The sequence below is a fragment of the Coloeus monedula genome, assembly GCF_965178545.1.
Source record: "Coloeus monedula genome assembly, chromosome: 14".
Lineage (NCBI taxonomy): Eukaryota > Metazoa > Chordata > Aves > Passeriformes > Corvidae > Coloeus > Coloeus monedula.
Genome location: NC_138794.1, coordinates 4857986 through 5002164, shown reverse-complemented (window position 1 = coordinate 5002164; position 144179 = coordinate 4857986). Strand labels below are relative to the sequence as shown.

The 144179-nt window shown below is 41.7% G+C and overlaps 1 protein-coding gene across 1 annotated transcript; it reads left to right on the top strand.

Annotated features, from left to right (window-relative positions):
• Positions 1-39015: 39015 nt before the first annotated feature.
• ARNT2 (aryl hydrocarbon receptor nuclear translocator 2) lies at positions 39016-133408 on the top strand. Its single transcript, XM_082290472.1, has 19 exons — positions 39016-39076; positions 63745-63856; positions 69523-69570; positions 75239-75452; positions 77352-77565; positions 94794-94896; positions 96907-96972; positions 97375-97460; positions 105043-105119; positions 107081-107215; positions 107997-108071; positions 112037-112188; positions 117951-118023; positions 118181-118304; positions 122370-122469; positions 125052-125190; positions 128023-128188; positions 130736-130872; positions 133275-133408. Exons 1-19 carry the CDS (start codon positions 39046-39048, stop codon positions 133371-133373), a joined length of 2151 nt encoding a protein of 716 aa, XP_082146598.1. The 5' UTR covers positions 39016-39045; the 3' UTR covers positions 133374-133408.
• The last annotated feature ends 10771 nt before the right edge of the window (positions 133409-144179 follow it).

The window sequence follows — 144179 nt, the reverse complement described above, 5'->3', positions numbered from 1 at the left end:
CCAGCTTTTTTTTTTTTTTGAGGGGGGATGGGTGGGTGGGGTGTGATTTTTAAGAGAAAATCTTCTTTTTAAGGGCTTGACTCCAGATACCTAAAGTGATTCTCCACTCTGTCTGAAAATGTTCACTCAGAAACTTTAAACTACAAACTGTAATATTCGGTTGTTAAGGCAGCAAATTATGTGAGCAGGGTGTTGTACTGCTGTGATTTGAACACCTTGGAAATGCTGAGGCATATTAAAATATTTTGAAGGCATTTAATGAATAATAAATGTATTTGTTATTGCTATGCCACTCAAGCAGAGAAAACAACTTCAGCTTGCATGAAAATACATCGACAACTGCTCTGCAGCAAACAGAACTTGATTATATACAAATCTTTCCTGTGGCTGGGGTAGAAGTATTTTCTTGAATGCCTTTACTCATCATCCCTTCCTTTTTGCAAAGGAGAACTGTGGTTTTCCCTCTTTGCATGCTTTGCACTTCCTCGCCTTTTTTAGTTCCAGCAACTGGAAACTATTTCTTCCCTCTCCTTCTTTGTAACCTGGTGAAAAAGTGCTTTTATTCCTTCACAAATTCCTTTTCTAAACAGCAGCCAGCAAGGACTTTACGGGGCAGTGATTTTCACAGCACCCTTTCAGTGTCCCCAGGGTTTTTCTGCTGTACAAGCAAATGCAGCGTATTTTTGAGAAGGACTGAAAGTAAATTACTCCAGATTTTCTGCTCTGTAGTCCCACCAGTGTTTTAAGCACAGCTTCTCAGAAAGTTACCGAGATCTAAAAATAGATATGAAAGAAAGAGGAATATAGAATCACCTTTGCTATTTTGATGTGGTTATTACTCATTCAAACACATTCTCGCCCGCTAAATGTATTTTTACAAGACCTTTAGTAGTTATTCAACACCCTGCATGTCAATTTGCTTATGGGTCCAATGAGCAACATGTTAATGCCAGTTCATATTAGCAAGAACTGTGCAGGAAAAGAAAGTGCTAATACAATGAAAAGAAACTATAAGAACAGAAATCAGAAAAATTTGCTGAGCAAATCTGTTTAGAAATAGAATTCATGCTTTGTATTCCGTTCTTCAAATAAAGGGGGAGGAAACTCCTTAAGATAACCTTACAAAGAGGTCAAGTCAGGGAAAAAAGCACAGTAGTTAGCCCATGTTATGTGATAAAAGTCAAAAAATTGTAGAAACTTGATTGTTCCTCTCCTTTTTACTCTGACATAAATTGCAGTTAGAGCACGTACTGATTTTTCTTTCATGGTAACACAAATACAGGAAAGAACATAGTAAATACTGGACCAGATCCCACTTTCCTCATCTCTCCATGCTTAGTGTTCTAATTTCATTCCTTATTTTAAAATTCTCTTTGATTTGGCTTTCAAGGTGAGGAATATTATTGACAGCGGCAGTGACATGGCACAGCAGAAGGACTGGCACAGCCATCTGAAGCTTTTTTGGAGCTGCTCCTGCTTTCTCTTCTCTCTTACAGTAGCATTTTGCAAAAATCCATTCTTTTAGAGAGTGATGTTCTAATAATGGAGGAAAAACAGAAGTTTAGATTAGATTGTTGTTTGCTGCTATGAAGTAAGGTGGATGATTAAATAATAGATCATGTACAGAAAAGGTTGGAAATCAGGCTAATCGCTCAAAAATTCTGAAGGAACAGCTCTTCTTATTTTCCCCTGCTGGTTACTACTCTGTTTTATGGTTTAAACTGCTTTAAAAAAATGCTGACTTTCTCTACGCCATTGAACTTCCAAATATTTCAGAGAAGTGCTATTGGGCACGCTGTGTAATAAAATTACTGTCTGCTTGCAATCATATATTCTGCTGCTGACCAAAGATCATCTTCTCTCAGGTCACCCACAGAATTTAATAGAGCTGGGGGAGAAATTTTTCTTTTCCTGATCAAACTTATCACATTTTCCAGTCAATGGGTGAGACACTGTTGGATCGTGTGAGGAAGAGGGGGAAAAGCAAGGAAAATGTCCTAGCTAGGGAGCTGGGGTTCTAGTTGGAGGATTTAGAATTATTCCTTCCCCAAGCCCCTTCCTCCCTGAAGAACAGAGCACCTTGGTGGTATGGCTCTAGCTCCAAGGGAGGCAATCCTGGTTTTCTTGCAGCAAGCAGGTTTGAAGTCCAGTATCAGCTGTGTTGGTTACAGACCACGATCTTTTCTCAGAGAAACAGTGATGGCAATGTTCTCTGAGAGGTTCCCTGACCTCTTCTGCCTCTTCTCCACTTCTAACAAGGGGTGGCCTGGAATTACCTGCTGTGTGATTTTGGAGTTAGGCTTTTATAACACCACACACCTTGCACTTGGAGAAGATGCTTTCAGCCAATGCTGAGCCATTTTGAGGAGCTCTATGTGCCCCCAGACAAGGTCACTTGGGCCATCTCAAATCTTGCTGCTTCACTCCCCTGGGCGTGCTCAGACTCTCACTGTCCTCCAGACATGCAGTTCCCATGCTTGCCACTGATTGATATCCATTTATTATCTCCCTAGAACAGACCTAACCATGGTACAAACTATTTTGTACATCATGAACTTTGTGTGAGCAGATGTAACTTGCAAACGGAGGAAGAAAGATGTTGCAGGACACATTTTTTTTTTATTATTTTAAAAAAGGAATAAATAGGTGAGGCAGCACAGATTCCTGTTGTTCACTCTTTTTCTCTCTTTGTGGGGTGACTTATTCCATTGCCTCCTGTTATGTTTACTAATGTGTAGCTTAAATTGTCAGTTAAGCTACCTCTCAATTTAGCCTAAGGTTTTAATGTAGGAACATAAGGAGATTACAGGAACAAATTGTCAGGAGAAAAGAAAGCTAAAGACAACGATTCTGATCCCTATACAAATAAGGAAACAAGACTTTCTTGACACAGAGTATCCCGTTCTTACCAAATCCAACAGATAAAATTCTGCTAGCTTGCCAGTGTTATTTCCTTCTCTGCTATTAATTTTAAAAATTCTGCAGGCATGAATGTTTTGCAGATACTTGCTTTAAGATACAAATAATTGTCCAAATGCAAATAGGAAAATACAATATTTTTTTTTCCTGGAAGATGGAAAATCACTTGGAAAATTCTTCTGCACTGTGTCCAAAATATCAGCAAAGCATTTGTGCACTTCAGTGTCCCAAGGCAATGTTCTGAGAATGATGCCAACCATCATTGATTTCCATTTCGGAATGATTCCTTTACAAAAGTGTTTCGGTTTGAACAACCAAAAGCAGCCATAAATTATTTCCTTTCTCAACATTCCCATGCTCATTCTCTGACAACTATTCACATAAAAGCTTTGTCCTTGGTGGGTGGGTAGTAGGGAATGCAGAAAATCACAGGTTAGTACAAAAAGGGTGGGGTGTTTATTTGGCATGTGTGTTTTCTGACAGTCCCTAACACTCCCCTTCCCACCCAGGCTGTCACTTCAGCATCACTTCAGCCCTCCACCTGAGAAGGGTGGGCTTCAAGACCACGACAAGTTCATCTGGCTCAGACTTAGACCTGGGATTACCCCTTTGTGACATTAAAATGTCAATAATGTATGCACCAACCTTGCCAAATCTCTCTCTGTCCTCTGCTTGGAAAGCGTTGACTCCACAAAACCTCCTTTTAGATGCCAAATTCATTTCTTTCAATTCCTGTGCTGGAGTCAGCTTCCAAGCAGACTCCACAGCAGTTTGCTACAGCTCCTGCTTCCAGCTGGCCAAGCTTCGAAGTGCACTAGAAAGGCTCATATGTTCCTGGAGATGAAAAGTTTCTCTTTACTTCATTCACCTGAAAAAATGGCTTTCAAAGCTGTGCTAGAGCTATTTCCAGCAAAGTTCATGTCGATGTGTTTCAGTTATTACTGTGGCATAGCACATAACGTGGCCATAACTGCAGATGGGGTAGGGAACTTTGATAAAAAGTATTACTTCCAGTGTGCTAGGGTTATTACTATGTTTCCAAGACAGCAAGAAACCAAGGTCATGTATCTTTAGAAGTTACCTCTTGTCAGCCAAAACAGAGTAATAGACTGCCTATGAGCTCTAGACCATCTCAGGAAACCAAAGAAGTTTAAATCATGAAATCAGAGTTCATAAAAAAACCTCCACCTGGGTTGGTTGCTCCTGTGGTTCCCTTACACAGCCAGTCTGTCCCTTTCAGTGTTAAACTATAACTCCTGTGAATTTTAACTCAGAGTTCATTGTGGTCCTCTGCTGCCAAACTGCCCAGTGAAGTCACTGGAGCGCACAGAAATGGTTTTGAGGGCAGCAGGTTTACATCCACTCTTTAATTTCAAATATATGGGGCCAAGTTGCTCTGACAGCAATGGTAACTGCAGTGCAGATAAAGGGTGAGACTGATCCTTTGTATTTGCAACGTGCAGGCTGATAAGTTTCACCTACCACACATGCAGCACGTCCAGGCATTTGAAACCCAGGCAGGTATCACAGAAGAGTTTGTTCCATGCTCATTACAGGCATACTTCAGTGTTAAACAGAACAAAAAGAAAAGCAGTCAGATGAGGTGTTTTCTTATGGATGGCAACTGATTAAATATCACGTGAAAATATAACATTGCTTTTAAAGCAGGATCCCAGGGGTGGAGGAAGCAGAAGGCTCTTCTGTGGAGTCAGACAGCACGTTTAGCTCGATCTCTGCTGTGTTTAATCCGTGCCTCCCTCGCCCATGGGCCGGGCTAAGGAGCAGTACTCATAAGGTCCTATTCCTTCAGGTCTACAGGCTCAAGGAAGGAAACAAGGAGTGTTTAAAAAAAAGAGGAATAGGAGAGCTCTGAGCTTCCTTTGTTCATGAGAAACTCAATATATTGTCTTCATAACGTAGACAAATGCTACAAAAATTTTGTGGTGTTTGTGGACTCCAGTGGCTCTCAAGTCCTTCTTAGCAGCCCTTTTTAGTGGGCAGCTGGTGGATACCCCAAAGATGAACCCCGAGGTTTGCATCTGTGTGTATGTACTCGTACACAATTATAAATTAAATGCCCTCTCTGTATTTTACCACTATTCAGCCTCTTGCTTTCATGGACAGTGATGTTTCCTGCACAGATTGTGCTTCCTAACAGCTAGACAGTGTCCTTTTAAGTCAATCACAGTGTCACGGGGTAGTTTTGGAGACAAGTACTGATGTCAGCCATTCCCTGACAGGTTGCTGTACAAGTCTGTCCAGTGAGCTTGGAATGAAGCAGCACATGAACATACTCCTTCCTTGGCTGCTTGCTGAAACGTTCAGCTGCTTTGTCAAGACAGACAGGTGTATCCAGCTGGGACCCACTGCTTTTGCTCTTAGATTAGAGACAGAAAATGCCTCAGCACTAAATATTGCTTCAGGAAACTTACTGTGGAATATATGCTGCTTGCATTTTCTTGCCAGATCTTGGTTTGATGGGGTTTTTGGGGTTTTGCTTCTTTCAGAGAATCTACTTCGTTTGTATGCACTTATTATTTCTCACCAAAATCTCGGTTTTACAAGGATTATATGAAGGAAATGCTTTAAATCTATATAAAAAAGAGTCTGTTGCTGGTTTTCTCTACATTTTGAGATCTAAGGATGTCCAAAAGGCTTTTTAAATAAAATCCCAAGCTATGAAGTATTATACAAAACACCCTCCCTAGGTGCAGTATTTCTGCATAAGAAAAGTTACTCCGTCTACTTTAATTCTATCTGTAACCAAATTTTATTTGTGCCTGTATTATGCTTTCATTCCTCTCCTAAAATATTATTTCCTTTGTTCCACACATAATTTAAATCAAGACAATATTAGAAAACAAGAGGATGGCACAAAACTTAATTGTCTATAACAGTCCAGCTATGAATGTTTAATGTGTGTGGGACTTAGGCAAATAAAGGCCCTGATGGGAGCTGGGTGTTTGCCCAGGAGGGGCTGTTCACCATGGCCAGGGTTTGCAAGGTCACAATCTCCTGCACTTCTTTTTTTCTGCATCATAAACATCACCAAAAATGCTCCCAATATACCTTCCACAGAAGTCTCTTGGGCTCTGATGCAAAGTCAGTGGGAGTCTCCTCACTGCCTTCCATGGATATGGGATGAAGACCCAAAGCAGAAGGCAGCTGGGGAAAAACTCCTTCACAGATGCAATTCTGAGTTTGTTCTGGTTTTTTGTTTGTTTTTTGCTTGCTATTAGCAACCTGTTCCCATTCTCCAGGCAATTCTTAAAAGAGCTCATTACTAAGATGTGGCAGAAGGAAAATGATATGAAGTGAAAGCAGGTGTTTCCAAACAGGAGAATCTGCTTCTTTCCAGAAAATACCCATAGTGAACATGGAGATGAGAACTGTCAATGCTGTAATGGTGTGACAGAGCCTGAATGGGGCAGGATATAATGCGAGTCATCTTCAGTGTGCTGACCAAATATAGCACATGAAAAGAGTAAGGAGAGAGATTTCTGAATACTTCTGCAGCTGAGCAAGAATTGGATCAGCTTTACTTGGGTATTTCCTTTCTGGCTGCCTTTTGCTTGAGACTTGCAAAACTGCAGTGATGATACAGTGAACTCACAGGCAGAATATAATCCAGAAAACACCATTTTCTGGTGGTTTGCTGATGCAGATGGCAGAAAATCTCTCAGTTTTTCTTCCTGGGAAACTTTTCTGCTGGCTGTAAGACACAAAGATGGTCATGTAAGGTTGTAAAAAAAAACCAAACCAAAAGCAAGCAATGTTTTGTAAAATTGTGATTCTAAATATAGGGATTATCTAAATTTTAACCTTGTGTGATTTTCATATGTGGTGATGCTTTTGAAGCTCTGCTAAGGTTACTGTGCAAGGATATAAAATACTTTATTCAAAAATGCTCTCATGTGCTTGAAGATGAAAGCTTTGAAGCACAAATCCTAAAGAGTATTTCAAAATGGAAGACAAGATGAATGCAATGTTTATTTTTTCAGAGTTCAGTAATTTTGGTTTGGCTACTTTGAGTTTCTTGACTTTGAGTAATTATGACTTATCATTATTTGGACTTTTAATAATGGGAGACACCTTCCTGACAAGATCTTACTGACAAAAACTGGCTCCCTCTGTGTTGAAAGCTGAGGTTTCCTCTTGTTTTCATTCCCACTATTTTTCATAGTCCCTGATGTGGCTCATGGGTCTCACCAGGCTTTTTAAAAATCACTTCTCTGGGAGTGTTCTAGGAGAGGCTGGATGGAGCTCTGAGCATCCTGGCTTAGTGAAGGTTCCTTGCCCATGGCAGGGAGTTGGAATGAGATGAGCTTTAGGGCCCCTTCCAACCAAATCCATTCTGTGATTCTATAATTGATCTCCTCCCAGCTGAATTATGCTCAGACTGAGGGCTGAATTCTAAACTAAACTGATGAAAATCCAAAACAATTCTGCAGCATATGGTGTGATGTGGTTATTTGGTAAGAAGGCATAGATACATTGGTGATGCTGACAGAGGGAGTGGGAGCTTGAATTTGAATATGGAGACAAAATTTGATGGGTGACATTGGCTGCCTTGGACTGGTTTATAAGACAAACTAAATGTGTGAAGCAGCAAATTCTCCAGTAATCATGAAATCAATCAGATGGGGCAGGGAGAAAAATGGAAGGCTTTTCCACCAGGTAGTTTAGATTTGCTTGGGCATGTGATACTTCACAGCCATCAGTGCTGATTGAAAGTCTAAAGCAAAGCCTTGAAGGAAAACCTGTGATTTATGATAAAAAGAAATAAATCATTCCCTGTTTCTAGCAGAAGAAATGTGAGCATCTGTGTTTTCAGCAACCTTCTGTCTCATTTCCTCATCTTCCCCTCTGAACAAAGTCCTGGCTGACACTGGGGGATACAATGTTCTTCCTTCTAGGAATCCCTCTGGCTGACTACTATGAATTCTGAGTACCCATGGATAGGATCCCCAGAGGCTTAATCTCCCCAGGGCTGGATGAAATAGATTTGAAACTCAAATGCTAAAGCAATGCTGAGAAGAGGTGTGTGTCTCTGCAGCCATTGTGCAAGAAAACCCTTGTTTAGTTCCCGTATTTCCTTTCTATTTGTGTCCAAAAGGAATGAAAAGATCATTAAAGGTTCGACGAACTCATGAAGATTCAGAGCTGAGAACACAGCATTTGGAGTTTCTTTCAGATGTTTCACTGAAAATCAGATACTGCTTTGCAGTTTGTTGCTCTTGACTATGTGTTACAATACATACTTCCACAGCCTTCGTTTAAAGCTCAATGTCTTGAATCATCCTCCAAAAAGCCAGATGCCAGAATTCTTGCCTAAAGCTTTAAGGAATGGATGCAGAAGGTGATGGGATCCTGGACCAGCTCTTCTGCACCTTCTGAAGGTCGACCTGCCTCAGCAGGTGCACTTTGAAGATACTTTGCCAAACACAGTGTGTGATCTTTCTACTTCTTTGTGGGTTTTGTGTGCATATCTACACCTTTTCAATAACACTTGGGAAAGGCAGGCACATCATTTTTGCTCCTGTTTTAAATGACAGCTCAGGCAGCAGGCTTTAGGAAATACTCAGTCTTAGTCCTTTAATCCTCCTTGAATGCTACTGCACTGCTGCTTTACTCACAGTAAGTTCTGGGGTTTGTGTGGGTGCAGAAAGTGAGGAGAGTCACTGTGGCAAATGAAGTATCCTGAATTGCAGCTATTACACAGTATTAAGTAATTGCCCTTGGTAAGAAGTGATAGTAGAAAATAATAGCATATTCATTTTGTTGTTGAAAATGGACTGTCTAAGCATATATCTGAAAATCCCAATTAAATTCAATCGATGCTCACAACAGATAAGTACAATGAAGATTCTATGAGATTTTCTTTCATACCTACGAATAAAATAATTACTATGCAGCATATCTAAGTAGTTGATGCCATCAGAAAGTCTACCCTTGAAAAACAAGAAAGGAAGAAAATGTCCTTTCTTTTGTAGTCAGAAAGAAAGTATTGACTATGCATGTGGCACATTTTGGATGTCACTAGCTGTAAGATCTATTTCTCTATAAACATGACAGTTCTACTAAGCATGGTACAAAAATTCCCTGCTCTTGTAGGAACACAGCTAAGCTTATCTCTTTGAGAACGTGCTGAATGTTGTGTCTTTTAATGTGACATCATCTGCGCCATTGGTTCCTGGTGCAACTACGACACACACTTTCACTGGGCTTTGAAATTATGCAGCGTGTTTATCCACCCACTGTATATTCTTTTATACAGTTTTGGACTGGAAGTTTTGTCTCTGGTACTTGAATGACAGTCGTATTTCTTACTGGCAGGGAACACGGTCCGTGCTTTTACACATCAAAAGCTGGTGGAAATACAGTGATGCAAATTAAAGTAGTTCAGGTGACTACAGATGTTGAGCAGCTACTCTTCGTTAATTAAATTGACTTGCAGCTCATTACTGGCAATGTAGGACAAAATTAGTAAACTTCCCTTTGCGTGTTTCTCTCTCAGGTTGCAATGCAATAAAGTGAACTTGACTTCTGAGGCAAGGCTCCTGCCAGGGTTACTTACAGACAAGATGAAGTGAAAATGTTTCTTTACTAATATGCTTATTCTAGACTGAGAAATTAGATTTTATACCTAATGTTCTCCATTTTACCTTTGACATGAACAATAATACTTGGCAAATAATTCTGAGGTTCCAGTTCAGGAAACACATTTTGATTAGAGACTCAGAATTGCATGAAAGCATAGCACCAGACATAATCTTTCTTTTTGTCTTGTGATTCTCATTATGAATCCAGTGACTTTCCAACATCTAAACCTTTATTTGCATTTCTTTCCCTCCCCCATTTTGTTCCTCAGAGAAAATAATTTGAAAAGAGCAGCTTGTTAAATTACCAGAGTTAGTTTACCTGAAAATATCTGATGATAATGTCATCAAAACTGTGCGTTGTGAGCACCTTCTAGTTACAGCTAAAACGCCTGCTCTCTTGGCTTTATAATGCTCAGTCAGAGATATATCTTATAATAAATCCTCATATGTTCCAAGTTTGCTACTGGCTTTGCTGGAAATCTAGATGGAGAAAACAGGGAGAGATGAGACACACACGGATTGTGAGCCTGTGACTGGAAAAATTGCACTGATCTTAGGTTCAGGTCCTTAAATGAGAGCAACTGTAGCACCTATCAAGTGCTCATAAACAGAAGGGGAGAAGTTGGGATTGGAGAGAAAGGGACGGGGGGAGCAGATCAGATTCAGATGTGATCCACCCTCATTGTAGATTTGTCCATCTTCAAAATTGTACGGCTAATGAAGAATAATTATCACTTATTAATGTTGCATTATCTTGGAAATTGCAGCTCAATAGCACCATATGTCACAAGGCTTCTCTTAGATGAAAAAGAGAAAATCCTCTTGACTGCAGTGTAAGAGGAAACAGCTCTTTTCAGCATCTGAGCATTAATCTCAAGGAGAAAACTCTCCAAGACACGCATGTTGCACAGGAATTAAAAGGTGCCATAACTTCTATGGTATTTCTTCATGTTATCAGCTGTGCCTGGGACTAAACATTACACAGATCTTCAGCAGCATCTCTGCAAAAACTCTTTCAGAAAAAACTGAACTTAATTTGTCTAATTTTTGAGAATTATCCCTTCAAATATAGTGACGGCTACAAATTTTGCTCAAACCTAAAACGACAGATAAAGCAGAGGAATTTTTCTTTCTTCAGTATGTGAAGACTTCCAATATGTTTCCCAGTATTTTACAATAACTAAATAAAACCCCCAACTTTTAAACAAAAATTGAGTGGGAGAACCAAGGAATTCTTTCATTAGTGCTCCTTTACAAGAGACCAATGGCTATTTATTATTGACATTTGACTGAGCAGCAAAAACAGAATCCCTAACTTTCGGCAGTCGCATGTACTGCTCTCTTTAAAAAAATCACCATACATTGCCTTAAAGAGTAAAACATGCCTGAAGCCCAAAATGGCAGTGCCAGAGCCTAAAGCTGGAGCTCGTAAGTCACTGAGGAAGCTGTACCAAAAAACCAGAGGAATGAAGCTTGGTAGTAGTTCATAAGTAAGAGAACAAAATTTTGCTTTAAATGCTGCACAGATCTTTCCAAAGGCCTGCAATTACTGCCCAAATGCTAATTTTGCAAACACTTTCAAACTATGTAAAAATCCCTCTTCATACAAAGCAAACTTTAACTCATGCTTTCCCTCTCCTACTCAGTACAAACAGAAAGCTGCTACTGCAGAGTACAGAAACAGAACATCTGAATCTGAAGAAAGCCACAGCTATCCTATGATAAAGTGCTGCTTACAAACATTTATCTACCAAAAAAGCATCTGCAATTTCAGACCACGGTGAAGAATTTACCACAAACTAGAAATCAGCCATATCAGCTGAAGTGAAATAAAAGTATTACCCACCATCAGGGCACTCATTCACATAGTTTCCATCTACAATTCATCATTACCCAAAGGCACAGCCCCTGTAAAGCCAGCATCAGAGTACCTAGTACTAGTACAGAAAATAGTTTGCACCCAGGCACAGGAAACATGCTGCATGATTAAGGAGAACACAAATGCCCGCTGACATTAAGTTATTAAGCCCCATCTCTGTTCAAACACTGTCAAACATGACTACAGAAACCCCCCCCAAAGCGAGCAGTCCTAGTTCAGCACAGGACACACAGCAAGCACTCCCCTGCAACACCCACACAGCCACACAAAGCAAACCACACAGTCCCTGGCACTGCAAATCCACTCCATCCCCTCACTTCGTTTAGAAAGAGCAACAAAAATCATGCAGCCCTGACGCTGCTCCCGGACTGGAGGTTGTGTCTCTCCCAGCAGAAGCGGCAAAAGGCTTCAGCTCCTGATTAGCCCGGGGAAGCGGTGCCTGCTGCAATATCCCAGCACTTACTGCATTGCTTTTCAGCGGAGCGAAAGGGGCTGCTCCTCCCGGGCACACATGGCTCGCTCAGCCGGAGGGTTCTCTATTCAGCACAATTCAGCTCCAAAGTCTCTGCATGTGGAGGGGAATTGCCTGTGCTCGGTACTGGGGGTTTCTGGCTGCAGTGGCTGCTCACCCTACCCATTGCCTCTGGTGTATGCTAAGTAAGCAATCCCCTGGGTCTTCATAAGGAAAGGATGAAGAGTCACAGCTTTCGAGAGCCGATAAGGTGTTCTGCCGAGAGCCTCTGTGCTTCCATGGCATTTTAAAGGCAAAGGGGCTGGGGATGCTTCATCTTGCTTCACAGTTCTGTGTCGTGCAAGTTGTTGTATTCTGCAAATTACAGTGGAATTCTCAGCCAAAGGCTAATTTATACGTTTCAGAGAGACCTCAAGTTAAGAATACAAATTCAAGCCAATGCATTTTGAAATGTTGAGGAACGCACTCTGGCAATTGAACTAAATTTTCTGGTTTCCAGAAGTACAAGTGAATGGGAGGGGTTTCCTAGCTCTGAAACGTACTGTACCAGCCCTGCTGGATACAGTCAAAAAGTAGTAGCCTAAAACTTCATGGATTAACATCTCACATTTAACAGGCACCAAGCACTGCTCTAGTCTTGAAGGAGGGACTGTCACCCTTGTCCTTTGTCTGCAGTGTCTGTCATTTACGGGGGCTCCTGCAGCAGATGGGGCAGAATTGATGAGCAGTAATAATGAAAAGGCAGAATGACCAAGAGCCACAGTGCCACTCAGTTCCTGTTAGGGGCCCTAATTTTTTCACTGTACTGAGATGTTTGACTCTGTGCCTTTGGGAAGCTGTGGGGAATTGCCATAACCAGCTGGGGTATGGGAGGGTGGATTTGTGAAGCCGAACCACCGCCCTCCCCAACCCTGACCTTCAAAGGGACTCTCAGGAGAAAAGCCCCATTCTGGGGCTGTGCTTACCTGTTACTTGTTACCTCCTGCAATTGCTAATTGTGCCTAACCATGTGTGGCAAATCCGTGAAAACAAATACATTGCAGTGCTGTGGGCAAAAATGGGGATATTTTTTCCACATAGGCACCCCCAGTAGATAACACAGGCATTATTAATAAACATTTCTTAAGACCAGGTACTGTGTAAAGTGTTGATTCACTCATCCCCCAGGGCTCTTGGGCAGGGGAGATTTTGTCTGCCACTGATGGGGGCATTAAGATATCATGAGAAGAGCAGCAGCTTTTGGTTGGTGAGGGAAGGTTTTGACCCCCTTAGCAAAGGTTTTGAGCATCCCCGGGGGCTGATTATCCTTTCAGATAGCACAGGGAAATCCCAGCCACCAAAACAGTGTGGCTAATAAATTTTTCAGGATTATTAATTAGATTCTTTAGAAAAAGGGCAGTCAAGGACAGGCATCTAGAAAGAGCCCATTTCCTCTTTGAAATGTGTTTTATTAGCTGGACTTCAGTTTCTTCTGGAATTTCTATATAAACGCAGCTTTCTGTGATACCTGTCAGCATCATTGGTCCTGTACCTATTGTTTTCTGTGCTATAATTTCTGCCTGTGAAAATGCCAAAAATACTCCATCTTCCTGGCTGACAGATGTTGCTGGAAAGGTGCTGCTTTGCACTTTCACAAAAATAACACCTCGGAGGAGATGGGAAACCAGCACATATCAGTGTCAGCACCAGTGGGTTCCTATGAAATGAGAAGACATTTCTACAGTAGCAAAACTGACCTTTTTTTCTCACTCGTGCTCACAACTGTGTTTAGCACCTCAAGGTAACAAATTTGTTGAGTCATAGAAAGCAAAAACCAACAAAGCTGCCTTGAATTTTAAGTTTGTTTTGTATAGTAATTATGCGTTATGCGTGCGTCTTTACTTTTAAAATGCAGACAAGGCACAGTCCCTGTCCCAGGGAGCATCCAGTCAGGCCAGACAAAATGATGCAGACTTGTAACAACCAGGATTGCCAGGTGACAGCCTTGTTGCAAGCAAAGCAGGAAATCCTGGATGGGTCTGGGAGCTGCAGTATTGGTAGCAGAAACAATGAACTCACCCTGAAGGTTCTCAGCTTTTACAGGACCCTGCAGAAAGGCACTCCAATTTTCCTCTTTGTGCCTCACCCTTTTGGAGTGTATTGATCCTTTGAGTAAGTCCATTTACTTTCCTTGGTTGGAGATAAGATATAATGGATTTATTTAAAGTATGAGTTGGACAAAAATAATCAAGTCAGGACCGAAATTAGGTATGGACCTTTTCAACATTCCAGGAAACAGCAGCCCTGGCCACGGGCAGATAAGTAATTATTCTAACAAGCATAATAATCTCATGCTCTGGAGCTGTGGTTAGGGAAGGATTATAGATTTCAGTGGAACATTTTCCTTTGGTTTTCTGGGCTCCTTGCCTCAGTTCAATAACACAGGAACTCTGCTATGCTAACACATCACTTCACTTTCTGCTGGTAACAGTATTTTAAACCCTGAAAACAAAGAACCAGGCGACTGATTTACTGGGGAGAGGCACAAAGGATGACAGCATGGACTCAAAGCCTCTAGGAGACATGGAAAGCCTAAAAGCACAGTTGTGCCTTAACCAAAAACCCCACAAAACAAAAAGAAACCCAAAACTGTCTTTGCAGTTACTTCAATAAAAAACCAAATATGTTGTAAAATAACTCTCCCACTTGAGGACAGACCAATAAATAGCCTGGAAGTGTGGGGCTGTCAGGTTGTTGTTGTGTAGGGAGGTACCAGTGACTAAGAAGCAGCTTTGCACAAGATGATTTAACTGAGGAGATTTTCCACGCCAGCTGGAGAGTGTATTGTATTTGCAAACTGCAATAAAGGAGAATTGAATTTTAACCTTCCTGCTAGAGAAATATAAAGGGCTTATAATTGACCCTGGATGTGTACTATTGAAGAGAGCCATATAGTGCAGAGTGCTTCTCTGTGAGAAAAGTAAACCAGTTCAGGTACGAATTTACACTTGTTGTAAATTTATTTATTTATTTGTCCTAAATATATAAATATTTATATAGTAACAGCATAGCTGTGTCAACAACAGGCTCCAACGCTTAAAAAAATTTGGGAGCAGCCTGAATTAGTGTTACAGGTTAATTGTGGCTGCATTCAGTAGCCCATGGAACATCCTGGCATAACTTGTGGTAGTTACTGTGCAGCAGGGTGAAGAGCTTGGCCTGCACAGTGGGAAGCTGAGCTGCAGGCCAATGTCTGCAGGAAGAGCACCTTGTCACTCCTCTTTCAGCTGGGCAAGACAAAAATGGGGAGAAAGACACTGAGCAAAGGCTGCTCAAGTCACTTGAGGCTTCAGAGGACTCAGAGAGCACAGCTTCAGGTTACAAAAAGCCAAGGGTGTTCTGTGCCTCCTTCCAAAGTTAGGCAAAAGATCATCCTTTTTCCTTAGATATTTAAATAAACGGTGTCATTCAAATTTGAATTATTCTGTTGCTTCGTCGTCTTTCAGCTGGCTCCGTGATCAGCTGCTCACTGCAACCTATAGAAATCAAGGACTGGGAAAAGGACTTCCTTACTACACATCATCTCATGATGGTAATTAGAGGAAAATCTGCCTGATATTGTGTCCTAGAAGAAAAGTAGTTATAAAAAATAGACATTTGCACATTAGGAGTTAGGACAATCTTAGTCTCTTTTATGTGTAAGATCAGATGTGCATCCACACTGAATTAAGTTGTCACAGTTAAATTGTGTTTAATGTGTGAGAGGGACACTGTTCCCTACCTTTAGTGCTGATGATCTGTATGTTGTTATTCCAGAATAATTTAACCTAAGATGAATGACAAACACCCTAATTTTCAACATAAGCATTTAGCTACAAATTAATCATTTAGGAATCTACTTATTTCAGATGAATTTTCCTGAATATGTCTACATAGTCAGACCCTGTAAAAGTGGATGCATGGGAATTATGTTTGTCTTCTCTAGCAGGACATTCCCAAATCTTTCTTAAACTGATTTCCTTGTATTCCTTTTGAGATATTACAGTTCTTGAAGATGAGGAGAAAAAGGAACTGGTATTTAGCCAGCAAAGCATCTCATTTGAATTAGAGACGTGCTTTCTAATTTAATGGGACACTTAACTGTGGGGATCAATATCTTAATTAGCTTATATTTTTCTCTTAAATTAACAGATTCCACACTCTTCTATAATCTGTTTCAGCTTTTCTTCTTTAGCTTCTCTGGATGCTCTTACTCCTACTGTACAAATAAAATGCATTATTTAATTAACAACTTTTCATCCATAATGTTTTCCAGATAAACCCATGAGTTCAACTTTCCTTTCCCTTTCTACACAGTTGTTCTCTCTCAGGTCAAGAATGAGGAGAAATTCTCCTGTCACATGGGAAAATCCAGTCCTCAGTAAAACTGAAAGTGGGATCATGGAATTTGAACTTCATCTAATAGAATATTTAAGATCAATTTACATAAATTGTAGTCTCTGTGCCCAACAATGCATTAGAACCTTCACAGTTGATGGGAAGCCCAGCCCTAAAAAGTCCTTCAGTTTGGTGAAGGTATGTGCTCTGAGAGGATGTGCTCTGGAGCCGTGGGAAGCTGTGGTTTTGAATTTCAGGATGAGAGGAAAAAGAGCAGAATATTACCAAGGAAAGCAGATGATGTGAACAGAGAGGTATGCAGAGAGCCCTGACTGTCCATGAGATCAGAGAGTGTCTTTTCTCCAAACACATTTTGCACTTGGATCTTGCCAGTGGAATTTTTGGGGAACTGACCCTTGAAGTCTCATGTGTTCATTTTGGAGGTGGTTTCGACTTGAAATGAGACAGTCACAGGCTGAAGAGTAGGTTACGTGGTGCAGGTTTGATTTTGCCAGCTTGGGGAGGAGAACTTGAGGTGGTTGTGACAAGAGACTGGAGCTACTGAGAGCCCTGAACTGCAGCTGAGGAGAGGGCTGGGGATGTGGGAGAGAGTGGCTTAGCCGCCCCTTCAATATGCTGAAATAAAAAAGAAAGCGAGACCTGGAGCCTGTGAACAAACCCCAGCTATCCCAGACTGTGCCAGGACAGAGGCTGGGAATTCACAGCCCTGATACAGGCCATGGGATGAGGCTGGGACAGGCCACTGGTCTCTTACTGTTCTTCTGTGATAGTTATTCATTGCACAGCAGTGAGAGAAAATGAAGTTCCTTTCCCATTTGAACAATATTAATTCCACCTATCAAACTTCCTTTGGTATTGAAAATTCAGAGGAATAAAACAAATTATTTTATGTATCCAGTTCCCAAAAGCCTCCAAGAGAATGAAAATTGAATGGGATCTTCTGAGAAATATTTTTTTCTCTTTCTCCTGTGCCTTTGGGGAACTGTATGATCTGATGACCTCCTTATCTGTGCATCTTTATTCTTATTCTCCTCAGAGATGAAGTCAAACACTCAAAAGGCTGGGTCAAAAGAATTGCAGTAGCAGAGAAAGCAATCTGGCTGAAAATGAAAGCATTAGCAAAATGGGTCTTTTATGCAGCCATCTTCTGCAAAGAGAAAGGAAAGTGCAGTGCCTGTGCTGTCCCGTTAATGTTCTTCTGACTTAGTTTAGTCAGGAGCTGGGATGAGAGAGGAGTTTGGGTCTGAGGGTCCATGATGCTCTCTGAAGCTGTCTGACATGGCTGATGGTGGTCTCGTGCCAGTAATGCTTTGAAGAATCTACTAAGAAATATTTAGAAGCAACACCTGTGAGTTACATTCACAGCCCAGTGCTGATCCAGGGCAGAACAGGACTGCTCCTGTCTTTGCAGTCTGTGTGTGGTGGGGCTGTGAGCGCTGAGCAGAGAGTTAATGAGCCCTCATGAAAGCTGAGAGCTCCTGCTGCTTTGCAGAACCTGTGCTCAGTCTCTCAGTGGAGCAGTCAAAACGAGTGTGGGTCCTACTCTGGGAGGTTGGTGACCTGGGACTTGATGTTACAGTGATGGGAAGGACTCATCCGTCATCTCAGATGGTGTCTGTGGGCAGACACTGACTACTAGAATTTGTTTCAACACATGAATTTTAGCTTATTAGCTAATGTCTGAATACATCAAGCACTTAATAGTTGGGTGTGAATCTGTTTTTAATGCTTTGTATTAAGCAACAACTTAAAACTTGTGAATTAAGATGTCAAGGGAACAAAACTAAATCAAAATATAATTACAGCAAGTTAGACCTTCTTAAGAGATGGGAAGAATCTCAAACCAAAAATGGGTTATTAAAGGATGGATCATAAGAATGTGGGTAATAGGGTCATACATTATGCCAGGCTCCCTTCAAGTGTTTGCCATTGTCCATGGCATGTATTCCTTGGAACAGCATGCAGGTAAAAAATGAATCATATCTGGAATGTGTAAGTCATAGATGAGGAATAACAGCTACGAATGATCTCATTCAGCTGGGCATAATTTTCAGATTATGTTGTTGTTACTCAGCATCACAAGACGTTTATGACCAGGAGAACCAAAATGAAAATACTGACTTGGAACACAAAACGGTTCATCATGCCAAATGAAAGTTGTTTGGTTTTTGATTTTTTTTCTTGAGAGCAAGTCATGCATTCCTGCCATGGATGCTTTGGGGTTTCTGTGCAGGAAGCAGGCATCTTGATACAGGTCAGAGAACTGCAGGGAAAATATCTTCAAACAGAAACCTTCCAGTATGCCCTATTGCCAAAGGGAATATGTAAAAACCTAGGATCTGAATGGAGAAAACCCCAAACTGACTGGTTGTTTTGGAATGCCCTTCAGTGGAGCTGATGTTCCTCTGGAAGTGGAATGAAGCCAGGAACTGGCCTTGAGTTAGTGAGCTGAGAGGTGATGGGCTTTGGGTGGGACATGTCTGTGTTTTGCTGTCATGGTCCTGTTTCTTCTGCAGAGCATTTTTTGGTTCTATAAAAGGCATCACTTAATGCTCCCAGCTTTGTTGATTAGACAAAATAATTTTCCAGGCTCATCCTCTGTGATTTCCAAGGGGTGCAGTAAAACAGTATGCCAAGCCCAATTTAGATAAGAACTATTATCTCTGAGGTTTTCCTGCTGATGTGCTTGGTAAGATACTTAAATTGCACCTGTGGGCTTATTATCCAGCCACACCACAAACCTCACTGTGGGCCTGAGACGAAGCTGCAGGAATAGGATTTTCATTTCACTCTTGTACCCATTATGCATTAGTCTGTTCCATAAGTCAGTGCTCGACTTGGCACAAATGATCAGCTCTGATTAGAGCTGCAGATGTAGAAGGAAGAGCAAAGTTACCTCTGCATCTTGATTTACCTACTACCTGTGTCTCCTTATAAAACAGGACAGCCTTAAAAATGGCCAGGCAGTGTAGGGAAAAGCTGCATCAAGACAATGAGGAGTTTTCTGAGAAATGCAGCTCATTCATTAGGACTTCATTCATTGCACTGTCACAGCAAAAGATGCACAGAAAACTTTCAGTTACTAGTTCAAATAAAATCAGCTCAGCTTGGGGACAAAATAAATCAACCTCAGGCCTCAGGCATATGACGAACAACAATTCCAGTTGAGACCTCCATTTCTTTCTGATCAGACTGTCAAACATTATTAAAAAATCATGAACACAATTTTTTTTCTGTAAACAAAGAACTCTTCATTATAATATCTGCCAGCTGATCTTCTATGCCAGCATATATCAGCCATGAAAATTAAATGCCTTTCCTTGAAAAATAAAACAGAAAATAAAATTAACTGAATGTAGGGGGTTTTTCATACTTAGAAGGTCCTGGTTATATTGCCTGTATATTTATTCTGCTGCAACCATCTTTTTTAATCAAAATAAATCTCTATCTCTCAGCTGTTTTAGAAAAAAGCTCTACTCCAGTAAAACTGAGCTCAATTATAACAGTTCATTACAGCAAACAAAAAACTCAGTTCCCCAGAGAAAAATAACATTAAGAATGACGAGTTGTTTGCTGTTTTATGACCAAGTGTCTGTGAATGGCTCAGTACTGAACAAATTTCTTTTAATTTTTGCTCATATTGGAATTATCTGTCCTTTACTAAAACAGCTTTTAGATCTCTGCCAAAAGACCTCAGCCTTGTTATTGTAATACAATGTCTTTTAGGCTTTTGAACTTTTAGTTTTTTTAGTGACCTGCAATCTTTTTGAAAATATAAGTGATGTTTGTTATTTATTTAGTGCTGCTAAATATTTCAGTATAGTGAAAATACAGAGTCCAGAAAATCTGAGTCCTTTCTCAGTTGAGTTTGCACCAGAGTAGCCATCCTAGTGTGACTGATGGAAATATTAATGGGAATCCCTTCACAGACTTTCTCATTCACTATTCAGTTAAAAAGGGAATCAGAGCTTGTTCTGACCTTTCCTGAGGAGCCTTTCCCATTGATAATAACAACTTTTCTTTTCTTTCTGCTACTCATCCCATACTGATGGATTTTTTTCGTCACCTGCCAGGGAAAAGAGAATGAATTCTTCTCAATGAGTCCCTTTGTCTAGGATAATCTGGAGACATAGGATAGACTTAAGGGCATTCCAAAATCTGTTTCCACATCCTATCCCAAACGTTTCTCAAATGAAAGCCTTCTAAGGCTGGAAGAGGACTTTCCCCTGCCATAGCATCAGTGCACAGAAATGGTCCTGATGGTTCTCATCCATCTCTTTTGTATCAAGATAGAACAGTTCATCAAATGCCTGAGGCTTCCAACTGTACCAATGCCAGGGGTTCAGCTGCAGGACCTCATGGGGGCTAGGGGATGAGCAAGCCCTGGCAGCTGGCTGTGTGAAGAGCTACATTTCACTCCTTCTCCAACAGGAGAGTCAGGCTTCATCCCTCCGAATGCCACTGTGCTCCCATGTTCCCACCGTGTCTCACACTCACCCACTCCCTCCTCAGTGGATTAACACTGACATTCCTCTTGGAAACAATGCATTCTCCAGAAGCTCATGACTGTGATGTGTGGCTGTTTACAAATACCAGCATGCTGAATGCTTTTCCTGCATTGCAAAGGAACATTTCCTAATTCTGCAATGGGATACTACATTTTATCTAGCAGTTGGATGTTTTGTCTGGGTGGATTTTGCAGTGGCTCCAAAAGTTTCTCACAGAGTACCACAAAACTCCTGCTGTTGCAATTCCAGCTCAGTGCTAAAATTGGAGAAAAGTGTTACCCTTGCCCCAAGTATGAAGAGAGCCCCAGGCATTAGTAGAAGTTGACTGCAGATGGATCCAGGCTACTTAAGGAAGACTTTCTCTCAGTGCCACCCTGTTAGCAGAGACTGGGGACACAGGCATATTCAAGGTTTCAAAAGACACAGGAGATTTTAATACTGTGTGGCCTGGACCTGGACAGGATGGAATCAATGACATTTGGTGCAGCTCTATCTCCTCTTTCATTCCCATTGCAGCTTTCTGTGGCATCATGTCAGAGGTGTTCACCATATGAGCTGGCTCTGGGTACATGACAGCTGATAAATATGACACACACACTGGTTGAAGCTAAATCTTTCCAGAAAACTGGAAGTACATTTGAAAGTTATTTTTCTTCTTCCAGGCATTGATGCTCATTTCCTGAGGTTTTAAGTGCATGCCATCTTAATTGTAACTAGCAGAAGTGGGGAATTAGGCAAACAAGTAGGATGCAGTGTTTTCTGTTTTCAGTGCATCGCTCTACCCACAAACAGTATATTTTAGGAAGCCTAGAAAAATATTTTCTGTTTTCTCCTAGGAGTTCCCACCACTTTTTAAAAGGAATACAAACAAATTAAGAAACCTCAGGCTATATTGCAAAAACATTCTTCGTATAAAATGGTTTATAAAAAGAAGGGGTATGAAAATATGAGTTGGAGGGGAGGAGAAAAGAAAGGTAAGGAAACAGAAGTTTTGGAAAACTAGAAAATATTAAAGAAAGGAACAATTTTAGCAAGTGAATGTACGAAGCATGACAGATCTGGTTGCTAGGAATTTTTTGGAAGGAAGATACTTGCTCATAAAATACCTCAGGTAGCAACTCACCAACCCCCTCACCTCCCTATTCATGTGAATAGCTGAGAAAAGCTACAAAGGAAAGCAAATTCAGGACTTGGAGACTGCAGCACAGGAGCCTTTTCCACTGCTGACCTAAGCTATAAATCTGGGAATTGTTAGTATAACGTTCTAGATAGCTAATCCTAACTCCTATGGTTTGGAGAACCAGGGGAATTAAGTGTACTGCTTTCATGAAGAGTTTATGTGCTTCAGCCTGTGCATTTGAAGATTATTTATAGAGTTAAGTCCAAGAAAGCTGTTTAGTCTGGGAGAAGATGGAAACCAACAAAGAAGTGATCGAGACATGATACCTGGGATAAACAACTTCAAGGGAGTTAAAACAGCAATAATTCAATAATCAGTTGGGAAAATGCTGTTTTCCAGGCCCCAGGCAGTTACACAGCTGGCTTGCCAAGTCTGAGAGCCTGGAGATCAAAAAGAAAATGAATCTTAAAAGGACTGTGTTGGAACAAGAAAGGGAGGAGTGAGCTGTGAGCAGCTGCCTGGGCATGAGAGGAAGGGTCTGAAAAAGGAAGGGAATGCAGCTGAGCCCAAAGATGGAAGTAACTGAACAGACTGGGCAAATGTGGGCTGAAACCTCACTCCTGTAGAGAACTTATCTCAGCAGCAGGTGGAAGTAAGTCCTAGTGCACCTGGGCACACAGTAACCAGAAACACCTGATTACCACAGGAACTTGCACTGATAACCAGGGGTTTGGTGGAGTTTGGTTTTCAGTGGAGGAAGGCAAACTAAAACTGGACTTTGGAGCTGGAATTCCCTTGTAGTTTGGAATTCACCCTTCTTGCGCTAATATTTCTCTGAATTAGCAAGACTGTTCTTTCTACACAGTAGAGAAACTTCTTGTCAGCTCTACTGAAAAGGATCTGTAGAGTGTTAATATCTTTGTTCATCAAGTAATGCTCATCAACCACCACGTGTTGGCTGAGCTGGTGTTTCTATCCATTATTGGAAAAAAAAAAAGTCTTCAAGAGATGCTTAAATTAAGTAAGTAAAATAATGTATTTCGTTGAAACTGTCTAGGAAGTGAGTGCCTTTAAGTTGAACATCTCTGGATAACACATTTTGTTTGCCCATGATTGTGACATACTTTGTTTTCCCCTCCCTTTCTCCTCTTTCTCCTTCTTTCCTTCCTCTAACACTGCTCCTATGCCACAGGACAGCCACACTCAGCCCTTTGGTAACTTGTGATCATCCACATGCAGCACTTCCCTGCAGTCAATGCCACGTCTCCAAATTCATCTCCTGGCAGTTATATTCAGAAACAGTAAGGTTTTCTACTGAAAACAAAACCTTGCTGAGACAATAGCGTGTAAGTGCAAGCACTGTCTGTGTGGGATGAGAGTTTATGTTTGGAATGACTCTTTTATCTTTGAAGCCTTGAAAACCTTAATAAATATTTTGGAAGCTGTTTCCCCGACTGGGGTTTGTTTGGGAATTTTTCTGAAATCTCGTCGTGCCTGCCTCCCACCCCATCCCATCCCACAGATTTGTGTTGTCTGTCTGCTATAGCTTGCCAGCCAAGCTTCAGGCTCCATGGATTGTCATTATCTTCATGTTTCAATGAGCTGGCCACTACATGCTACAAAGATATTTGCTATAAAATAGTAATAACAGCTCATCCAAGTGGTATTCACTTAAGTATTGAGTTATTGCTTTTGAATTTGGCATTTCTTATTCAGATCTTCAGGAAAATATTACGTTTTCTGAGAGGAAATTCCTCTGCAGTAAACATCCATAGCCCACAGCAGAACGGGACTACTAGATAGTGACTTCCACGTTGTGCTGTTGGAAAATAAAACTGTAAATATACTCCTAAACTCTGTCAAATGATCAGCATTTTATATTGAATATTTGCTGACCATTGGAATAAATAGTGGTTTTTTATGGGTGCTTAAGGTTCTGCTAGTGGACCTTACCAATAACCCAGTTTGCTGTGCAGTTGCTTACAGGCCCTTATGGTGTAGCTGAGTCCATTCCCTCTCTCCTCAGGGAAATGGATGTTGTGTCAGAGCCAAACAGTTTGTGCCAGTGTGGTCTCCATGTCCAGGTCCACCCAGGGATTAATGTTAGCATGGAATACTGAGCAGTGCAGGGGCTTGGGTTTTTCCACCTCTGTAAAGAAGTAGCCTAAAGCTTCCACTGATGATAAAACCACGCAGCTCATGCAGCAGGGGATTATAAAGTCTATCAGAAATCGTGTGCCACTGAGTTTTCTGAGCGATGCATTATCCTTGCTCATCTGCCTCCCCAAAATTAACATCCACCTGAGCAACTCTCTGCATCTTGGCTAAGGGCCAAGCATGTTCTCAACCCAAGGCAGGGATAAGGAAGGCTCAGACTGCTCCCAAGAAACTGCCATCACAGTGGAGGTATTGACAGCCTCCTGAAACCCAGGGGAAGGCCAGGTCTTAAATCATCACAGACTTACAGCTTTGATTTGTTACTCCACAGGATCCTCACTGGAAGAAACATGGGCTAGGAAAAAGTGAGCCTTGAAGTGTGACTGAAAGAAAGAGATGGTTGTGGCTCTGCAGAGTACCCAGAGAGAGCCTTCTCTGGCACCTGCCCAGGGCATCCAGTGAGGGGGGTAGGGCTGGGGAGTCACCTGTGACTTTGGTACCTCAATACTCAAATGCCCTGAAGCAGCTGTGAGGCTCAGGCACCTTTGCCCACGAAGACAGACATTTGTGCAGGGGCTGCAAACATGGGAATCTCCTCTGCAGCACCAGTGGATGTCAGTTCAGGGGTGTGGGAACTGGGAGCAGCACATCTGGTTTCAGGGCAGCTCGTTGTGGTCTCTCAACAGTGATTTTCAGGATTTCTGCTGCAATTTTGTTTTGGCTCCAGCTCTTGACCCTTTCCCATGAATTCTCTTGGTTTTTTTCTACTCTTCTTCTGCATAACAGGAATTGTGTTTTGTTTTAAAATGTAATTAATTGTTCAAACTCACCACTTTCTTCCTTGGGGAAAAAAGGGATTACAAATAAATAATGAAACACTCTTAATCATCAAAAATGCTCAGCATCTCTCACTGATGTCACTTGGAGTCTTCCCATTGACACTGGTGTCATTTATAGCTGGACAATGGACAGGAAGTTATGCACAGTGGTTAAATATACATTTTTTTAAAATCTGTGCCTTGTTGAGAAGTGCCATAGAACATGGGAGGCAGAGATAAAGGTTAGATAATTATCTGAATAGATAAAATAATGGTAATATGCTTAAATAGGTAAGAGGAGTTATCAGGAACTTCAAAACAGCTTGCTGAAGATATTTAAGACTAACAACCCACTCAAAAATTTAATTTCAGATTTTGACAGGAGTAACAATATACTGTCCAGGAGACAGCACATGATCAGGAGGGTCTACTTTTATGTTCCTTTACCTCACTAAACACAGCACCTTAATATGTATGGAACAAAAATTTCTTCATTTTGATCTCTGCTTTTACTGCAGGACAGAAGGAAGGCTGTCCTATGGAAAGCTGCTCCAATGAAATTCTAAAATATCTTTTCACACCGTTATCTAATACTACTCACACTCACTGAATATCAAGGTAAAATTGTATTTGTTCTGTCTCCTGACAGTCATTCTCAAAGAAGGTACTCACAGAAAGCAACTGCTTTCATCCACTTACCCTATTTTGACAATCTGGCTCCCTGTTTTATCCCCAGATTGTTCTAACATGATCCACAGGATAGAAACATGGTGTCTCTGTATCTGTCCTTGCCTTTTCTTCTCCCAGCACATATTTCAGTAATCTTGTGTGATAAGTAAATAAATCCAACAACACATATTATTAGTTCTTGCTGTTCTGGGTCTGCTATCCAACATTACTTCATAACCCACTGAGCTTATTAGGGGATTTTTAGAAGGCATTTCTGGAAATGCTGGTCAGATGTAATTCCACCGGACTGTAAAAAATGTTTTTTGACTTTGTGCAGTTCTGTGTCAAAGCCAAATTCATGTCTGGGGAGACATTATTTCCTTCTTTTCCCAGATAAGACAGTGATACAGCAATACCACTGTCTCTGCATTCCTCATATTTAGGGATCACTGGTTCAGCAAGCTCTTATAACTAACAGGAAGTTAGTTACAAGAAGCATATGAGAGGTGACATAACCAATGCCAGACTTTACTTTTGTGGATCCAAAACTCCTTTTTCATTACAAATATGAATTAGTGATCAGTCAGAAATCTTTGCACTGGGGCTGTATTTACCTTTGCATCTTAGTTCTTTTATTTGCCTTGTCTTCATCCTTTGTACCAAGGGTACAAAAATTGATGTAATATTATCTTTGGGTAATTTGGTTTTCTCAGAACTCCTGGAGGTCCAAAGGAATTGATCCTGAAGATCTACTTGTTCCCATCACTGAGGGACTTGGAGTCTGCCCAGTGCTTCTATGAACTCCATTTCCATCCTGCTGCTTCCATCCACAGGTGAGTGGGAACCTTGGGAGAGCCACACCCCAGCCTGTCACGGTACAGTCTGGCATTTCATCCTTGCATTTTCTTTTTAATGAAAGCATTTCACGGCATGGGATTCTGCAAGAACTTGTGCTAACCTGCTTTAAAACTGGTCTGTGAATTCTTCTTAGTTAGCCCTTTAAAATGACAAATCTAAGCAATTTTCTGGGACCTGATTCTTCTACTTGAGCATTTACACCTTGTGTTCAGAGTAATACCTCGATTCCAGTGCTCAGCTGATGGACTAATAAAGAGTCCACCCTGCACAATGAAAGCAGTATCTGGGCATTCATTTACATCTGTATGACATTTGTGTAATTTAAATAACCTCCCATGACCCTTGTGTGAATGCTAGTGTTCATGTAATTACCAACAAAAATTATCTTGCCCATAACTGGGTGAACTGTGTATAAATCCTTGATGTCAGGGATAGGATTCCGAAATGTAAGTTATATATAGAAGGAATATAACATGCAGAAGAAATTACTCTTGCCAGAAAAAAAAGATTGATTCACTGAGTTCTATTTAGCTTTTAATTTATAACAAACTTGCCTAATCTCAGTTTCTTTAGCTTCTGTTAAAATATTAATAGCATCATATCAAATACATCCCCTGTGACATTAAAGGGAACGGAAAGCTGAGGCACACATTAATTGCATTCCAAAATGTGGCATAGACCCAAATAAACCTAATTTAAAGAACCTGAGAACAATGACATTTATGCTTTAATTAGAGCAAATGAAAGCTGTGCTGCCCACTTTCACACAAACAATTTTTCTTGTGGGACTCAGCCTTTCTGGCAAGGAGCACATTTCCCTGCAGTGTGCCACGTGCCAGGCTTCTTCCAGAGGCAAAACTTGCTTCCTGGAGATGGACAGTGCCAAACCAAAACACAGCAACAATAAGCATTATGAGAACCAAGCAGACAGTCCAGGCAGCCTTGAAGCAAGGCTTTTGAAAAACCAGGTTGGACTATCCCAGGAAAACGAAGTAATTTGTTTCCCTTTAAGGAGAACCCATTAAAATGGCCAGATATGTACCAAACCCAACAATAACAGTTTGAGATGATAAATGTTGTTTTAATGATCCATATCACTCTGGTATTCTAATCACAGCACACACGTTCAAAATGGAAAACATCCAAATCTGCAAAGAAACATTTGACATGAGATTAAAAAAACCCATCCAAAATCAGATAGATTAATAGATCTAATTCGCTTCAGAGGTATTCACAAACTGTTACAAAAACCAGATTGGTCATAAGACTCTAAGTTGTTACCATATGCATCTCACAGGTTCTGTGTTATGTTCCTTATGCTGGCAAACTGACTAATGAGTTCAAGACTGCTCCCCAGACAAGAACATGACAATTTGTGTGCTGTGCATTAGAGCACCTCATGCTCTGCAGCGGAATGAAACATAAATTTTGCGGAAGAATTTAGACGTTCTTTCACAATCTGGTCTGGTAAAAAGGAAATTGTGCAGCAGCTTAATACATGTATTTAAAACTGAGAATCTCACCGAATGCAGATGAATGATGTAATGTGTATACTGCACTTGTATGTACTTCCATTTTCCTTTTTTAATATTTTACAGCTACAGCCACCATCTCAGCATTTCATTATCGTGCAGGTTTTCATATTGGTAATTTCTGTAGACCCTTTGGCTGTTGTCTCAGGTATGCCTGCTGTTTTTCTGCAATAGACAGAGTTTGGAGGCACCTGGGACCATTGGACAAGCAGAGCAGCCAGGTAAACATGTTGAAAGTAACAGCAATTTAATTGTTTACTCTGAAACCTAATGGCACTAATTAAAAATGTCAATATTGTCAACAATTCAATAACACCACCAATTCCAAATCTAGGCATTTGGAAAGATAGCCAAAATATTATTTTCAAAAAGCTGATCATAAAATAAATTTGCAGTTCCTTAGGGTATTATAGCATCTCTAGGACTTCCCTTGGTATGTGTTTAAAACCCCTAACTTTTAGGTGAGGGGCTGGTGTGGCAGCAATGCATTCAAGTCCAGAAAGCTGTCATGACTTGCTTCATTTAACAGGACAGAAGTATTCGATGCTGACTTTTGAAATTAATGATTTTGGGATGACTGAAATAAAATTTGTAAGTAAAAAAGGCTTCCACCTTTTTGCAAAAACCTTTTTTTGGGGTAGGGGAAAAAAAAAAAAGGAACCGTGTTCCAAAGGAACACTTTGATCAAACTGCAGATTCTGGAAAAAGCTGTTGCACTGAAGAAATGTCATCAACCTCTATCTTGGGGCTCATTCAGGCAATTTAATGAATACAAAAGCTAACACTTGTAATCAAGAAGGACTGGTGATACATTTTTTAAAGGGAAATTAATTTTGGAAAACACTAGAACTCTAACACTGTAGGATGTCTGTGGCATCATGCCAAGTACTTGATATTAGCTGTTAATTGGCACTCACATTCTCATTCTTTATGTGGGCATGTATGCCTGAAAAGTGATGAACCCAGGGAAGCTCTATGCAGGAGTGGATGCTAAAGGAGCCCCTTAAAACCATTCCTACAAATGGTCGCACCTCACTAGCAAGAGGCAGATGTCTAACACCCAAATCCTGGTAGAACAGAAGCTCAGAGTTCATTAATCTTAGGCTGTAACAGCCCCAAGCATTAGCAGAAAGCCCAGATGGGTAGAGAACATGTTCCTGTGCTCCTCTGGATAAAAATGATGATGAGCTATGCAATGGATGTCAGGCGATTTGGGAGTGAAGCTCCAGCCCCAAGTGATCCCGTGGTGAGGGAAAGACAGGAATTTTCTGAGTGTTATTTCTGCTGCCTGGCAGTGAAGACAGGAATAAATGAGCAGTTACTGATGAGTTCTTCTCCTCTATTTAAATCCTGTGACATGACCCACAGCACCACACTTAAGAATTTAAAAACACTGAATCATACCATTTAATTGCGGGTACTTGAACCTTCATTTGTCGGCGGCAGAGTTTTCTTTCTGAAAACACAATACAGAAAAGCAGAAAGATGAAAGTTAATTTGTAGATAAAAATGTGGGGTACATATAGTGTGAGTGCCAGAAAAATCATTGGTATTTTAAGAAATTCTTTTTCTTCCCTGTTACCTCCATGCTGTTGTAGCACAGAGTCAGCTTTGCATGTGCAGCTTTGTGCTCCAAGTGATGCTTAGATGATTAGTAATAAAACATGACCTTGAATTCCATCACCCACAGACTGGTAATCACACAGCTTATTTCTATTTTGCTATTGCTTTGGGCAGGAGAAAATAGAAGGATTTGCCTTCCTTGTGAATACCTTAACAGCAGGGCTAATCTGATTCCATATGGTAGTAATAGAAGTTCATTTCTTTTTTTTAAAGTATTTGAAAAATGTCTGAGAACAGCACTTGATATTAGTCATGGTCATATGAAAACGTCGTGTCAATATTTTTTCCATGGAAAATACTGCAAGAAAAGATGCATTTTGCAGATTCTGGTCTTCAGGACACATTCCTACTATTCAATCACCTGTGCTCAGGGGTAAGGCAGCGAGAGGTACAACAAATACCCCAAACACATACCGAAGATTGTGTTCATTGGGAATGAGACACAGAGTATTCCATCCTATTTTTAATTACTACCTTTCATTTCAGGAGGAGAATCCCAAAGACCTGATTTGCTGAGGCCTCTTGAAGATTGCAAATTCAGTAAGGTGGCTGAGGGTAAACAGGGGGTTGCAGAACTTACCCAATCCACATTTTGGCACTGGAAAATGTCTAAACCGTGTACATGTTCCTCATTCCCAGACCTTGGCCATTCCAGAGGTGACTCTACCCACGTGCCTCTGGAACATTCAGCAGCTCTCAGGCAGTCAGATAATGACTGGGAAGTCTTACCGTTCTCCCTGGAAATAATCTGTTTCAGGCAACAGGAGCAGCAGAAGGAAACATTACCCTGATGCTGAGAATGATTAAAGGCAAATTTAGACAAGGACCAGCTGTGTCCAGCACCATTCCAGGAAGCACTGGGGGAAGTCCCTTCCTGTGATCCCATATTATTGCTTATGCCCTGACTAATCCCATTTCACACCGCTCCCGCCTGCACTTGCTCAGTGCTCTGCTCTGCCTCCATCGTGCACCCTGCCCATGGAATTGTAATATGGGGGGAAACGTGGGGCCCTGTCCAGACAGAGCTGCAGAACCTTAACATCCTAATTCCCTCCCGGGGCTTGGGAATTAGCATAATCTCTGTGGTCCTCTGTGGCTCTGATGCAGCAAGGGCATTTCTGGAAAATCCTGTTCTCTGATTTTGCCTTCCATCACCGCTCAATACTCTAATTGATAGATGGTAACTTTGAGGTGAAGCACAACGTGCTTAGAATGGGAAATCCCTGACAAAACCTGTAAACATCACATTACAAAAGGGTAGCTCAGGCTCTGAGGAATCAGTCCATAACCCACCATTCTTCTGGTCTTTTTGGCTTTGTCTTTCTGCCTCACACCAATGGGCAGAATAAAATACATCATGAAAGAGGCAGTATGTAAAAAACTGTGCCCTGCTTACCCTCTACCAACAAAGCTTTAAAGCTATGTCCTTTCCAACTTAGCTGTGAGCATGCAGCCCTGGATTGAAATCCATGTGCACTCAGGGAAAAATGTTCCTCTGGAGTGGCAGTAAGTGGCTCTTCCAAAAGTGTGAATTGTCCCACGAGCCAAACAGGAGAAGCCCAACATAACATCTCAGCCCTCATCACATTCCATTTTGCAATATGGTGACAATTGTGAAACAGCTAACTACTTTATATTCTTGTTTTCTTAGACCAGGATGAGTGAGAAAGGAAGACACTGATTTTCCAGCTTCCAAATACCCCAAAATTCATTTGCCTAATATTGTCTGGAAGCCTTATCCTCAAAACTCTGTGGATGTGAATACTCTGGTGTTGTGAATTCAGATGAGATGAACACAGTAAAAATGCATTTCAACCTCTGGATACCCAGGACATTTAGTGAGAAATTTCCTCACTATTTTGTCCAGTTCAAAGCACACACCTCAGGCATTGCTATTTGCTTGTCTTTTCTTTACAAGCATTCATCTCAGTTGCCTTGCAGTGCTATCTGCACTGTACCATTACTTCCTACCTCAAAAGATGCAGCTACCAAACAGGAATCTGTGTGCCAACTCTATCACTGCACTGCTTAAAATCCTGACAGCCTCCTGTTTGAGGGGAATCAATACAGGATCCGGCTTGGATAGATAGAAATTAATCAATGTGACATTTTACAATAAATTCAGAGCACTGGGCTAATGCTCAGAGTGGGTTTATTTTGCAAATGAAACCTCCTACTGCATGAATTCTTGTAGTTGCAGTTTGCTGGAAGCTGCAAGAGTACAGCAGAGGGAAGTATAGCTCAGTATTTGCCTTGTCTCTGCCTTCTTTCCTCAATTGTTGCAGAGTTAGTGGACATTGACAGAAACAAAATGCTCAGCCAGGTGGATCTTCGGTCTGATTAGCTGTTACATGTTGGCAATTGTTTTTAATATAAGTACACACTAACACAATCTTATTTTTATATGTTAGCAGATATGGTAAAAGAATTGTGTCATATTCAAGGTGATCTGGAAGAAGAGATAAGAAAGAAGAATTATCTATGGCTATATATCCAGCTATTCAAGATGGTTGTTCCTTCTTTTTAATGCAAATGCAAGAACCATACAGCATATGGCAAGGGATGCTCCATCACTTCTAAAGCATGCTTTAGCTAATGTAGAAATGACTTATGCTGCATTCCATCATCCAGGGATTAGATTTTTGAACATAATTAAGCATGTACTGCCTGGTCTTTGAGACACAGGTACATGCGTTCAGCTTGTTTTCAGAAATAAAATCAAGTAGCAAGCTACCAAAAATATTTCGTGCAAGCTCTTTGAATAGAAGGGTCTGCTGAAAATGTGCATAATATCTTACTTGTGAAATGTAAAAACTGTCATAAATCATAATTCAATTTATAAGACAATTAAATGCATGTGTTTCTCTTTTATGGTTCTTGGAAATCATTATCTTGCATAGCTGGAGAAAGTAGGCTAAAGAAAGCAGAGAAGAATTAGAAGAATTAGCATTAGAACAGAGGGCGAATATCAGACAGTCACTTCCTTCACATATTTGTTTTTTCTAGCTGTCCTGAGCTCAACTGAAATAGCACAGCATGCTCCACATTCCTCAGAATTTCTTATTTTCCTTAGGACAGAGGTTGCTTTCTATGTCTCATGGGACTCAGATGGTTTTGCTGCAATTAACTGTGAGAGGTTTTCTGCTATTTTAGTCTCTTTGCAGCTTATGATACTCAGTAAATCTCTCTAATCAGGTGAAGAAAACCCTGTAAAGACGATAGAATATAGTTTATAAAACTTACCAAAACACTCTTCATAAATTCTCATTTCAAACAAGGCAAAGGCATCCCTTAAGTTAGCAGCAGTATTTTTCTAATGTACCATGTTCTTAAAGTATGCTTTTTAAACTGCATTGCCATAAATGTAAACGTGTCCTGGTCCTACCACTGGCTTTATTGTATGTCACAACTTATCAATGTTTTGTTGGTTACAAACAGGTCAAGTCTAGAAATACTGTAAAACTAGAAATCACAAACCAAGGAATGAAACACTTTTTTCAAGATGAGTAGTGTGAACGCTGCATTACTTGAGTCTTTATATTTTATTACACTCATAGACTGTGCAGTAGAGCAGATGGGGCAGCAGGAAGCTGGGAAAATGGCAGTTTGGTGCCACACTGAGCAGTGGGAGAAAAAGGCCCTTTTCCCTGCAAAAGACCAGCTCTGGTTTTACTGCTCATTTTTACTAAACTGGCTGATCTTTTACTCCAGCTAGTACTATAGCACTAGTGAGTAGGGTGATGTCACACAGCGGAAAAATTGTTGAAGAAAAAGCCTTCACCTTATTGCAGCCACGACTGAGGTGCATGTTTGTTTCTGCAGAATTTAGTTTCTTATTTCTGAAGGTCAAAAGAGATAAAGATATTCAGGACTCTCCACTGATGTGGAACTCCATTTCTGTCTCTCCAATCCAACAGGTCTCACTCACGTCGTGCTTTAAATCATTATATCCGAATTAAAATATACCAGCCACACATCCCTTCAGAAGAAAAAGCTTTTAGTTCAAAATGAGATATATGGCATTTGGGGGAAAAAAGCTTGACTTGCATAGTTCTGATCTCAGTTGCTGATTCAATGCTGTTTCTGGGATGTATCTTTTTGCTCATGTCTTGGGTTTATGTAAGTAGACCAGTATTGTTTATAATATTTTAGTTTTTTACCCATTTGCTTTAGAGAATGGTTTCAGGGATATAATTAGGTATGCACTGTGGAAAGTGTATTCCCAGATGCTTCGTGGTCAGTTCTGCCTGAGGTAACCACCAACAGCCTCTATCAGCTTAATGATGTCTACTGTTGGCAGTGGTTCTGCCAGAGAGTGAGGTTAGTGGCAGGAAATAAAATAAAATCTGCTTAGTAAACACTGTAAAGAAAACAGGTTAGGTGTTAATGTGCTTGCACCAGCTATTCCTCTCTGAGGCTTTATTTTCAAGTTTCGTTGTTTAAATTTTGGCTGTTCACATGGGGTTAAATTTATACAAAATTTGAAGAAGCTTGAAATGATAGAGCTGAATTTAAGAGATAAAAGATGTCTGTCAGGTGTTTGGCTCCTAGTCCATGCTTCCACTAGCATAGGAACACTTGTCTGATCTCAGTTACATTTCCTAGGTAAGAGACACCTGCCACACACATTTCACCTTTAGAAGGGTTTCCTCTAATACTCAATGTCATTTTCCCTCAAGGAAAGCCACTGCAGAATTTAACAGCAATAGCTGTAGAGAACATCATAGAAATTACATTTCTATACCTGCAGGACTGAAGAGAGATTAATATAACTTGCACATTCCTATCGAGGTGTTTTATTGCATTTTATAGGAAGAATACAATTTTCTCTTAAATTATATGGGATAGTTTAAAGAACAAGGTTGTAATTTCCTTAACAAATGCTTTTAAGACCTTCCTATGATAGTTCATGTTTTAAATTTCATCATTTTTTTCTATAGCTTATTTAGGCAAGTGTGGTCACCCATATGTGACGAAACAAATTAAAAAGGGCACATAATGTTCCAGTTTCAAGTACTTGGATGGATGGGGTTGCTTAATATACATATATCATGCTCTTCCAAACTATCAAAGACCTTTGGATGAATTGGGTACAATATATTAACTCAATTACAATGGAAACACAGATCAAAGAATGTAGCTGGGAGGTCTTATTAAAGTATGAGACTTCATTAAAATGTCACTGGTTTTGATTACACTGGATTAAAGTGTCTGAAATTTCACTTAACTTCTTCATGTTTCCAGAAAAGAAAATTCTACTGGGTAACTGTAAGTTCAAGGTTTCAGACCTTGTTTTTCAGTGTTGTTATTAAAGTGGACTTTTCATAAATTGGTAAAAAAAACCAAAGATTTTTTTGAATCCATTTTTGACACTGAATATATAATCTCATTTGCTTCAATTTATTTCCTTTTTTTTAAATGATTTTTGTTTCTGGCTTTTACTCATTCACATCCATCTTGGAAACACTTCAGTTTTTCAAAGGAAATAATAATTTAAAACCCCCTACTTTTCCTCTATTTAAAAGAAATAAAAACATTTAGAAATTACTAGTTTATAGCATGGGATGAACACATAGAAAGGTACAAAGTCCAGTTTTTTGCAACTGGAAGAGCAGTGATGAGCTTTCCAAGGAAAGGCATTAATGGGGAGCAGTTTCAGTGTGCTGATCTATTTCTGCCTCTCCAGCCAAGAAACAGAATACACATGTGTGCTGAGCACTGCTATCAGTGGTAATAGCCCTCTAAATTGGAAGCAATCATTGAAAAGACACCTAACAGACATTCTCTGGTACATAATAACAAGATTGAGATAAAAATCACTTCTCTTAATTCGTTTACTTTCCTGTTGCTACACATGATGTCAACACTTGTTTGTAATTTTATTAAAAAGGTGACGTTTGCACATTGTTATCTTGCATATCCATCATATTTTGTGCTTGGTATTGATACAGCCCTCTTTAATCTCTCTGCAAGTACCAGAGTAGAGTCTAGCGCTGTCCCTGCTTTTGTTGTGAGGAGCCCCATTCCACAGGAATTAGGCTTTCAAGGTACATAGCTCAGCACGAACTTAACAAAACATGAATTCATTCAGTAACTAAATTGATTTCCTGCTTTACTGTGTACGTGTTTCTTAAATTACAGTGCAAGTAAAACACGGAGCGTGCACTTTCTCCATAGCTAGAAAACAATTTTAAGAGCAGCGATGGTTTCTCTCTCCAGCTGCCAGTGTTATGGATTTCCCCACAGATCTGGAAAGGCTCAGGACGAGATAGCAAGGAAGTAGTGTATTTCAGATAAACAGGGAATAATTCCATTAATTTATGGATTGTTTCAGGGGTTCTGAAAGAATCTGCTAATACTGGCTTTTAAGATAGAGAAGATGGGGAGGAGAGAAAATCAATTCATTTCTCAATCTATTTAAGCGAACAAAGAATTGCGTGTGAAACCGAACAGAGCGAGTCAACAAAGCTGACACCAAACAAAAAAAGGAAAGCAGCTTTATTTTGCATAATTGTGTCTGAATCACAGAAGGTTTGACAGAACCTGTTCTATTCTAAGCCCCAAGGTCTTATTTAGGCAGAACACAGTATGAAATACATTGTAATGTGCTTTTTCTGGGCTAATCTAACATCTCACGGGATACCACACAGGGGGACAGCACAGGCACTTGAGTGGTTTTGTTGGTTTATATTCAGTCTTTGCAGGACTCATTCCATCCATTGAAAGCTACAATAGTGCACCGTCATATCTCTCAGGGTTTTTGGGGTGGCTTCCTTATCTCTAAAATAGGAACGAAATAAGAAATATTAGTGCTTTTCTGGTAAGGGAGAGATAAAGTTTAACCTCTGAACACTTGTAAAGGTCTTCGGAGGACACTTCAGAAGTGCCTAATGCTATAAATTCTGGTTTTAGAAGGTATTTTACAATCATTATAGTATTAGGAGCTTGATCTTTTAACCTTTATGCATATATCTAACCTACATAATGGAAGCTCATGGAAAAGCTTTCATGACCAGCATTACCTGGGCAATCTGAACACCAGACTTTGCAGAAACTTAAAGGAATTGAGCTATGACTCTGCAGCAGGGTCACTCCAAATGTTGCCTTCCTCATAAAACCTGAGGGTCTAGAAAAACTGTGACCAAAATTCCCTCAAATTACGATGTTTTATCTGAACAGAAATGAGTTGCATTTACAAAACTGCTGATATTAACAGTCTAATATTAGCAGGGTAAATGCCTTGAGATAAGAATTAAGATTGCCTGCTGAGCATCCAAAACTCGACAGCATCAGCAGGCACTAAAGCAGTAAGATGCTTAGAAAAACAGCTCCACATCTGATAGGGAAAAGCACAATAAATCAAAGATAAAGTAAACTTTGTAGATAACCAGGGGCGTTTAGTGCCGTTCTGATTAACTCCTCTACAGGAAATGAGTAAACACAGCCTCCATGCTTTCCCCGTCTTTCTGCCAATTTACATCTTAATGGATAAACTGGTTCAGGTTACTCATTTGGGAAAGCAAGGGATTGATTTGCAACTTTTCATTTTGACTGCTCCCACCAACTTCAGCAGGGCTGTTCAGGGCAACTGAGCACAGCCATGGGCAGGCATTTAAAGATTAACAGGACTTTGCGGCATTCCAGGGGGATGACAAAGCCATCAAAATTCATTATTTTTTTCCCAGTATTTCACACACATTACACATGACTGCTGCAGTTATCACACCAGTGGCTTTTCAGAAATCTTGCCGTTTAATTCTGGGAGGTTTTTTTCCCCTCGAAGACCTGAGTTATGAGATTATGAGAAAAATCTCCCATTTCATTGAAAGCGTATTTTTTGTCCTTGTGTTTGTGATGCAAAGCCTTGAAATGTGAGCTGAGTTACAAAGGATCAACTGTTTGATTGCAATTGATAGCGTGAGAGCAAGCGCACCGTGAGCCAAACTAAGGTTTTCAGAGGAATATGATACCATTCATACACTCCACCTGGAAGGGCACAGAATGTCTGAATTCCTGGATACTTCTGTACACTTGGTGAGTGTGAACTCATGGGGCTCCATCCCACTTCCACCTCCCAAAATACATTATCACCTCAGGGGAGAAGGGATGTCATTGTCTCGGAACACCACGGATGGCGGTAACATTGTTCTACAGCTCCCCTTTGGCATCCCCTCAGCTCTGGGTGGTGGTGACCTGCCCCACAATCTCCCCCCTCGGTTTAGGGGGCAGCTGGCAGCACCCCAACCTTTCCCCTCAATTTAGGGGCTGAGTGACAGCATCCCAACCTTCCCCCTCAGTGCCGGAGGTCACGGACAGCACCCCAATCTTCTCCCTCAATTTAAGGGCGATACACAGCATCCCAACCTTCCCCCTCGGTGCCGGAGGTCACAGACAGCACCCCAATCTTCTCCCTCAATTTAAGGGCGATACACAGCATCCCAACCTTCCCCCTCAGTGCCGGAGGTCACAGACAGCACCCCAAATCTTCTCCCTCAATTTAAGGGCGATACACAGCATCCCAACCTTCCCCCTCAGTGCCGGAGGTCACGGACAGCACCCCAAATCTTCTCCCTCAATTTAAGGGCGATACACAGCATCCCAACCTTCCCCCTCGGTGCCGGAGGTCACGGACAGCACCCCAAATCTTCTCCCTCAATTTAAGGGCGATACACAGCATCCCAACCTTCCCCCTCGGTGCCGGAGGTCACGGACAGCACCCCAATCTTCTCCCTCAATTTAAGGGCGATACACAGCATCCCAACCTTCCCCCTCGGTGCCGGAGGTCACGGACAGCACCCCAAATCTTCTCCCTCAATTTAAGGGCGATACACAGCATCCCAACCTTCCCCCTCAGTGCCGGAGGTCACAGACAGCACCCCAAATCTTCTCCCTCAATTTAAGGGCGATACACAGCATCCCAACCTTCCCCCTCGGTGCCGGAGGTCACGGACAGCACCCCAAATCTTCTCCCTCAATTTAAGGGCGATACACAGCATCCCAACCTTCCCCCTCGGTGCCGGAGGTCACGGACAGCACCCATTCCCCCGCTGCTTTCGGGAGCGCCGGGCCGCACCCACCCACGGCACCGCGCCCCCACCGCCCGCGGGCCGCGTCGGCTGCCCCTGCCTCAGGGAAGTTCGCGCCCCGGGGCCGCGGGTTCGAGCCCCGACGGGGGCGGCCGCTCCGGGGCCGTGTCGGGAGCCGCTCCCGCCGGTTCTTGCGGGGGGTCCCGGGCGGGCAGCGGCGGCCGCGGGCCCAGCGCACATGTGCGGCCGCCCGGCACATGCTCACTGAGCGCGGCGCATGAGCAGAGGCGGCGCGGGGCCATCGGACATCTTGGGCACGGAGCGGGCAGCGCCGCCGGTCCCGGGGCGGGAGCAGCCGCCGCCCCCGCGCCGCCCGGCCCGCCCGCCCTGGCGCCAGCTGCCTGCCCCCTCCCGCGCCTCCCCCGGGCTGCTCTGAGCATCCCTCCGCCCCTCTTGCATTTGTCTTAATCCTTCTCAGAGACAAGATGGCAACGCCGGCGGCGGTAAACCCTCCCGGTGAGTAGCTGCCGTCTCGCCCCAAGTGGCCCCGCCGCACAACACGCTCCCGCCGCCGCTCCCCCCGCCCGGCCCGGCCCGGCGCAGTCCCCGCAGCCCCGGGGCGGTCCCGCCGCTCCTCCCGCCGCCCCCGCGGGGCCACGGGCCGGGCAGAGCCGGGCCAGCATAGCCGGGAGCCCGTGGGGCTTCCTCGGGACACGCCGCTCCTGTCGCTCCGGCTGCCGGCGCTGGGTGCAGCCCTGCAGAAATGAAGAGTTGTGCATAAGCATTCGCGGGCATAGGGCAGGAGAGCAGCGGGGACGGGCAGTGCGGAGCCTGCCCTGGGGATGAGTAGGAACATTGGCTTTCCCTGCCTCTGCGTTTGTCAGCGTTATTGTCGGCTCGTGAAGCCAGGACAGGGTGTTGAAACTGACCAAGGGCACCTCGGCATGTGCCCTGTGTGTGTTTGCTTTCCAAAGGATGCAGTAAATATTTGCTGTTAGTACTAGAGTAATTGACAAAGGGAACTTAACAAACATTTTCCCATTGAAATTTTCTCGAGGGAATGCGTTCACCGACGTTGTGTTACGTGTCTATGAGATGCAACATCTGTTTTCATTAGTACGTGATGGAATAAAGTGAGTTCGGTTGAAAGGACAGAGTGATATTTTGGAGAGGTACTTGGGTCAACTTGTTGTGGATCAACAAGTATCTGACACTAAAAATAAGTGGAACAACAGATCTTACACTGGGCTCGATGCTAAGGAAGTATATTGCTATTAAAGGTCAATTCCAGTTTTACTTGTTTTAATATGTGCTTGCATTGTGTCATTTTTTTATTGTGGAGTCAGATTGAGTTCTGACAATTAAAGGCTTATTTGAGTAAATGCCAATTAATGTTTAAAGCTTGTTCATTAGATTAAATCCTGCTGTAGTTGGTAGTGTAGTTGTCATGCTGAAAGTAAATATTATGATATAAACAATGAGTTTGGTTCAGTAGGCGCCAATACAGTGAGCAGAAACTGATATTTGTCAGTCAGATTAAGTTTTAATATCAGAATTCTACATATTAAATGAAAATAAATATTTAATGGAAGGTTATTAAATTAATACTATTTAGCTTTCAGGGTGCCATGTTGTGCACCATAGCAGAGAGTTTCACTGTGTGCACTCACAGCTACAATCAGTTTTGCAGACAGAGGAGGATACAAACAACATTTTTGACTTGGGTTTGGTTTGCCATTCTCCCATCTGCTCTCCAAGTTACACACTGAAGGAACGGCCCTGTCCGCTTAGAGGTCAGTGCTGAAACTGCTGAGTTACAGCAGAGCCCAGTGCCCCTTTTGCACCAACCTTTTCCACTTTCTGTACCCACCTGCCTGCAGCTGAAGCCACAAAAAGATGTGGTTGCAGGAGGTACGTCATGCACAGACTGCTCCTGCCTCTGAGTAGGGCTTCACCACTGTTCTCCTGTGACCGCTTCGTGAATTGAGGGAGTGTAATGGGGTCATTGAGGAAACATTAAAAAAGGGAAAGAAAAGCCAAGCGTGTTGTCTGTGTGCATCGCTGTGCATGTGACACGGTGAAAGTTGACTTGCAGTGTGGTCCTCAAACTCTCTGAAGCACAGATTGCCGGTCCGTGGGAAGGATGAGGAGACGTGTTGGTTTCCTGAAGTGAACCAAGATCACCTTCTGCAAGGCTGAGGTTACAGAGCATCATTCTGCTCCCTGTCTGGGCGGTTGGAGCGGCTCTGAGCTGAATGACAAACTCGCTGCCTGGTAATGATCCTCCCACGTTTTCCATGCGTGAGCGTTGTTGTCAGACACCAGGGGCGAAGTCGAAGTGGGGAGCTGTGAGGAAAGGGGACCCTCGATCTGTAGCATAATGCTGCCTCTGCTCTACCACGGACAGCAGAAGATAGAGCTGTGTGAAATACCTTGACTTGTACTGTGGCTTTTTAAAATCATAATTTGTTGCTGTTCTTATTTATTTTTTTTTAAGTAGCTGCAAAGCAATGCAGAGAAACCAGTCAAAATCTGTAGTGCAATGATTTTAATCCTGTTTTTTTCTCTTGGGGACAGATCCTCAGCTGGAGTAACATGAAAGTAGCCCTATTAGTACTGGTGAGGCTGTGCCACCTTGCACCAGTTGACTTTCTGATCTGCAATGTTAGGGGAGCACAATAGAGAGATTAACTTATTAAGCATCTTTAATGATGATTAGAAATTACAATATGATTAAATTTTTATTAAGCAATTGTCTGGGGTTCTAATAACAGTTGGTAATTTAGGCAGGACATTAACTTGCATCTACCACAATACAAATACATGTGGTTTTAGTCATATTCTAGATAGTGGAATGGGGATTAGCAGAGAGAGAGAAAAGCTGGGTGTTCTCTAACCATGTGAAGGTCTTTCAGTGTGGGATCTCCTGCTACAGAACCATGCATTGCTCCGTGGCAGCATCTTCTCTCTTGTGTTAGATGCAGATTTATCTGTTTTCCCGCTGATCTCTTTCTAATGGAGAGTTTGGGTTAGGGAAGTTCATAGGAGTGGGGGCAGTTTGCATCCGTACCCGTCTGAAGCTCACAGGAACTGTGGTGTCAGGGACCAAATCTGTGGTGTGGGTAAGGCCACCTCTGTGGGTTTCCTGGGCTGCGTTGGATCTACACTGATGGTTCTTTTTGGTGAAGGTGTTTGTGCATAGCTGCAGCTGGACATCACCCTGACACAGTGAGGGGCTGTGTGGGCTAAGCTGCTTCCTCTTCCCGCACGCTCAGCCTTGGGAGCGGGTCTGGTTAGGAGCACTTTGTTGGCTTCTCGTACTCTGGATGACGAACTGGAGTGCGAAACACAATACAGGTGTGTGGGAAGCTCATCTGCATTGGCACAAAGCATCACAGTTAATTTATTTCCTCCTGCAATAAGATTGGCATATTAAATGGGATTTAAGAACAAAAAAACTGTGGAGGTGTAGCAAGCATTTCGTAAATTACTGCTTGCAGCAGAGTAACTTAGTGCCACGTCTGTTTTAAATGTATTATTTTTGGAATGCAAACTTTGTCCGTAACCGTTGCTGCTCTGGGTTCAGTTTTTACTTAACCTGAGTGTGATCCACGGAGTGGTGATTCTTGTATTAGCCAAGGTGGAATGAAAACATAAAGCTCTTAATGAGTTTAGGAATTTTTTTTTTCCTGAGACATTACCTGGTTTTGGGTGAGGAGTTCCAGTCTGACCCAACTTTCTGTTGTGGTCAGGTGATGCGAAATGAACTGTTGGCATCCTTTCAGTTCTTCCCAGTGAGATACCCCTAGATGGAAAGTAGTACACACAGCTGTATTGCCAAAATGGCACAAACTCATAAGTCAAGTATCATGAGATTTTGGAGTTTATCTGGAGTTCCTTTAGAGACAAGATCCCATAGGATGCATTTTTGGCTATGTTTTAAGATTTTATGAATCCTTAGGGTTGTATTTTTATATTTAATTGAAAAAAAAAAAAAAAAAAGGTAACTGACTTGTTCATGTATCTCTGAAGCTCCTTTTAGAGATTTCTGTTTAAGCAGAGAGCCCAAAATACAAAGGTATGGGGAGCAACATGTCCTCAAAAGGGCATCTGCTAGAAATGTGTAGAGAGAGGTGGTGTGACACAAGAGAAAGGGGTTGCTGGGGCTTAGGACGTTACTACTGCAACCACAGCAGCTCATGAGGGATACTTTCAGCCTGTGGCTAATCCAAGATAAAAAAAGCCTGGTGTTTTAACTTGAAGAAAGGTTATTAAATAAGCTCTCTTTACTTTTCAGTTTGTAATGAGTTAACAGCAAATTTTCCATCCTATTTGTGAAGACTTGCAACTCAGCCCTGCATCTGGGCTCTTGGTTTAGGCAAGTGCAGTGGGTTCTGGGAGGTGGTTTTGGTTTTTATGTGTTTGTTTGGCTTGGGAGTTAAGTGGAGATAAATCATTCTCCTACTTGAACTAGATATTCTGAGAACTAAATAATTTGTTACCCATTCTTACATTTGGGCTGAAGTTACTAAGGTATTAAGTGCTGTGGAAGAATTTTTTTGATGCTGCTCAGTCCATATTCTCGAAAGGAATTGGCTTTCTGACAATCTGGCCATTCTTTTCTTTAGATTTCATCAAGCTTTGAAATTGATGATTTAAAAAAAAGAATCTACTGGAATGTTTCAGATTTCAGAATTGTTCAACTCAAAGCCCAAAAGTTGTGTTTTATTGCTGCTGCTCTGCCCTTCATTACAATACAGGCTATCCAGTAAACTAAAAAATCAATTTAACAGCATCCTGGGGAGTAAATGGAGTGTTGTAGTGATGGAGGTTATAATGAGCTCTGATGTTTCTGGTATGCAAAAAAGTAGTCATCATTCTAAGATAAAGTTAAAAAAAAAAAGGTTTCAAAATTAGAACACTCATTAGCTAATGGGAGGTGCACATTGCAGATCTTTTTCTTCTTGTGTTTTCATAGCTCTTGTACTGCAGAATTGGTCCTTAATTCAGTCAAACTATGGTATGAGATGCCAATGCCTCTTGAATTGTTCTGTGATTATGTTTTGTCCTTCAGGACTGTGTACTGAGCAGTAATTGGCATTGAAAAAGTGTCATTTTTATATTTCTAATATATAGGTATAGGGCATACAAAAGATTTTGTCTCTTCTATCACAAAATAGTTGTTTAAAATTTGCATATGTAGCTTGTGGTTAGTTCCAAGTATTTTTTTTCAATAGAATGATGTTTCCCCATGCCTCTAATAAAAACGCAAAACAAAAGAGATATTGCTGATTTCTGTAATACCATATGGTGTTGCTGATATTTCTCAGCAGTAAGGAAAATTGCAATAGAGATTAGGTAGAAAAGAAAAAAAATAGCCTTTTCAAAATAGTCAAGGCAAAATAACCCTGTTGATGTAGTGATTATTGTTATTAAGAGGACAGAAATGGGGCTGTCATTATGAAGATGTATTCACAGATTATGCTTAAATGGTTGTGAAGATCAGATATGTGTGTCGTTCAGAGTAATTTTGGGGGGCTTACTGCTTCATAACTGACAAGCAGGAATGGAAAATATGTTAATTCAGTGCTACCTGCAGAAATTACAATGTTATTAAAATTTGCAGTAGAAAAGAGAAAGAGGGGTCTTGAGTTTAAGAGATGGGAATTTAGATCGCGGCTCTTGTAGATCTCTGGCAGATTTTCCAGTCTATCTATAGCAAAGTGTTTTTGGCTGGCCAGCAGTACTTAGAGATGGATGAATCAGCTCAGGATGAGCTGTTCTGTCTCGCCAGCTCTGGGGAGAGCAGAGATGCTGCCCTGGGTGCAGATAGCAGATAGCAACCCAAGCTACTTCTCTGACTGTAGGGGTGTGCTCAATAAAGGTTGTGTGAGAAAGAAATCTGCGGAGTCAGAGGTGCTCCTTCACCATTCTGTAACTTATTTCATGCAAAACATCACATTTGCTGGACGGCACGGGCTAAAAATGTGACATTCCAGAAATCGTGGGTGGATGCTTGCTCTACAAACCATTGGTACAGTTTACTTCTTGCTAACAGTGTTTTCTTTGTTCAGCTCTAAAGCATTTCCTGTCACCCCATCTGCATCAATCATTCTGTCAAGTGAGGAAAGGAAAAATTCTATGAGGCTGCATTTGTACATTTTATTTACCTTCTGATTATAACCCAAGTGAGATAGATGCACATTGTTATTAAAGAAAAAACTTTAAAAAAAAATCATTCATTGTCTTCCATTGTTTCAAGTAAAAATCCCCATGAAAATTAATAGATTGAGTAAACCCCCATGGACCATGCACTTTTTGTCTGTTCCAGGAAGACTACTTTGTCACAAAACGTTACAGGATTTTGGCAAGATCTGCCCTTTAATGTGCAGAAATTACATGGTTTGAAAATGCAGGATGAAATGGGGAATGACAATTTTTTAGCAAGGGCTGATTCAGAGTTTATTTTGGATAGTCAGAATTTCAAATGGATCTCAGTTTTATTGTTTACATGGATTAGTGGCCATAGTCATGCGATGTGTAATGAATTAGAAGCTGTTTTCAAGATAGATGTAATTTCCTTTTTTTTGTACCCAAAGCACGCTGGTTTTCCTTGATCAAAGCCATCTGCACAGGGAGAAAGAGAAATCCTTTGTTTTGGATACTCTACATACTGATGAATGTTTCTAAACTTTCTGCTTCCTCTCTCTTTTTTGTCAGCGTTTGTTTCCATTGTGCCTATCTTTAGTATTTCTATCCCATGGTTTCAATCCTGCTTTTCACACCTAGGTGCCTCTACCTTTCTCACAACTCCTGTAACTACTGTGTTTTCTCTGTGGAGCTGTGCTGAGCTTTGTGTTGACTTCTCAGTTAGTGTTGTTGAAATGTAAATGAATCCTGGCATTGTGCTGGTGCTACTCCCAAGTCTTTCAACAGCTTATAAATTCAGATTCCTTTCTGTAGGGAGCATCTGAAGTCCCCCTTAGAGGAAAGTGGTACTTTCTCTGTTAGGAGTAGCAACTGTGCTGCCTTCCCTGCAGCCCAGCAGGTACTGTGAGGTGTAATCAGCTGGGTCAATTTAGGAGCCTCTGTTAGCTTGCATCTGCCCTGGATGTGTATGTGTTGCTGTTTTGTTCAAGTACAGCTCATAGTATTCATTTCAAATGCCTGGATCTGGGCTGCTGCAGGTTTTTCTCATCTAAATGTCAACTGCATGTGACAAGCAGAATAATATAAAATAATTGTAATTTTTTCTCTAATCAAGCAAAAGGGGTGTTGAATTGTTTAATTACTGGCTTTGCCAGCATGCAGATGGAAAGGCTTTTCAGGTAAGTTGCTCATACAAAATGCCTAAAATGGATAGTAATTAACAACTGGCTCTTCATTGGTATGTTAATTATGCTGCCATTTGTCCTGGTGCCTGTCGTTCTTTAAATGTTCAGTTACACTGAACTGAAGCGTTCACTTCCTGGCAAATGCAGAATGTATCAGAACAGTTTGACTCTCAGATATATGCAAATATTTTATGGGAAGAGGCATGCCAGTAAATCACTGAGCTGCAAAGAACAAAAACACTGCATATTTGTATTCCTCAGAGGTAAAAGCAAAACCTGTTTCTGAGGAACCTGCAGGCCTGATTTTGAAAAATGGTCTTAAATACTTTCCCAGTACTAATCCAGAACACAATTCTATCCAAGTAGGTAATTTTAGGAACTTGTTACTGCTGGCTCTTTCTATTAGTGAAGGTAGCTGGACATCTGGGTGCTGTTAAATGCCCTTGAAATGCATATATTTTAAAATTGTATTGCCCGTAATATCTGTAATATCTGGATGGAAAATTCATACTGAGCTGGAAATGCTCTTAAAACTTGGGATAGAACCGATTATTTTGAATGCAAGAAGAGTTAAAAGTAACTTCTTATGAATAGATCACAGCAGTAGTCTCAGATCTTATTCAATTTACTGTCTAATTCTTTTGAGAACATTGTCTCCTGTTTCCTGGACTGTGCTTTGCAGAGTGCATCCCCAATCTCCACATTAACTACTGCCGTAAGTAAAAACAGGCTGCACCTGGTGTGCCTGCAAGTCATTCAGTAACACCCTGAAGAAGGACAGGCTGCTGAAGTTATGTGGCAAGTTTGCTGTGACCAGCGTGTGAGTATGAGGCTGGTATTTCAATTTGCTGAGCTTGTGCCACATGGAGGGTGGTTAATCAGCCCAACACACAGTGACCCCTCAACGCGTAGCAGAAGTCAGCTCCTGAAATGAGGTGCTGATTGTTAACAGTAGCCGTGGGAAGTGGATTATAGCTGTAAAATTAGCTATTAAAACGCACTAGCTGCTGTGTGTCACTGCCCTCTGCATCATGTTTCATCCTTTCATGGACAAAAACTTGTATTGCTGTTCGTACTGCAGGGCCATGGATGAGCTGGGTTTCCGTTGTGTTGTGTCCAGTGAAGTTACTAGCCAAGTTCCTAGCTCAATTTTGAGCCCAGCTTTAAATACTGAAAGTAGTGATAGCTAGAAAAGCTGAGTTTGAAATGCTGAGTTCTTGTGTTCCCAGTCACTGAGAGGTGGCTCATTTAGCATCAGTCTGTGGAGGTTGCCCTTTGAGAAAGTTTGGGAAAAATGTGGTCGGTCTGTTGTCTACTCCTGTGAGTCATGTTCATGTTATAGAATATGGGGACACCAATGTTTTTCTTGGTTTTCAATTTTTCTTTGTTTTAAAGCATCTATAAGAGATACCCTGGCCATGTGCATATAGATGTCTCATCCTGGGAATGTTTTGCTCTTTCTCTAATAAGTAGTGGTTTGACCAGTAGAAAGTAAGGCTGCATAATAAAAACTTCTCTTTATTTTAATGAGAGTTTCAGTGTAGGAATATAATGGCAAATTATTGAAGCTATGTAAAGATTTCAGTGTTTCAGAGATAAGAGTTCCTCTGCTAATTTTTGTTATGTTTTCATCTAAAATAGGCAATATTTCTGGTTTATGGAAAAAAGAGAAAGTAACTTTGTTTTGCTGTGCAATCAGGTTTGTTGGAGCAGTAATTGCAGTATGGTTTTGCTTACCAGTGAAGGTTTGAAATATGCATTTTCATTGTTGAAATTAAAGTAAATGAGCCATCACTAAGAAAAGTACAGGAGGATTTCCAGACTCTCTTATGAGGATTGGAAAATAAGAATACTTTCTAACTGCATCACCAGCAAAGGGGACAGTGGACTGCTGGAATTAAGAATGTCTTAAGTGAACATAACAAGCTTCCCCAAATGCCGCGTGTGGAGGCGTGCAGAATCCAAATTTCCCAGTTTTCCAAACCAAGTCCTTAAAAATGTGTAATGCCTCTGTATATTCCCTGACATCTATGGGCTAGGGTCGGTCCAAGTGAAACTATTTCTCTGGAACTGGATGCTCACTAAGAACAAAATGTTCTAGATCAGACTACATGGAACCCCTATCAAAAGTAGCCCATTACAGACACTTTAAGTATAACATTTCCATTGTGGATACTTACAGAATAAGACAGCAGTGGGGAATTTTCTTCCTTCTTTGTTGTTGATGATCACTGTGAGGTACTTGGGTGTATATGTGTCTTTGGGCTACTTATAGTTTATGCATACTTGAGGCTTGGTTCTTGAATGATCACAGATGTTGGGTTGTTTTTCTTCTAAATAAAACCCGAGTGTTCCTGGACTTTCTGTACTCTCTGATCTCTTCCTGATACACTCAGTGAACATGTGCCTTTCTGAGATGTATTAGTCTTTTGCTTAAATATATCTTGATACTCTTTCACTCTACAGACAAGCTAATATTATATGTTTCCAAACCATTTCCTGACTCAATACTTAATCATACTTTGTTTTAGTGGTGTCCTCCTTCTGCTTCAGAACTCTTTGGTTCTGAGCTGTAAATGGGACTGAGGCTTATAATGGTCTTTAATGTTTTAATGAAAGCAACCAGTCTCAATATCTTTGCTCTCCAAAGTGTTCTCTTTTGTCACTTGTGTTTCTCCCTCCAGGTTCCATGCATGTTTTAAAAAAAGGAGGCACGTAAATAATGTAAATAATGTTTGAGGTTAGGCAGCTATAGGATGGCACTGTAAAATGAAATCCTAGTGCTGGTGTACAATAGCTGAATTAAAAGGTGTGTGGTTTTACTTGTTGGCATTGTGGTTGAGTAGTATCAGCTGGAGATGTGTGAGTGGGTGGAAAGAACAGTAACGTGAAGTTCATGCTGAATTATGTTTTGCTGGAGGAAAGCTATTCATTAGTCTCATAGCTGGCACATGCCTCTTTATTCCTTCTCTAAAGTAGTATCTGACGACTTTGATGAAAAGGTTGATATGACATTAAGGAATTGGTTCTGCCTCATCTACTGATGTGCAAAAGCCTTTCTGCCCTTGGCAGAACTGAGACACAGGCAGCATGCCAATCCTCACTTTGCTCTAGGAAGGGCATGCATGTGGTAGATGGTTCAGGGTTGGAGGAACCTTGGCTCCATCTCTGAGTGTTACGTGTGGAGGTTAATGATGTTGTATCCGAGTTTGGCTCCAGAGTTCATTGTGTCTCCACCTTCGCCCCTCTCTTGGTTTTTCAAGATGGTCCTAAGGACAAAATACTCTTTCGTCATTGCTGAATTTAAAATGAACGTGGTAATTATGAATAAGAATTTCAGAGACCAGTAAATTGTCGCTGTGCAGGAAAATTCCTGGCTGTTGCATGCTGGCTGCATATTTCTCGTGTATCCCTGGCTGTCTCATGTCTGAGAATTGACCAGGGCAGGAAGGCAGCCTCATGGTACAGGCACTGGACAGGGTTCACGTTTACTACAGGCTTTCTACTGAATCTCTGACAAATAACATTCACATGCCATAATTAAGTCATCTGAATTTTGTTTTTATTTATCTTAGCACCAGTTTGCAAATCCTGTTTATAAGCCTGCTTAATTTGAGATACTTTTCTCATACGTGTCTTTTGTAAAAATGGCATATTTGTAAGAGAGTGTAAAATGCCTATGCTGGAAGAAGAAGAGAATGTGTTTCATTGTGATGTACTAATTGATAATATTTTATTAATAGACTTTTATTGCAACCATGTTGATGTTGGTTTAGCAAAAAATTTTTCTCCCTTTGGGAAGAAACAGAGACAAAAGGAAAATATACAGCTCCTTTCTCTCTGGAAACAGCAGTTATTATTTATTCTGGGCACATGAATAACCATTAATTTGTATTTTCTTTACAGAGTAGGTAGGATATTTGGATAATGTGCTTTTTAAGTGTCTTGGCAGAATATACACGATAGATAGTTATTTCAGTGCTGAACTAGCAACAATCCACCTGGCTTTAAAGTATTAGTATGGGTTTTACAACTTACGTCTTGCTGTCTTACGGTTGCTTTTGATGCTTAAATTTGCCTTTAAAAATGTGTTAGTTCATTCTCATCCAGTTACAGTTTCTATTAAGATTGAGAACAAAATGTACATTGCTTCATACAGCAAAGAGATGATCAGACTATATGAAAAACACAGTTACACTAAGTGAAAATTATGAGGTACTTTTCAAGTATTCGTTGTGCATTTGCAAGTTAAATTTAAAAGCAGGAAAATGTATCATATGTGGGTATTTGATTAGTGGGTTAACTCAAACTGCTCTTTAAATCAAATCAATGAGCTGTCCCTGGAAGTAAATACATTCTCAGCAACCAAATCGTGATTCTTTCTAATGTTGAAGTGTAATGATAAAATATTTGTAGTGATTTCTTGGTAAATGCATGTGGCTGCCACTGGTTGTTTGCTTTGTTGCGTAGAGTCCCTGTAGTAGCTGGAACCTGATTGCCAAGTTTGGAATTCAGACTAATCTTGTGTGTCCTGTGTACTTGCCTGTGCTGCTCTTCAGTCAGCAAATAGCAAAGCTAAAACCTTAGTTTGGTCAATATTTACAGACAAACAATCAGCTTGTTTTTTGACAAACATCCAGTTTGTTTACAGTGAGGTTTTTTTCAGTATCATTCTTCACTCCTGCATTTGATATATCCACAGAACTGTCTGTATGCTTTTGGAAACAAGTGGCTTGTAATGGCTGTCAAATCATGTTTAATATGAATATGGGGACATAGAAAAATAATGCTTTGTTGTTGTTGTATGCTTTTTTGTTGTTGTTGTTTGAGTTCACTGGTAGAACATCCAGCAAATCTTGTATTCTGTAATTCTGAAAAAGCAAGTAAGAGCATGGCCATTACAGCTGATCATGTCAGAAAATCTAGCACAGCCTACCTGGAAACAGCATTTTCTCTCTTTAAAAACTGGTAATTTTTAAAAGCAAAGCATGAGATTCAGTTTTATGAGATATGTTCAGGAAGTAGCTCTGGGAAGAAGTTAAGCAGAAAAAAAGTGTTCCAAAAATTTATGACAAATTCTTGGGAGTGTAGTAAACCTAAAGTAACACTAAGGAATATTCTTCAGTAGAGCTTAGTAGTATTCTGTATTTTCTACATGCCCATGAAGGTTTCCCTTATGCCATAACATTGGGGTGTGCCATTTGGAACATTTGTGGGAACAAAAAATTCCAGAAAGTAACAACAACAGCAGCAAATAACAGTTACCTTTGAGCACCCAAAAGCTTGTGAACTACTAGTATTTATTTTTTAATTTGCAGACATGAAAGATATAATCTTTGAAATGACCTAAAAGGCAGAATATTCTAAAAATATTTAGTGAAGTGAAGGGGCAGTGAAAAGTAGAAAAATCACTAAGACCTTTATTTGAAATGTTGGGGCTTTTTTGCTTGCAGAAAAAATCCGGGGTTTGAGAAACTCATCTGCAAAGAAGAGGGTAACTGCTGATGTGGGTTGGTATATCAGATTAGTTAAGACATGGGAAGATGTCCTGAAGGTTGTCCTTGTTGGGAGGTTAAACTGAACACATCCACATTGGTGACAGGTGGGAAGACTGGTGCACTCTTTTCAGGTGGCTTTTCAAGGTGCAGTTCAATTTGAATCTGGAATTTTCTTATCCACAGCCCTCTTCCATGGTCTGAAGGCTGGACTGCAGTATTTCATACACCAGGTGTGGAGTTTGGAGCAGGAATGGCTGGGTTGCACAAGCAGTCTGTTCACTTCTACAATCCATTTAGGTCGTATTTTTTGATCCTTCTTGCTACTATGGGAAAGTGAGGTTGGCTGTTTTCTTCAATCTTCAGAGGAGAAAAAACAAAAGAAGTTTCAATCAGAAAATCTCCTTAGACTTACTGGAATTTCAGACAGGCATAAAATGAACTGAATATTTACAATGCTTAGGCTCAGCCTGGGTTTTTGAAATGGAGTTAAATGTGTTTTTTCCCCCTGCAGTTTTTAGGCAGAGAATGTTGTATTAGAAATCATGAGAAAAGGAAAAAGTATTAAACCACTTTTTAGAATGTATTTTTGATGAATGCTGATATTATTTTTAAGGTGTTTCACATTAAAATTCTTATTCTTAGTAATGAATTGGGGTGTGAAAACACCTGAAAGGCCAATTAATTATCATAACATCAAATAAGCATCATTTGCTTGTTGATCAAGCAGAACTGAAGTCATTAGTGCTATCAATAGAATGCTGTTTAATGAAAACAATAGCATTCTGATTACCCAACAGTGCCCAAGGACACTGTAAATTTACTGATAATTAAGTATTTGGTAATGCAAGTTGCTGTTCTGAATGAAATTTAAAATTAACATACCCTTCTGAGGCACACTTAAAAATCTTTGTAATAAATAATAAAGGCATTTGAAGGACACAAGTCAGTAATTTTCAATGAATAATTTGAATCAGAGTGGTCCACGTTTTACATCTTTGTACTTGGACTGTGTTGTTCCCGAGCTTTCTGCAGCTGAAGGGGAGTAAATGTCTTGGGCTGTGTGGGAACACCACAAAGACCTCAGGTCTGTGACCCCAGCGTGGTCAGTGGCTTGCAGGGCAGCTCGTGGGCCACTACCAGAGCAGTGCTGGGTTTGGTGTGATGGAGTTTGACAGTGGCCACTTCCTTGGAAAAAGGATGTACAAATCCTTCATGGTCTTCCTTGCCAGCCCCTTGGTGACTTGGCTCGATAGTGACTGTAGAGAAGATTCCTCCTGGTGATTGCCCTGTGCTCTGTTGTAGTGGGCAGGTCAGGGGCAGGATAACACTTCTGCTTTGGTCTGGCTCCGTGGATTTTCAAATTTCTGCATTTGGGATAAACTGCTTGTATAACTACTTGCACCTGTGAACCTAGACAGTGCTTTCTCAATGAAAGTGTGGTATAAGAATGTTTTTATGAAACGGTTATATGAGGGGGACCAAGAATTTATTAATTCACATGAATATTTCTGCTCATTATTTAAGAAGTATCTTGTCAAATTTCTTTGGATGTGAACCAGAAGTTATAGTCATAAATACTGCCTCGCATGCTCATGAAATCTGATAGCTGATTTCTCCTGTAATTAACAGAAAATATGGACAAGCGATGTTGGCAATGACTTTCTGTGCATTTCTGGGTAGAGGAAAAAAATGAAATAGTTGAGAGAAGACATTGGGTTTGTGAGAAAGCTAGGCTTCCCCTGATCTGCATTTAGTTAAAATCCATTTTGGTGAATGTTCTAGACAGATTTATTACCAATTAGCTTTATTTCTTTGCCTTTATACAGCTATTGACTATGTTTTATGTAGTTGATAGGAGTTTAGAGTGCTGTCATCTTGTTATGATGTAAACTCTGGAGTATTGATCTCAGTGGAATTTTTTTCTTATGTATACCATTGCAAGTATTTTAATAGGAGCTTCAAAATAATTTCCACAAATTGGCAGTTGAACTTGTACATGAACGAAATAGATTTGTGATCAAGCACTGAAACTGCTTGAAATCTCAACCAGAGATTGCTGGAAAATAAGTGCTAGATAGGTAGTAAGAAGCCAGACTACTTGATAGAAGATTGCAGAAATGTTATTTTAAAAGAAATAGTTTGAAGATGGATGAACAAAAATGAAACCTCAAATGGTGACACAGTGCAGAGAAACTATTGAGCAGTTACTGTCACTGTTATTTCTTTATCGTAAAACAGTTACATAGGAATTTCTAAGAGGAAATTTGCTTGCAAATATATTTTGATGATTATAGAAGAGGGAAAGGAAACAAGATGAATTTAGGAAAGAACAAGTAGCAGTGATGGTATAAAACTATAATTGGTGATCTAGAGCAAGGGCATACAATGGAAAATGCTTGATTTCATTGTTAATGAAATAAAATAAGAGCGGTAATTGGCTAATTTCCTTTCTTTCTTACCTTTATAGAAGAAACACCCTTAAGAAATGCCATGTCTGCTGCTCCTGATGTAAAAACATGCTGTCTTGTCCTGAAAGTAAAATTTTTTGAGCCCAGCATATCTTTTTTAGCACTGACCAAAAGCAGGTGCTTGAAGGAGTATAAAAATCAGAATAAGCATGTGTGGTGCTTCCCCTGGCTACTGTCCCACCCTCCAGCCATGTGTGACTCAGAGGTTTCCTGAGCCAGGCATGATGTTTGATTTATAGAGCTCAGTGAATTTCTTTTCCACAGTTTTGGATAGGCTCTGCATAGAACCCATATAGTTTTTGGCATCCACAGTTGCCCATTGCAGGGAGTTTGGGGCATCCAGAGATAGTTGTGATTGGTCTGGAAAGCTTGGCAAAAGCACTAAAGGTGTGGGAAGGTAAGAAAGATGAGAAGGGGGAAGTGGTGGGATAGTGTGGCAGTGGCTGAAGCAGTTTGACATTGCCTTTGAGGAGTGGACTGGCTTGGGGTGACTCCCAAGAGGGGACAAGCAATGCAGTGGGAGGAGGAATCCAGGCTTAACTCTTCTGGTTTATATATATATAGATGTCTATATAGTCATGAGGGTGGCCAGCAAGAGACTTGATGGTCTGCAAGGCAGGAAATGAGAAGTGTTTGGATGAGAGGGCTTTTCTTTCTGTGTAGACAGAAGTCCTGATCTTAATAAATCTTAAGAATGTAGAGGCAGATATGACAAAACTCATCCATAACTGAAATCACAGTAAAGCTGATAGTATGGCCATGAGGGTTATTTTTTTTTAACTTGCAGTTGCCATCTGGGTAACTCGCAGTTTGTTCTCTTTGCTTATTTACTGAGAAACAAATTTTACCAGGCCCTTTTAACAATTAGTGGTAATCCTGTGGAGAGGGCCATGTGCAGGTGTTTTCCCTAATTCAGGATTATTGTGCCTGGCTTTAGTGTAGCTTTAGCTGGTCTTGGAGCTTTCACTTTACCTCCTAATGTTTTACTGGATGAAATACAGCAAGTGTTCTGTTTTAAAAAGGGAAAAAATTGTCCTGTACATAAATTTCTAATTGAATGCCAACCAAAACAAGCTAAATGAAACAGACTTGTTAAATGAAGAATTAATGGACTGAGCATGATCTGTGTCTGAGAAACTTAAAAGAAAGTCATTGGAGTTTATTATTTCTTCCTGGTGCTTGTTTGCCCAGGCTGGGCATGTGCTTGCACAGTTTTTGTGAGTTCATCAATGGGTCAGCTGTGGGCAGTTGTACGTAACAGAACAGCCATATATGCTATTTGCTGGGTCTGGTGCTAAGTAAAAAGTATGGAAAATAACATTGAATGTTACCTTCTGTTTCTTGCACATAACTTGTAATTATGCAGTTACTTTTGGCAAATATGAAATGTCAGAGAAGGAGGGAGAATCACCATTCTTTTCAAATGGAAATGATGCACAGTTTGGGGAGCCTTGTTTTTTTGGTGATTTGCTTAGTGCTTTTGCCACATGTCAGTAATGTCAGCCAAAATGATGTCAATAAAACCAGGGCAAATTAATGCAGAGACAATTATATGTGGAATTACATTGTATGAGTGCATTATCATGTGTATAATGGCCAAAGACCAGGTAGGGTCACATTCAGACACCTTAAATGGTCCTGCTGCTGTTGTCTGCTGTTTTACTGTGACCCTTCACATAAGCTAAGCACCCGCCTCTCTTCTTTTAATAATGTTTACATCAATCCTGAAACAGCCTTTCAAAGTCAGATTTTCATCCTCTCTGTAAACTGGCCTTTTACAGTAGCTGCCCTACTTCCCTGCCCAATTTGCATGTGCACTTTCCCACTTGTGACTATTTATACCTGAGACATTTGCCAAGTGTTGGAGGCTCAGGTTGTGTTTTCAGCATGAGTCTACCCCAGGTCCTTGGATTTGCTTCTGGCTCACTCCTTCATGCACTTCCAGACTTCGGATGTGAGAAGTACTTTTCTTCTAATGTGTCAATCCATCATAATCATGGTGGAGACCTGGGTACTCTTCTGCTTGAGCTAAAGCCCCCACATCTGCAGCGGGAAAGATTATCAAATTTTAGGGGTAGGCTTAGGTTCAGGTCAGTTTTCATGTTCATTCTTCAGTGCAGATACAAGCCTTGTTTTAATTCTGAGAGGGTTTGTTGTTTTCCAAGACTAGAGACATGCTTTCAGAACAGGAGCCGTTAAGGCTTCTTTTTTAACCTTTGCTCTCTGTTTTGAATTTCAGCAACTTCTTTTGAGGGAAATGGTCATAGTTTGGCAGGACTTGTCAGCAGTTGGATGTATTGGCTTATTAAAGAGTACAAGAAATAGTTCACCTCAGTCAGAGGCTGAATAGGTCAAGAAGAGATAATAAGGAATTAGGAATAAGAAGTGGAAAAATAGCCAGGGAAAAATGCAGAGGCATAGTTTCCATGCCATTTGTCAGGAAGATGGGAGGAATGAAGAAGCAGCTACCCTTTCCCTTCTTCCCAGCCTAACTTTAAGTAGCAAAGTGCATTTTTTTGTCTGTGCTCCAGGTTTAGTTTTTAGTCTATAACATTCTGTGGAGTCGGTGCAGAGATGTGACTCCAGGTCTTCTTCTGGATTGTGCTGAAGAGCATTCTGAGTTTATTCAGTTGTATATGGGCTGTGTTGGTCATTTTGGCAGTGAATATCCACATCCTTCCCTTACTCCATGATGTCTCTGGATATTTTTGTGCCTTGACCACAGGGTAGGTATGGATAAATGGAATTACTGATATGACTGGAATGAATAAGGTGATTAACATGAAAATTGGAAATAAACATAAGAAGTACTGTCAAAAAACCATTCAAAATCATGTAGTAATGTATGAAATAATTTTTTGTTTTACAAATCGTAAGACTGATGTTTCCACAGTGGGGTTTTTGGGTGCTGTGGTTTCTGCACGGCATGTCTAATTTTGGATGCTTCAGAGGATTGGATCCTGGTTTTCAGCACTGACTTCTCATCCTGCAGTGATTGGTCTCACCTTGTCCCTCAAACTGAGCACTTGCAGCAAGAGTTCCCCTAAAGTAGACCAAAACTCTCTTGTCACAGTTTACTTCCAATTCAGTGTCTGCATCCCACCTTCTTTTGCACATCCAAGTGGTGGTGTTGAATTAAGGGGCACGCAGAAAGGTCTGGATGGCGGTGAGATCCCAGGGCATCCCACATGGATGGCCTGTGTGAACACAGCATTCAAGTGTGGTGGCACCATAGAGGATTTCACTTCTTTGACTTCCAAACCTGCTCTTCCAGTTTCCTGATGGGGCATGTGATAGATAGCACTGACTCTGGCATCTCCTCCAGAGTCACAGCAGAGAAGGCACGGAGCAAGGTAGCTGGATTTGGCCTCTGGAACACCACTTAGGCCACTCTCTTAAATGCTTGGTCTCCATCCCTGCTGAACAGACCGTGCCCCCTCAACTGAGCAGCTCAATCACATCATCTCCCCCCCCCCCTTCAAGTGTGCTTAACATTCACCTGTGATGCAGACAGAGGGTAAAGCTCTGATTTTCATTTTAAAAAAGAGAACGTTTCTCTAGTAACTGCTCACCATATGCCCTAATTTATCTTCAGGATTAGGGGTGGAGACACCCCAAAGCACAGGGCATTGTGGTGGAGGGGAAAGTTTTTAGTTAATTAGGATTTTTATATTATTCCTGTCTTAGTAGCTCTTTCCAGAACCTAAATGGTTAAAGTAGAAAATGTTAGTAATTTTGCTGCAAATAAATTGATCAGTATGCAAGACGGTTGTCACCGGCTGAATCATGGTCCACAGTTAAGGTAAACAGATCTGTGATGACATTTTCTGAGCAGAATACCAATGCTGCTACATTTCTTCCCAGAGGTTTCTGACTCTTCTTATATGCGGATAAAATTTCTCTCCAAGAAGGTTTTGTTTGCAGGAAAGAAATAGCATCTTTGTAAGAGTCTTCCTTAAAGGTGGGATTTCTTATATTTTGTGATTTCTTTGTAATCGTAATTCTGTCGAGAGCATGGAAAGGAATGTTTTTGCTTTTCTGCATATCCTCTCTGTACAGTAGATGTTTTTGATGTGGAGTCTATTTAAAGTGTCTGGCAAAGGAATGCAAGTAAAACATTATTAACAGAGTTATCAGGAACAATGAAAATGTGGGGTTTTTATATTGAGAGTGAGCTCTGTTTTATCATCTCTGTAGTTAACACGTAAAAGCAATGACTAAATATACAGCTAGATTTTTAGCATTAGTGTTTCTGTGAAATATTTTTGACTACATGATGGCTTTGTATTTTTGTTGGCATATCTAAAGTAAGAGCTATGATATATTCTTAAATGTCTCTGCGCTAGGCAGAAAATCCCCCTTGCAACTGACTGCAATCAAAACCATTTAACTGAGATGCATCTAACTCCCGTATGACTTCAGGGTAATGAAAAATACAGTTTCTAAAGAAGTTTTTGAAATCTGCTTTCTTAGAATATTTAAAAGAACATTTTGAAATCACTGTGTACGATGCTGTTGATGGGATTGGGCATGTTCATAATTCTGTGTTTAGCCTTAGATTCACATTTACTTGGAAGTGATTGACATCTCAATCGTTCTATGGATTAGTGGCTGGAAATCTGTCACATTTGTATTGATAAAAGTAGAATTTCCTCTCGTTTAGTCAAATGCTGGTATCTGACTTTAATCCTGTTTATTACAGTAGATGCTGAAGGATAAAAGAGCCCTGTGGAGAGCATGCTCAGTGGTACCTGACATGGAATAGCAAACCTGGAATTGATCCTTACAGTTAATGTCAGGGATTCAAAGTCTCTGGGAGTTGGCAAAAACATTTCTCCGGTAGACTTTGGGTTTTTAACCTGGCCCTGTCTGTGTCTGCTGTATTTAGGTGAGGGGAATATAGCTCGAGTGGCTGAAAATAGTGTAGTTAACAGGACTTTTTGTCAGAAAGTCTTGTCATGCACAGCATCTGGTTGTATTTCAAAGCTTCCCAGCAGGATGCATGGATGTGGTTTGTGGAGAGGAGCAGAGCAGGGGCCACCACCTCCAGAGCTGTGTGATGCTCCCTGTGAGGATACCTGGCCCAAGAGCTGCCCTTCTCTGGGGGGTACCTCAGCAAGTCCCAAATTTGTGTCAGAAACAAGATAGAGCTGCATTTCAGGCAGTGGATCTGGGGTGGGGCTCGGGATTTAAAGTTTGGGCTTAAGAGCTGTGGTTTAATAATTCCCTGCCATAAAAGAGAAGTCCAGGTTCATCCTGGCATGCTGCACTTTTTGGTAATTCTGCCATGATCTGGGTTCTCATGCAGTTTCATGGTATCCTTGTGCAGCATTTAGCTTGCTCTTTGTGCTTTGCTTTGTGAAGCAGCTATATCTTTTGCAGATCTGTGTAACAGCTTGAGATGAACGTCGATTTTTGGGGCATAAATCCCTCTATTTTATCGCAGTATTGTCAATGTACGTTTGCAGATTGTCTTTTATTTCAGAAACATCAGTGAATATTTTGGGGTTGACCTACATGTGGCACTGAAGTAAAGTGTAATGTCCAAACTTGGAACGATCAGCAATGAAATTAAGTCTGGGCAGAAATGGAGGGACTAATTCTGCTTTTACATTGAGCACTAACATGGTTCTGGATTAGTGTAGCTCCTCAGGGATCCCCAAGATGAACATAAATGTTAGTGGCAGGATCTGGCCTGCTTGCAGACATGACAGTGATAAGACAGGAGCTGTCAAGTGTTGTCCAGCTGGACGAATGTTCACTAAAGATTGCGAGTCTTGTGCTGGGTTTTGTTCTAATAACATTTCTGTGTTCTTTGGCAGATCTCTAGGAACTTTGTAACCTCCAGATGGAATACTGCATGCATTTTTTTCAGAAAAAAAAAAAGAATTTCTATTTGACACTGAGGAACACCTTTTAAAGATTTTAAAGAAATTTGTTCAGAACGTCGCCTTGATGGTTACAGATGATTTTCATGAATGTTCAGCCTGACCTTGTTTTACTTCCTGAGAATTATACCCTTATGTTGGTGTTTTAATTTTGGGTAAAGTAAGCAACACTAGTTTTATTTTCATTGGCAGAAGGGAAGTCCTCTCTTTGAACATTCAATCTCAGAAAGAGCGCAGCTTGTTTCGCAACACTTGTTGCTGCTGAAACACTTCTGTGAACATCAGTGTTAACATGTATCTTGGATGTGGGTTTAGTTCTGCATTTTTCATGCCTGGAAACATGATCTTTATGGTTGTTGACCCAGCATGTCTTTTTTTTTTTTTTTTTTTTTTTTTTTTTTTTTTTTTTTTTTTTAAATATATCTGTAACCAATTTGACGCTGCAGGTCTGGGCTTCCATATGATTTTATGCTCCAACGGAGTAACTGGGACTGCCCTAAATTTATGTAACTATACAGAATTGTGGGCTACTCTCAAGACTTTTCATGTTATTTTTTTTCTTTTGGTCTGTATCTGATGTATGCTGTTTTTTGTTTTGTTTATGCTGATAGGCTCCCTGGAATGCCTCTCTAGCACAGTATTTCCATCTGAGACTCCAGTTTATGAGTGTTGTTTTTCTTCTTTCTCTTGTTTTCTTTCCAGAGCACACACAGACAGGTAACTTCACAGATGCTTAGTCAGAGAAGCAGCTGATTGTTCCATCAGATTTTGCTTTTGGCTTCTCACCAGGCATATTTTATAGATGTAAAAATGTCATCAAGATCTGCTTCTTTTTTTGATATTCTCATGAATGAGTAGAGAGGAACATAATTTGGGAAGCAGTTCAGTTCCATTCCTTCGTCTTTCCAGATGTTCTTGCGGCCTTCAGCTCGTGTGAGTCTTTACAGCCACAATCTATTGCTTACATTTCTGCACAGCCATACAACTTGGATAGGGCTCCTGCCACCCAGCTGGCTGCAGCTGAGCACTGAGGTCACTTTGTCATCTCTGAAGTCCTCCTGTAGTGCTCTGGTGTCACTGTTGGCCCACCAGGATAGTGTGTGAGGAGCTCTGCTGCTGCCCTGGCTGGGGTGGGTCATCTTCAGGGTGTTCGTGCTCCATGATGCTGTTGCCCTTGGAGTTGTTTCCTTTGCTGTGTGGTCTCAAAGAGACCAAAGCCTCTTGGTTTCTCCATCTGCAGATCTCATATTTCTGTAGTGTGAGGAGAGAGAGCCTGGAATGCTGATTGCTTTTCTCAGCAGTGTTCGTCCACCCTTGAGCACCTCACGAGAGCTGCAATAGCTCACAGAATGGGTGGTGTCCCTGGCATGGGAAGCTCTGAAATGGAAGGGTAAATTGGGTGTCTTACACACTGATCTGAGTGCAGGTCTGTCACAACTTCACCGCACTGCTGCATGATGGAAAGTCTTGTGATTGGAAGGGCCTGAACCTTTCCTCCCTCTTAGATGAGCTTTCATGTGGATGAGTGTCAGTGCATCCCCTGATTAAATTTTGTTTTCTTCTTGTGCTCATAGCTTGGAAATGGAAATTTTTGAAGACCCCCTTTTAGAGCAGTCAGCACAATGAGCTTGATTTCATTCTCCCAGGACTGTGAAGACGTATCTGAAGGCTAATTTGTCTAAGAAGTCCCTTTCTGTATTGCACTGTTTTGGATGTGCCATTCTATAGAATCCAGATATCTACACAGTAATTCTTTAGCTTATACCCTGTTAGACAGATGATTTGTTTGTTGTAAAATGCCTCTGGTTTGGCCATTCCTTTAACCCTTTTTTTTTCCCCCTTCTAAAAAATACACAGTTCTGTTTGTCCTTCCTGCTTGAATCTTGCTAGCTGCCCTTGCCTCTTATATCTGCATACAAGGAAGGCTGAATGTAAGTGCAGAAAAACAACTCCTTCTGCCTGTCCACAACCACCTAAATTGGAAAATGATCAAAGCTATCTGTCTGGGTCTCCCTGACTTGTCAGTGGTGAGAGCAAGGGCCCTACAGAAAGAGGTTTGCTCAACCTGTTTTGGATGTACCTCTAAGTATGGAATGCATAAAGGAGGGCAAGGGGGCTTTGTTTCCTTTTTTTGGTAAAGTTACCTTAAATAATTAGCTTTGGCTCTTGGATTTGTAAGAGTAGATGAATCCATCCCTTGGCCTTCATCATCTTTGGTTTAGATTGAGGAAAATGAGGTTACAAGAGTTTCTCGTCACAGTATCAAATATGGTGTTGTTCTTACTCTTAAAATACAGTTTTGTATTACAGTAACTACTTTAAAAAAATCTGATCTCCTTGATGATCTATACTGAAGTGTGTTTCTGAGTGACAGGGACACTTTGCAGATAGATTTATTATGGTTTTTACCATCTGCTTTAATAAATGAGTGAGCAGAGCATTTCAAAATGACCTTCGGTTCTACCCATGAGTGATGAGTTTGAATGTTCTGAGTGAATTATGGGCATTAGACAGCTAAGGGTACTTATTCTGGAAATAGTGATTTACCAGTTGTTTGCATGCTGATGCTTTTATTTGTCTGGAGATATGCTAATGTGCATTAATGCTGTGTTTCCACACACAGCTGCAGCTTTAGCCACTGTGGAACTTTCTGTGGTGTGGGGGCATAGGCAGAGGTCTCATTTTTTGGCCTTGCAGACTTGTGCTCTGTTGCTTTTTAGTTGAAAAGGAGTTAATAAAACTAAATGTACTAGAAGAAATTCATGAAATCAGTGAACAGATAAAATGTTATTATTTGAAATACATAATGTTGCATAATGGATGTATGTAAAGTGTGGCAGAAATGGAAGTGCTCTCCAGACATAGTGAAAGAGCATGGATTCCTGTTTCCATAATTGAAGTTATTTCATACTTATCTGTTGGGGAAAAAATAGCAAGATTTTTAAAACAGATTTGCTTTCCATTAGTAATTATATTTAGCTGTAGCTCCAGACACCTTGCCAATATTTTTTTAAAAAAAGTTGGAAGGAAGATGCATTTTCTTTCAAGATAATTAAATGTTTTGACTGTAGATTTTGCCTCCGGAGTGAATAAAGTATATGTGCATTAGAAAAAAGTTTTAATTGCTCATATAGTTTGTGAGAGTTACACAGAGGAAAAATATTCTTAGTCCCATGTTTAATAATGGGATAGAAGAAAAGGGTATAAATATGTTACATTCCACTTTTCTTTTTTGAAGTGTAATGAACTGTTATTAACAGACTTCAGAAGTACTTGCCATTAGCAGTCTGAAAACTGTTTCCTAAGGTGAGCTTTTGCAGTCCTCACATCAGAGTTTTGAGGTTTGAGGATCTCAGTAACCTGTGTCTATACCTCGAGCCCTGGCAAAGGGATGAATATCAGCCTGGATTTTGGGCTCAGTTCTGTTCTGCAAGACACCACACAGAAATGCAGGAAGCCTTTGAGCTCTTCTAAGTTCAGTCTGGCCCTCTGAATGCCTCCAGAATATAAATAATAAAAACCAGTATCACCTGATCATTCATCTCTGCTCTCAACTCTTGGCCTCTCTGGCAAACTGAGTTCTTGAACTTTTATTTTTCTTGGTACCCTGGTACCATGAGCCGCAGCTTCATTTGCTTTGGGAATTCAGCTCTGCATTTCTGTATAGGGCACTTTAACTTGTAGAAAGTTGTTTGCCTTCATCTGACAAGCCCCTTCGAGACCTAAAGTGAGAACCACTAGGTCAGTGGAATTACAGAGGTACCTACCTGCAATTCTCTCTGTCTCCCAGGCGCTGTAATGGCTGTTGACCCAACTCGGCTTCTTGTAAAGGATCTGTGAATCTGCGGGGCTTTACTTTCCCTTAGAAATAAAAAGGAAAGCTTTCTCTGTTTGTTTTGGGAAGGGCCTGTCTCTAATGTTATCAGCAGAGGTTTCTCCTTGAAGGTAGTGGATTAAAGGATTTCCCCCACCTCTTCCCCTGCCTCTGCCTTACAGAAATGGCATCAGATATTCCTGGCTCGGTGGCCTTGCCAGTGGCTCCAATGGCGAGTGGACAAGTGAGGATGGCAGGATCCATGCCCTCCAGGGGAGGAAAGCGTCGCTCTGGGTAAGCTGTCTCTCTCTTTTTTTTTTTTTTTTTTTTTTTTTTCTTCTTTGCAGGTCCAAAACTGGAAATTACTTGTGTTGTAAAACTCCAAATGTACCTGTATATATGTGTATGTTTATTATGTAATGTTTTATTTATGTAAACTGCATTATGATATTAGTCACTGATGTATTGTTTTTCTCTTCAATGCATCTGTTCTTTCTGCAAGATGAAACTTGCTGATCAGTGTATGGGCTTGTTGTTTTGCTTGTTTCAAAAGACTTTCAGGTTTGGCAAAGCATCCAGAAAGGAGTTTGGATCCTGTGGCTGTTGTAGATACAATGAATGCATATTGCTTACATCTGTTTAACCTCACACTGATTTATCATGTGAATAAGGTAGCAAGACTGCACATGCAGACTTGATCAACTTCCTCTGAAGGTTACACTTGGAATCTCTTAAAGATAGGCCTGTTAGTTAAAGATGTTTTCTTAATAGTTCCAGGTACAGAAATAACATGAGCACTCACTCTTCAGAGCTTGTGGACTACTATATTCTAGGTCTCACTGGAAGTGCAGCACGATGTTCTTCTGGGAGAAGGGCCTGAATCAAAATCAGCCCTTACACAAGCTTGAAGGCTCTGCTAAAGAAGAAAATTTGTTTTACCTAGCTTCAGAGGTTGATGTGGTGTAGGGGTAGTTTCCCACACCAGATTGCTCTGTGGCAACCCGTAGTAGTTCTCTGTGTTAGAAGAACAGTGTAGCAAGAGCTTGGGAAGAGCAGAAAACTACTCTCTAGTGTTGACAGCCACCCTGTTTTTATCAAAGGTTGATCACAAATAATAATGGTTTTTGGGTGATGCTTTCTCAGAAATACCTGATCTGAGAGTGTCTTCGAAAGAGATTGATTAGTCTTATATTTAGCCCTAAATAAGACAGTGGTAGGGCTTAACAGGATCGACAGTGTGAGTAAAACCTTCACTGGCGAACACCTAAGGAGGATATTATTCCTTGCAAGAGCTGCTCTGGGAGTTGTTCAGCAAGGTACGTTGCCAGTTCTCTGTGTCTGCTCCAGTGTCAGTGCTGGAGTCTCAATCTCGGAGTGAATTAACAAGGGAGAAGGCCGACCTTGGAACGTGGAGCTAAGTTGGTGTGACTGAACACTCCAGGTGGTTGTTGTGAGGGGTGTTCCTTTGGACAGAACAGTTTGAATATCTCCCCCCTTCTTATGCTGAGCTAACTGTATGAAATTGGTTTGAGAAACTCCTAAAATCTGTCTTTGACAGGCATCATATTTTTATTTTCAAGCTGCTCAGTGGGAAAACCTTTTTAAACTTGAGCTCAAAAGAAAAGACAAAGCATTAACATCTTTTCATTGCTACCTAACACAGATAAGGTTTTGTACTTGAGTTGCAGGATATTTGATCTCTTTTTTGATCATAAACCATGTCAGCTCTGAATATCAGTTCGCAATTTACTGTTGCCAAGGGTTGATGCTGCTGACTGTGAAATATTCTGATTATATTAAATACTGACTTGATATTAATTGAAATGCTTTAACTGTTGCATTTAAAATATTGTCATCTATTTGTGAGAAGGTGAAGTGAGGGGAGGGTGGGAGGAACATAAAATCAAATTATTTTAAATGTACTTAACATGTAAATTCAGTGAGTAAATTAGTACAGATTCCATTTTATACCCAGACCATGGTATTTCATCTGTGCAGCATAGCTCTGAACTAATAGCCCTTCTCCAAGCCTGAGCTGAGAGTGCTTCTTTTTTTTTTTATGTTCAGTGTGTGTGTATTCAGACCTTGAGGGAAAGAATGCCTGCTGTGTCTAATTCCTCTGAGCTTCTCTTTGAACAAAGTTGCAGCTAACACTCGATCCTTTCATTGCTGGTGATACATCTTCGTACACCTCAATCCTTGGGCATTTTAGAAGTGAATGTTTTGTGTCAAACATAAAGGAGCGGAGCTTGCGTACACAGCCAGCTTTCCCAGTTTTGGTTATCTCTGAAAATTGTTTCTTTTCTCATAATTGCTGAGGCAAGCTGGCAGAATAATTGCTGTGTGGACTTGAATGTAGATCAGTTTAAACTCATTGGCTATCCAGAAGGTGTTTCTGCCGTGTCGGCACTTGGCTTCATTGACAGCTTGGAAAAATATTTTTCCTTTCTATAAATTATACCAACTGCTTCAAAGAAAAAAGTGACAGCGTAAGATAATGCACTGCAGTGGTCAATGACTGGCTTAGATTAATGCACTCTCACTTCTTTATTTAATGTGTTTTTAATTTAGGCTTTGAAGTATTAGAGGATAAGGGGCTCTTTCACCTTCCTGGGCTGTCTGTACTTGGGCAGGGAGGGTTGGGGGTTTTTTTGATGAGTTGGTTTCAGTTGCATCGGTTTTGTTTTGGTTCACTGTGTAGTCTTGCCTTTTCTCTGAACCAGAGAAAAGATCTGGGGAAAAGAGACCTCATCCCATCATTCTGCCCCCCAATATTGTGCTGAATAAAAGGCTGTAATACAGATCCCCATCTGCTTCTCAGCTGCATTTGCTCCTGACCATTCCTGCCTGCCCCCTTCCTACACTGTGTAATCACGGCAAGCATCTTTTGACATTTCTTGGGAATTTTACATACTAATTTTGTTGCAGTGTTGAAATCCTCTTGCATGTCAATCTTTTTAACCTTTGCAGGTCCGTCTTGTTGGAGGAGTTCTGGTTTTGGTTTGTTGAGGTTTTTATGGAAATGTGTGTAATTGAGAATAATTAAATTTTAAAAAATACTTTTATCGCTGTATTTATGGTAGCCCCACATCTTCTAAGGAAAATATATTTTAATAAGTACCTCATGCATCAGGCCTTTTTGCGATTGATGTGAACAGTATGAAAGAGGAAAACAAGATTTATGCTGTCTCTTCAAAACAAAAGAGCATAGTGCAGCTCTTTTTTAAAGCCTCTTTTTAATGGGAATTTTAAATGAAGATAAAAGATAGTCTTTCTGAATCTTCTGAAATGATGTCATTTGTCTTCTTGGAGGCTGCTTCTACTGTTTTGCTAATGTGCAGTATATTCTATCTAAACAGAAGATCTTACCTGTCAGGGTATGAGGAGGTTGATGGAATATTATTTTTATGTGTTCTGCTGTGTTCTGCTAAAGGTTACAACTGATTCACTGTCTTTGCCTCGCTGTAAAGCAGACACAGTGGATCAGACAGGACATTGGAATCAATGACTTTATACCTGAGGGGTTTTTTTTTAAATGTTTCAAAGGGTTTTCTCATTTTGCACAGTGAAATTAGGAAATGTGTTTATTAACAAAGATGGGACAGAGATGCATTTGCTGTTGCATTTTTTAAAAGTATTGATATTTTTAATGAAATTTATGTTCAATTTTCATGTGGAATAAAGGGGTTTGGGTAGTTTGACACAGCAAAGCTGTTATTTAAAGACTTAGTCTGGTGCAGACTGATGTTATACCATATGCATTCAGGTTCTGCTCTGATGAGCCCACAGTTAATGTGGGAGGTGTTACCTGTGGATATTAACCCATCAAGGATCTCCTAAAGTGAGAAGCTGATATCCAGCCGTCTAAATAGATAGGTGTGTTAGTCCCCCTTACTCCTTCAGAGGTGGGGATACAGTGCAGGCAGCAGGATCAAGCCTTAAACTGTTACCATCTTCTCTTTTCTCTGCGTTGTATTGCAGTAATAATGAACTAGATTAAATGCAGTACAGCTAATACTTGATTTGGGGGAAAATCCATCCCTTAGCACTCAGCTGGAGTATTTGGCTGGAAGCAAAGTAAATCATAGAACCATATCCACCAAGGCATGAGATCTCAGTGTACTGGAGAAGGAAAGGAGTTACAAAATTAATCTGTCCCAGGTTAAACCAGTGTCTCATAAAATCCCTGAAGAAAAGGCTTTCCCCCACAGGTGTATAATTTTTTCTGCAGCCCTTTCCCCCCAGTTTGAAACTGGGTTTCTCTCAGTTGTGTTTCAGTTGCCAGTGAAACCAAGTAAGGATGTGATGCTTTTGTGAGTGCCCTCCACTTGTAAACCAACAGCTCTTCTGTAACACTGACTTTCACATTTTCAGTGCAGGTAGAAACTTTGCAGTTAAAATAACTGGGAAGTTTGTTCTGGAATGTCACCTGCAGGCACATTATTACATGTGAGGAGGAAGCAGGTAGGTGAGAGGAGACCCTGGGCTGGACCATGGGGTGTAAATGTTAAATTCCTGGGAGTGCTGCATGTGCTGCAGGTCAGGGGGGATCCAGGCTGCTGGTGCCAGCACTGAAGGCTGCATTTGGGGTGCCAGCAGCAGCAGGGTCCTGTCTTAGCTGCAGCCCTGTGGCAGAGGTGGGGGCACTGGCCACTGGGGGGCTAGTGGTGTTCTGCACAAGGCAGCTGAGGGGTCACGGACCTTGGAACCAGATTTGGTGGTAATTAGGTGAGCAAAGACGTAATTGGTAGTGAAAATGGTGATTGCATCAAAGTTAAGCAAGTTAAATACACAGCTTTTCTTAGAGCTCTTTTGGGAAAATGGTCTTCTCTTCGCTTCCTCCAGAAATGAATAATCACTGTTGCCATCTGGAAAATATTATTGTAACTTTTCTAATGCCATGTCCAGTTCCTGTGCTGACTTGCTGCCCTCATCCCAATTGTACAGAGGTTGCTGTGACTCAGACACATCCTTTATGGGCCAGTCTGTCTTGGTTGTCAGAATTTAGGAAGGAAGGGCATGCCTGACTGGCACTCGTACTTCTCTGTGCTGTTGTAGTTTCAGAGAGTGTTTTGGCATCTTTGTTCCTGTGCTCTGGACATACAAATCTCAATTTGTAATTGGCAGGACTTCTTTTAATACTGAGATAAATGTTATTGTCACTTTGAAGGGGTTTTGCCTTTAACAGGACTTACACCTGTTAATATGAACAGTGCTGGAGACATGGAATCTGCAGTTGTAGGAAGTTTTATTACACTGAAAGGTTAGAAAGCTTAGAGTGTTGAAAAAATCTGAGAAAGTGTTTGCAAAACAAAACTATGATTTCCTGTCTACACAAATTAAAAGTGATTGATCAAGGTCTGTATATCATACTAATGTATTTTTTTATTAAAATAAATACACTAACACAATAACTGTATATGATAGTTTTATATCAGCTTGATTGTCTACTTAAATGGCAGAGTTACAGCCTTGTAATTTGGGATATGTATATTTATCCACCTCTTTTTAGAGGTATAAAAATGTCTAAAATGCTTTGTAAATTATGCTGTCGTATAACTTTGTAGTGATAATATCTATGAGAATGAGACAATAACACTGCCTAATATAGGAGTCTAATTTAGATGTCTAAATTAAGAAGATAATCTTCCTAGTCTGTCTGTGTAAGGCGTGAAGAAAGAGGTTCCTGCTTTTTGTGGCTCCCTGGAGGAGCCAAACTGGCAGGCTGGGATTTGGCCCAAGGAAGGACTCCTCTCTTCCACTGCCTAGAGAAGGTCTGGGACATAAATCAGCTAATGAGCTGCTCCTAGGACTGGAGAGTGTGAGCAAGACTGGATTCCTCAGTCGTTAACACCTCTAGTCAAAGCACAGATCCAGCAATATTGAGAACAGCTGGCTTGAATGTTCATGCCACCATTGCCAACGACTTGATTGCTGATTTGGAAATCTTGCTTTTACAGAATGGACTTTGATGATGAAGATGGGGAGGGGCCCAGCAAATTTTCAAGGTGAGCATGTACAAAGAGTTGGCCAAATCACTGACTTCTTTCAGTGGGGAAAGACAGCTGTCTCATTACTGATGTTTTAAAAGCAATATAAATATGAGTGAAGAACTTGCCAACATCTTGACCCAAATACTAGTTACTCTTTTTATCAGCTTCCTCTGAAAATTAGGCATTCTGGCAGAAATGTGCCTAATGTAGTTATTGGCTTATAAAGCTGACAGTGTGTGTGTGTCACAATTTCACTCTGCAGCTATATCAGATGAGAAAATTTGTGACTTTTAGCTTATTATTTCAACTGCTGTAGATGAACTTTGGTTATTTGACGTTGCTGAAGTTGTCTTTCGGCCACTGAAAATGAAATTTCATTTCTAAGTTTTTTCAGATGTTAATTGCTTGTTAAGACAATTTGACAGATCCTAGAGGTGGATTGTTTTTTTAAAGTTAATGAGCTTTACATTATGTACCGTTAAGTGTAACTGAATAGTAAAAATTGACAAAAAAATGTTAATTCACATGGAATATTCAAAGCTAGAAATAAACAGTAAAGCCTCATTGCCATTTTTTCACTTTTCCTTTTTTTTTTTTCTGGTCACACTGTTTGCATTTTTTCATTAGAAACCAAGCAGCTGCAGTGAGGGGTGTAGGTACTTTGAAGCCTGTGGGTAACTGCTGATTATCCAAGTTGTAATTGCAGCTCTGTAGCAGCAGCCCTGTTGAAACACAGCTGTCACTGTAGGGTTTATTAACAAGGTTGTCCCAGTCAGTCCGAAAGAGAAGTGTGCTGAAGATACACTGTGACACCATATCATAATTTACTGGACAATACCAACAGCACTCCTGTTTGGTTGATGTCATTTACAGAAAGGCTGTTCCAGTCCCTGGTGTTAAAACTGGTGATTTGAGGGCTTAGTCCTAATATTTGCTAGAAGACACATGTTAAGGGAACAAGATTTGTGAGGAATGGGACCTGATTTGTGCCTGCACAAGCATCAGGGTTTCTGGGCACACAGGGACACGTGTATTGGTCCTTCCCCATTCTGGTTTTGGCCTTTCAAACTTTGGTGGTGTGTTGAGCCAATAATTCCATTGCTTTTAATGGAGAGGTATGCTGTGCTATGCTTAGATACAGCTGATTTTAGGTGTCAGATCAAAATCTGATATTTACATTGTAAATGTTGTATAGACCCAAGATTGTTCTGTTTTTAGAGAGTACAGAAAACCCATGCAGAGACACCCAGAGCTATGTTCAGACATCCTCTTCGAGTTATTCCCTTCTCCACATTGCTCCCATGACTTATTCCTAGCTTGTTTCGGTCAAAATTATTTGATTAATAATAATAATTCGGTCAAATTTATCAAAGAACTGCTGTTTAAATGTTGAAGCTAACCCAGCTGGCTTTGACTGGAGTGCCTGAAGGAGCACGTGTGCAGAGCTCAGCTGGGAGACTGGAAGGGAAAAACCAGTAGTTGCAGGCAATAACATCTTCAGCCCAGTCAAGCAGAGATGGATGAGTAGAGAAGCTCCAGGCTCATGGGAGTGCAGGAGCAGTGGTGTTAGCTCAGTGCTCCACAGGAGGTAACACACTCTGCTTCCCAGGGCTTCCAGCTCAGCTCAGGTATCCCTGCATGGCACCTCATCCTCACACGGAGCCTGTGCATGTGCTTCCCCTGTAATGTGCCCATTCCTTATTGAATCGGTCTTTTTGCTGAAAATTACTCGGATTCAGCCTGTTCTCTGGGCAGAGTTAAGGGGAGTAAAGTGGTGTTGTCACTTGAATGTTTTGAGGGTGCTGGTGTTAAAACACAACTTAAAGAAACACGGCTCAAGACTCGTTCAAGCTTTGTCTTCAGTGTTTGAGTGAGGAACTTGCGTAGGTGGGTTACTTAAGGTTAGTTTTAATTTGTTTCAGACAGAACTAAAGTAAAAGTTCATTATTGATTTGTTAGAAGAGGAAAAAGATGCTTGTTTAGGCTGTACTACTTTCTTAGCTAATACCTGGGACCTTCATAGGCTGTCTGTTGTAATAAATTACATCATTTTGGAAAGGTGTGAGTCTAATACAACATCTCATTTAACTGTTCTCGAGCACTTACACTCTTCACTTCTAGAAAAGCCATTACCTTATTTTTGTGTTTTCCAAAACGTACATTTTGTGTTTTGGAACTAGCAGTTTGATTTCAAACAAATGAGTCGTCCTCAAAATCTAATTTCAAATGATTAGTGTGTTTTTTAGGAAAGAGAAAGAGGAGCAGCATGTAATTTTTTACTGATATGTCACATTGCTGCCTGTCTTTGGGACAATGCTTCAGAAACAGTGAAGCTTTAGTCCCACAGGACAAAAATGCCATTGGTTTGGATTTCTTCCATGAAGGTGCTGCTCAAACACCACACATACCTGGCTGGGCATCCAGCTTCTGTTGAGTTGTGTAGGAATGAGGTACCTGTTTACTTCTAGGGAATTAAGCCAGTTTAAATTTCGCTTCTATTTATCCAGCATTTTCACCTGCCTGCCTGCCTTTTGCCAGCCTCCACAGCAGTCAGTACAGTGTCTGTACCTACAGAACTTTTTCCTGAAGGCTCCCTCACATAAGGCATCACCCTTCAGCCGTGTCTCTGCCCTCCTGTGTTATCTGTAGACCATCAGTGCCCTCTGCTGAATGGAGGGAGCTGTGGTTGCAAGCTGGAACAGATACAGCCCGTTCACTTCCAGCACAGCAATGAATATTTCATGGGCTGCCGTGGATTAAAGCTCACTGGTGTTTTCTGTACTGGTGCTGCTTGTTAAGTTTCCCAAGAAATCAGTGTATGTTAAAGTGTTTGCTTAAATCCACTGAAATGTGTCTTCTATTTTTTTCAATATACAAATGAAGCTTCTGAATTGGCATGGCTTGGAAGTATCATCAGACTGTGTTTTCTTTGCTGTGTCATTCTCATTCCCTCGTTTTTCTTGCTGCTCTTTGTAACTGCAGTTGTGAATTTTTTTGCTTTCTGCTGTGTGTTGGCTATCATGCAATGCATAACCCTTGTTGACTGATGTACTATCTTTTGTTTCTAGGTATGATGGTGATCAAATCACTGGTGATAAGGAAAAGTTTGCAAGGTAGGCGTGTCCTGTAGAGCTCTGCTGCTGAGAGAAAAGAGGGGGATGTTCGTGTCCAAAAAATCTCAGTACGTGTGCCTTAGCTTAGAGAGATGGTTATTTTGCTGTAGGTGGGATGATCAAAGTATTGCTAACACAGAAGGGACAGGTAGGAAAAAGGGAAGTCAAACATAGTTTGTCCCCATTTTTCTTTTATATGATGCTGTTCATACTAATCTTTTGGCTGTTCCAAAACTGCTTGAAATCAGAATTACAAACCCTAAGTGGTTTTGGATCAGCTTGCCAGTATCCCAAAATTTTATGTCCCTCTGTAATTTCCATATAAATTAATTTCCATATATAAAAAAAAAATTAGAGATGACAGAGTTAGGACATTGTTCTGTTCAAGTTTATGAATGCCAGGATTCCTAGGACACACACTTTGGAAGAGGAGCACAGCCCCTCTTTTTCTTTTAAGGATTTAAATTTGAACTAGTTTCAGGAAACTTTTGGGGTGTTGTCTGCTTGAACATTTTCACAGCCAGTAGATTAACATGCTATTACTTCCTAGCTTTTAAAATCATAAATGAAATGGACTGTTGGGCTACTCTTTTTCTCTCAGGAAGTTTTACAGTCTCTTTGTTTACTCTATATAATGGTTGTTTTCAATGTCCAGAAGTACAAAAATACTTGAGGGGTAGACAGTGTAATATGTACTTATAAGTGTAAAATGTATGTTGAATATGTCTGTTCTTTGTCTCTCTCTCTTTTTTTCTTAATCACCGCTTCTGTGAGAATGCTGAACTTAGAGCAAGCTTTCATCATGTAAAAACACTTTTTTCTTCCCCATGTCCATCTTTATCTGCGTGTCCCAGCTGACTTGTGCACACGTGTGCTCTGTGTACACGTGCACTGTCACACCAGCTGTTCTGTGTGGTGTGTGTATGATCCAACACCCACAGGCCCTGTTCCTTCCTACATCTGTGCAGACCCCCACACAAGGGCTGTTCCTCAGCCAGGTGAAATGAAAGGTTCACTATTACAGAGCCATAGACAGTGACCTCAGGCAAGGCTTGGCTGTTATTTACTGAGCAGCCATGGGCTGTCACAGCTGGATTTTCTGCTTACCACACAGTAATAACAACTCTGCATGTAGCCCTAACAAGTGGTATTTCTGCAGACAGTGCCTCGTGCATGTAACACCTGTATGTGCAGAGGCAGGATACCCAAAGCAGGGCAAGCCATGCATTCCTTCGTTTCAGGAAGCAGCATACAATTCTTTCCTGCATTTTAAGAAAAGGCTTCATTCCTAAAAGTGTCCCAAAAGTGTGCCAAGCCCTGCTTCTGCTTTCATGGTCAGTCTTCATAGCAGTCAGCTCCAAAGAATGTTGCAGTTTCTTTTAATGTTGTGTTATCACATCAGTCAATGCTGGTGGACTCTCCAAGTGATCACCTCTCACATCTTGTTGGATCAGCCAGCGATCCCACAAGACAATGCCATGCACAGCTCATTGAAATCAGTGGAAGATGCTGCTTTGACAACTGAAGCATCATCTACCTGTCGTGTACTTGTATTTAGCTGCCACCTGACAGGTACAGTATGAGAAGAATAAGTGCTGGGCACTGAAGCATTCTAGGTCCATATGGGCCATTTCAAATGTGTATATTGGTGTGATTCCTTAATGCCAGTCAAGCAATGGTGATGTCCAGAATGGGAAAACTGAACTCGGAGATCTTTGTTTCTGAAAGGTTTTGGTGGGTGTCCATTTTGGGATTTCTCAAATTTGACTCACCACCTCAGCCATATGATTCCTCTAAAGGATGACAACATTGCAGCCCAGCCCAACTTGGGGCAGCATCAAGTACTGTCATTGTTGCTTCCCTGCTGTGCTAAATTGTCCCTGAACATAAATTCCAGTCTATGTCTGATGAGCCAGATGTTTACTTGCTGTCTTTTGTACTCATTTTATTTACTTATTGGGATTTTTTTTTTTTTTTGGTATGTACTGTTATCCCATATATGGTCCCAGTGCTGCATCCTGATCCTGCAGGCATGTAGTGACTCCCTGCAGGGATATGGGATGTTCCAAACAGCATTGTTGGGGGTCTGTGTTGTCGTTGAGTGGGTTTTTTTTCATAAGTCAGTGCTGATGCTTCCTGCTGACCTGATCCAGTTGTTAGTGAGAGGTTTCCTCTAAAGCACACCTTTCATAAGCAGCTGAGAGATGCATCACAGCAAATTTGGGAGTTTGACTGGAGTTGGCAGATGTCAGTTCCTCACACATTTCTACTTCATTTTTGTCCTTAAACCAAAGGAGATTAAACTGGTTAAGAGATTAAGGCCATGAGCCAATAAGTAGGAATACGGGTTCTTTTCACAGCTATGGACAAATCATATTTATCTGTCTGTGGCCTGGATTTTCTGTCTGTAAACTGAGAGATAACAGTGGTTGGCTTTGTAAAGCACTTTGCTCTCCTGGGGTGCAAGCAGCGAAACAAATGCGAATCATTATGATGCACTACCTCCAGTTCAGATTTTTACACCACTCATGTCTCTTTTCTGTTGCTTTGGTGTTTCTTTAAATGCTCAGGGAGAATCACAGTGAGATCGAGAGGCGCAGGAGGAATAAGATGACCCAGTACATCACCGAGCTGTCGGACATGGTGCCCACGTGCAGCGCCCTGGCTCGTAAGCCTGACAAGCTGACCATTCTTCGGATGGCTGTTTCCCACATGAAATCCATGAGGGGCACTGGAAACAAATCTACTGATGGAGCTTACAAGCCTTCCTTTCTTACAGAGCAGGTAGAATTTACAAAAATGTTGGTTTTCTCTGTTTTTTTGGTCTTAAAACATGTGAGGAAATGTTGAGAGGAGTAGAGCCTTGATCCGTCCTGTAGTGTAGCAGCTGGTACCAGTTACATATCCAAGGTGTGAATACAGAGAGTTCTTTGTGACTGTTTGAACTTGATCTTTGTGACTGTGACAGATCTTTCTTTTAGGAGAATCAAATTGGCATTCTTATCATGGTCTGTCCACCTGAAGAACAAGTCACTGGCTGCCTCGCAGAAAGGAATTTTCACCTCCAGATCTGGGTTCTTCCCATCCTAACAAAGATTCTCTAAAATAAGTAAAAATGAGTCTGGAAAGACCTGCCTCTCCCTCTGGGGATTAGAGGAAGGTTAAAAACTTTGTTTAGTCTTAATGCTGGCGTTCCCAGCAGCTGAACTGGGCAGAGATGAATCCCATCTGTGCTGGCTGTGCTTGGTTGCATTTTTGATGGAAGAAGGAAGATGCACCCAGTGCTTGAAGGAAACCTGTGTTTACTGAGTGCATTGAAAATTCCTACCACCTCCATTGTTTTTGGAGTCCTATGGGTCTAATGTTCATTTTTGTGGTCTGAAGTGATTTAAGCACTTACACATGGAAGTTATGGCTGGAGGCAATACTTCTTTCTCTTAGATAAACAGCAGCTGCTGCTGACCTCTCTGTGCTCACTGCTGCTTATTCCAGCTCTCCTGAAGTGTGTTTCTGGAGGGACTGTGCCATTCTGCTGGTGGCACACCCTAGTCACTTCTCATTGCAATTTCTTTGGGTTTTTTTAAAATTTTTTAAATTATTTTAAAAAATTTTTTAAATTCTTGCAGAATTACAGAGGTTTTTTTCCCCCTTTTTTAATAATTTGTGCAAAACTGTTTATATTATCCTCAGTATAGTGTGGCCAGCTGTGCTATGAAGTTTTTGGTTTAGTCAGTGGTTCAGGATCAGTGTGCTTTCTCTATAGCACAGCAGCAGAAGTTGACAATCTGTTGTTTATTGAGATGAGTTATCCATTTCTTAGTAGCTTGCCAGGTTTTTATCCTCACTTTATCAGCTAATACCTACCACTTGCACACTAACCCTGCTGAGCTTTCTCGCCTGGAATGGGACTGGGGTTGTCCAGAGCTCTGTGTTTGAGTTCCAGGTGCAGTATCTTAAGAAGCTCTGGTGGTCACTGGAGCCACCAAAGGCTGTTCTCACTTGTTTTCCAGGAGTGGTAGTTGTCATCCTTTGCTGTGAGAGGTTTTCAAGCTCTGTTAAGGAAAGGTAGAACTTCTGGGTGATGCTGAGGCTTTGTACTCACAGGCTGGAAAAAGAAAGCAAAAAGCGATGGAATCTCAGGCCCCCTAATGGACGAAGAGCCTGGGGATTCTTTCCTTGTTCCCATTAGGTTTTCTGCCTTTTATCCAGTGACTGTTTGATTTACAAACAGAGCTCATCTTGAGCAGGGCCAGGGGGGACCAAACTAGAAAGTCTTACTGGTTTCTTTCCAATTAAATTATTCAGTACCTTTAATTAAGGGATGAGTTTGCCATGAGTTAGAGCTGTTCATTTCCTCTGTTTGTACTCTGAAATATCTTTTTATTTTTTAATGTTAGATGCCTATCACAGTATATGCAGTGAGTATTAGTTGTTTATTTTCCTAAAGTGCATGGAGATCACCAGATGAAAGGCAGTGAGGGAAAACAAAATGTTGTTTGTTATTGAGATGGGCAATTTATGCCTTGCTGCGAGTTTGGTTGTATTGTTACATCAGTGAAAATTTCTGTCTGGGTTTTGATCAGCTACTAAGATCACAAGAAAACAATATTCTGCAACAGTGACAAATGTTACATTTAATTCCCTTTCCTGGCTGGCATTCTAATCAAATCCTTTCTTTGGAAGGAACTGAAACATCTTATCCTGGAGGCTGCAGATGGGTTCCTGTTTGTAGTTGCAGCTGAGACGGGAAGAGTGATCTACGTATCAGATTCTGTGACTCCTGTGCTAAACCAGCCTCAGTCTGAGTGGTTTGGCAGCACTTTGTATGAACAGGTTCATCCAGACGATGTGGAAAAGCTGCGAGAGCAACTGTGTACATCTGAAAACTCTATGACAGGTCAGATATGTCTGATGTATGGTTCTGTGTGTTCAACATCCCTGGAGAGCTTTTCCTGACATTTGGAGTGCCTGGTTTAAAAATCTGCTTAAAGTGAAACTCAGCAAGATTAAACTGTGTTTTCTTGCAGGCAATGCAGTAACATAAATCTTTTGAGTGACTGCATTTTGCTTCCTATTCAACTGACTTCAGTCAAGCCATCTTCATGTTAGCTCTACATTCAAACTCTGGTTTGGAATCTGGATTGTTCTCAGGCTTGGTTTGGAAATCTAGATTGTTTTCATTTCATCCTCAATGAACTTGTGACTTCTTTACAAGTATGTGTTTCTTTAGGGCAGCGTTTAATTTGAAGTCAAAAATCATACTTTAGACTTTCCTGTTTTCATACAAGTTCCTTGTGGTTTGCTAATCAGTCTTGAGGGGAAAAAATCAGTTTGGCAACTGAAAATATACTGGATTTTAATCATGAGGCTCCTGTGCAGTAGTGTAAGTTACTTGTAAGTTAATTACCTATCATGTTGCACGTAAAACTAAACCATATTCATATCTCCTCTGCAACTCTGGCTTTTACAGTTATACATGCTCAAAGCTGCCAATAGGAAACTACCTTGTCTTTAATAGGATGTGTGTGCTAGAGCTGAGAATTAGCTAAATCCTGTTGTAACTCAACTTTGAAAGGAGGAAACCTAACTTCTCTTTTTATTCTTCATGTATTATGCTTATAGCTGAAGGAAAAAATGTAGGGGATTATATTAAAAAGCCCTGATCCTTACAAAAATCACATAATTTCTTTTTGCTTTAGTAGTTAAGATTTCTGACCTGGTTTGCTGGAAGTTTTGTTGTGTTTCATAACTCAGAGGACAGTGATCCCGTTTTGAGTGAACCTGCACACTGTTTACAGCTTCCATGTCAAAACAGTGCCGAATTCATGATTTCCTGTGGTTTGAATGTGATGTGGTTTTGGCAGAGCTCTCATGTATTCAAATTGGAAGCTCAAAGCAAAATTCTGTGGTGAAAATCCAGATGGATAGAAACCAAGTTAACAGGGGAACCTGTGCAGGGCAGAACAGCTGAGTTTCATACCATGAGACTTGCTAAAGAGCACAACCTCTGTTTTTATTATGTAGCCTGGAATACATTTTAACATACGTACTGTCTTGTCCAAGAAGTGATTACTCCAGAGCCTCAGTGAGCAGTCATGTTTTGACTTCCAGAAGTGCTCAGTTATGGGACTTAACCTGCTCAAACTAGAGCTGGACTAGACAAATGCAGAGCACTTCTGAAAACCCAGCTCTGTATTTTTTCCAGCCTTAGCTATGGGCTTTTCTTCTGCACTGAATTGATCCGTAGCCAGTGGAAAGAGAAGTTCAGTAGTATTTATAGAGCGAAATCTTTTCCCTGCCTGAGTGTTTTGGAGTTGTCAGATTGACACAGAAGGCCTGTAAATCTGGTGTACATGGAGAGCTGAACATTTTCCCAGTGTGAGCAAAGCAGGGTCACCTGCTCAGCTTTTTGAGTCGTTTTGTTTTAAAGGTGTGGCTGGTGAAGTGCAGTAATTTTGTATACAAGTAGTTCTGTCAGTCTGTGGAGCATATAGATAACCAGAAAGCTCTAGATTTATTAGTTTAAACTTATATTTCCTTGGCTCCATAAGGTACCATTAAATAAGAGAAGCAGTCTTCTATAGGGACTGTCAGTCCAGCCTCAGTTTGTTCATAAGCAGCATGCAGCAGGACTTCAGCACCATCACTCCACTCTTGCTCCTCTGGGATACCTTTCTAGGAGAGAGCTGATTCTAGAGTCAATTCATCCAGTTACACTTCCCTTGCTGTAACACAGGCCACACTGAGAGTAGCAGCTTTGTAACAGGTCCTGAATGAAATACTGCAGTGACCTGAAATAATGTGTGCCTTAGTGACATTTTAGAAGATGTCAAGGAGGCAGATTCATATCCTCTGATTTGGTGTTTATTAAACCAAGTTTTCATTGGCTTTCCAAAGGCACGTTTCATGCAGAACAAAGAGCAATGTAGAGCTTGAAAGTGATGGAAACCACAAGCCAGTCATCTGCATGTGAAATTGGTTTTGCTCAAAGTGAAGTTCCCTTCCCGCATCAGGAACATCCTCATCTTTTAGTGACCTCTGGCTGTTGAGCACAGGATCTGCCTAGGTTTTCAAGTGAAAGTGTAACACTATGTTATGATTTTTAATTTTACTCTCTTCCTCAATTTCTCAGGGTCCATTTTCTCAGTGCCATAACCTCCCCCTTCAGCCCTTGAGCTGGGGAAGCAGTGACAGAAAGGAGAAACTTCACTTGCCTTGCGGCAGATCCGAGCAGTGTCCCTTGGTTGTATTTGTCTTGTTACGAGTGCTGATCATTAGTGCTGTGATGCCGGGATTTTCCCAGCACCTCTTAGCAGTCCTGCTACACAGAGATGCTGCTCCAGACCCTGAGAACTTGGGAGGCTGCCACTGCCAAAGGGGAGCGACAGAGAACAAGCCAGTGGAGGAAGCAGGCTCCTGCTCACATTTCTGCCCCCAGGAATAAGACTGGGACTGGGGCTGTGCTCACATGAGCATTTCTTTGGCAGTCACACAGCTTATGCAATCCTCACCTCATTTCACCCTCTCCTCCTTTGGCATTTATGTGGTACTACATATGAGTCACATCAAGGGCCTGATACAGCTGAAAGCTAAACTAAGCTAAAACCTCTTGGTTTTGGTAGAGACAACTCTTTGGCCCACCTTATCCTGGGGTTTCTTGAAGTCTTCTGAGTCCTAACACCAAGGAGAAGCAGGAAGTGGATAGTTAGGAGGAGACAGGACTTCAGGAGTTGTAAAATGTGTGTCAGATTGAAGTGCCTGTTAATCATGGCCTCAACCATGTGGTGTGTTTGGGGAGTTCATTGCTTGCTCTTCTTCGAAGTCTTAGGATATGGGGAAGGATGGATAGTTGCTATTTCATTGTGTGTCCTTGGAGATTTTATTCCCTGGAAATGGAACAATTGTCTGCTTGTTTATGGTGCATTAATTGCTAACACATTGTAGCAACAGGAAAGCTCAACTGTGAAATGTATGAAAGATTTGAAATGATCTAGAAAAGAGCAGCTGAGCCGTGATGATGGCAACAAATAGTGCTCCCAAGAAGTCTTTATGTGCGTCATGTGCATGATTAATCGGAACGGGGCAGTTATTCAGAGTGATAATTCATTTTCCTTTTCTTTCTTTTCACTTTTTCTTTGTTCTTGAAAATCTGCAGATGTCAAAATAAATCACTTCAAATACGGATGAAGATCAGATCCCACAGGAGGATCTGTTAACAGAGTCCACTTTGCACTTAGGGTGCACCAGTGGAACTTGGTGGATGTTGGGTTCAGGTGCAGGCTCAGTCCTAGTGCAAGTGAGAGCCTCAACATTTGCAGACAGCAAATCTCTAATGGTGCAGGGAACAGACAGAACTTAGATTTAAGTGCAGAGAAAAAACACTTTTGAAGAATTCCCCTGCTACATTAACTTCCAAAAAAACCACTGAGCAAGTATTGTAGACTGTCCATCTATTAAAATACAGTGTTCCAGAGCACTTTGCAAGACTGATTTCTACAAATCTAATTCTCCATAAGTAGTTCATGAAAGAGAAGAGTGATGAATACAGACACCTCTGTATGGTTGCCTGGAAATACCCCAAGTGATTCCATGATGTGTCTTGAGATGTGTCAGGGCTGTAAGATCCCTGTTCCTGCACCCAGCATCTCCAGTGGTGCAAGTGGGAAACACCCAGGTTTGTCACCTTCAATTCTGGGCTGCAGGCAGCATGGCACATAGAAATCCAGCTATAACATCTCCCTTCAGCCTCACCCTCTCTGCTTAGACGAGGCAGGCAGCAGGATATGTAATCCCACCCATGACAAAGGCTCCTCAGGACAGTCAGGTTCCCCAGGAGTCCTTGCAAACCATTTCAGCTGAACATTTAAGGGGTGCTGAAAGTGCAGAGCAGCGGCTGCAAGAAAATGATGAGAACCAGAACCTCTACAGCTTTCATTTTCAAGTGATTCAAAAATGACTAAGTCACTTCACTTGCTAACTGAAAAAGATTAGTTGAGGTTACTTCTGGGCAGAACTTGTATGCCAAGTTTAGTCTTGGCGTGATCTTTTATTGCCATATTTTATAAGTGGGACAACGTAGAACTTCATGATGGAAATGGTGACTGACCACAGCAAACATTGAGCTGATAGGTGTCCCTTGAGAAGAAAAGAGCATTGTGTGACAGTTTTCTGTGGTTCATGTGTATTATGGAAGCATCATTCCATGTTACACAAGCAGAGATTTGGGCTGGGGAACCTGTCTCACAGAACCTTCTAATAACACGTTGTCTTGCAGTGATGATTTCAGCTTAGGCAGTTTTCTGTCCAGCTGCAAACCCTTGTTACCAAGCAGCCACAAAATCCAGATGTTGTAGATACTCAAATTGTGAAAACGAGAAAATTAGTGTTCAGCTCGAAAGAGGGAAGTGCCAGAGACCAGAGGCTCACCAGTGGAGAAGCAGAGTAAAGCATTCCACAGCACTGAACAGATGATAAATAGCCATGTGAAAGTGAAGGTTAGGGATGACTTTTCTCCTCAACACATACTCTTCCTGAAGATCAGCACAGGATTTTTTGGTCTGTGAGCTGTCTTTCACTGCCATGTCTGTTTCCCAGCTCTGATTTCTGCGTGATCTTTCTTAGAAGAAAGGGGGTGGTTCTCATATTGACAACCAGCCAAGGGAATGCAAATGTGTTTTGAACTCTGACTTTCCATGAATTATTTAGAACTCCAGCTGATACAGAGAAGAGCTGGATGAGACTCCTATTTGGCTTCCCATATAAAATTCTCCAAAGAAATTCAAAGACTGAATTGAGGCATGACAAGAAACACAGCCCTGGCAAATACAGTTCTGTCCTGCCTTAAATGTCATCATCAGTAACAGTAAAACTTACGTCTAATGGAAAAGTAATATATTATCAAAACAATGTATGGGTTGAGTTCTGCACTATACTGGCAAATCACCATATTAGTTTCTCCACATCCACTTACAAATTGTATCAGCCTATTTATTAAAAAAACAAAAAAGGGCAAGAAAGTCTATTGTAGGTATTTGTGCCAGAAGTTCTATACCAAAAATATATTGTCAGAAGGTCTGTCTTTCCTCTGTCTTTTGTAGACTTGTCAAAGATTGATACTTTTCTACTCAGAGCTCTTAACACTCCTTGAAAAAAAATGAAAAGAAATAAAAAATCCCTTTTTTCAGGGAAGTGTGTTCTTGCTGAGACAGTTGACTAAACAAGAAGCTGTTGTAGAGCTCCTTTGGGACTTTGTTCTGTAGCCTTTGGTTCTGAAGAGCACATTTATCAGAGGTTTATGCATCAGAAAGGTACTCTGCGTGTGAAGGGCTGTTTCAACTGACAGCACTTGATTTCTTTATTTTTTTTTTTATTTCTGTCTGTGAGCTCTTTTAAGTACATGAATCCTAAAGAACCATCTGTCTCTGAAACGTGCCCAGCCCAGCAGATCAGGAAGTCAGAGAACAGAGAATTAAAACCAGATACCAGTATTTTTGATTTTAACATCTTAGTACAGAATGACTGACTAGTAAGACTGTTGCCTCAGGGCAGGTGGGGAATGAGTTGTATAATGTTTTGTTTATAGGGAGTTAATAGCTACTCATGCTTTTTATCCCAGGAAAAAACAGAGGTTCCTCATCAGCTGTTTTCACTGAATGTCCACGAAGCACCACAACCTGTAGAGTGAAGACAAGCAAGGCACCCAGTAAACAACACACAGCAAAGCTGGTGGGATGGGAAGGAAAGTTTCCATAGACATGATATGTCCTGAATTCTTTTATGTCTCTGCAGAACTGTCCAAGACTTGACTCAGTATTTTATGGGATTTTCCACCCACACACACATACCCACACAGCCCCCACTTTATTCCTTGGAGGGGTGGAGGCTGGAGGCAGCTGTGTCAGGATGATTGTACCTGCAAAGGAAGGTAACAAAGAGAGATTTTTGAAAATAGATGCTTCAAGACTGTGGTTGCCCTGAATAAGAAGGGACAATTCTTGAAACATACTGCCATGTATAGAATATATAGGTGTGATTGATGTGAACAGAATATATCAGGTTCCAGTCTGTTTTTACTGTAGAAAAAGCCCATTTTGGCAAGGCATCTTTTTGTCTTTTTAAGTGTGAAATCTGGAAAGAGACTTGCCTTGTTGTTGACAACTACGAAATCATCATGTGATACCTGTTTTTCAGTTAAAGTTATGTGGTCCCACTGGCATTGCAGAGAGTGAAGGGGATGTTTCAGATGTGAGACTTTCCGTCCACACCAGCCCATTGCCGTGGCGTTGTTCCAGAGAAAAAGACCTGCCCACATTTTTTTGGACTGTTTGTTCTCGTAGCAGGAGGGTCACAGTGCCAGCCAGAGATGGCCTTAGAACTTGGGCAGTGCCAAGCATAGGAATTTGTGGATTTTCAGCTTCAGTCTGTTCAGCCTGCAGGTTTTTTACTGGAGGAAATGAATGTCCTGCTTCTTCCATCCCCATTCTGTTTGCAAGTAAATGAATGAGTGCAGGAAACGAGGAGCCTGTGACTGTAGGGCATCCTCGGGTGCCATTCCTGCCCTTTGACACACTAGACGGTAACACAGAAATAAGAAAACACATGGTCTGCCCTCAAAAAATATGTACTTCCAAGTGATCATATTTTAAATGTATGGTACATTTAATCTCTCAAACATTCCAAGAGAATTTTGTTTTCCTTTGGTCTCTAGGACTGTTTCTGGGGGGAAAAAAAATCCCAAATGCTCGGAGAAGCCAACTATGTATAAAAGAGTTCAAAAGCAACTCCTACACAAACACAGTGGTCCAGTGGTCTCCCTGCTGCTCACACATTCCATTTGGGTGGATAGTACTGGAAGGAAAACCAGTGATAATAAATGGCATTTTTTAAAAATTACTTTGGTAATTATAATGGTGGTTTAAAGAGGTCAGTACATGCTTTTACCAAAACAGGGAAAGAACTTTAGCCTAGTACTCCTGAGACAAACTTACTACACCTGATTAGCATTAGGGAATGCTTCTAGGGTGAATTTTCAGGTGTTTGGACATGCACGTGTAAGTGGCTTTTGTGGTTACCATTTCTTTTCCGTCTTCACCTTGAGTTTCCCACTCAGAAACTGCTGCATACTTGGGTCTGTTATCACAGATGTTGGATTGGATCACTTTCTCTTGCTGGATTTCAAGGGTGGTAGGTACTTCTTTAATGGTCAGTATTTGTTCAACCTGCTCTGTTTTGTTAAACAGGATGAGATATATGGAGTTAGTGGGGTTTTTCCCCCCCTTTCAAAAATACTGGTGTTTTCAAATACCCAAACAACTTCTTTGGTTAACACATTGGCAATAAAACAGTCCAAGTGTGCCTCTTGGAGGGTTTTGGCACTGGCAAACTTGCAACCCTCTCAGGTGCTTCTGTGCTTTGATGGCAACAGATGCTGGGAGAGCTCAGCCTTAACATCTGCCTTGTGGAACAGGAGCTTTGAATGTTGTGTTGTCTCAGTGAAGTCAATACAAGGCACTAAAATATTTTATTATTTGTGATGAGTTGTATGTAGTAGCAGCCTAGGGAGGCATGGGGAGGAGGGGTGCCTTGTGTGTGGTAGTATTCCACCCCTAATTGATTTATCCTGTGCTGCTGTCATTTCTCCATCCTTAGCTGAGGCTCAGCTCTGTGGCAGCAAAGGCAGCACTTCTAGGTCTTTGATCCTTCCCTGGCCTTCCACAGCTCCCACTTGTTCCTCTCTGATACCCTGCATGGAGCCATGGAGGGAAAAGCCTCCTGTGTGGCAGCTCACAACCAGGGTGGGAGCGTGGCCCATGGGCAGTGTTCTTTAGTTTGAGCTGGTTTATTGCAGTCCCTGGGATGTGAACTTACATCATCAAACATTCTTCTTTCTATTTTTGCAATATGGAGACTTTTGTCTGGAATTTTTAAGTGTCTTGAGTCTTTGAAAAGAGAATTAAATGATGTATATATACATACATATAATACTATAGTATAATGATATATTTTGCCCCTCACACCTTATTTTAATTGAACTAAAGAAGTAGTCTGTAAAAACAACCAGACAGCATCCTTGAGCCTTTTTCTCCTCCCTCTCTTTCCCTTCTCATGTGTTTAAATTTAATTCTGTCCACAGCAAAATATCTTACAAGGTCATCTTGTGGTCATTATTTATTTCCTCTAATGAGCTATTCCATGGTGTGTCACTAGAGCCAGACTTCAGAACCAGACAATACTAGTATTTACTAATAAAGCATAAATCCCAGTTACTTGAGTTTGATAATGAAGTAAAAATAATATAGAATGCCAGGAGCTGAAGCTTTTTTGGCAAAAGGGCTTTTCAGTAAAGCTTCTTGCTGAGCATCCAAGTGAAACAAATAGGTTAATTTAGGAGCTACTTACAACCTTTATCTATTGATTTATTATGCAGCTGTGAATGGTAGAAAAATAAATTATGTATTCTAGTGTTATTTTGGATAGCTGTTCTGTCCTGGGAGTGTCTGCTGATGGTGCTTTGGAGTTTCTGGGGTTTCCATCCCTTTTTCTAGTTAGAGAAAGTCCAGCTGTCTTTTGAGGAGCTGTTTGTACCTTGGATCACTGGCAGGCCTTACTATGATGGTTTTCTCCAGCTCAGTCTTTCCTTCAGGTGGATCTGATATTTGTGACAGAAGGGCTACCCCAGATGCCCAAATCATGGAACCATGAACTTTGTAATAGGTGCTTGTTTAGGTACCAAAACCACCTGCAGAGATCACAGATAGATGCTGTGTATTTATGTCTAGGGAGAGCTTACACATCTGTATGGGCTTCTATAAGCTATTTTATTTAGTATTCTGAAAGTGTCCCATGCTTTAAGTAACCATTCTTGGGAGTTCAACATACATTTAGTTAAAGTGTTTTGTGGGTTGGTTTTTGAGGGGGGTTTTTTTGTGTTATAAATTAACATTCAACATATGCTTTGAATTATTTGCTCCAGTTTCAAGTCCAGTTTTTCCAGGTCCATCAGCAGAGAGACTTGCATGTGATCTGTAACACTATCCCTTCAGATGGTCCCTTAAAATTAACTGAATAGCAAGGCTCAAAAGCCCACATAGTTTCCTTTTTAATTTAATTAAAATGATGCATATCTGCCCAACACTGTGGAGAATGACATGATGCAGACTGGTTAGTCAAACATGAAGGCAGGCACAGCAGGGACCTTTTGGCCTCGTGAGCTTTTATAATAACAAGTTGTATTAAGCAAACAACTGTGTAACATGAGGGGTTTCTTATTGAAAAACAAGAGGGGGTGAGAAAGCTTTTCAATTTCCCCCTTGTGGGTCAGTGTCTCCAGCTGGTAAGTAGGAAGCAGACAGATATTTAAAAATAGGTGCATTTCAATTGCATTACTTCTTTTTTATTTTTTTAACTTTGCTGTTGATTGGATCAACTCTTCATTCTATTGTGGGAATGTCATAACTTGACTCTAATGCTTATACAACGCCTTTTGCAATTAGATGATGTAAACCTTAACATATTTAGAGAGGTTCAAGTAATCCCCCCGAGAAGCTAAGCTAGTGAGGAGAGTGAGCTTTGATGGTTTATATTTATAATCATGGAATAGTTTTGCTTGGAAAGGACCTTAAAGATCATCTCCACATTCCACGCTCCCCCCCTGCCATGGGCAGGGACACCTTCCACTGGAGCAGGTTTCTCAGAGCTCCATCCAACCTGGCCTTGAATGCTTCCACGGAAGGGGCATCCACAGCTTCTCTGAACAGCCTGTGCCAGGGCCTCACCACCCTCAGAGTGAAGAATTTCTTCCTCATGTCTAATCTAAACCTGCCTTTCTTCAGCTGAAGGCCGTTCGTCCTTGTCCTTTCGCTGAATGCCCTTGTAAAAAATCTCTCTCCGTCTGTCCTGGAAGCTCCCTTTGGGTACTGGAAGGGGCTCTAAGGTCACCCCAGAGCCTTCTCTTCTCCAGGCTGAACAATCCAGCTCTCCCAGCCTGTCTGCACTGCAAAGGTGCTCCTGCCCTCTGAGCATCTTTATGACCTTTGGGCTAATTTATTTCAGGTTTTATGCTGATACATCCAGAGGTTACCACTGCATATAAAGATAAATAAGACACTCAGCCTGTAGTCTTCTCTTGCAAGCATAAATTTAAGCTGATTATGCCCTGTTAAGCATATAGGTGTCATGGGATTTATATGGACTTACTGAGAATCAGTGTGCATTATATTACTGAGTATTTTTATCTAGAGCATGTTGAGAACTCATATTAGTCATGTGAGCTTGGACCCTGTTCCTAGCTGCACCTCTGCTGCTGACTGACTGCAGGCAGGAGAAACCATTCCTTTGGGTTCAGTGTCCTCATGTTCAAAATAACAGTAAAGGTGTAGAAGTCCTCTGGAAGTTGCTGTGATGTCTGCTGACAGCACATAGTGCTCCAAGCCAGTTTTCTATTTTGTATGTCAACACATTTATTTATCACTGTATTAACAGTGCTTTGCAACGTAGTGGTGTGTGCAGTGGGGTAGGGTTATGGGGCTGCTTCCTGCTGCAGGACAAAACAAGGATGTGAGGGCAGGGAAGCCCCAGCCTGGAAGAGCTGAAGCGGTCTCATAACATTCGGGTGGAAGGCAGTGCCAGCTTTGGAGCAAGAGCAACTGCATTTTATCCCTGCCACCCCACAAGTGTCTTGGTTGGTATGTGTGCAGTATAATCACAGCTGGGAAGTCCTGTGTGGTCCCTGATGTTGTTCCAGGCTGTGTGAGGCTGGCTGATTTTACAGTTCTACTGTATTCTCAATGGATATTAGTATACCAATGTCCCCTTGGCTTTGTTCTTGTGGAGGATTTGCCAGGCACAAAATCCTGTATGGCAGAGGAGAGAGGTGTAAATGTGCTGCTGTACAGCAGGTTGGTAGGGTGCAGTCCCACGTGGGCAGATCCCATCCTCTCTGAAGAGTCAGGCCAGCTGGGAAGCAAGAGTGGGCAGTGTGCATGGGGAGACCTTATTTCCACCTGCAGTGGTTCTTTCTCCTTGAAACCTCTGAAAGGATCATGATTTTAATACCATGGAAGATTTAGATTGCATCAACAATCTCCACATGATAGGAACGTGTCCATTTTTGTCGTTGTCCCCCCCACCTTGCCCTCTGCCTGGTCCTCAGTTTCCCACAAGCCAGGGATGGAGGTGGTGATTCTGGTCCATAAAGGCTGTGGTACCAGTAAGGGATGACCTGTGCTACCAGACACGTGCCAGGCAGAACCAGGGGCTCCTGCAGCACAGGGGAGACAGTCTGGAGAACAGACCATTTACTCACTGAGGAATGTGAAAGAGGAATGTTACAGTAAACAGCAGGACAGTGAGTATTGCCTTGGGAGCTGCACTGTAACCTTGATGTGAGCAAGAGAGGCAGGCTGTAAAAATCAGCACTGGTTCTGGGTGCACTGGGTAACTGATGCCAGTCTTGTGGTTCTGCCCTAACTTTGTAATTTTAAGTTAGGATGGTCTTAAGTTCACCTGTGTTTTGAGTATTGATGCTCTTCCTATTGCTCATGTGTTTGCTTTCCTCTCGATGAGGGGGCAGAGAGATGCACTTCTTGTCAGTACAGTTTTATTAGGATTGCACTGTTTGGTGTGTACTCTGATATGGGTATGTGCATGGTAGGTACATCTCTGCTTTTATGAGCCTTGCCTTTATGTAAATAATAAAACCCCAGAATGCTAAGAAAAAGACTGTCCGTGCTCATTTTCAGATTGCTCTATTTGTATATTGCAAACGTCTTCTGGTTTATGTAAATATGAGTTCCTGGAAAGAGAGCCTTCCAGTACTGTGTTTGCATGGCAGTTGTGATTCCTAATGTGTTCTGTAATTTTTTTTTTTATATTGGAATCCACAGGGTGGATGTATATTTATTACACTTAATACAGCATAAAGCTCTTGCTGAGCTGCACTAAACACGAGGTAAAATTGTATCCCTTACATGAGTAAGGCGTACATTGTAAAGTTTTTTTTCTTTCATTTTACTTGTTGAATTAATGCAGAATAATTGCTCTGGCATAAGCTTATCAAGAGTAATTTAACATAAATTGATCAAATTTAGGCTCTTTAATCTTACTGGAGACATTTTGTTTATGCATTTGTAACGCATCTGTTGTTTTGAAGAGGAACTCTGTCAGCAGAGCACCTCAGCTGTAGTCAGTGCATATGTGTAAACTGATAAATGGCAGTTTCAAGAAGAGTTTCACCTTGTTTTGTTGAACTTGACTGTTTATCCCAAGCAGTGACCTGTATCTTGATTCTCTGCAAACTGTAGAACACTCTAAGATTTTTAAGCTGATCTTTTCTGCTAATTTCTAAAGATTTAATGTACTAATACAGAGCATCGCCACAGAAGTCCTTTGTTCCCTGACCCTTTAGTTTGAGGGTGAGCTCACACTTGGAGCTGTGTTCAGCAGCAACAGTACCTTGACCATCACTTTGTTTTTATTTTTAATTATTTCCTCTTGTTTTCCTCCATCCCTGTCTTGCTTTTTCCGGTTTCATAGTAAGATAAAGATGGTTTTAGTTTTCATAAGGATTTTTGGGTGCAGTATTCCTGTGTTCTGTTTGTCTTCCTTGAGCAGCCTGTGGAGTATTTTTGATGAGCACAAAGTCATCTTTTGTTACCTTGTCCAAACCAAACTTAGTTTATCCTTTATTTTATTTTGCCTGGAAAGAAATACGTGAACAATCAGTGGCTGAGAATAATTATGAAATATCTGACTTTTTAAGACAAGATGTTATCATCTGAAAGGTGAAACTTGCTGGGTTGGTGAAGGTGTTGAGGTCAAGGTGAGAGTCCATATATTAATTCAGACTGTTTCCCTATCAGGCCCATGATTCCGTGCAAGACAAAAGTCCATCTACTGATGAGCTAGAAGGAAATGGAAAATTGTATCATGTACTTTGCCAACAGTATATTTGTGCACATGAGGCCAAAACAAATTTCTTTTGAGATCTGTGAGCTGGGTGTTTCCATGCTGCAAACTGGATGTGAGCACTGTATGGTTGTTTCAGACCCAACCATTTCAACTTGCACTGAAATTTTTGCAGAAGAATGGCCTTATGTAACCACCCTTCTTTATAGCTGCAGACTGCAGCATTCTTAGGAGCTGGAAATCCAGCAGAGTAGAATTAGGTGTTGAAGCTTATGGTGTTTTGAATCCACAAAAAAAAAAAAAAAAAAAAAAAAAAGAGAAACTGAAAAAAGTGAAAAGAGCAGACTGTGTTTGATTACCAAGCTATAAACCTTAGCATGCAGTGCATAAACGTGGAGGAACAAATCTTCCAACAGGCTGGTGCTATTGTGTGAAGGTGGATCTGAGCCAAACGCCCAGATTTGAAACCCCATGAACTTCAGTAGGCCCAGGCCAATCCTTGGCTTAGCTTCATCTCAAAACATTGCAAGCACAGAAAACAAGTTTGAACATTCTCAGTAGCAACTGGAGATCCAAAAGGGGAAGGTTTGTGCATAATCCAGTCAGTGTTTGCACACGCAAGGGGCACATCAGTGCCAACATGAACATTTGCTCCCTTGATCATCATGAGAATGTTTTTAGAGCATCTTTGCAAACACCCTGCAGGGAGTGTTTCTGGCATATGTGCTCAGTACTTGAATCTGTTACCAACTTATCTTTTTACTGGTGAGAGCTTTATGTGGCTTCTCTGATTCTGCCCAAATAATGAACTTGCCCATTGTCCTCACCTCCATGTCCCTGTGTGCCAGCCCTTGCCTGTCACAGCAGCTGACGTCAGGTTCCTGGATCACACAGTGGTTTTCCTGCTCAGAGAACAACTGGTTTATTACAGGTTGAGTCAATACTGCCTTCTGGATGGGGACTGTAGTGGGGAGATTTCAGCAGATTATCAGTTCTACCCAGACCAGCCAGAGAGATTTATGTGCCCATTCTAATCAGCATTGTGCTCATTTGTTTGCTTTCTCCTTTTCAGCAGAGCAAACTGTGGTTTCCTCTGAGCTGTGCAGCTGCTGTAAAGGGCAATAAGACAGCAGTGTCAGTCACAGCAGTGCTGCTGCACACAGGGTTGTGTCTGGAGCTGGTGAGGGGAAAAGTTTAACAGGAAAATGAGCTACATGCAATTAGCAGTTTATGGGGAAGCTCATAAGGGATCCAGCTGGTGGTGGCACTGGGCTGTTAAATGGCTCTTCTAAAGAAACTAGAAGGAGAAATTAAAAAAAGACACACATGCACTGTTCAGTTAACAGAAGTTGTCAGAGCATCCTATTAATATTTCTTATTAATAAGAATATAATTGCCAAGTTTGACATCAGATATGCTTTCTGTTTGTCCATGGAGAAACCTAAATGAACATTTATCGCCAAGGATGCTGGAACAAACAGAGATAGGAATATTTTATGGTTCTGTGACAGAGCTATCATTGGGACATTCCACCTCCTTGAACTGAGCTGCCTCTGTGACTCTGAGGTGCAATTTATGTCAGTTTCCTTGATTTAGTCTATTAATCTATAATTAATTATAATTCTATATGTCTATATGTAGCTATGATTAATCTTACACTCTTATAACTTTTCCTCTTTTTAATATAATGTGATCATAAGATTCTAATAACAAATGAGACACAAACTGCTTGTTCTGTATAAAAATCTGTAGCACATTGTTAGGGCTCTACAAGGTTGACACATGGACTAATAGTTACTGGACTATTGAAACAAGCTGCTGAGAGAGCTTTGTCATAATATCAGGACAGCAAGAATTTCTCTGACTCACATACCCCCTGCAGTGATTTTGTAAGTCAGGGCAAAATTTAGAATTCTATTTGTTATCTGGTACATATTTCAAAGACATTGCCAAACAAAAAGCTAAATTTAAAAACTCTGACACTTGTTGTTGGGGGTTCCAGACATGCCAAAGGAACATGTGTCAGCAGTTTTAGACTTAGTGGCCACGTAATTGTGAAATATCCTTCTTTTTTTTTTTTTAATAGATGCTCTTGGATGATAAAAACAGAAATTCCTATTAGCTGTTTGAGTTACATTTACTGTCACTGTTTTTTGATTAATATTAGTGTCTCTTCAAGAATTTGTATTGGAATGAAAAAAGAAAGTGCACAGAAAACAACTTTTCTTTTGTTTGTGTGTATGACAAAGTTATTGTGCCTTGGGAGAAAATTGCTTTTAATGGTTTGATTTCACTGGCCTGTTCACATGGACAGCCATTGGGTCCTGCACATATATTCTGTCTTTATGTGCTTTATCATATATTGCCATGGTTTGAGAACAAGTTTGCCTCCTGCCCGATGGTATTTTATTTCTCTCAATTGTCTGATTAGTTGAAGGGAGGGGGAAATAGACTGTGACTTTGGCTATAGAGACAGAGAGAGACTGTCCAGTGCAGGGAAGGGAAGAGTGTTAGAACTTCAGATCCATCCTACGCTGTGGGGTCAGCACAGCTGAGCTGGGAAGTCTGGTGTGATTTCTTCCCAGCTCACACCTGAATCATAGACCAGGATTAATATATAGACCAGTGCTTTAAATTGAAGCACCCCTAGGAATTGTTCCCCAGTCATGCTGACTTCTTAACCATCTGAGATGCACCTTGGAGATGACACCAAGTGAGGTCTGACCTTCTGTTGGCAGGGGTGGCTTTCCTCCGGAAGGAGTTTTCTGGAGTATACCTTGAAACTAAAATGCTGCTGCCTAATTCCTTATGTAAAATGTTAATCTTTAAACTATTATATAATGATTTCATTCCCATTCATGGATGGAAGTAAATATTTAGAGGTAGAGTAATTCTGAACTTAGTGTTTGGCAGTAGGTTTATTTCAGAACTGAATTTTTGGACAGAGACTTTTAGGTCGGTCTGGTGAGGGAGACTTTGAATGTATTCTGCATGTTGTCTTCAATTCAGTACAGACAGAATAGGCACCTTATATTGCTGTAAACCTGGCTACTTTTACCACAGTGAAGACTCAGGCTTGTATAGTTTCAGTTACTGAAAGATACCCACCTTAAACATGTGGGTTTGCTCATGGCCATGTATTGTCAGCACTGGTGGCCAGCATTTAATTGCCTGGCAGCTGTTCCCACTGCATTTCTCTTGCCCACTGTCACTTTTGTGGCTGTATCCAGCCCTTGAGCATTGTGGATCTGGGCCAGTGAATCATTTCTAGTCTGTGCTGGGTTTTGTAGTCGTCTCTTAGCATTTGAGCTGTAGATGTGAAAATCCATTTTCTTAGTTCTTTGGTGATAAACAGAAGGATTCTGGGTGATACCCAGTGAAGTCCCTGATCTGAACCTGTCTGTAGTAATCAGTCTTCTGTTTTAAATGAAAAAATTAATCCGTTGCCCCCTTCCTACCTTTGCATTCCCTCTGTCTTGTCCTCTCTTGAGCTGACTGGGTGGCTGTTGTCCCTTTTCCAAGCTGTGCCTGTGGTGTGTGCTTCTGAGGGTTGTAGGGAGCAGGGTCTAGCCCTGGACCTTGCACAGGCTTGTGTTGCTGTGTGGTGAATCAGATCATCTCACTGATCTGTCTGAAAATTAGAAATGCTGTTGACATGTCAGTTCTTGATCAGCTTTGAAAGACCCCCACCATAAGTGCTGTTGTGACAAATCCTGTATCTCATCATCAAGGAGAAAAGGTTGGTCTTTTGTGCATCTCACCATCCTGACAGCTCCCACTGTGAGGTGGTGCTGTGGTGAGAGTGTTCTAGATAGGCACAAGTACAGGGAAAGAGGAGCAGCTGTCAGGGGATTGATAAATATTGCTTTATCCACAGTTCTGGTAAAGAGTGGAGCAAGCGGATCAAGTCAAAAGCTGTGCCTGCTGTCATTGCCTTGTTTGCCTCCAGGCATTTGACTCTGCCCTGGAAGTTGGTCTTGGGCCAGCCAAGGAAGGAGCCATCACTCTTGTGACTCAGAGTCAGCCTTGCTGAAATCCTTAGTTAAACCAGCACATAACTGATCCTCCCCTGTGAGACCAGGATCAAGATTTTTTTTGTTGGTATTTTTTCCCCTAACTGGGCTAATGGCATTCAGCTCGTGAACTTTTGTTATCTTAGTTTCTAGTAAATTGAATTAAATTCATGTACTCAACACCAGTTGCTCTCCCTGGCATTTCTAGGGCGAATCCTGGACTTGAAGACTGGGACAGTAAAGAAAGAGGGTCAGCAGTCCTCAATGAGAATGTGCATGGGATCCAGGCGCTCTTTCATTTGCAGGATGAGGTATGCATTTACCCTGTATTCCCATAGTGGTTCCAGTCCTCAGCTTAGACTTCAGACATTTTGTTGCACTAATTTGACCTTTATTACAAGCTAAAGCTGGAATGACACGCTCCCATGATGTATTTCTAGAATACTTCCTTTAGGAACTGGAGTGAAACTGAGCCTAGTCTTCCTTGACAGTTAAAGGTGAAACAACACCTCATTTCTGTTGTAGTTAGTATTGTCAGTGTGGGGTGTGGGTTCCTTTTGTGTCATGAAGGGAACTTCATGACAGCTTCACCCCTGGACTGTTAGCCATTGTCTTTTCTAGTAAAGTTACTCAAATTGACAATTTGGAAACAAAGCTTTTGCAAGGGTAACGAATGCCCAGCTCTGTGTATTTGTTCAGCAAACCAAGAATATTAGAAGAATCTTGAAGATAAACAGGAATTCAGTTGCAAACCTGCCAGCTATGTAGGAATTAACCTAAGCCTGGTATGAATTAACCAGATGTCAGCTGGCTGATGCTAGATAAATGAGTAATTGTTAGAGGGTTTTTAATTTGCAGTTTTCCATCTTCTCCTGCATTGTTTGGGCTTCTTTTAGGAGATCTGTCTGCCCAGTGCTTTTTGGGGGGGGCTCATGAGCACTTCTTTTGTTTTAGTGCTAGCAGGCTAAAACCCCTGTTTCTATTGCAATAAATTTTTGTCAGGGGTTAGGAGGGGAAAGTACACAGCTGTACATCAACTACAGACTGATGAAAGTACATCATCTGTAGGCTATGTCCAGTAGAAATGCAGAAAACAGCAAATGCAAAATTCATGACAGAATGAAACACACAAAGCAAAATACTTGACATATTAAAGTACAGATACCTGTACTCTGGTTATGTGGTGGATTTTTTCCAGTCCTGTGAGGATGCTGAATGTTTGGCTCCTGGGTGCCTTTCTGAGGTGTTTATATGCTTTATATCTGTTAGATCAGACTTCAGAGCTATAGAACCTTTTTCCCCTCTTAACTGGGATGGAAGAAATACAGCCCAGCAGAGCAGCACTGAGAACACTGGTTTTTCTTCCTCCATGCTACACATCATGTTAAGAGGACTTGTTTGTGCAAAGAAAACCAGGCTTAGTGTCCTGTTTGCAGTTGTTCCCCAGCTTTCAAAACAATTCAGATTGCAGTTGTTTCCTAGCACCCTGATTCTATAAACTCCAGTACATGAGAGTGATTTTACACGTGCCAGTAACCCCACTGTTTTTGTATTTCTAAATCTTATTTTAGTTGTTCATTTCTTCTCCTTGGCAGTGACTGCTAAGCAAAAAAAATTCAAGGAATAAAAAGAAAACCTTCTGGGAGGAATGAGCCTCAGATAATGTGAACTTTCCTTGTGGTTGCTTCTTTCATTGTTATTATTTTTCCATTAAAAATGAACTGCTTTTACCCTTCAAACTATTCACTCAGCTTCAGATGGGTTGTTGAAATTATACAGTTAGGCATACTTACAAATATCACAAAATACACATGAACAAGTCTTCAGCAAAGTTACTTGACAGTGTAAATAGTTTGATCTTGCAAACATTATCCTAATGTCTACAGACATTGTAGCTGGTGGATGGCAGTGGAATTTTTCTGTTCAGGGAAGCTGTAGGAAGACTGAGATTGATCTGTGTGGATATTTGGGATACCTGACATACTTTTCTCTAGTTTTCACACTCGTTTTATGGCATTTTGAAGTGTGTCTATTCTTTAGCCACATGTGGGATATCAATTTCAAATAGTCTTTAGGCTGGGGAAGTTTGGAAGGGAATCTTTTCCTAGTCTCTTATTTTTCTCAAAGAAAATATTTGTAGCACACCTAAAGAGCTCAGCCTATGGAAGCAGCACGTTCTAAAAAAACATGAACATGCAACTTTTTGCCAGAAATAAGTATCCATAATTGCCTACTTAGATATGGTAATAAAGATCTCAAAATTTTCATTGTGTGTATTTATATTAATTTTTTAGCTTTTTAAAGTATTAATTTACTTTTAGGTGTGGAAATGCTCCTCTGGATCATTTACCTCTGAACAGAATAACCACCATGAGAAAAAGATACAGGTACTATTACTTGATTTACCACAAAGCAGCTGTAGTTGCCCTCGGCCCTCTCACTTGCCACTGGGTTAATGCCCACTCCAGGAGCGTTACCTGGTCCTGCACCCACTGGATCTTTTTGCAAACAAAATGTCTTTGCAAGTGTCACTCCAATTCTTTGTCTTACACCAGCTCCATCTCTGAATCAATCTTCAGTATCTTTCTCAGAGAAATATTACAAGAAAACAGGTACAGCTTGAATAGCAACATAACAGAGCTGGCAGTGTACAGGACCCTAGGCTGACGCTTGGGTGGTTCCAACATAACTTGCAAATACTGGTAAATCATTAGCAGTCATAGTTTGAAAGCATAAAGCTATTCTTCATATCAATCAACGTGGTGTTTTTGTGTTTCTTGTTCATTCAGGAATGGCCTGGGCCCGGTGAAAGAAGGTGAAGCACAGTATGCTGTTGTCCATTGCACTGGCTATATCAAGGCTTGGCCACCAGCAGGTTTGTATCCCTCGTGGAAGGCAGTGTGCACCAAACTGTCCTTAGGACAGCTGAAAACCTGGCTCAGGTTTCCATGCTGCAAGAAAAACAGGGAGAACTGTAGTGTGGTGACCAATTAAAGCTTACCTTGAGAAGCTTTTGGTAAGAAAAACTTAGCTGAGGTTACTCAGTGCCCTTTTTCCACGTGGCATCCTTCTCAATTTTACTGTCACAGAGCAGCTGTAGGAATTGCCAGTAATGCAGGATTCCAGAAACTGGGGCCAAAAGTTTTCAAGTTATGTTGATAAACCAACATAGAAATGGTCTGATTTTAAAAAGGTGGATGCAAAGCATGTGTACCTCTAGAAAACACCAGTTAATGCTTTTGTACTTAAGTGCTGAGTTGCAAGCACCTTTCTATGAAAACATGTCATTTCAGTTTAGGCACATGGATGTTCACAGTGATGGTGTTATTCGAGAACGTTCAGTATTTGTGATAAATTCTGGTTGGAGGCTGTTTTTCTGGGAATCAAGTCTTGGCATATTGCTTTGATCTACGGAGAAAAACATTTACCTGCTGGAACTCGGTGTTACATGTGGGAATATTTACCTTTGAAAAATTCCAGGAGGAGACAGTGGAGCTCATCCAGACCTCGTTATGAGCGGGGTTCCTTGACCTTGGCATTGGCAGGAGTTGAAGAGGTTGTTTGCAATGCGGCAGCGCCTGCTGGCGTGAATCTAACCAGGAGCTGTCCTGCCCTTTTGTGGTTGTACACCACAGCCATAAATCACATTGATCCAGGGATTATGAGTCCTGAGAGGTGGTTTGTACCAAATGGGTGCAACCAGCATGCAGATGTGAACTTCTTGTTGGTTTTCTGCTGCAAGGCGGTTTCGGAAGCAGAGGAAAACTTCCCAGCTTGTTGCTAATAGGATTTAATAGGAGTCAGGATGTTTCAATTTTGCTTCTATCTCAAAAGTGTGAGAGCACAGTGTCTGTAAAGTGTGCTGAAAATTGATGGTTTTCTCTGTTCTGTTTTCTTCTACAAAAAGACTTACTTTTCTATTGGTAATTCCAAACATAATGGAATTTCAACCTTGATATATGGGATGTCTCCTCAGGAAGGTGGAGGTCAAATAAGATTTTGTTTAGCTTGAATGAGAATCTTGCTGCATGTTGTGGGATGTTTAAAGAGATCTGACTCTTCAGGGGTGTGTGTTGCTGGTGCAGAGCTGCAGATGCAAGAGCTCATGTCAGCATTAGGTCCTGACGTTGGCAGTGTGTGCCCTTCAGCCACCAGTTCTGCAGGACAGCAGCATGGGATTAAAAGGATCTTCTGGGTCTTTGAGTGCCCAGGTATCAATCACATTGCAAATCCCAGCTGGTATTGGTGAGGTCTTTTCCCCATCTCAGCTCTTCCAAAACATCACTGCTTTCCCATGCCTAACAGCTTCTTTAATTTTCAATCCTCATTGCTTTATGGGAAGTTTTTATTTCACAGAAGATCAATTACTTTATGGGAATTTTCTTGCCTTGTGCCTCTGTGTCTCTCCAGTGTTCTGGTGCATTTCCAGACGGAGGTTATACCCTGTCAGCCTGGACTCTGCAAAGACAATCCAGCCCACTTCTACTTTCCATTCTCAAAATTCATTCTCTTTACCCTTGTGACTTTTCTCTGCAATTGTTCTTGTTTTCACTCCCCTTCTCAAAATGTAGGTCGCTGGCACTATACATTCCTGTTTCAGATGAGATTGTAGAGATGGATTACACAAACAATACTTCCTGTCTTGCCTGGCAGTGTAGGATACAGCATCCTTCTCTTTTGTGTGGTGCATCCTGCAGGCATCCTAAGACATCTGATATAAATATATACATATCTTCCAGGCTGCCTTCTTCTCACTTCTCAACTGCAAATCTTGCTTTGAATTGTGTGATGTTTCAATTAGTAATACCGAGTTCCATCCTATTTCTGTTGCTTTAGCTTATGACTGTTACTGTTCCCCAAGTGCATGCTTATGCATTTAGTAATGTTGGATTTCATCCCATTTCTATTACTCCACTCCTCAAAATCACATGGTGCTCCCTTATGATATCCCAGCGCTCCTTCACAATGTTCATGCCTCCAAACTATAGCACAATCCTAGGAGATGTTTTTGATTTTGGCAGCCTTATGTGGAATTTCAGTGGTCTTTTATGTTACCATCGAAATTGTTACTCCTATTAGTCATGTCTGAGTGCCTCTTTCAGGGCACATAGAACTGAATCGAGGCCTTTTTCATGAGTGTTTATTTGCCCTCCCAGTCTTCCCCACTTTGTGTTGGTGATTGTCATGTATCCATTGACTTTCAAAGTTGAATGGGAATATCCATGGGCTGAATTGTTCCCCTGTATGTTTGAGTAAATAAGTGACAACATCACTGCATTTGTTCTCATTTCCAGTGGTAATTCAGCCATAATCTGCAAAGCAAATGAGATAACCACAGCAGTAATGGAATTTGCCAAGGCTTCTCTACCCTGTAATAAAATTACTTTGTTCGAATCAGCAAGTCCTGCATCATCTCTGGATTCTTGGGAATAAATAGGCTTGTGCTAAATCACAGCTGTTTAAAAATTCAGCAGTTGAAAAGATAATTTGCATTTATTTTTCAATTGCCAAGTGGACACTCTAATATAAACTCCAGATCCTTTTCTTTCAAAACATGCAGTATGGCATGTGCATTATATAGCTAATACACGATACAATTTTTCATAATCAATACAGCAAATCTTACCAAATGCCCTTAATCTGTACTTAGTCTCATTTATTTAGCACTTGGTATTTTCTCTTTCTGGGATGAATTGCATTTTCTGTGGCCACTGTTCAGTTTTTTTAGTCCCACACTGAATAAAACAATCAGTGTTGATACAGATGTATCCAGAGAAGAACTGTTCTGTGATCATTATTGGTGTGACAGACTGTGTGCTGCTGCAGTGAGGAGTGTGTGCAAATCTGAAGTCATCTGAGTACTTCAAACAGGTGAAAATGTATAAGCTACAGACAGCTGGTGGCATATTTTAAGGACTGGGTTTGCTGTGTTGTGGCTCAGATCTATGTTCAGTGTGAAAACACTTTTGCACATCCAGCCTACCTTTGTGTTTTTTCTCACCTGTGTGGGGCAGCAAGGCTCATGTACTGACAGACTGTCCTCAGCCCCTTCTTCACTGAGAAAAGGGAGAGAAAACACAGGAAGCATCATGCCTTGCCCTCCGTTCAGGCTATGTGTTAATGGTCTGTTCATTTTCCTCCATTGGGCCTAAAAAGACAGGTAAAATTAAGATCAAGTGCAAAACCTGGCATAAGATACCTACACACATATCCCCATGGATTATGTGCTGGCCTCAAGTAATCAGGGTGAACTTGGTGTGGAAGTCAAAGCAAAAAGGAGTCAGATATTTCAGATGGGTGTTGCAGCCAGTCATGTTGTGTGTTTGGTTAAATAATGAGTGTGGTGTTGGGTTATTCTAAATGAGGTCAAAGGACCCCTTGTGTGAAACTGGCTGAGCAGCGAGTCCAGCCTTTGTCCCTCAGCTCCCAGCAAAGCAGAACAGGTAGAATTTGTGATCCTCAGCCTAGACAGTGCTTCAAGTTCATAACCAGTCATAAAACTGAGAAGTGCTGACCTTCTTCTGGGTTTTTCTTCCCATTTACAACTTAAGCAAGATTTGCTTTTCTTCTGTGTTTTTCTCCCCTCTGAAGATCTCATTCCTGGAAGGAAATGAGTCCTCTGTGGTCCATATGATACTTTCCTAATAGGTTTGTTTTGCTTTTTTTTTTTTCATGCCATAGGATTTGGTGGAGAGAGAAGATAAAGTCTGTCAGGATGTTGGTAGTTTTCTGTAAATCAAAGCAAGGATCTGCAGAAAGCACATAGTGAAGAAAAGAGATAGATACATGTTTCAAAAACTTCAAATAAAAAGTCACAGAATAATGTTAAATTCAGATAATGTTGAAATCTTTTTTTTTTTTCTTTAGTTAAAAAAGAAACATTTTAGTCTTCCAAGTCAGACTTACGGTAACATCTTAACCACAGCATGCCAAAGCTGTTAGGTTATTTTAAAGTTTTGGCCAGAATCTGGACATTTGTGCAAAGTACTCCCTCTTCCAATACAAAACAAAATAGTTGCTTGAATATTGCTTGCAATGCTGTCATTTTTAAGGCTTAATTTATTTTTTTTTGAACAAGTGATTAATTTAGTTTTTATTGGGATTTTTCATGAGATTTTTATCCTTGGTATGCTATCCACAGCCTTTTTTGTGAAAGCCTTTTTCCATTGTTTTGTATGGGAGATAAAGTCAGGCAGTGTAGTTCCTTCCCTGGCAAGTAACTATCAGAAATGGTTCTAATGGAGACAGGCATTATCAGGGATTGCCAGTGACCACTGGACACTTAAATTCCATCTTTCTAAAGAATTAGAAATAATTTCTTTCTTAGTGTAGTGAAATAAAACTATAAATCAACTAACGCTGTTCTGTGTCTTGCAGAAAATTTGGGACAGAAGGGTAGAGAAAGAAAGCAGAAAATGAAGCTTTTCTGTTGTTAGAGCCAACTGGAAGCTCATTGGGAAAACTGAAAAGTTCCTTGTGTCCACACCAACACATGCTGTTGCCCTGTGGGAAACTGTTTGCTGGTGTGAAGGACACTTGGAAATTAAATATAGCCTCTGACGGCACAGTGTTTTATTTGTGATGCTCAGTTGTGGCTTAGCTGTGCCAATTGTTGATATGAACTCAGGAAGCACAGTGCTGTATTTATTATTCAAGAGGGGTGCATATTTGGTGTTGAGAAATAAAGCTTCTTGCAGGGTTACACATAAAGAATGTGAATAACTGGAGTATGTTTATTTTGTTGGTGCCCCCTAAAGATCAGTTTCCTGGCTGTTTTCCTCCAAGCTCTTACAACTTTTTTTGGAGATAATGATGGTACTTGGTGATGTTAAGGAGCAATATTACGTTGTGTTAAGAGCTGGACAAACTGGTATTAAGGGCAGTGCACATCTTTATTTACCTGTCCATACTGGAGTGTGTTCAGTAGGAAATGGGCTAAAGCAAAAGTAAATCTCGTCTGCAAATGCACCCTCCCATATAAAGACACCCAGAGTTGAATCTTTGGAAATATCAGCTGAAGAGTAAAGAAAATAATTTCTCTATATGGAATGCTGCCAGTAATAGCACCTACATTGCAGAGAAGCAGACAATTATTTTGCATATTTTCTCCTCTAGGCACTTTGGGAAGGGGTTAGCAATCCACTGGGTCATGTATTGATTAATTCCAGGCAGATTGGTTTTTATTCATAGAGTCTCTTGTGGCATAACCCAACTAATACATTTTCCAATGTGCTATACAGACCAAATGTAATCCATCTTGGGCAAAAGGGAAAAAAAAAAAAGATGAAAATTAGGACAACAGCCTCCCTTTGTCAACAGAGTGACATCAGAAATAATGTTTCTTAGCTAGGTTTAATTTTGGAGGTTGTTCATGTTACTTTGATTTTATTTGAGCAGTAGCAAGCATGGACCAAGTTCCCAAAAAGGAAAGCATTGTTGGAAGCTGAAGAGAAAAAAAAGATTATGCAAAGTGGAAGCTGTCCAGCTCTATCTTTGCTGTCCTTTGCAATACTCTGTGCCACTAAGGAAATGACTGGAAAAGCTTTTGAAATGAAGGGAGTATTCCTAAAATTTGTCCTTCTCAAATGGAAAACTCCATTTGAAAGGGATGTTTTGGTTAAGGTTTTCCAGCTAAAATGCCAGGAGTTGCGTCCTTAACACAACACTTGTTAGATGGGACAATAATGCTCCTCCTTTGTAAAGCTCTTGAGAACCCTTGATAAAATTCTGGTTGCCAGGAGGGGACTGTAAATAATGTTGTGCCCCCCAGACTGTGAAATTATTGCACAACAAGTTTCAATATATTATACAAAAACATGGGGGGGTTTCTTTCAGACTTGTTGTATTTTATTTTATTTTATTATAGTTCAGTGAGTGATGTCTTTTCCTGCTCTTAAAATCAAGAGTCATACACAGTTAGAAGGGAAAAAGGGATTTTACCTTGGTATTTATTTTAAGGATCCTCAGGTGCAGACATCCAGGTCATATGCACCTCAGTGCACACTGCAATGCACCCCCAAAAGATCTGGTGTAACATTATAGGTGTTACTAATTAGCACATCTATCAAAGATTCCCCAGTGAGAGGCTCAAGGGAGCCCCCCTCCCCAAGGAACCTTCCCCTGGATGGTTCTATCTTGGTTTACAGAATGTGTTCTGGAGAGGACCTTGGGCTCTGGGGCACACTGATCCCTGGCTACGAAGCTTCTAAAATATTTAGTCTCCTAGCTGAACAAACAAGTCCAAGAATGTAGGCAAAAAGCACTAAGAATACAGAAGTTGTAAAAAGGTATGACAGGAGTATAAAAAGGCAAAAAATCTTCATGGCATCAGAGGACCAAAAAATACCTGTAAAGTGCTATTTAGACGCTGATTGTCAGATAAGATTCCACTGTTTTGATACAAAATAACATCCTTAGATATGACTTCAGTTCATTCAGCAGCATTTTTAGCTGTTTTTAGAGGTGTCATTTAAGAAAGTGGTGTGCTGTCATCCTCTGCACTGTCCAAAGATTGACTTCTATTGGGGATTATACATTTAGAGAATGAAGTGGCTGTTGTTTCAGAAATGGTAGCTGCTTTGCAGTTAATTCCATTAATGCTTTTAAGTGCCTTTTAAATGATTCACTGCCTGTTATGACTGAGTTCCTTAAAAACCCTTGTGAAAGAGTTTTATAGATCACTTAAAATAGGTCAGTGGTGTCACTCCTGGAGGATGTTTTTTCAAGTGTTTCATACGAGCTTGGTATCTCAGTACTGGAGTTGGGAAATAGCCTTAACTCAAGGCTTAGCCAACAAGCAAGCAAACAGTGCTAATCTGAATGTTCCTATTTGTGAAATGCTGTGATGGAAAATAGTACACATGTATGTTTTGAAACTATTCCTGTGTTTATGGTAGTTACTCCTGTTACACAGCTGGAACGAGCAGTGTCAGCAAAGCATCCACATTTTTTCAGTCTTCCAACATAACGACGCACGTTTGGGCCATTATAGAAAAAAGTAAAACCAGCTGTTAAATATGAGCACAGAATTAGTGATTAATTTAGGCTGTGCCTTGTTTTTAAGGCTCATTATAAGATATTATTCACGAAGAAAACTGAACATAGTGTGCATTCACTGACCATATTAAGTGACCCCATGGTTCCTGCTGGTGCAGCAGCACTCGTGGAAGTGTTACTGGCCATCTCAGTGTATGATGGGATTTTAACATCTGCTTTGTCTGCAGCAATCAAAATTGCTGCTGTGGGTACTGTGTATATACATGTGAGGTATGTAGGATTGAGCACAACTGAGAAGGATCATCTGATCTGAACCCAGAAATAATGACTGAATCTTAGAGGGGAAAATAAGGTTATTGTGTAAGAGTTAGAACATCTAGAAAAGTACAGAGCCAGGACAGCAGCATCTCTGTTTATCACAATTTCCTAATTATAACAGTATTTGTTATCATTTGCTCCAGGAATGACGATACCAGAAGAAGATGCTGATGTGGGACAAGGTAGTAAATACTGCCTCGTGGCAATAGGAAGGCTTCAGGTAATGCCAGTCTTTCCATATACAAACTATTTCTGAAAGCATGATCATTGTTCTGGTGTAGTTGTAAAAGATTTGCACGCTGTTTTGCTACTGGACTGTAACTTGTAATATACCTCCAGTTTATAAAGTGCCTTGATGTCTGTGCAGTCAGTGACTTGTCTAGAACTTGTCAACAGAACAAAATGAAGCTGATTTTGGTGCATATGTGTACTTAATCCAGTAACAACAGCAGAGATGCTCCTGAAGATGAGTGTGTACAGACCTGCCAGTCTTTAGGATGTGTAGGGCTGGGATACTGTGGGTAGTGAGAAACGTGGCAGTACAGGTGCTGCAGATGCTGGGTTAAAGTGGCCCCCAAAGCCAGTGATGTGCTCCCTGCCATTTTTCCATTCATTCTCTCTCCAGCTAATCAACTACTTGAAAAACTGTGATTGCAGGAGTTATTCTGAAAATGGTAAAGATAAGGTAGTCAAGAGGCACTTCAGGAACCATAGCTTTATTCTCAGCCTGTATTGTGTTGTGCATTCAGATCAGATGCGAGCTGAAGGAACTGGGAGAACAGAATTTTCCTTCCTTTTTGTGCAGACAGTTGCAATTGTTGTAGTGCATTTCCTTCCTTTGTGCATTGCTGAGCAGAGTTCAGAGCTCTGAGCTAAAGCAGTCGTGGTGAGTCTCCTTCACCACAGCAGGGAGGACAGTTTTTATCTTCCTAGTCTGGGAATTCTGCCATGGGTGAACATGTTTGAGCCTCTTGCATGATCCCCTGCACTCGCTGCCATCTGCTAGGAGGGGATCACTCCTCCTGACAAGGTGGATTGACCCTTTCACAGGTGCCAAACCCGTCTTACCCAAGGTGAACAGCCTGCAAGCATTAGCACGTCTGCAGAGTGGCTCTCCATGGCCATGCAAGAGCTACAGAAGTATTCTGGGATGGTTTTTAGGTTAATCATGCTTTCATAATCAAGAGTAATATATTCCACTAATGGAAAGAAGGAAGTTATGGGGGTTTGTGTGTTACAGCTTCCAAAGAAAGATGATTTCCAAGTGATGTCAAAATGTCTGTTACTTTAGAGGAGCCATTGGGGTATGTGAGGGAGGGCAGGAGGAAACTCTGTGGGTGGCTTAAATCAGAAAGGAGTCAGGGTGCACAAATTAGAAACTCTTGTTCTGTAACAGCAACTTGAAATCTTGCATACAGTTAACTGGCTAATCAACTCCAAGTTAGCAAAAAATGAGATTTTGCTCATTGTGCATTGTTAGCAGAGATAGCTCTGGAAGTTGTAAGAAAATCAGTGGTCTCCTTTGTAGCTCCAGTGGGAAAGAATGGGTATGAAGTGGCCTTATAGCACAGATTTCAGGCAGAGAGCTGAAAACACATTGTTCTCTCTGGTGAGATTTGAGAAATATTTAGAGAACTGTGTTTGTCATTATAAGCAGCCACTTGCTGGTCTAGTGTCTCCTACCTCAGCCTCTGGAGGACTTGGTTCATGTTCTGTAGGTGTTTCAGGTGGGGTTCATGTCACCTGCAACATGAGTGTTTAGTCTGAACAGTCCTGTTGGTTATGTTTACAGATAATGGGTTGGCTTCTTATCCTAAAATGAGTGGCCAGTATTGTCCTCTGCAAGTCTTTCATTCTTGGTTGACAAAGATAGGAACCATGATGCCTGATGTGCTGCAAAGTGAGGTGAATCCAGCTGGACTTCTGTCCTCACTGTATCCCCCCTTCTTAGGAACTTGTGGCGTGTTTGTTTTTCTGCTGTGCTGTTAAGCCCTGATAGATGCCATGGGGTGAGATGCTTGCCCTGCAAACTGCCCTAAAGGCTGTTCTGTCATTTATCTGTGCTGTTGTTTTATTTATGACCTCCTTTAGCAGTTAGCAGTCTGCCAGCAGACTCTGCTCTTTAGCTGTGGAGTCCCATTTGGCTGTAGGTGACTGTGGTGTGGACTTGCTTGGCCCTAGGTGACCAGCTCTCCCGTGTGCATGGACATGAACGGCATGTCGGTCCCCACGGAGTTCCTGTCCAGGCACAACTCTGATGGAGTCATCACCTTCGTGGACCCAAGGTGCATCAGCGTCATTGGCTACCAGCCCCAGGTCTGTGACCACTGGGAATGTGGAGAGTGGGTTGAGCTAATGGAGAAAATCCCATTTGCAGACATGAATTATTTGTAGCTGATAGTTCATGCATCATGCACTAAATGCTGTTCGTTTTTCTTTGCTGTCCATGCCTCTGTGTGGGGTGTCTTTATATACCTTTAGATCTGATTAAAATGCTAACAGCAGAGTGTTCTGAACCTTGCACAGCTTTCCAATGAAGACATTTCTGTGATAGAAAGCTAACAGTGCTTGGAGAGAGTTTTAGTCCTGTAGACCTTTGATTCTGCCAATCTCTAGAACAGTAAGCAAACATAATTTACAGCATCTATTTTCCTTTAGGCTTACATCTGCTCCTCTGAACAGGAGGCTAGTGCAGAACTGAGCAGAATAGTAAATGAACCACAGCTCTCCCTCAGATAACTCCCAACAGTTGCAATTTAGAGGCAAAATTAATCCCTTGTTCATTTGCTAATTCATATCTTTTTTATTTTAAATTTACAAATGTTTTTACAAAAATTAGTGCCATAAACTGAGCTGTAGTAATAGATGTCAGTCTTTTCAAGATACCATTTCACAGGTGTTAGAAAATCACTTAAACATTTTTTGTAAAAACATGGGGCACGATGCCTACAAACCTTATTTGTGTGGCTCATCCCTGATTAACTGAGTAGCCCCATTAAGGGTGGTAGATCTTGTGTTTGCAAGAATTACTTGCAGGTCTGCATGTGGGTTTGTATTGTGGTTTGGGTTTTTTACATAGCTTTATGTTTTATTCTAGGATCTTCTGGGGAAAGATATTTTAGAGTTCTGCCATCCTGAAGATCAAAGCCATTTGCGAGAGAGTTTCCAACAGGTGCTGTGTCCAGCTCCTTTTGTTCCACACTTTATTATTTTGTTATTATTTTGACCACAGAAGTAGTTTTTATTTTACAGTTCAAGGTACTTTTTTCTGTTATGCAGGAGAAGGAGTGGCAAGATACAAATCAATTTGTTGGTCAGTTAACAATCAGTTAAGCTGCATATTAAATTGTAGTTGAAACTGCAGCATGGGTTGACAGTGTTTTCAGAAATAAATCTTCTCGTTATATATTCGGTTTTTTGCTGCACAGGGTGAGCTGTTTTGGAGATGCCTGTATTGATCCCACTATGTTAAGTGGTAACCAAAATGATTTGCCTTCCAAGATGTGCTGTTGTTTTGGAAGTAGTGTTACATCCCTCTGAGACACTGGATTGTTTGTAACTGAGTTTTCTGCTAGCACAGATGATTTGCTTTTTCATGTACTTCCATGGAGTTACGCCACTTTACATCAACGTGTAATTTGGCCCTTTTTCCCAATTAGAACTTGAAATGTGGAGGGAAGTAACAAAAGAAATACAACATACAGAAAGAGCTACTGGTTTGGATTTGTTTTTACCATGGGCCACATTTACATCAGCTGTATCCATGGCATTTGTTCCGTTCAGAGCTCACTGTTCCAGCTTGGGCTGGGACATGCATGAGCAGTGCTTTCCCTGAGCTGCCTCCTTACTGCTGGGCTTTTCAGTGCCTTTCCTGCTGCACCAGAATGCCCAGCACAGGATGTTTAACCAACTGCTGAGGCTCAGTTGATCTAAGTGGTTCCAGATTTTCTAACAACAGCCAACAGCTCAACCAAGTTGTGTTGATCCACCTTGCGTTGGATGCTGAGATGTATTTTCAGCTGTGAAACGTGAATATGAAGTGACTTCTAAATAATTCGTATAGCCAACTGTTTGTTCAGGCATAGCATGCACAAACACAGCCTCTTGGGGAAAAACAACTAAATGCTGTGTCCCTAGAACAGATTGTGAAACTGAGGTTATGGTCTCTGCAGAAGCGTTGGAGACAGTGTAAGATATCAGTGCTCCTGAGCTGTTCCCTTGCACACACTGAGTACAAACAGCAGTCTTTTAAAATTCAAGATGTTGATTCACAGGCTGTGAGAGAGTTCAATGCTTTAAACAGGTCACCACACCCAGACATCTCCTCTGCCCCACCTTGGTTGGGGGTGTGATACTGCAGCTGAACCTTCCCAACCTGTCACCTGGAGTCAGGTCCTGCTTCCCCTCTTCTCTCCTGCCTGCCCTCCTCCCCACCCTTCCTGCTGCCTTGGTGCTGGCACAGATGGACTTGCTGGGAAGGCTAAGGCACTAATTCCTTTTGCATGGATCTTTCAGCTTTCGGCTGGTTCAGCTCCCTGAGCTGGTGCCTGGTGGCGTCAGCGGTGCGGGAGCAGTGAGAACACATATGCTGTTTTTTCACTGGTGCCCAAATGATTGATTCCACTCATCTGTCCAAGAGACAGTGGCAGAGAGCTGCTGGATAATGGCCCATCAAACATCCGCCTACAGTGAATCCATCCAGGGATTGCCTGGGTCTCAGCAGGGCTGACTAATGAACATTGCAGTTAATGACTTGGGCCTCCCTGTGTTCACCGGGAGGGAGATCAGGCTGTAGGAGGCTGCCAGCGTGTCCCTGAGCTCGGCTGCTGGGGACTCCACTGTCACCACTCACTGCTAGGCATGTGCATAAGTGATTTGCTGGATCAGGGACCTTCATGATCTGCTTAAGGTCATACAGGAAGACAGCAGGAAAAAGTGCAGTTAGAAGTGAAAGTTCCTGCTCACTCGGTCTATGTCCAGTCTGTGACAATACTGTGCTGTTTCTTTAGCAGGCTATGCCTTTTTTGGTGTATTTTTGTTGGGTACAGTAGCAGTGTGATTGGGGCTGTTACTCCCATCATGCAATAAAAGATTGGAATAAACAGTTAAGTTTTGCACCAGGTGGTCTTTATTTCTAAAGAATACAAGAAAGTAGAGTTTAATCACTAGCTTTGAAAATTTTTGTGCTGGTTTGTTTGTGTGCTCTGTCTTAAGACAGTTCAGGATTTTCCCAGCAGCAATCTCTCTGCTTTATATATTATTACAGAATTACTGTTTGCTTAGTCAAGGTTTCAGGGTAATAGATCACTGCCATTTGTTTTATTATTATTAGTTTGGACTTAAAAATCTCTTAATTAAAAAGGTAACTGTGATTGTGAATAAACTCTTCTTTTTTTTTCTAAAACCTGAAAACTTGACACTTCTAATTTGCTGACAGTATCAGAACCAGGCTGGTGCATAACAGAGAAGGGAGGGAGGGTTTTGCAATTTTTGGTCAATTGCCAGTATCTATCTCAGGGCTTTACTTCCTTGGTAAGATAAATTCATTCATCAGGGTGGGAAGAATCAGGCCAGAATAAGATAGTCTCAAGGCTAAGGCCAACAAATACAGGTTAATATCAAAGGGTCCAGAATACAACTATTGGATACCCAGTAGGATACTATTCAGATTGCACACTTCTACACCAGCTCTGTGGTTTCTACCCTGGGTGTGGTAGTAAAAAATTGCTGATAAAAGAATGTCGCTCAGTAAACTCAGAAAAACCCTATAAAAGCATTAAAAAACTCCCAGCAAAACCAACCAAAAGTCATTTACTTCAGGATGATTTTGAACTTTCCTGGGCTTTGCTAAAGCTTTTTGTGTCTCCTGTTTGAATTGTCGTTCTATTTGCATTCTTTCCATTTAATCCTATATCCAGTTGATTAATGTGAAGTGCAAACCTCTGAAGAAAACAGGATTGGAACATTTTTCTTAATCCAATTGCTTGTCAGTAAAGACAGAAAGTACGTAGTGGGACTTCTACTTTTAGAGAATATGGGCTGCAGATAGCTAATAAAAAGTAAATTCCAGATGTGAAGGATTAGGAACCCACAAGATGTGGCATTTATTTGCAGTAGACCTTCCCTTTCCTTCCTTGAGGCAGCCCTGAGATAGCTTGGAGGAAAAGCTGTAAAATATAAACAGAGATAGGCCAGGTAAGTGCCAGCTGAATGACTTAAAACCATGAAATTTTCCTTCTGGCATAACCCCAGATTGCTGGATGACACGTGAAATGCAGTTGCAGGGCCAGTGTGTGGAGATTGCTCTGAATGTGCTTCAGTTGGCTGCATTTTAATGCTCACTTGGTGCCCAACTGTTGACTTGAACAAAACTTCAGCTACCAAATCCAGACATCTGAATTCTTAATTACAAACAAATAGGCTGTGCAAGCAAGGAATTCATAGTATTAAAATGGACAGTGGCTTATCAGTGTTCTCTCCATTCAAACACTGGCTCACTCTTTTTTTTCTTCTGAAAGCCAGAACCAAGTGTTGCTTGTTAGCAATTTGCTATCCTAGAGAGTCTTTTTATATGTTTAGGGTAGGGGGAACCTGATGGTTTCTAAAAAACCAAAAAATAAACACCATTGTGTTTAAGCATTGTCCTAAAATTTGATGCTGATTTATCACATGTATTAATTGTATAGCTGGGTATCCAAGCAGAAAAGCAGTCAACCTCAAAATGGTGTTTCTTGTAGGCTTTTGTTCAGCTGCAGTGATTGGTTTATGGTTTACATACAAACATTTAAAAGATCCTCAGTTTGGTTTCTGTCAATCTCTCGATGAGTGTTTCACATTTAAACATTCTTAAAGTTTCTATGCTGGGATAACAGCGCAACCTGATGATTGTCCTGTATTCTTTAAATAAGCAGGCTGGAAATTGGCATTTATATGACAAAGCACGAGGATTTCATTCTGAAGGAAGTAGCTGTAAACATGGATAGGATTTTGCATATTCTCTCCAAATTAAAAGTTCCTCTGCTGTGTCCTTAGCTTTCTGTAATTCAAGTTTAAAATGTACCAGTTGCTGCTGTTGACTGTTCATTTGCACAGCAGGTAGCAATCTCCTGTTATTAACCTTTCCAAATGGCTTTGCAGGTGGTGAAACTGAAAGGTCAAGTCCTGTCTGTGATGTATCGTTTTCGCACCAAGAACCGGGAATGGATGTTGATCAGAACCAGCAGCTTCACGTTTCAGAATCCTTACTCGGATGAGATCGAGTACATCATCTGCACCAACACTAATGTAAAGTATGTGCCTTCCTGGCTGCTCAGCCCTGTGCTTTTGAGGGAATTGTAACCATTCTTTTCCGCTGTGAAGCACATCCCAATTTTTTAACAGGTACCTTTGTTTCTGTAACAGGGCTTTTCTGCATCAGGACATCTCCCAGTGTAGCTGTTCCTCTGTGTCGTTACCCCGTGATGCTTCCAGGACCTGGCTGTGCTGGGGGGAAACGTCACTTATCTGTTATGTCATTAAACAAGGCCATTGATCTCAATCCAGGCTGCCTTGAACTAACACAGAGCTTCCAGCAGCACAGCAGCTGTCCTGATACTGGAGGAAGGTTAGCCTGACTCCTGAGCCAGAAGAAAGTTCCATGTCCATGTTCCTTGTGACCATACCATTCTGTAGTTCTGGGCTCTTCTGCTTGAGCTGTGTCTACTCTTAGGACCTAATGAAGCTGGCAAAATTATTTCTTAGTAGGTTTGAGTGGGAAGGGTTCCTGATAGTTTAGGTCTGATAGGATATCCCCAAGTATGGGGGTGATCCAACTCCTTATCTTGAGAAATGAAATCATTCTGTCTTGGAATTAGTATTGTCAAAAATCTTTCATTTGACGTCTTAGGAGGAGGTAACACTCAGAGTGTGGTGGAGGTTCATCCCTGTGGACTGAGCAGAGATGCTTTTGGAGCCTGCTGAGTTCTCAGCCAGTAACTGCAGAAGCTAATCTGGCCTTGATTGCTTTATAGTTTTTTAATAAACATTTCTTCTTTCCAATATAAACTTAATCTATTCCTAAAATTAAATCTGCTTCTGCTCTGACCAGAGATTTCTTGCGAGGTCTTCAGCTGAGAGGAAGTTATTGGGTTTGAGATCTCAGCCTGTTAGACCATATATCAGAAATGCTGAACGAGCAGTCTGCTGGTGGAGGTGTCTGCTGAGAGCTCCACTGCAAAAACAAACCCCTGGGGCTTTGGCACTGGAGTTTGGAAGTGCCTCTGGGCATTCCTTGTCTTGCTTCTTTGGACAGGGCACATACCTGGAGTGGAAGGAAGGGCTGTGCATTCACTTACATGAAACCCAGCATCACAATTGTTTTCCTCACTTTTTTTTCTGCATACCCAGAAAGTTGGGCTTAAACCGAATAGTTAAGCTCATTGAAAACAGGCAATTGTGTCTTGAAATCAGACAGCTTGTCTGCACTGTGCATCAAAATAGCTATTTCCACATTTCTGCTGTCCCATAATATTTTCCCAAATAATTTGTATATGCAAAAACAGGCCTGCAAAGTATAAAACATCTTCTGAGGTTTGTCCCAGGCTGGCTTAATTGTGCTTTGTTCCCGAGAAGCCACGGATGAAAAAGTGGGGCTGGAGGCTTATGCTGTGTTGACTCTGGGAATGCTTTTTCCTGAGCCTGCACTGTACAGTTCAGCTTGGCACCACAGCACTCGCTGTGATGAGTAGGACTGTGCCAGCTCCTGGCTCTGCTTCCCTCTCTCTTGCTAGCTTTGAATAACAACCCAGAAATGCTGACCTAATATGGAAGTTGCCTGCTGCTACTTTGACAGAGGATGTTCCCTCTTTCCTGTCATGTTGAAAATGTTCTGAAATGGGCAAGATACAGCCCATTATACTCCTGCTTTTGAATAGTAGAAAGAATGCATCATTCAGACTGTTTTTTTTTTCCCCTTATTCTCTCCCCCTTCTCAGATTTCCAAAGAGGACTTACTGTAAAGTTCCTGCCTGTTACTGAAGTTCCTGCCTGTTTCTGGCTTTTTTTTTTTTTTCTCCAAGTTTGGGGTCATGTTTTGACTTCTGATTTCCCAGCTGCCCTGAAGAGTTGTACGTCACGGTGTAGCTGGTGATTTCCAACTCCTCATTAAACTGCTGCTGGGACTGGTGGTTTGGCACCAGCCCAGGTGTGTGTGGCCATCCCTGTGTGTTCCTGGAAGGTGTTCTGGGTCCAGTGAGGTGCTTCCCATGGAGACCAGGCAGGGCTGCCTTGCTCTGCCCAGCTGAAGGCACAGAGACAGGTTTGATCTGCCCATCACTGTGGTAACCGAGGCAGCCCCATAAAATACAGGCTTGAGGCAGTTAAAAATTCAGCATGGAATTGTAAAGACAATGTAGCTGAAAAATCTAGGTTTAAATCAGTGTTTAACTTAAGATAGCCTGAAGCCACAGAACATAACACACACAGTGTGTGTCTGTTAATGGAACAGCTCAAGTTGGTCAGTGAACAGCATTTTCCCAAAAGACTGTAGAGGGCAGTGATGATTCCAGTTGTGGAGGGATTAATTGATTTTTGCTGTTATTTGTTGGCTTGGTTTGGTCGTTCTGTTTCTTTTTCTGTTTGTTTCTTTTTCTTTTTTCCTTTTTTTTAAATAAAGATACTCCTTTGGAGCTTCACACAGTCAAATGTCCAAACTTGCTTTTGGTACAGAAGGATGAGGAAACATTAGGTTCAAATGTTCACTTAGTTCTTTGCAAAAAAAAAAAAAAAGAAAGAAAGAAAAGAAAACTTCTCTCAGTTTCACTTGGGTGTAGTCATCCAAGAGAAACTTCCTGGAGAAATGAAGCATTTAACTTTTTGCATTTGTGCTGTGTTCGGCTGAAGAGTCCCCTGTTTGACCACGTCTTCCTGTGTAGTTGGGACTGTTTGATTTCCAAAGAGAAAAAATAATTGTTATCAGCATTTATTTAATATACAGATAGAACAGTGTTTGAATATGATAATGCCGTGGTGGCAGATTATATAAAGGTCTTTTATATAGATATATATATATTTATTTATTTATATGTGTATACATCAAAATAAAGAAGAGACATACTTTTATGACCTTAGTGGAATATCTGATCTTTCATTTTCGGAAGCCCCAAATCCTACACTGCACTGTGTGAATTTATGAATCCTGTGGTTGTCCTGAGTCTTGAGACTTTCTGTGTCGGAGTGAGCTGGCACAGGTCACTGCTGGAAGCAGCCTGCTGGATGAATCAGCCTCTGGGAGAGATGCTTTCTGGTCTGGATTCTCGTGGGCCAAAATACTAAAGAGATCAACTATCCTGATAAAATTGCTGTTGGTGGTAGTGGTGGTAAAGACTTTCTCATGCTCTTGTGCCATCTGTGGTCTGTCTGATACTGGTGTTAGACAGACCCTTTCACAGGAGTCAGTTGAAGCTCTAGGCTAAAAGAGGGAGATACTGGGAATTTCTGAAAGAGGATTTTACAACCACAGCCCCAAGGCTTTTACTACTCTGCTTTTGTCCAAACCAGCCACAGGAAGCACGTGTGCCTGTATTACATAAAAATAGCTTGGTAGGGATGCAGTAGTGTTGTTTATCTCCCACCAAAGAGCCTGTTAACTTTAAAATTCAAATTGTTTTTCTTTACTCTGATGCTTGAAAAGGGAACCAGTGACTTCATAGAGAGGGCTTAACATCATCTCAAATGTAAAAAGAACTTGCACAATATCCTCCTTTTTCCTCCATGTGTATATACTAAAGTAAATTTGAAGTAACTATCAAAACCTTCTGATTTACTGAACCATTCCTTGTCCAAGCCAGGGGCTTTTCCAGTTTCATATTTACCTGTGAGTGAGTTACTGCAGAATCCTCTGTTGACCCAGACAATGCCTCACTTGCTGTGTTGGCTATCCTGTATAGCCAAGAAATTTTTCATTTACTCCTTGAACCCCTGAAACTGAAATTGAAACCAAGGACAATTTTTGGGTTCAAAGTCAGAAGGCACTTTGAGTTTTGCCCCAAACTGATAATAATCCCTTGTTCTGTTTCATTTTTACTGTCCAGCAGTTGGGTGACTGAAGGGACCTGCCTGTGTTGGCTGTCAGAAGGGCAGGGTCTGAAGCAGCCACAGCAGCAGCACTGAGCTCTCCCTGGTCGGCTGCTCCATGACTTGCTGCACATTTCCTTCCAGGTTTCAAGCACCATTTAAACTATTTATACAGCAGCAGCCAACAACAACAGAAGATGCTATCCTGGCTTTGCATTTCAGTCTTAATTAAGTGCAGCATAGCTTGCACAGAGTTCAGTAAAGATACATGCAACTATGTGGTTTTTATAGGAAGTGGATTTGGGGAGGTTGTTCCCAAAGTTCAGTGCTGTTAACACAATGTGGTGTTTATATTGTACTGCAGCTTAATGAGTATTAGAGATGAAAGATAGAGAAGGGTGAAGGAGCACTAAGTTAGAGAAGTGCCTACAAAACAAATAAGGAGTGAGTGTGCTGTTTGGTTTGGCTCATTTGTATGTATATGGCTGAATCAAGAAAACATTCTTTATAGGGAACAGAGGAGACCTAATGTGCTGTTTATTGACACACGCACCGAGTCGGTGGTAATAAAAACAAATGAAACAGTGTAATTAGCTTTCACGTTAACAACGGGATTTAATGAGTGTTTATTGTCCACGGGGTGGTATTTAGAAACTTCCCCATAGATTCCCCAGGATTAAATTGCCTCCCGTAGTTCTGTTGGTAAAGTATGCATTTTATGCTTGTGAACAAAGAATGTCTTTGCATTCCAGATGTAATTTTTAGGAATTTTCTGTTAGCTAAAATAATAGGGAAAATCCATGGCTCTCTAATGACCTGGAGGACTGCCTTTTTTTGCATGTTACTGCTAGGACAAAAGAGATTCCTTGTGTTATGTGTTCTCACACTGTAAGGCTTGCAGAAGGCTTTTGGCCACTTACTCTGACCTGCTGTGTGTTGCAGATCACAGATTTGTGCCATGAAGCATAGTAACTGACCAAAGTGTCTTCTGGAATAGATTCAAGGGATGGCAAAATCTATTACTGACTTCCCTAACTTGTTTGAGTGATTCCTCATGTTTCCCTCAGTTTGTGTCTAATTCGTCATTTGACTTTGTCTGCAAATTTGTCTCTCAATCCCTTGGCATTTGAATCTATTTCAAAATTTAAAAGAAGATTTGGATGAAAATCTGAAATTTAAGCCTGTGGCTAAAAATATATTGCAATTTTCCAGAGTTTCAAATCCACAATTTTGCTGTTTTGCAAAATCTCATCTATTCCTGGCTGTCCAAGTATCATGTCTCTCTGGGGGAAGATGCGCACAGTGTGTCATTCCCATTTTTTGGGGTGATTTTTCCTCCAGAAAGAGGCCAGAAACATACACAAACTGTGAGCAATGTCAAGGATCATTTACAAGTATCAAATCCAAGTATTTTGTCAGTTTAATCTTATCCTAATCTCTGAGCTCTAGCATGACTGGAGGGGTTTATAGGTTCTTTGCTAATTGAGCCGAGATGAGTGTTCTACCTGTGCAACTCCAGGCCAGAAGTTTTCTTGCTTGTTGTGACCAAGCAGCAGAAAGCAACTGTTAGTGGGAGGTGCAAAACATCTGGATAACCTTCCAGCTGCTGAGGTGTTCTGTCATTAGGCATCTTCCTGGAGAGCAAGCTTACTGTTTCCTTCAACAGAGAGGGGGTCTGGTGTGTTCGATGTTAACACGAGGAAGACGATGAATTAAGAATAGTGAATTTTTAAATCCTTTCTCAAGAGATTGTGTGCCATCCTCCATTACCCACGTACATTTCTGTGCTCTCACAGCAAAATTCTTCCTGTGCCCTTTTGCTTTCTGTGGTGCAGGTTTTCTCAGTGAGGAAGCTGTAAAACCAGATGGATCTCACAGGAAAGGATTTAGTAAATCATCTGAGAGACATTTCACTGGGATTGTAAAATAGGGGACTGTGACTATTCCTTTTTGTATCTTAATTGGTTTTTGTAAGAAAGTCACTTTGTCTCCCTTGCAGACAACTTCAGCAACAGCAAGCAGAACTTGAAGTACATCAAAGAGATGGGCTGTCATCCTATGACTTATCTCAGGTGAAATTTCTCAGATTTTTCTCTTTGTGCCTCTGATCATTTGAAATGTAAAACAGTAGCAGATTTCAGCCATACTGAAAGTACATTGTGACTCCCCCTGAATTCCTTTTAGTCAAATACAGTAGAGGGAATTACCTTCCTCTGTGTATCTCAACAGGTGCCTGTTCCAAGTATACCAGCTAATGTTCACGAGGGTGGAAAGTCTGTGGAAAAGCCTGATGCTATCTTCTCCCAAGAGAGAGATCCTAGATTTGCTGAGATGTTTGCTGGAATAACTGCTTGTAAGTGAATGTCCTTGATGTTTAATTTTTAATACTGTGTTAAGCTTGGTTACATGATGTAGAGCACAGCTTCAAGAGAATGAAGAGAAACTGCAACATGGCAGGGAATTTTCTAAGCAGCATCAGTCTTTGGGACATTTCCTAGGATCTCTCATTAGTTGGTGTTTCCCCTAAAGATGATAGCAGCAAATTAAAGGAGGGAAGGATGGCTTTTGTGTCATCAGGGCCACCTGGTTTTGTTTCTCTTTTCGCTTCACAGGGACACCTTAGGCACTGCTCTTAGATATTAAATATACTGAGCAGAACTTTCCATTTCTAAGTGTGTATATTTGACTTCTTAAACAGAATATATAAATTTATTTCTCTAAATAGGGATGTATTTCTCTAAATAGGGACAAGAAACTTACCATATAGTCTTAAGATAGGCTGCAGGTTTTTATCAAATCACCAGCTTTTGTATCAGTGCTTTCAGGGGCATATGGTGCCTTGAAGTGTCATAATGTACTTGTTGTCTGGTCAGTTGAGGCACCTCCAGTCATGTTACCTGGTTGTGAGGAGTCCCTACTCTTTTTCCCACAACTTTTGAACTTGTTAGCAAGTTCTACTAAGAGAGATAGGAGTCTCAGGAGCAGTATGTTGTTCTATATTCCTTGGAAATTACTGTGAGGACAGAGTCCTCACTGATGCCCTCACCAAAGGATTTCCCAGCCCTGTTCTAAGAGGGAACAGCCAGCTTGACAGCCATTGCCAGTCAGACAGATGGAGCTGTCTCAAAGTAGCCCCAGCCTGTGCTGCCTGTTGCCCTAACAGATAGAAGTCACTAAGGCTGGCAGCTGAAGGGATCATCTGAAATATATCTGTAGGAAACCAGGCTCATTAATTCCACTGCTTGTGGAAGAATTCATTGATTGTTTATTGTTCTTAACTGTCCTCACTGAAAAAGAGGAATTTTTACATTTGTTTTAAATAAATCAATGTGCAAGTGTCATGCAGTGCAGGGAGGAAACAACCCACAGGGTTTGACTCCAAGGGTGTTGGAAAGTGACCTCGCTCCGTTGGTTTCTTATGTCTGGATTGGCTTTTTCAAATGGAGAGAAGACATTGTAACTGCAATATATACTTGATAGTCTGTCCTCCTGTTGCTAGGACTTCTCTGCTGTTCCTGTTCATCTTTGTCTGTTTAACAGTGGAGTCAATAGCTGAGGCCATAAAAGGGGTCCATTAGAAGGTAGCAGGACTCCAACCCTAAACACCAGAATATGTTTTTCCAAGCAAGAACATCTTGCTTTTTGGCTGCCTTATTGGCTCTTTTTCAGGCAGCTCTCAGCTGTTTGTGGGGAGGGGTTAAGGTTAAGGGTGTCACAAGCTGTGAGGTAGCTGGGAGGTTATGTTCCTGGAAATGCCATTTCTCTTTTCATTCTTATCAATTTACAGGCTGTGCTTTTTTTGGGACATTCTCCCTCTCTGAATTTCTCATGGGAGCTGTGATCAAGGTCTCCTCTGAATGATAAAGGATGGTTCACGGTCAGGGATGAGATACCCTGTCCAAAACCAATATTGACAAGACTGCATGCTGCCTGCCAGACATTTGCATTATGTTGATACCCGATCTCATTCTGTAAGAGCATGGGCTGACACGGGGAGATTGCTGCCATAATTGCATGTAGTGGCCACACATAATTAAAACCCCAAAAGCTGGGAGAGGAAGCCTGGCTTTACTGATTCATGCAAGTGCTTTGAAGCACAGGATGATGCAGTTCTTAGAGAGAGATTCAGTCAAGGGGCAGAAATGTTGGAAATACTGGTCCTGCTGGGAGAAGGGGCATCACTGACCAGTACAGTGGTAGAGTTTAAAGAGAAACAAGTAAAACATACCAAAGAAAAAAAAATTCAGTGCTGTACCAAAGGTGAGAGCAGAGGATTGTGTGTAAAATCCTGAGTAGGAATACAGCTGGGAGAGATGTGGGCCGGATTCAGAGGTATTCCGGGTAAAGAGCATTCAGGGTAACTCAGGAAGGAGAATTAGCTGCTTGCAATTAGTTTAGCTGTTCCCTTTGTCTTGGCCTCATCCTGTGGCACAGACCCTGGTAGCTGCCATGGCAACTCTGCTGCACTTGAGGAATTCCAGTTCATTTGGGGCACTCTCAATTTCTCTGGTGAGTTGTTGTCAAATATCTAAAGCACCCACAGGATTTTGGCTCAATCTCTTCCAGCCCTGAGAGTTTGGTGTCCCTGCAAAGGGTGGCCTTAGAAAATGGGACATCTCATGCAAGAATGACATTACTGCAGAAAAAGATAGATTCATCTGTCCTTCTTCTCAGAGCTATCCCAACCCATTCTCAGTTCTTCCTACTATATATACAACCTTCTCTAGGCTTGTGCCCATTTCTCCCTGTTGGTTTTTTTTTTTTTTTGATACAAGAGCACAATTTTGCAGCCCAGCCTTGGTTTCTGTGCTGGCCAGTAGGTAGTCAGGGAGGAATTTCTACAAATTTCTGCATTACAAAGGACAAGCAATGACAGCTTGCATCAGTGGCATCCACAATCCCTCCCCAAGGCTCCTCTGAGGGAATTTGAGGTGACTTTTTTCTTTTGGGAGGCAGGCTTAGATTCTTGTTAGGAACATAATGTAAGAACAACTTAGGTAACAGAGAAGAGCCTGGTGTGTGTTGGAGGCCTTTGGTGAGTCACGCTCAGGAGGTCTCTAAAAGCTAGGGAAAGCTAAAAAAATTTAAACACCTAAAAAATACTTCTGTTACGTATGAGTTGAGTGGGCCTTTTGTCCAAGAGAGCATCTTGTGAAATGAGTGGGAATCTGAAAAGAGCAAAGGGGAAAATGAGGAGGCAGACTTGATTTCTAGGCCTGTCAGGTACATACCAACACATGGTTGCAAAACCATCAGTGAGTTGCAGGGTGTTTTGCACTTGGAGGGGAGATGGAGAAAGTGAATAAAGGGTGATGTAAATTATTTTAAGAAAACTAATAGTGAGATTTCCCTGGGCTTTGGAATAATCCAGTGCCAGAAAATTAAATTAAGGTGCTATTCACCCAATCTTGTTTCATTCAATCAGAGATTGATCTCCAGTTGCCACATTAAGGGTAGACTATAAAAGTTAATGCCATTTCTTTGTGCATGTTACTCACTATGCTCCTTTGTCTTCCACCCCTCTGGGGTGCTTCCATCCTGTTTCATGGCTCCCCATCCTATTTCATGGCTCCCCCAAGCCACAAAAGGACAGCACATTCCACGAGAGACTTGTGTTTTGCCTTGCCACAGCTCAGGTATGCAGGTCTTGTGACATTCAGAGGCAGAGTGCCTCCAGCCACCTGTGGGGCTGCAGGTTGTCACCCCGAGATGAGCAGGCAGTGCCACCAGGCTGCCAGGGAGGTGGGTGCTGCTTGGGCTGTCCCGAGGGAAGCAGATCAGCAGCTGGTTAGGAGAGAGCTCTTGGACACCCTTCCTTGGGTTCTCTAACCCAGTGGGGTGTCAGTCTGTGGTAACAGCAGTGGGGCTGGAGGGCTTTTCCTGGTGCCAGAAATGTGCCCTCACCTGAGCCACGGAGGTGCACGTGCACCTTTCTCAGACCAGGCTTGTTTCATGTGCCATCCCTCCATCCCCCTGGGCAGACCCTCACGCCTTTCTTCCAGAAAAGCTTTGTTGCCCTTTCCACTCTGTGGCTGGGGGCTGTGCACCACTCACTCCCCACTCTGGCCAGAGCTGTGCTCTGTCCAGTTAGGAGCAGCTTCCAGCAGGTCTGGGCTGTGTGGCCAGAGGGCACAACCAGCACAGCGTTCCATGCAAACAATGGCATTAACGAGGCACAGCCTGTGAGGAGGGTATAGAGGAGACACAAACCAGCTGTGCCTCTGGTTTCACACTGAATTGTCATACAGCCCTTTTGTGTCATTGCTAATGTGTTCCACAGGGCTTCTTCATGGAGCTTGAAGAAGGAAAGAAAACTTCCTGCTGCATATATACACTGCAATTGTCTTTAAATAATTTTTCCTTCATTATCTCCTCCCCTAAATAAATTCTTTTTCTGTCATTTGTTTTTCTCTTGTAGCAGATAAAAAAATGATGGCTTCTGCATCCACAGCTGGAAACCAGCAGCTTTACTCACAGGGAAGCCCATTTCAGCCAGGACACTCAGGAAAGACTTTCAGGTATTTAGTCCAGATCCTGAATGTATCAGTTTCTGTCTGAGAGTGGGGGACTGTCCCCCTTCAGTGTGGTGGAAACAAAACCAACCCAAGGTGCAAGAGCTTTCTTTACATGAATGAATTTTACTCTGTGTACACTTCACTGCTGCAGGTATCTTATCACTTACTCTGGGCTTACAAGCTGAGATGATTTGGGTATCTCTCTTAAAAATATTGTCTGGTAAGTAGGTATTTCTTGCTGTGAGAATGTAATTGGAAAAAAAGCTAAGAAGCATCAACAAATCCTGAAGGGAAATACTCTTGAGAGGTGACAGGGTCAGAGATCTGAGGAACATTCAGCCAACCTAGGAAGGTGCAAAGATTTGCTTTGCACTCACAGCTGTCACTGCTCCTGCAGGCTGCCTTGAAGGGCATTGATGTGGGTACCTCATCAAAGGGAACAGAGGGATGCTGCATCCATAGTCCTGGGTGAGGACTGGGACAGAGGCTGGATGCTTTTCTAAGGCAGCTTCCAAATACACATAAGGTGGTGGTCTGGCATGTTCCAAGGCTTTTTTAAATTACTGTAAGTGTGTGTCACTTACCAGCTGGCAGTACAGGTTTGCCTAATCTGAAGTTTGTCTTCGTTTCTGGTCGCTTCTGGAGAGTGTGATAACAGCAACTGTACTTACCTTAGTGCCTTGTGATACCACCACTGTCTTACTGGAGTTTCATTCTCCTGTTCAGACCAGGCAAGGCTGTGAAAGTGAGGGAACAGCCATTCAGAGCCTCTCGGTTCCAGGAACTGGAAAACATTGGCAAACACTGACTTTGTTTAAACCAATGTGCTCTTAAAGTTGTAATTGCTAATAATCTCAGTGGGGAGAAGTAAGATCCATGTGAGTGTGTTTTGTCAAATTAGAGCCAAGTATAACTTGGGGAGATATGACAGTAAATTAAAATGTCTTTTAATTGGCTGTTGTGTACTACTGGGTGGCTGACTTGCCATCGTGGGGTTTGGTGTGTGTTCTGTTCGTTTCCTGTGTTAATTCCTGATGTTTAACTATAGCTTTTTTCCTAATGCTATTCTGTTACATCAAGTAATGGCTTGCATTTCTGCCAGCACTTCCACTCTCAATGAACTGGCCCCTTTGAATAATCTCCAGCCTGGCCCATGCAGTCACTGAGCCTGGGCAGTCTCTAGGCACTATTCTGCAGAATCCTGCTCTCAAAGTACGTGTTCCACATACAGTCCAAGCTCCTTAGATGATGGGACTTGCCAGTCCAGCTGAGAAGATGTTGGCAGTAGGGCCAGCCCTCCCCTGCAGCTGCTGTGTGCTCCAGCCAGATTTAGATGGACTTTCTGGTCTACGTTTCCCTCTTTGGAGACTCTGTGATAGTAAAAAAATAAAAACAAAATAAATTTTTAAAAAATTAGAAAAACTCTGCAAAGAATTTCTAAACATACACTTTGCTTTTAGGCAGCTTAAGAAATCCAGAATAACAACTCCAATATTCAAATGCCTGCCACGTTTTGCTTACACTCTGGGAGGGATTCTGTCAGCCTTCTCCAAGGATTCAGATTCCTGCTTTCTCTCTGTTCAGCCTTGTTTACTTCTTTCCCCAATCTGCTCTCTTCTTTCTGTGTAAGATTGTGAAAATAAACAATAGGGAAGGGATTGGAGAAAAGAACAAGCTGTTTCAGTGGATGCACAGAAGTGGTTTTGTGTACTGTCTTCATTTTTATTCATCTATATATGACATGTAAAAAGTATGGTTTTATGTATAAAAGTACAGTCACAATGTGTGGTTGTGTAGATTCTGTTGCTCAAGACTTCCATGAGAATAAAATAGTGATGTGGAGCTGTTCCTTCATAAATTTTTTCTTATAATTAGGAATTTCTGGGTATTTCTCTCTAGTGAAATTCAGTAATTAGGAAACAGCTAACATATAAAAAAGTTCCTTAAAAACATTATTTTTTATTAGTAGTAGTGTTTTAAAGTTACTACATGAGTTTAACTTCCTGTCTTGATTATTCTTTTGCCTGGGTATATAACTGCCTGTTCTTCTTGAGCATCAGTTGGTGAAAAAAGGAATTAAAAGCCCTTCTTTTTAATATGTAGCACATACTTCATTTCCCAGGCAGGAAACAAATAAGGAAGTGCTTATAAGTATCATCTTTTGTGCCCATCTTCATTTAAAATGGCATTTAAGCAAATGCTTAAATACTGTTGACTTTAGGCACAAATTTATGATGAAGTACCTGCTCAAATACTCTCTGCAAGCAGGATTTTTAATGCATTAAATGTTAAACTGGTGTGGGGCTAAGTGTGCATGCACTGTGTGTGAGACTTTTTATTCTTAGAAGCCCTTTCCAAGAGATTCCTGAAGTCTAAATCAAAGTAATTTTGCCTGCTGTGTCTATTAGAGCTGACATTTTAGAATGCCAATATGTTTCATAGTTTTGTGATGGTTTTCGGTCATTTTTTCATCAGGATAGAGTGAATAATTCGTTTTAATGTATCGTCACTATTTCTGTATCTGGGGTTTGTGCCTTGAGAATGCGCCCTACGAATGAGGCTCTGTCTGTGTTCTGAACCCTTAGTTCCTCTGTGGTGCATGTGCCTGGTGTCAACGACATCCAGTCTTCCTCCTCAACAGGCCAGAACCTGACACAGATATCCCGGCAGCTCAACCAGAGCCAGGTGGCCTGGACAGGAAATCGCCCACCATTTCCAGGACAGGTACTGGTTTCGAGTGCTTTATTTTCATGGTCATTAAAGATTTGCACTCTCTGTGCTTTTTACAGAAGTGTTAGTAAACCCATTTATAATGTCAGTGTAATTAATTTGTGGTTGGGGTGGAGCTGGTCCCTCGCTTCTGTTCCTTGGCAGGGTGAGCAGCTGCCCCACGTGCAGCCACATTTGGTTTGGGATGGTGTTCATTGAGGTGGCAGCTGCTGCACTGACCCAAACCCCAGTGCAAGGTCTTGTCCTGCATTTGTTTTATGTGTGCACTGGATGAAGGAAAAAAGGACAAATCTTCTGCTTTAGTATTAAGCCTGTGAATTAAATCTTTCTTGGAGCAGCACCTTGCACCCAGCAATGTTCCCCACTGTTATCAGGGTGGGCAGAAGGGGCACGTACAAATCCAGGCATGGATTCAGAGCAGAGGCTGCTCAGCCTGTTGCCCCTCTGTTAGCACTGCCCAGTGTAGCTGACACTACTGGAGGAAACAGCACATACCTCCATCAGATGCGCTGTGCTTGTCAGTGTTAGCCCAGAAATCATTTCTTGTTCTGTGTAACAATTTAAAAAATGCTTTGAAACGCTATTAAAAGACAAATAATATGAAATAATCAAGCTTGATCTTAATAATGCTGCTCTTAATCACTCCTGAGTTCCCATTGTTTGGCAGGCCAGAATGGCATATTGGGGTGGTCACTAAATAATGTTTCAGTAACTGAAGTGTTTCCACATTAATCACTGATTATTCCCAGCCCTCAGTGTGTCATGGTTATCTGTCACACCTGGTTAATCAAATCCAGTCATAACATTAACTCGTTTCTTTAAATCATATGGAAGGTGCCGAAAATGACTAAAACAAATTACTCATCCCTCTTACTGCACAAATTCTGTCCAAGTCAACTGAGTTTGTATATGAGTGTAAGGAAATTGGAATTCGTTCGTCCATCTTAAATAAAGTAAAATAGAGTTAGGCCTTGCAGAAGTGACATGCAGAGCGCCCACTGCCATTGTGGAAACCTTCAGAAATGTACAATTTCTTAGCTTGGAACTGAAGATTTAATAGTATCTTCCACGTTATATGCCTATTGGGATCTGTTTTCCTCCCCCAGCTCCCCTGCATTTGCCCAAAAATCATGGAGTCGTTAAGTTTGGAAAAGACCTTTATGATCACCCAGTCCAACCATTAACCCACTGCTGCCAATTCCACCACTAACCCACGTCCCCACGTGCCACATCTGCACATCCTTTCAACACCTCCAGGGATGGTGACTCAATCTCTTCCCTGGGCAGCCTCTTCCTGTTCTTGACAACCCTTTTGGTGAAGGAATTTTTCCTGCTAAGAAATGATGGGAAGTGGCTCAGTGAGCACTTCTGCCAGCTCCCTCAGTGCCCTTGGGTGGACCCTGCCCAACCCCATGCACCTGTGTGTGTCTGAGTGTGTGGATACAAAAATGCTGCTAGCAAGGATTTTCTTGCTATTTTCTAAGTCCATGAGAGACTTTTCTCTCTCACAGAAGAGGTAGCAGAGTTATATAAACGACCAAACACCTGCAGCCTTGAAAAGTCTTGTTTATGGTACAGTAGAAAAATATTTTGACAATGGATGTTTTAGGATTTTAGCCAATCACCCCCAAGGGGTGGCTGACCCTTTGTCCAATTAGACTATGAAGAAAAAAGTCTATAAAAGTGTTTGTAAAATAATTCAATGAATCAATCTTGCTGCACAGTTCCTGCCTGCTGGATCTTCTCTCCTCCTCCTCCCTACAGCTGTGGGACACGGTGATATACCCTAGAGCCCAGGCCTGTGGTAATATGAGTGGTGTAGCAGGTCACTGACCTTTTCCCCTTGGATTGTGGGGGCTTCATTCTATCCCTCTCTTCCAGGGAAAACCAGCTTCATTTGCATGCACTGATTGCCACTAACAGTGCACATCATTACAGGCATCCAGAGATGTAATCACCTTTTAATTTCTGTTTGTGGGATTGGTTAGTGAGTTTTTCTTGGGACTGCTGGACTTACTCATAATGTGGGAAATGGTTTATAAGCAGATTCTGTCTGTGCATTAGCACATGACTTGGGATGGAACACTTCACTCCCTTTAGTCTCAAGCTGTACATGTCTCAAAGCAGCCTCTGCAGTGTTTCATCATTTGTATAACATTCTGGAAGATCCTGTGACAGAGCCATTATGTAGGTGAAATGACAGCAAGCTGGATTTTAGTACCTTTGAATTAACTCAGCTGCCCAATTAAAGCAATGTTAGACTGTTTCTTCTCTTCTACCAGGACTTGGTGATTCACCCTTCCAGGCCTTTTGCAAAGCAAAATAACTGCTGCCTGTATTTCATAGGCAGGGAGAGAAAGCAGCTCATTAGTTTTGAAACTTCTTTGGCCATTTAGTCCCAAGCACTGGATACTCTGGTCATGTAAGACCTGCATGTGTCCTGCAAGACATTCAGGTAACTGATTTTACTGTGGCACTGCAAGATCAATACACCTGGAAAATAAAGATGAATTCTCCATACCTGTTCTGTTTGAGATTAATCCTCATAACAGTGGTGAAGGAAATCCTGGTTTTCCAAATACCTCTGATAGAGTACATGTGAACTAATCAGCAGGAGAGCTGTAAATGTTGGTTTATAGTCTGTTGTATTCCTTCTGCAGCAGTAAGCTGGCTTGGACAGAAATGAAATACGGCTGAGAGAGGAAAAACGTGCCTGCTGGCATCCACAGAGTTTATTTAGTCTTTGCTTTATGTTGTAAAAGGTGATTCTGCTGTGCTGTTCCTCACCAATAAAACTTTTTCCTTGTTTTACCCTTTACTCTGCAGCAAATTCCATCTCAGTCTGGCAAGGCTCAGTCATCTCCCTTTGGCATTGGAACAAGTCACACCTACCCAGCTGATCCATCATCCTACAGCCCCCTGTCCAGCCCAGCCACCTCTTCTCCAAGTGGGAATGCCTACTCCAGCTTAGCAAACCGAAGTGCAGGCTTTGGTAAGTTTTAAATGGTGTGACACAGAAATGCTCATAAAAACGAAACTCTTCAGCATTAACTCCATTAAAAATCCTCCAGATGGTTCTTTTGGTGGGTCGGGTGGGAAACCCAGGTGGTGAAAGGGTTTTGCTTTCTGCTGCTGAGTAGAGAGGACAGAGCTGACCTGTTGCCTCCCCGCTGCATCTCCTCCACATCCAATACACTTCAGAATATTGTGTCATTTTATGGTATGAGGGAATTTTTTTTATTTTTTCCCAGTAAATGGTGTCCTGAAAGATTCAGAAGTTGCTCGTATCACTGGTAACCATCCTCCCAAATTGTGGTCAGCTTCTTCAATTTCTTTCTACTTCTCAGAAGAACACTTAAAAGGCACAAATTTGCATTTTTTTTCATTTTTTATCTTCTTTTTCATGGTGATGTCCTCTTGCACAGAGATTGCGTGTTGGTGTTTGGCTGGAAACAGGATTTATTTTGTACCCCCACTGCTACTAACCTATTCAGAGTAGGTGCCAGATTTTGAAATGGTTTTCTTTTCCTATTATGTGCTAATTTAGTGGCTTTCAGACCGTGACCCCAGTAGGTGACCCCTTGGTAAGTTTTCTGCACTCCACCAGAATAGTAATATTCGAGAGTAAAAAATTTAATGGATTCCATGAAAAATGTCACTGGCTGATAATAATGTGCAATTCCAAAAAGCACAGGTAGCAGTGTGCTAATGTGTGATGTTTCCTCCTGTCCCTGGGGAGCAGATCTGGCACAAACCTGTTGCAGACGGGCCCTGCTGGTGCCTAGAAAAAGGGCATTGAGATGGAATTCTTCCCACACAGCTTATTCCTGCCTCCATTTCCATTTGCACCAGGCATTGTACATTTGTTTATGAGACAGCCTTGTATTTCAGGCTTAAGCTACTTGGCAAGAACCCTTTCACTTAATGAGAAACATCTCCTGACCTACATCAGTTTGGGTGCTATTAATAACACAGCCCTCACGGAGACGAATGGCTTCGACCGCCGGCTGGCAGGAGCTGTTCTGCTGAAAAGAACCATCATTTGTTTCCCTCAGTTAATTTCAAAGTGTTGTTCTGAGGGGGGAAAAAAATCCAAAACAAACTTGCAGCTTTCTTTTATGGCGTAGCTTAGATGAATTGTATTTTGGCCCTTAAAATGTCTGCAGGGTTTTTGAGTCAGCTGAATTACTGCTTGTGGTAATGTCAGTAAGGGAAGAACTGTAGTCATCTACTTGGGATGTGATAGAAATGCATCACTACAGCCTGTTTACTTTCCTGTAAAACCTTCCCTTTTTCAGTTTTGCATGGCTTTGCTGGTACCCAGAGGGATGGGGTTAAACACGTGTGGCTGTATTTTCTGAAGTTGGGACTGTGAGTAGTGGCTGATTTGACGTGATTGAGTCTGGCTATCAAAGGCTTGTGTGGCACAGCACAGGTGTGGAAGTTCAGCACAGGAAATTTGGCACCCTTGGCAGAGGATGCTGGTGATCGGGAAGGACCAGACATACACAGCTTGATCCTCTGCTGTGAGAGGGAAACAGGCAAAAATAGCTGGAGCAGTTATAGAGAAAAAAACATGAAGAAGGAAGAGGAGGAAATGTTTGGAAGAAAAGCATGAGCCTGGTGGCAAGCTTTCTAAAATGCTAATTCTTAGAAGGAGATACTGTAACTAATGAATGGAAAATTGTCCAAAAATATTGTAATTCAGTGGCAGTCTGTAGAAATGCAAGGTAAAATGAGTCCACCTTAAGTGTAATCTGTTACTGTGTACTCATGAAAAATGTATGTGTAATCGGTAACCAAATTAATGTGTGGCAACATGGTTTTTTTCTGGTAAACTATTTAGAAGAAATTAATCTCCTGGAAATCATCACTTTAAGTGTATTTACAATAAAGCCTTGCTATTCTTGTTACTCTGTCAAATGTAAATGGCCTCAGACTTCTAAGAAAGTATCACCATACTGACAGGATAATAATTTGCTATGAAATGCATATTAAATAAATCACTTTGCAGCTGTATCATTGGAGGACAAGACAGTCCAGCCATGCCTGTATTTAATCAGTGAGGCTGTTGTCTGTTGATCATGGTGTTTCTACATCTGCTTAAAAAAATCCTGGATCTGCTTACATGCTTTTTAGATGAGTAGCAAACTGTGCACCCACTGCTCTGCAAGAATTCAGTTTTTTGAAGAGAAAGAGCATTCAGATGCTGAAGTTTGGTTTTAAAGTGAAATGAAAAAACACTCCTTATTATTGATTAAAAAACTACAGGGAGATGCTTGAAAATTGTCTTCCAGTGCCTGGCTCACCGTGTCACTGTGTGTTTTGCTCTGGGCAGTTCATGGCTGTGCAGCCATGGCCCTGAGCTTTGCTCTGGGGCTGAAATGCCCTCCAGCTTCCTCCTCATGGGGCTGGTGTCACTCAGGGCCTTTCTCCAAGGCTCCTTTGCAAATCCAGGCACTGATGGATGCCACACCAAAGCTGGCAGATGTTTTGGAGGAGCTGCTCTCTGACTTCTGCCCTTTCCTTCCCCATGCAGCTGAAGGTGGCCAGAGCAGTGGGCAGTTCCAGGGGAGACCTTCTGAAGTGTGGTCCCAGTGGCAGAGCCAGCACCACAACCAGCAGAGTGGCGACCAGCACTCGCACCCGCAGCCCAGCCAGACCGAGGTGTTCCAGGTGAGGAGCGCTCAGCGAGCCCAGAGTCCCTCTGAGAGCCCTTCAGTTCTGAGAGAAGAGCCATGGCCCTCAAGGATCAGGGTGCAGCAGGGCCTGGAGCACTTCCCTGCTGCTGTCTGCTGCCATAGGCCTGCACTGCTCTTAGCTGCCCTTAGCTACTGAGGTGGCTTGGGTTTCTGCCACACAGCAGCATCTTTGCTGATGTAAAACACTGTTTTCCCTTCTCTTTGCACCCTGTACTTAGGGCTTGCATCTTTTGCAGAGAACCTGTGAAGTATTCCCAAGTGAAGTGTCTTTTTCATTCTGGTGCTGCCCTCTGACTTCTCAGGTTCAATTAGGCATCAATGTCATTCTCTTTGACAGTTCATGCAGGAAAGGAGTCTGATACTGCATAGCAGATAGTGACCAATAATTTTTTAAGGTTAAACCCAGTCAGATATCAGATAGGTGGTAAACAGTCGTCTTCATCTACCTAATTAGCTATAATTCTGAGCCTTGACTACACATAGTGAAGTCCTACTATAGAGTAGGCTTTCAGAAGTTGTCTAATAACATACCTGTCCTTGCCTAACTGGTTTTTAAATTAGATGAAGACGACAGTTTACGAGAATACAATGCAGATAAATGCAGGAAAGACAGTTCAAGCCCCAAGCAAGGTTTAGAAGTGGGGCACCTCCTTATCTTTCGGAAAGTAAATTCACCTGCAAGATTGGGTTCGTGTGCAGCTGCTTGCAGGAACGCTGCAGAAGAGATGTGAGCATGGGAATACTCCTGTGTGCATGAACCAATGCTTCCACACAAGATCAAACAACAGCACTTCATCTGGAATAACTGCCTGTCTGTGTGCTCTAAGCCATGGCCCAGGCAGGACTGGTGCATTGGTCTGTTGCATCTCTTTGTGTTAGCAAAGTTTAGTTGCTATCCAAGAGGATATGCAGGGTAATTCCAGTGGCGCTGAGGACAGCATGGTTTGATGGCCAGCAGAGACATGGGGCTCCAGGCAGTGTCTTGCTTGTTTCTTAACAAACTTCTCATGGAGTTAGTGGAAAGGAGGACCATGGGATAAAAGGAGAACTGGGCTCATCTGCAGAGCTCTTGGAGGCGAGCGTGCATTTGGAGGGAAGTAGGATAATAGCTGGATGTGATAAGAAACTTGGATGAGTTTAAAGGCCTCCAAGAAGTTGCTTGGATTGTTTGTGCCCAAAGCCAGCCGTGGGTTAGCTGGGCTTAAGGAGAGAGGCAGACTCAAGAGGAGACCTTGCTGAATCTGTGCCTGAGGAGACTTTGCCACAGAGGCCCCAGCAGCAGAGATGCCTTCAGAGATGGAAATGTAGACAGGAGGGGGCAGCTACAGCTTCCCTTTGGCTGTGAGGGAATGTGGGAAAACATGAAATAAATGCAAGTTTTGGTCAGAAAATGAAGGCTGACCCTGGCAGCTCAGACTCTGCCAGTCGTGTTCACCGTCTCTCTCACCATGTTGACAGGGATGCTGTGAAGACTTCAGATGGATTTTGATCAGTCTTTATTTTGGGGGAACTTCACAGTATGCAGCAGCTCTTGGTTGTTCTTTCACAAAGCAGATCCTGTGAGCTTTCTTACTTGTTCTTTTGGTTTTGTTTTATTGTAAGGATAATGAGCCATCCCTGACAAGACTTGGCTTTGTGGTAAGAGCTTATTATTGTAAGGACTGACAGGAAAAGCAAGCATAAACTCGGGTTTTCTCAGCAAGGGATATCTTTTCCCTGTGGCTTCAGTCTCCAGCTGAGAGGAAAGGTTGAGTGTTTTATGAAGGCTCCTGCAGGGACCTCACTTGGCTCAAGACCCTTGAGAGCAACTACCACGAAATCCCATTTCTCCTGAGTTCCTGCTATTTCCTCTGCCTCTGTACATTCATGAAGGCTGCTTGGGCACCTTGTTAGCTGGGGTGGATGTCCAGTGTTGGGTGTTGCACAGAGCAGCGTTCACCTAGAGAAGTGCTGGTGAGGAGATGAGACCTTGCCCAAGGCCATCCTGACACAGCTGGAGCTCCAGTGTGTGAGATGTTGTGTACTCCCCATGCAGTGAAACCAGAGAGTTTGCTTCTCTCCGTACGTAGCTGCCCATTCCAAGGGGAGCTGTTTCAGTCTGGGAGGAGTAGGAGGCAGCTCAAATAGATTTTATTCAGAGGAGCAGTCCAAAACTTCTGTCCTGCTTAAGTCCCACCTCTTGTTCAAAAACACTGCAGCAAAACAGAAGTAGCACATAAACCTTAGCCCAGCCCCCTGCACAGGTCTGGTTTTCACCTTACTTATCTAAACTTGGCCTTTTCTGGTTTTACACTGAAAAGATGAACAGGAAACAGTTTGTGTCTGGATAATGTGTTGGCAAGTGACACTTCACTTTGATTTTTCCTTATCGTGCAGGACATGCTGCCGATGCCGGGGGATCCCACACAGGGTACTGGCAATTACAACATTGAAGATTTTGCTGACCTGGGCATGTTTCCACCATTTTCCGAGTAGCTTGCGAAGCAGAAATGGAAGTTCTTCTTCTCCAAGGCCATTTCAGTGTAATTTTGGCGCTGCTTTTTCTGTGTTGCATTTCTATAGAAGCTACTAAACCAGAAGACACATTTCTCATGTTTCAGATAGTGGTGTAGGGCTTGCTCTCTCCTCCTTGGGGTGCATCAGTGCCGACAGAGGAGCTCCAGCACTTGGTAGTGTTCATTGACAGCTGCATTATTATTTTTTTTATTTTATTGTCATCTACCTCAGAGATAAAAATTTTGCTTGTTTTAAAAAAAAAAAAATCTCTGAGTCTCAAATATTTGAATGTGAATGATACATAATATTTCCTTTGAATGGTAATTTTTCAATAGATAACGAAGTAACAAAGACTAACAGAGAAAAGGTAAGCTCATGTCTCGTTACAGTGCCTACCGCTCAATTTCGATGCCTTGCTTTAAGCTTAAGTTTCTGAAAGCAGACACAATATTCTGTTTTCTTCGATTCTTGTAGGTTTTAGGTCACTTTAAATGTTGAGATTAAGCAACATAATGTAGGCCTCTCTCACCAGAAGATTCAGCTCTGCCTTTTCTAACTTAAACTTGAATGTGTGTACATTTTGGTACTTTATGTATATCTTGTGCTGTATGAAGTGATTTCCTGTACTGGTTTCTTTTGCCTTTACAAAGGGTCCATTCTGGAGTGTACTGAAAAGGTTGATGATGTATGTGAAGGATTTGAATATCGTGGAAGTCTCCATCACTTCACATAGGTGTTCTTACTTTTAATTCAGGTGGTTCTCTATTCAGAACAAACATTTACTTACATAAGCTATTAGTCTGGTTTTGCACTGAATTGAGGCCTATAACCTTGTACATTTCTCACTGGCTGCTTTAACTATTATTGTTCTTGCTTTCCCAAAAATATTGCCTCTTAAAAAATGACTGTAAACACATCGAGATTGCATTTTCTATATTAGCTGCATTTCCTTTCTGTGAAGTACTTTTTTATACTGTGAAACCTCACATTTTAACAGTGCAGGGTGGTGGCCTGTTACTAGGAAATCATTCAAGCTCATTTGCTGCAAGCAATGAGAAGGTTTTGTAGTGTGTAATTTTTTTAGAGTGAGTTGGTAATAGATATTGATTGGACTGTTGTCCACTGCATACACAGTGATAACTTGAATTTTTGCTTGGATTCCCAAGCAAATGCTTCTGTTAAACCCTGTTAACCCTATTCCGTTAAATATGGGATTTTCAGCTTACCAAGTTTGTTGAGGACTCTTGGCTGCTCTGAATGCCGTATGCTTTTCCAGAGAGGTAAGTTAATCACCTTCCTCTTGGGCAAGTCACCTGCCTTATGTCTTCATCAGAGACGTGGTAGGAATCTTTTTGTTCACTATTTCATATGCATGATAACTTTACAGAGGCTGGATTGTAAGGATTTTATCTTGATCATTTCTTCTGGGATGGGAGGAGAAAGAATTGCTCACGATGCCCCGAGTTCCTGCATGCAGGTTGTTCATAACCTTGAGGTTGGGTGGTGGTAGCCAGCCTCTGCAGAGGAGGAGTGGGCAGCTTGCCTCAGCTTTTGGACATTCAGGGGCCATCACGGACCTTGAAAGAGCAGCCCCAGGGCGTAGCCCCCATCCAGAAGATCTCAGTGTGTGCAGCGATGCTTAGGCTTCACAGGATTAAGCTCTGCCTTCTCATAGCCCCTCTCTGGGTTGTCTCTGAGGCTGGGGAACATGGTGCATATCACCACAGTCCATATTTTTGGGATAATGTGCTGGAGAGCAGGCAGGCCCTGCCCCCACAGCCCGCTCTGGCCATGCAGGTTTCAGGCGATCGTGACCCAAGGACATGGCTGGCACAGGTGGGGCTGTGCCCATCTGACACTGCTGTCCCAGCCTTCTCCCAGATCAGCATGCAGTGTTCAGTAGCCAGGAAGAGTCCTTACTATTTCTCTCACTAAATCTGGGACCAATCTCTTACCCTATGTGCAAGTGGGGCTAGGGAGTCTTTTTTTTTTAGGACAGTTTTGTATATTTCTAGATGAAGTACTGGAGAGGCCTCAGATCTCCTGGTCTGCACTTGCCTCACCAAATCACACTGAGAACAAACAAAAATCCTCCTATCTCTTCTCCCCCAGAGATCAGGAAAATACCATCTTAGGTGAGCAAGCCATGTGCTTATGCACTCTTCTTTTAAATACATGGATGTTTACTCTCTTGGAGCCATCTCCCTTTCCCCTCACGCTGCTCAAATGAGTGACTGCTCATGGAATTGGATAGGCAAAGCTCTGCTGCCTCAGAGTAAAATTCACTGGTGTCTGTAAGATGTGCCTGGATGCTGCACCAGTGAGTGAGGTGCTCAGTGTCTATGCAGGGTTTTGAAACGGGCTGATTGTGAGGGAGGGAGCAGTAGGTGAGCAGTTTGTCTCTGCACAGAAGATGGTTGACATGATAAATGTCAGTTCTTCTGAAATTTTTATAAATTTCTCCATAAAGTGAGTAATGAATTCAGTGAAAAAGTGCTGTTCCTCTGTTTTATTTTACCCAAGAAACTGCTCTAAGTATATTTATAGTTTATTTTACTTCCTGAATTCAATTTAAAAATAAGGTTTTTAAAGTAATTTTCTTTCTCCTGACATCAGCAATGATAACTTCCTCAGCGTGTCGTGGGTTTTATACTACTGGAGAAGGCTTCCCGTGTACAGATTTTGGTTGTGCCATTAGAAGTGCACTGTTAGAAGAATTTTAAGCACATCTCTCTTCTTCTTGTTGTTTTTTTGAAGTCAGTACGCCTGAGGGATCAGAGCATGGACTCCTCCTCACCTTGTGGACTCCTCCTGCCTTTCTGCTTGGGAAAGGCGATGGCTGCTCTGTTAAGGGCAGTGTGGATAGTGCCAGGTTTGGGTTTTCCCTGTCAGCCCTTACCATCCCCCGTTTCTGTTGTGCCATCCCGAGCCAGCGCTTTATTCTTGGCATTTCCACCCTTCCCCTGCTCCTCTCCCATTCCTGGCCAGCCCATCTCTCCCACCCTGGGTGGGAGGCGTTGGGCTGCCATTCCAGAGCCAGCGAGGAGGGAGCAATCAGTGAGTCTGGCAACTTTGTGCTTCTGAGCAAGCAAACGCTGCGGGTGAGGCTTTGCTCGTGCTGCGGGGCACCGTGCGCTGCCCTGGCCGTGTCCGCGCCTGCTGCTCCCAAACAGCTGCTCCAGGTCCTGTGGCTGACAGAGCTGTGTAGCCTTGGCTGTGCTGTATCTCGTGTTTGGTTACTAAAGCGACTTAACTTATCCTATAGCTGCAGTTATAAGGTGCATTGGGAATGCTGATGTTTTTATTACGTGCTGTCAGTGTAGCTTTGTTGGCACTTTGGCTTCCAATTTCCAGAATTTCATAGGTGGTGGATTTCTGATTTCTTTCGTGGTTTTTTTTTTTTTTCTAAGCTGGAAATAAAGCTGTGGTTTCTGATCGAACTGTTGCAAACACGGTGTTTCTTGAAACTGAGTCTTTTGGGTTTTAAACTAATGGAGCAAGAAACTGCAAATAGTGATGGTCTGGGTGAGTTATTTCAAGGAGCAGACATGTAGACTGAGACAATTTTAGATACTAAAATATTTCTATTCATTTATTCAGACAAGCAATCCAAGACTCCATCACATTACTTGTACAAGTGCTACTGGCAGTACCTACAGTGATGCTTTAACCAGATAGTTCCATTTGTAGCTTTGTTGCCTTTTCTTTTCTTTTGAAGTACAGTATGAAACTGTAAATACTTCTTGCAGAACTGCCTTTTTAACTCTTAATTACTTCTGGCACAGTGTTAAATAGTGTTGGATTTACCCAATTGCTATGACATATATTTTTATACATAGGTGTACTCTTTTTTCGAGAATAATACAGCCATTTTGTCATTAATGCCTTATTGGTGTCATACTGCTGTTGCTCTTTGTTTGCAAGGTATCGAGTGGACTAATTTCTAGTTCAGATATTTTCACTTTTCCTGGCAGTGCTCAAGTTTGGCTTCAGGTGATTTTTGCCAGAGCCCCATTTTTCACAGTTGTTAACTGTGAGAAGAAGAGAATGTGGGCTTGGGCTTGTTGCTGTTAATGGGGCAAAGAAAAGGTGATGGCATCTAATTGTCTTTAAAAGGTCAGTCTTTTCCTACTCTAAACCAGAGTGCATTTCATGATATTGATGACTGTGGGCACTGATTACTTTGTGTAGATTAATGGTCTTTAAAAAAAAAAAGGGAGAGGGAACAAAAAAAAACAACAACTCCAAAAATGGGCTTCTGTCATTGTTAGGCACTTGGCTACGTATCTGTTTAAACTCTTCATATTGATGTGAAATTGTGCTGTGGATAAAGTGTATTTTGTACTTCTGAATGTTCTATATTTATGACTAACAAGTACAGAATCAGTTGTGTGTATGTATAACTAATAACTGCCTTTTTAAATTTCATTAAAATAAAAATGTCATGAGCTGTTGTTAATTCCTGTCTTTCTGTAAATAAGTAAAATATGCTGTTGGGAATTGTCAAGTAAGAAATAACCCTGAATTATAAGATTAATGCCAAAAATCAGATGAGGCATTGATCTTTGTCTTTGAAATCTCCTCCAGTGCTGTGTGGTTGGGGACAGGATGTTCCCCTTTTATCTGTCTTGTAAAGGCTGTCCAGAGGGAGCAGAAGAGGAATGATGGTTTGAGAGCTCAACTTTTAAAAGTGTTCCAGAAAAACATTAATTAACAGCCTGTTCTACTGATGATGCTGAGGTGTGTGAATTGGTGTCTGTATTGTAGAGGGTTTCATTAGAACACAGTTGGTTTAGAGTTAATTCATGGTCTGGGGCAGTATTTATTCACTCCCTGGGGTGCTATCACAGTGGTTTCCTTGTCCACCTTTTGGTCTCATTGTTCAAAGTTAGAAATACTTGTATCCTTGCCACAAACATTCTGCTGACCTTTTCAGATTGCCTATGTAAGGCACATTTGCCTTTCACTGTGGGATCTGCATTGCATTTATGTTGTTATTTGTCGACTTGATACTTTGTGAGCGGGATTTACCTTGCTCATAAATCCAAAAAGCTGGTGACTGGGCCATGGCAGGAGCTGAGGGCACTGTGCTCCAGGGCCTGCATTCCTGGCACGGGGTAGGTGGTGTTTCCACAGCTCATACTCCATTTTCAGGGCTCTGCCTGTGGAGAACAGGCATGGGCTCTGCTGGGACCCGGCCGGGAGCTGGGGCCCTGGGATGGGCTGAATCAGATGCAGCCACCAGCCCCCCGTGCTCTGCTGGGCTCTGCTCACTGTGTGCTCATCCCAGAGACACAGGCTGGTCAGTGAAAAGGGGCCATTCGTGCTGTTTTGCTGTGAAAATCGGGTTTTCAACGCAGTGATGTTCTTCTGGCGTTTGCTCAGGTGCTGGGTGAGCGTCTCTGATGAAGGGGCCATGTGCCAGACCTTGAGCCCCATTTGGAAGTGCAGCCACTTTCATCCTGGAGCTTTTCCGGTGCATTTTAATAGGCTTGTAGCTGCTTTTGAAGAACATGATCCAAACAGAAAGGCACACACAGAATGGGTGTTGCACCCATGCCAAGCAGGGTACAGTGTGGTTGGGCTGTTTTAAGATCCCTCCTGGCACTCCTTTCATACGGGTCATCATTAGCTGTGCTCTCACGTGCTAAATCAAGTGCACTTCTGGGCACCGTGGTCACAGCTGGGTGTGGGAGTGCTGGGAGATACTGATTTTGGTGTGGAATCTGGGTTTGGAGATGCTGGATGTGGAATGCAGCCACGTGTTTGGTGACTGATGGTCGCTGCATCTCAGCAGGACACTGGTAGAAATCCACCCAGGCTGCCAGGCAGGGAAAGTTGCAGCTAAGGCTCACTGTGTCCCTACACTCACTATCTTTGCCTCTATCAGCTGACACTAATGACTCAGAACAACAGGTCAAGTCTTCATTATGATGATAGAAATACATTTTTCTTAATTTTTCCATGGGAGCTACTTCTTAGCCACATTTCCATCAAAATACCATCATGGTTCAGGAAGCATTACTCATTAAATTTTCCCAGTTTCTCGCCAAGTTGTATATAACAGGGACAGATACAGGATGAATTCTTCCATCCTTTTTTACCAAGTTTCAACATATTCCTGGTTGAAAATACTTGGCAGCATCTTTCTTCAAAGTTCGTGGTCTGTCCCACATAAAATGAAATGGAATCACTTGAGTTGTATTAATGGATTTGGGATCAGATCCAGAGGTTGCTGGGGCATCTTTTCATTAGCTCTGGAAAAAATTATCTTCTAATTATAGACTGGCTCTAAATACTAATATACAAAATGTGCCACTTGGGACCCAGTTGAAAAAAATGTCACTGCTAGGCTCACCCCTGGGCAATGCAGCAGTGCAGAAGTGCATTGCCATGGCTTTTGCAGGCAAAAGTGCTGTACACACAGCACTGCAAGAGCCTGGGGACAGGAGACAGCCCCATCTGGGAGCTTTCCCTAATGCACACACCCGTTGTTGGAGGTGACTGAATCCCCCAACACTTTGGTGTCCTGCTGCCTGTTAGAAATAGCAAGTACCTCTTTTCAGTGAGGAAGGCGAGGTTTTAAATACTTAAATACATTTCTAAAAACATGAAGCAGTGCAAGGTTGAACTACTGTGGTGCACTCTGTCATCCCAAACACGTTTTGGGTGGCTCTCAGAGCCTCCCCCAGTCACTGCCCATCCCTGGCTGCTGTGGCTAATGGCTCCCTTGGAGCCCAGAGCAGTTCTGTGTGTGGCCCTGATGGGAAGCGGCTTCAGCCTACAAAATAAAATCACAGGATAGTTATTTTCCATTTAGCACTGGAATTACTGGCCTGTTAGACCCATTGCCACTGAGGACCAAGGATTTTGAAGACCTGAGGTGCTGTTTGCTTTGTTGTCCGAGGCCTCCAATTTGCTAAATGAACACACGAGAGAAGATGCTGCCCTGGCACTGTGAACACGACCCACTGCCTTCACTGTAGTGCGTGTAGCAGGGGGCAAAGGCTGGATAATAATACTTCCCACTCAGTGAAGGAGTTTGTCCTGTGGAACTGTCTCAAAAGCAGCTCTCCTCTCCCTGCCTGTCATTTCAACACGTCCTGGATGTGATGGACCAGGGATACCAAAGCGTGACTCACAGAGGGGATGTAAATGCTGTGGGATTCCTTCCTTCATGTAAATCACACTCAAACAAATGTTACATTGTTTCTGGTTCATGTAATTCAGAGCAAAAGTCATCAGGAGGCAACACTGTACAGTGCTGCTGCTGCTGCTGAATTAAATTTTATTTCATTTTAAAATGGGATGGTTAGTGGATGTGTCTCCTCCTCCTCCTGTTACCTGCTGCTGCTTTCTCCAAGAGAGTGCAGAGTACTCTGAAAATTTAGAGCTGGTTGAGGTAATTCAGGCTGGTCCCCAGATGTGAGGGGCAGATGGAGTCGGCTTGCTCCAGCATGCTCTGCTCTGGGAAATGGGAGTGAGCATGGAGCTCACCTGCATAAGAGGTACCTGGAAACACCAGGTCGTGACCTCCCCACAGTGTCCCCTTGGCACCACTTGCAGGGGTGGGATTGCATTCCTGGACCTCCCTGTTCCTCCCAGTGCTCTCCAGTATGTGGCTGCTCAGCCCACCAGAGCTCCTGCACGGCTCCTGTTCCAAAATGGAAAAAATGATGCTACAGTGAAAGAAAGTCTGGAGTTGGACAGTGATTTTATGCAGTGTCAAGGAGTCATGGCCTCTTTAATACCAAGCCCATGTGTCATCATGGTTGTCTTGTGTAGTCAGGAAAGTTCCTGTCTGATGATTTATTTGGTGACGTAGGAAGGATCTTTGTCATTGTACCCATGAAGCTCAAACACTGAATGTTTGCATCCATTCTGATATGGCATGGAAAACTACCAAACCTTTTGATTGAAAAATGACTGGATTTTAATCTACGAAACCCTGAAAGCAGATGGTTGCAGTTTTGTGAAAAATTTGCAAAACTGTGACTTGGGTAACTTGAAGTGCTTCTCTTTGCCTTTGTCTGTTTAAAAACTGTATTTGGTGGGGTTGAGAAAAAAGTATGCATTGAAATTTGTGAAATTCCTATGAAAAGTTTAATTATTGAGAAACTATAAAGCATTGTGCACTTCCTTTAAGCCATATTGATGCTCCCAATGCATGGAGATGCTTAATCTAAAGGAGTTCTGAATTGGAGTTTATTTAGATTCTTCACATATTTTTTGTGACCTCCGTGATTTAAGGTCGGAGACCTCAGCAGGGAGTCAATGGAAGTTGTCACTTTAATCATTTTAGTTTTAAAGGTTCATCAAAGTTATGCAAATTGACCTAAATTTTCAGATCCTGCTGAGGGAGTGGGGTTCTGCACTAACCTGCCAAGGCTGACCTGGATATATCAGCTGGTAATGAAATACTGGAGCAAACTCACTGAAGAAGGTGTCAATTATATAAATAAGGCTACAAAAAGGCAAAAATCTTAATTCAGTGATAGGTAACATTTGATATTTATAGATCACTACAGATACACGATGCTTCATCACAGGAGTGTTGAGCTCAGGCAACAGATTTCCTTTGACAGGTTTGTAAAATCCCCATTTTGTCCCTTGCCACCACTGTGTCGGCAAAGGGTGGGTGGGTTTTTGTACTAATGTTGATAAGGTGTCAAGGCAGTTTTACAAGACTCTCTTTAACACCAGCCAAGATTCCAGCATTGAAAAAAGAGAACTTTATTAGCAGGGGTGGGAATATTAGATAACAGATTCCTGTTTTCCTCTTGGTTTTGTGCTTGTTCTCCCATCAGGAGCATGTTTCACAGCCATTTAAAACACTGGAGCTGAGCTTCCAGCAACAAGTCCATTAATAGCTCTGACTTCCAGGAGGTTCTAAAATTAGGTTAAAGATACCCTGAAGGCACACATTTCTTTGCTGTTTAAGTCTGCCATCCAGAAGAGAAAATGTTTGTCTCAAAAAAAAAAAGAGAAGAAAAGCTTCTGGTTATTTCAGTTGTTTCTCTGAGAGAGTACACACTAACTGCCACGTTTGTCAGATTTGTTGATTCCCTGTCACCTATGAAATTGAGGTAAAAACTGTACTGTTCTCAGCTGTGCCCAGAAATGTCACTGAAATGGTTTCCAGCTTCCTGTGTTCCTCACCAGACTCGGAGCTGGGCAGTGGAGGAGGAGAAGGTCCCAGCAGGGCTTTGCAGCCGCAGCCGTGGCTCAGGAGGTGCAGTTTGGACATCTTCTATCAGAGAGTTTGTGCAGCATGGGAAAAGGCTGCCAGAGGTCCTGCTGTCTCCATCCCTGGCTTGATGGAGCCTTGGTTGACCATGTCTCAAGCTGGGGAGAGCCCTGCTTTCCCAGGAGGTGCTGTACCGTCAGTGTTCCTGGGATTCGCTGGGGTCAGCTCCAGCCCTCAGCACAGCCGCAGTGTCAGAGAAGGCTCAAATACCCTGACGTGGTCACTGACCCTGAGCCTGTTAAAAGGTCCATGTGGCCTCCTCAGCCAGGCACAGCAGCCCCAGGACTGAACATCCACAGCCACAGGACTCGCGGGCTGCGACCACCTCCTCACCCACTGACTCATCCTTTCCCCATATCCAGAAGGCCTGAGAAGGTGCTCTGTACCACACCGCCTGTCAGATGTTCTGCTGCTGAGCTGTTCTCACACCCATCCTCCTTTGAAGAGGAGACCAGTTCTCTAAAATGACTCAAGCTGTTGACAAAAGTTCCCTGAGGTTGCTGACAGAAGCCCAGACACAGAGTCTATCAGCATAGGCAGTCCCTGAATTCTGCAAGCAACTTTTTATTACAGGCCTTGAGACACCAAGAAAGAGAGACCATCTTGATGTAGCACAATAGCTGTTGCCTGATTTGGAATGTTGTTTTGCTGGAGAATCTTCAATATCCCATCAAATAAAGCCCTTATTAACAGCAGAGTGAAACACAAACACAGCAGTTAGCAGACGTGATCAGTGGGAGAAGTAAACAAGGAGGATCTTTAATGGGTAAGATCACAATTCAGCTGCCAGCTGAAATGTTTTCCTATAGGATTATTTCCATCATCATCACCCAGAACTATGGACTGGTGTCCATGCAGTTTGTAGGACAAATGTAACCTCAGTGCTGTGGCAAAAGTATCCTGGATTGAAGTAATCTAAAAAAGAAGGTTCTAAGTGTCAGTGGTGCCACAGTGTAGGCCCTAGTTCAGTATCATTGAACTATCAATTATATCAATTTAGGTTTTATTTGATTTTTAACCATCTGAGCTAGAACTAGAGCCAGTCATTCCATGGTACTTAAAATCCCATTGTCCTGCAAGCTCCTGTTCAGATGTAATACTGGATATGCTTGTCTGCTTTTTGGAAATGGATGCTTCTTAGTCATTCCTGAGCTGAAAGGTAGCACTGCTGCTTGTTGGCTTTTTCATTTCAACAAGGATCTGCAGAGCTCTGGGGAGTCTCTCCAAGAAGATTGTGCTAATTGCTGGGAAGAGGGACAAGCTGTTGCAGAGTGCTCATGGATGATCTCAGTTCAGATCAGGACCATGCCAGATGCATCATTTCTGATTCAGGGACTGCCTAGCACAAACCCACCAGAGGTGAAGATGGAGAAGCATCTCCAATCCATCCCTCCACAGTCTTTGTTTGGGTGTTTCCGACCCTGGGTGCCACATCAGGGCTCTGATCCTTTCCCTAACATGTGGATGTTCTGTATCACACTGTGATGAGGAGGTGTCGTTTTGGGACACTGTCATACATGGGGGTTAAATGACTCTGT

Bases quoted from the DNA above. Each gene is read 5' to 3' on its own strand.
- ARNT2 (XM_082290472.1), top strand. From the start codon at position 39,046: ATGGCAACGCCGGCGGCGGTAAACCCTCCCG. The intron at 118,305-122,369 runs GTAAGTGAATGT...TTTCTCTTGTAG, and splicing joins GTTTGCTGGAATAACTGCTT to CAGATAAAAAAATGATGGCT. The intron at 122,470-125,051 runs GTATTTAGTCCA...CTGAACCCTTAG, and splicing joins CACTCAGGAAAGACTTTCAG to TTCCTCTGTGGTGCATGTGC.